This window comes from Ranitomeya variabilis, chromosome 3 (genome assembly GCF_051348905.1).
Source record: "Ranitomeya variabilis isolate aRanVar5 chromosome 3, aRanVar5.hap1, whole genome shotgun sequence".
Lineage (NCBI taxonomy): Eukaryota > Metazoa > Chordata > Amphibia > Anura > Dendrobatidae > Ranitomeya > Ranitomeya variabilis.
Window position 1 is genome coordinate 627,029,767 of NC_135234.1, and position 144,179 is coordinate 627,173,945.

At 42.7% G+C, this 144,179-nt stretch overlaps 1 protein-coding gene and 1 long non-coding RNA gene across 5 annotated transcripts; both read left to right on the plus strand.

Moving 5' to 3' along the window:
* Positions 1-3,410: 3,410 nt before the first annotated feature.
* LOC143818442 (uncharacterized) lies at positions 3,411-33,918 on the plus strand. Of its 2 annotated transcripts, none has more exons than XR_013224548.1 (3): positions 3,411-3,572; positions 4,454-4,708; positions 33,416-33,918. It is a non-coding gene; the product is annotated as an uncharacterized LOC143818442 (long non-coding RNA). The 2 variants fall into 2 exon arrangements; XR_013224549.1 differs by having other exon boundaries at positions 4,454-4,544.
* A 2,502-nt stretch (positions 33,919-36,420) lies between these two features.
* WNT10B (Wnt family member 10B) lies at positions 36,421-107,974 on the plus strand. Of its 3 annotated transcripts, none has more exons than XM_077297472.1 (5): positions 36,421-36,650; positions 54,693-54,853; positions 78,694-78,956; positions 89,157-89,533; positions 106,927-107,523. In XM_077297472.1, the coding sequence occupies exons 2-5, from the start codon at positions 54,771-54,773 to the stop codon at positions 107,383-107,385; spliced, it is 1,182 nt and encodes a 393-aa protein (XP_077153587.1). In that variant the 5' UTR covers positions 36,421-36,650; positions 54,693-54,770; the 3' UTR covers positions 107,386-107,523. The 3 variants fall into 3 exon arrangements, with proteins under 3 accessions (XP_077153587.1, XP_077153589.1, XP_077153588.1); XM_077297474.1 differs by having other exon boundaries at positions 89,157-89,332; XM_077297473.1 differs by lacking the exon at positions 36,421-36,650 and adding an exon at positions 41,704-41,842 and having other exon boundaries at positions 106,927-107,974.
* The last annotated feature ends 36,205 nt before the right edge of the window (positions 107,975-144,179 follow it).

Here is a 144,179-nt window from a genome sequence, read left to right on the forward strand (position 1 = left end):
TTCCAGTATCATCTTAAGGAGAGGAAACATCGCCAATATATGCGAGACACACAGGATTTCAAGGACAACAAAGCTTATCTCGTACTGACCCCTAGACCTACCCCTCCTGACCGTGATACAGAATTGTCTTCAACAGACACTGACTTCTCAGAGCCCGAAAATAGGAATAAATCTAATAAGGGCAGGAATCGGGGGAGAGGAAGGGGCCGAGGGTCAAAAGGTCACTCTGATAGATCAGATAATACTCCTGGTGGGGGTTTTTTAGATCAGGTGTATGCCCTAAGAAACAGACCCCTCCAGGCGAGAAAATAACCTTAAAGGCACATTCCTCAACCGATCCCATTAGTGATTCCGGTGGTTTGGCCACTGATAAAAACATTCAGATTATCAATCTGTCGGTTAGAGACATTGATGCCGATGAAGTGTCTGTATTGAAGAAAGGCCTTTCTTTTGTCCCGAATAGTGATTTCGATCTCTTTAGAGCTGTAAAGGATCTTAATCTCTTCTAACGCAAAGTGAGATGGAAAAAATATTTTCATAAACAGGAATCCCATACCTGCTCTGAACTTGGCATTCCAATAGACATGTTAACTGACGTAAGACTGTTGCATAGCATTGGAGAGAGTGATCCTAATTTATTAGGTATAGGCCCCTTTACACAGTTAAAGGAGAAAAGCCATAAGATGCCTCCTCCAACTGGTGATCTCTCAGCCATTGATATCTTCTCTAACCTTGTTACATCAGATTTGGTAAACCTTTCCCATTCTCAGGTGTCGTGCAAGTTCAACTGCACAAAGAGTGAGATGGAAGCGATTAATCGTCTTGAACGTGATGACTCCATTGTCATTAAGCCCTCAGACAAGGGTGGCAATGTGGTCATTCTAGACATGACCCACTACCAGCAAATGTGTGAGCTTATTCTCTCTGATGTTTACTCCTATGAGATTCTTACACGTGATCCTAGTATGGACTATCGGGAAGAACTTCGTCTTATCCTGCAAGAGGGTTTGGAGAGTGGCGTCATAAGTAAAACCGAGTTTGACTTCATTTTTCCTTGCCATCCTGTCATGGCTACCTTCTACTGCCTCCCCAAGGTACACAAGGGCCTTAACCCATTAAAAGGTAGGCCCATTGTGTCTGGGGTAGGCAGTTTGTGCCAAAATGCAGGGATTTATTTAGACCGTGTACTGTGCCCATTTGAGGCTGCTCTACAATCCTTCGTTAAGGACACTCCTGACCTCCTTCGTCGTTTGGAGGGTCTTACTGTTGAACCGGATGCCTATTTGGCAAGTATAGATGTGGAGGCCCTCTATTCCTCCATCCCCCATGACAAGGGTTTGGAGGCGGTGAATTTTTTTCTGCAAATGAGAGGACGCCAGTTTCGGGACCACAACCATTTCATTTTAAAACTCCTTAGGTTTTGTTTGACACACAATGTCTTCACTTTTGACCGCAAGATCTTCCACCAGCTGAGGGGGACGGCTATGGGCAGTCCCTGTGCCCCGGCCTATGCCAACCTCTTCCTCGGCTGGTGGGAGGAGACGGTAGTTTGGAGTGATGATCTGGGGGGTGACTCTTCTATGTGTCGTGTCCCGGATATTTGGACACGATACATAGATGACGTTTTTTTGATTTGGACGAGCTCTATTAGTGATTTTGAGAGCTTTGTAGACAGACTTAACCACAATGATATTGGTTTGTTCTTTACGTCAGTGATTGAGTCCTCTTCATTACCCTTTCTGGACATCCTAATCACTAAGGGGGCCGATGGTAGTTTAGATACATCTAATTACAAAAAGCCTACAGCTACAAATGCCCTACTTCACTGGAATAGTCATCATCCAGATTATTTAAAAATAGGGATCCCTAAGGGGCAGTACCTCAGGGTTCGGAGGAACTGCTCGGATGTTGCAACCTTCGAGGTCCATGCAAAGGAATTGAGGAACAATTTTCAAGAAAGAGGGTATCCATCCACAATTCTAAAGAAAGCTTATCATGAAGCGAGGAGTAGAGATAGAACAGCACTTTTGAACCCTACTACTAAGACACAGGATAATGAAGCAATACGCTTTATCACTACCTTTGACAATGGGGCTACGTATGTAAGGGAGATTATTAAAAAACATTGGTCCATTTTACAAATGGACTCGGACATCTCCAATTATCTCAGTGACACCCCCGCTATTACTTATAGAAAGGCCCGCTCACTTAATGATAGACTGGTTCGTAGTCATTTTGTTAGTCCTGTTAATGAGACTTCGCTCAGAAGCGATGTAACAGGCTGTTACAAATGTGGTCACTGTACGGCCTGTCAATATATCGGTACGGGCAAGCAATTTGTCAGCAATGTCACGGGCAAAAGCTATAAAATCAATCAGTTTATGAACTGTAGCACCAAGGGGGTGGTTTACAAGATATCCTGTATTGAATATGTTGGTAAGACCATCAGGGAGTTTAAAAGAAGAGTTCTGGAACACATTGGTGACGTGGAGCATGGTAGAGATACTTCTGTCTCTCGGCATGTTAATACCATGCATAATGGCCAGGTTAGACATCTTAATTTTATGGCCATTGAAAAGGTAAATAAACCGGCACGGGGAGGTGACTGGGATCAAATGTTGTTACAACGTGAGGCCAAGTGGACTTTTTATTTGAACACAGTGAGCCCACAAGGCCTTAATGATCAAATCAATTATAGCTGCTTTATCTGAGTGCCCCTCTTTGCCTACGAGTTCAGTGTTTGGTGTGACACAGCCAGTGTTATCTCATCATGCCTAAATCCTTATTTTCTCCACCCAATTATGCTATGGGATTCTCATGATTAACAATTCATTCTTTTTTATACCATAGATTTATTTGGTTTGGGTTTTCTTTTTCATTATGTGGCTTCATTTATGGGCTAATTGATTTTATTTTTCTAGCCTTGGTAACCATTATATACATGTGACCTCTTAGCCATACGTGTTCCTGCTGTCTTTCATTGCAACATTGTGCGCGTCTTGTAGTTCTTTATTTAGCCCTTGGTGGGGTCTTCGTTCAGTTATGGATACCTCTGCCTGGCGTCACTCACTTTTATTGCGAGTGCACTTAATAGTTAATATTAGGTTTGTCATTTGCGGCGCCTCTGTCTATCCAGGGTTACACTCTGGGCACACTACCTAGCGTCTTTTGCTTTTTAGCTACATTTACTTCCGGTGCGATTGCACTTAACAGGCAGTATTGGTAGCGCTATTAGCTTTTAGCGCGGCGTTTCCATCATTTGGTAACGCTCAGTGTCGGCACATGTGTGTAGGACAGTTATGTTATCCAGCGTTGCTTGGCAACACTCACTTCCGGTGCGAGCGCACCTTACAGGAAGTATCAGGGGCACCATGAATTCACAGCGCGGCGTCTCTATCACTAGCGTGTGTCCAGTGCTGGTACTTGCACGCAAGACAGGAAGTGCCTCCTATTTCTCAGCTGGGGGTTGGCTAGTCCTTCTGGCCCTCGGCGTGTGACGTCACCGATATCGCCAGTTTACTGGCCACATCATAGCCATGTGGATTTTCGGTGTAGCAGGACGCCATGAATCAGTAGGTCTCTCACATGTTTTTGTTTATTGTGTCTTATACATTGTCATGGTTACCTTCAGCTGCCACATTAGTACCCAATGGGAAGCGGTTAATTAAGCACTTTTTTCTACTTCCTGTTCTATTATTTAAATACAAGCCCTACTCTGTTGCCACTCTCTGCAGGACAGCATAGAGGGTGGCAGGACACCTTGTGTCCCTCCTTACTAGCACATAGGCACTTTATCTCCATGCATAAGCAAGTCCCCTGAAGAATCGGCTTGGATGAAACGCGTCGGGACGAACAATATAGGGAGACTGCAGGGCATGTGTACATAGGGGTAGCTGTGGACTGCCCTTGTAAGGGCAGGAGCTTTGGGGATAGCTGATTGATAGCCCCATAGGGACTGACATAGGGTTTGTCGTCCCTCTTTTTCCGGATCATCCCCTGACCAGAGGACATCCGGTGCTCCTTGTGCCCATACATTGGAACTGATGAGATTGTTCCTTTTTTACTATGTATATAGCCACCAGTGGTATTGACCATATGATATGCTTCCACTGCTGGTTAATTGTTGTTTTTACATGTAACTAGGTATATGGTGCTGTATGTTTTTCCATTTCAGCCTTTCTACTGGTCATAACCTAGTCTTTTGATTTCACTAATATATAGGTGGAATCATATAATCCTGTTAGGGGTTAATCAGTCTCTGTGGTTACCATACCATTAGGTTGAGATTTTTTCCCCTTTTTTATTCACTTGGGTGTTTGGTTTTTTTGTGTGGCTTTAGTTATAATAAAAGTTACGTTTTATATTTCCACTTTTGCTTTGTTAGATATCATTTATATAGTGTTTTTTTCTATGTGATTTACAGTCGATATATAGAATCTTGCTTTTTTTCTAGGACAGCAGACAAGGCACCATGGCTCCAACTGGAGGAATACAGATTTGATCCACTACCCATCACTGAACATGGAGATGTTTGGAGAACCCAGGTTGGGACAATCTGATCACCTCAGTTGACTCTGTCAGCTTCCTAAGATTGCCGTTACCTCCTCTCTGTAGATGCCAAGCAAAAGCAGGGTGCTACTGTTTGGGGTAGTTACCCCTTGAGCCCCGAAGTCACATATATTCTAATTCCTGGGGAGCCAGCAAAAGGGTGAGACTGTGTCATTTGCACCATCTTGTGTACTTGCTGGGACTGTGCTATATGTTATTGACTGTTGGTGATCCAGTAAAGTATCACCCCATTGTGTTACCCTCACCCTGTATTGTCTGAGTAGAATTCTGTCCAGGAAGGCGTGCAGGCATACAGTGGGAGGAGCCCTGGTCTATGCGATCTTTCTAAAGACACCCAGGCAAGCAGACGAAAGCATCCAATGCCCCTCGTGTATCCACACAGCCCTTAACAAATATTTAAGAATTTTACCATTTAAGGCTAGATATAACACTGCATCAACTTCTCCTATGCATCTAACAGGAAAAAAAATAATTTTCAACTATTATTATGCCTTTTTTGCCCACAGCTTTTACACAGACTAAACCTAAAAGACTACAAACTAACCTATATGTTGTCATATCTTGCATTCACATGATTTTCTGCTTCATCGGTCCTGCTGTCATAATTTTCAGATGTTACTTTTTTGGGGGAATGCTACAAAAAACAGAGGGCAAATGGAAGCTCTTACAGAAACCATCAACGAGATACAGACATTCAATGCTACTGTGCCCCAAAGCCTGCTCCCGTACCACCTACCTACCATGTGTCATTTATAATACTGGGAACAAGGCACACCAGCTAACTATACACGTTTTATAGCTATTCCCTTTGAGATTGGTTATAGCACCTGCCTCCTGCCATTAAAGTTGTTGTTATTAGTTTACAAATATACAGACAGATATCGCATCTTGCACATATCTTAGCTCATATATGAAGCTAAATCGAGGACAATTTGAAGATAAAAGTGGTTACAGTATTGTATGTTAACGGAGTAAAAATGACTTAAAACATTCTGAGAAATATCGGAATCATCTGTAAGCAAGCCTGCATAAAGAAGAAGCCAATCAATATGATCATATATGTGGATGATAATATCCATGTAAGATATAACATTCCCATTTCCAGCTCTTGAATCTACAAGGAGCGGATTCTTGTAATGACGACCTCCCTAAACTTTTAGCAGGTTGCTGATTTAGTATATATTGTACTCTTGGAAATCGTAGAGCCCTCTGGTGTTTTGTGTTTGTCGTGACTACAAGTCTGGCATCCACTGACTACTGTAAGTCTAGGATCCATTCTGAGAAAGTGTGCCACATGAAGGAAACTGGTTCTATGCTTTTTTGAGTTCATGATGATTGTTAATAATTCTAGGTCTTTAGTAAATTGTTGTGAAATCATGTGTGCATCAATCTTAGAGAAAGCTAAGCAATATTTGATCTACATTGCAAGATATCTAGAAGGAGCCATGTTCGAGATGCGAGGACAGTGAAAAAAGTCTCTTTTTTGCTAGTATATTACTTTAAGCCACACATGGAACTATATTTCCCATTTTAGGGAACATGATAGAGATAAAAAGGCGAGGATGGAATTACTGTTACCTTTTGTGTGAAATATGTAAGGCTAGGTTCACATTGCGTTAGGGCAATCCGTTAAGCGCATAGCGCTAGCGGATTGCGCTAACGCAATGTTTCTCTAGGGTCCGCGTTCGCCGTCCCCGCTAGCGCAGCTAGCGAGGAACGGACCTCTGGCACACCTCGGACGCTGCAAGCAGTGTCTGAGGTCCGTCACAAAAGAACGGCACATCGCTAGCGCGTGCCGAAAATGGCATGCGCTAGCGATGCGCTACAGAGAAAAATCACATTGCTGTCAATGGGTGCGCTAATGGACCCGTTGCACGGCGTTAATTGCGACAATTTCACCGTGCAACGCAGTCCGCTAGTGGACACACATTAACGCAATGTGAACCTAGCCTAAGGTGCCTCTACATGTCACTACCAATCGTTTTCACTAAAGCAGTGTTTCCCAAACTCCTGTCCTCACGGCCCCCAACACGTCATGTTTTCAGGATTTCACCAGTATTGCCCAGGTGATGGAAGTATTATTAAGACATCAGAAACTGCCAGAGATTCTCGCACCTGTGTAATACTAAGGAAATCCAGAAAACTTAATGTGCTGGTGGCCGTGAGGACTGGAGTTTGGGAAACACTGCTCTAGAGTCTCACAGATTTCATTTATTACATGCATGTAAAAGATCACCGAACATCAAATATGTTTCCAAGCTTCTTCCTGAGTAATGGAAATCTATTTACTTTTCCTCTTTACTTTTATTTACTGTTTTATTACACATTGTCCTAATTTACTAAGCAGAGAAATAATGTTTAACCCCTTCACCCCCAAGGGTGGTTTGCACGTTAATGACCAGGCCAATTTTTACAATTGTGACCACTGTCCCTTTATGAGGTTATAACTCTGGAACACTTCAATGGATCCTGGTGATTCTGACACTGTTTTCTCGTGACATATTGTACTTCATGATAGTGGTAAAATTTCTTTGATATTACCTGCGTTTATTTGTGAAAAAAATGGAAATTTGGCGAAAATTTTGAAAATTTTGCAATTTTCCAACTTTGAATTTTTATGCAATTAAATCACAGTGATATGTCACACAAAATACTTAATAAGTAACATTTCCCACATGTCTACTTTACATCAGCACAATTTTGGAACCAAAATTTTTTTTTGTTAGGGAGTTATAAGGGTTAAAAGTTGACCAGCAATTTCTCATTTTTACAACACCATTTTTTTAAAGGGACCACATCACATTTGAAGTCATTTTGAGGGGTCTATATGATAGAAAATACCCAAGTGTGACACCATTCTAAAAACTGCAACCCTCAAGGTGCTCAAAACCACATTCAAGAAGTTTATTAACCCTTCAGGTGTTTCACAGGAATTTTTGGAATGTTTAAATAAAAATGAACATTTAACTTTTTTTCACACAAAATTTACTACAGCTCCAATTTGTTTTATTTTACCAAGGGTAACAGGAGAAAATGGACCCCAAAAGATGTTGTACAACTTGTCCTGAGTACGCCGATACCCCATATGTTTGGGCGCATGACAGAGCTCGGAAGCGAAGGAGCGCCATTTGACTTTTCAATGCAAAATTGACTGGAATTGAGATGGGACGCCATGTTTCGTTTGGAGAGCCCCTGATGTGCCTAAACATTCAAACCCCCCACAAGTGACACCATTTTGGAAAGTAGACCCACTAAGGAACTTATCTAGAGGTGTGGTGAGCACTTTGACCCACCAAGTGCTTCACAGAAGTTTATAATGCAGAACCGTAAAAATAAAAAATCATATTTTTTCACAAAAATGATCTTTTCGCCCCCAATTTTTTATTTTCCCAAGGGTAAGACAAGAAATTGGACCCCAAAAGTTGTTGTCAATTTGTCTTGAGTACGCTGATACCCCATATGTGGGGGGGAACCACCGTTTGGGCGCATGGGAGGGCTCGGAAGGGAAAGAGCGCCATTTGGAATGCAGACTTAGATGGAATGGTCTGCAGGCGTCACATTGCATTTGCACAGCCCCTAATGTACCTAAACAGTAGAAACCCCCCATAAGTGACACCATTTTGGAAAGTAGACCCCTTAAGGAACTCATCTAGATGTGTTGTGAGAGCTTTGAACCCCCAACTGTTTCACTACAGTTTATAACGCAGAGCCGTGCAAATAAAAAAAAAATTTTTTTCCACAAAAATTATTTTTTAGCCCCCAGTTTTGTATTTTCCCAAGGGTAACAGGAGAAATTGGACCCCAAAAGTTGTTTTCCAATGTGTTACGAGTACGCTGATACCCCATATGTTGGAGTAAACCCCTGTTTGGGCGCACGGGAGAGCTCGGAAGGGAAGGAGCACTGTTTTACTTTTTCAACGCAGAATTGGCTGGAATTGAGATCGGATGCCATGTCACGTTTGGAGAGCCCCTGATGTGTCTAAACAGTGGAAACCCCCCAATTATAACTGAAACCCTAATCCAAACACACCCCTAACCCTAATCCCAATGGTAACCCTAACCACACCTCTAACCCAGACACACCCCTAGCCCTAATCCCAACCCTATTCCCAACCGTAAACGTAATCCAAACCCTAACCCTAACTTTAGCCCCAACCCTAACCCTAACTTTAGCCCAAACCCTAACTGTAGCCTTAACCCTAGCCCCAACCCTAACCCTAGCCCTAACCCTAGCCCCAACCCTAACCCTAACTTAGCCCCAACCCTAACCCTAACTTAGCCCCAACCCTAACTGTAGCCTTAACACTAGCCCCAACCCTAGCCCCAACCTTAACCCTAACACTAGCCCTAACCCTAGCCCTAACCCTAGCCCTAACCCTAACCCTAATGGGAAAATGGAAATAAATACATTTTTTTTAATTTTTTAATTTTTCCCTAACTAAGCGGGTGATGAAGGGGGGTTTGATTTACTTTTATAGAGGGTTTTTTAGCGGATTTTTATGATTGGCAGCCGTCACACACTGAAAGACGCTTTTTATTTTGAGAGCTATAATTTTTCCATATTTGAGTCCACAGAGTCATGTGAGGTCTTGTTTTTTGCGGGACAAGTTGATGTTTTTATTGGTAACATGGTCGGGCATGGGAGATTTTTTGATCGCTTTTTATTCCGATTTTTGTGAGGCAGAATGACCAAAAACAGCTATTCATGAATTTCTTTTGGGGGAGGCGTTTATACCGTTCCGCGTTTGGTAAAACTGATAAAGCAGTTTTATTCTTCGGGTCAGTACGATTACAGCGATACCTCATTTATATCATTTTTTTAATGTTTTTGCGCTTTTATACGATAAAAACTATTTTACAGAAAAAATAATTATTTTGGCATCGCTTTATTCTGAGGAATATAACTTTTTTAGTTTTTCGCTGATGATGCTGTATGGCAGCTCGTTTTTTGCGGGACAAGATGACGTTTTCAGCGGTACCATGGATATTTATATCCGTCTTTTTGATCGCGTGTTATTCCACTTTTTGTTTGGCAGTACGAGAATAAAGCGTTGTTTTTTGCCTCGTTTTTTTTTTTTTTTACTGTGTTCACTGAAGGGGTTAACTAGTGATATAGTTGTATAGGTGGGGTAGTTACGGATATTTTTTTTTTTTTTTTACACATGTGGAAATTTTTTTTTTACTTTTTTTACTTTGTCCCATGGGGGGACATCACAGATCGCTGATCTGACAGTTTGCACAGCACTCTATCAGATCACCGATCTCAGTTCCAGTGCTGCAGGCTTACCAGAGCCTGGTCTGCACCAGGAAGTAATCCCTGCAGGACCCGGATGCAGCCCTGCGGCCATTTTGGATCCGGGGCCTGCAGAGATAGAAGGTAAGAGACCCTCGCAGCAACGCGATCACATCGCGTTGCTCCGGGGGTCTCAGGGAAGCCCGCAGGGAGCCCCTTCCCTGTACCGCTGGCACACCGCGATCATGTTTGATCGCGGTGTGCCGGGGGTTAATTTGCCGGGGGCGGTCCTTGACTGCTCCTGGCATATAGTGCCGGATGTCAGCTGCGATAGGCAGCTGACACCCGGCCGCGATCAGCCACCCTCCCCCCGTGAGCGCGGCCGATCGCGCTGGACGTACTATTCCGTCCTTGGAATAGTACGTCCAATGGCAGAAAGGGGTTAAGGAGAGAACCGTAGATGGAAAGGTTGTGGTTCGTACTGGACTTCTAGTGTCCGGTACTGAACCCTGAACATTGACTACTTACTGTATGTCCAGTTTCCTGTTCGGGTCCGGAAGTCTAATAAAGCTTGTTGAAAACTACAGTGCAGCCAATCAACAAGCTTTAAGGCTGAGGACACTTCCGACTCTATTACACTCATGTCAAGTAATGGCAAGGCTGTGATTGGCTGGAGCAACACGTGACCTGGCCTGACAGTAAAAAGAAAATAATAATTTTAAAAAATGTGTTCCCATTCATTTTTAAAACCAGCAAAGTGAAAACAGACACTCATGAGCTGGTATTTTTAAACAGGGAATTGCCAATATCCATGCAGCTTCCCTGCCTCTTAATATCAGCCCACAGCTGTCTGATTTGCCTTTGCTGATTATTGAAAATGGGGGGTGTGAAGAATATGGGGGCTATAATTTCTCGCCAATCAGCAATCATATTCGGTTCAAGATTATAGTCCGCTTACAAAGCGTGAAGCTGAGTCATGAAATAATTCTCATTAGGTGTCTGAGCCCCAGGTGGATGAGTATAGAGCAACTGGGTGGGATAGAAGCAAATTTCTATCACTCTCATTAGGTGGCCGAGCGAAATTTATGCTTCCAGCAGATAGCAAGGACAAAGTTATTACTGGCAGGATGGGTCCCTATTTAGTGTGTAAAGCTAATTAACTGATATAAGAATTCCCCCAGCCAGAGTCATGAAATTATGAACTTATCGTACATCCTAGCTGTATACCGGTCACATTTTCAAGATCTCGAGAAAGGACAAATGCCCACCGGTGTCTCAACCCGTTCTAGCACCCAGGGGTAGGGATATACGTAGAACAGCTAGTAGAAGCCAGGTAGCGATGCTGAGTTCTCCAAGTGTAATGAGGGCCCGGCCAAATCCGATGGCACCAAAACCGCCACCCTATGACCTTCCATAGAGAAGTTATGATTCAGCTGGAGTGCTGGACTGATGAGTGCTGAGTGCCAGACTTGCGGTCATCGTGTGGTACTGCACAGTGTGAAAAGCAGCCACTATGAACTGAGGTGACCTTACTGATGTCACCTCAGTTCACAGCAGTTGGTTCTCACGATGGCAGCTGGACTAATGAGTGATCGCAAGTCTGGAATTTGGCACTCCAGCACTCATTACACTTGAACTACTGAGGGGCCCGGTTATCAAAGTTCACAAACACCGTGTCTCCCAACAACTGTGAGGTATGGAAACCATAAGGGAGCTTTTAAATAAGAGTTTAGGGTTACTGAAGTTTACAACTGCTGGAACACCTGGAGGCTGTAAAATAAGGTTACCTTGCATGTGTATTTTACTGTACTTGTTAATAAATAAATGATAAAAAACACGTTTGGTACCCCATATATTTACTACCTTGCTGAGGGAAAGCAGTCAGCAGGGGGTTGGTGCTATTATTCTGTGAAGAGGACAATATCCATGAAGCTTACCACGCTATTAATATCCGCTTGCAGCTGTCTACTCTGCCTTTACTGGTTATTAAAATGGGAGACTCCAAAAAAAAATTATGTGAGATCTCCCCAGAGACAGTGTAAGTGGCAGGCGAACTAGGCCTTTGCCTAGGGCACACACTCCTCCATGGGCCCCCAGTCAATGGCGTGCTGGAGAACTATGGGGTACTGTATGCATTATACCATATGGGGTTGCATTATACTATATGGGGCTGCATTATGCATTATATCATATGCGGGCTGCAATATACTATATGGGGCTGCATTATACCATATGGGGTCTACATTATACTATATGGGGCTTCATTATACCATATGGGGACTGCATTATACCCTATCAAGGACTATGGGTCTGCATAATACTATATGTACTAAATGAGGACTGCATTATACTATATAGGGGCTGCATTATACTCTATCAAAGACTATGGGGCTGCATATACTATATGTACTATATGGGAGCTGCATTATGCTCTATCAAGGACTATGGGAAGTGCATTATGCTATATATACTATATGGGGCTGCATTATACCCTATTGAGGACTATGGTTTGTGAATTATACTATGTGTATTATGTGGGGGGCTGCATTATATTCTATCGAGAACTATGGGGTGCATTATACTATATGTACTATATGGAGGCTGCATTATACTCTATTGAAGACTATGGGGTGCATTATACTATGTATACTATATGGGGGCTGCATTATACTCTATCAAGGACTATGGGGTGCATCAGTTCTTCCTCAGCCGATGTAAAGAGGTCTGGAAACAAGAGTTGAATATCTTCAATATTTTCTATCTCATTTAATGGCCTAAACTCAGCACAAAATGTTTCTGTGTAATGGTACAATATGTTTGCATTTGGGGCCCACTTTAAGCTTTTGCCCAGGGCACAACTTTGTCTAAACCGGCCCTGGGTCCCCCCTATTTTTAATAAATAGCAAAGGCTAAACAGACAGCTTCAGGCTGATATTAATAGGCTGCGAAGGGGCCATAAATACTGCCCCCTCCCAAACTAATAACACCAGCCTTTGGCCACCCCAGAAATGGTGCTTCAATTAGATGCGCCAATTCAGGCATTTAGCCTTGACTGTTCCCACTTGCCCTGGTGCGTTGGTAAGCAGGGCAATGGTTTGGGGGTTGATGTCTGCTGTGTAATGTGTACTGACATCAAGCCCAGGGGTTAGTAATGAAGAGGTGTTTATAAGACACCCCCATTACTAACCCCCGTAGCTAAAAGCAATAAACACACACACAGAAAAGCACTCCCCAACACACGGTACAGAGCACTCCCCAACCCTCTTTTACCTATTTTTTATCTTTAAAAAATCAAATAATCCAAAGGGGTCCACAATAAATTCATCCTACGTCCCACAATGATCCCCGACTTTGATACATCTGGATGCTGTACATGTTGACATAAGTAAGGTTATCACAGTTTATAGCCAATAAACTGCAGTAACCTTATCAGATCAGTGATCGTTGCTTAGCTGGGTATTAAAAATAATGGGGACCCCCAAGTTATTTTTTTTCTTTTTTTTTCTTTATTTATTAGCAAAATACATGTACAGTAAGCTGCACATGCACTGCACTAATTATATATCTCACTGACATATTTCTTACTATGCACAGGTGCTGGCTGGTGAATATTTTCAATGCCGTTGCATGTTCTCGCTGCTATCAGCAAGACCAATCACACGATGATGAGTGCAGTAGTTATTAGCCGACACTGACCGGCGGTAACCTTTTCACCCCCATCACAGCTGATGGCTCACACACTTTCCTCTTTGTGACAGCATATGAACCACAATACCCAGCGGCTATGACTGGCAGTGACTTCAGTAAGGTTACCGCCGGTCAAAACACACAGATGACAGCGTGGAAACCACTGAATGTTCGGGCCCCCTATTCACTTGAATGGGGTTCAGGTTCAAGATCAAGTTCAGGTACCCAAACCAAACTTTTTTATAAAGCTTGCCCAAAACCCATGGGTCCACTCATTCCTAATAATGTTGCAATTGGCCAGTAAAGAGAACCTTGATCTGACAACCCCTAGTTAGGCAAGCTTGTGTGTTTCCAGCTTCTTTTTGTGGATCTTGCACACAGCAAATAGAACACATAAAATTAATAATAATGTTGTTTATGTAAATATCTAAAAATTTTATACTTTAGTATGTGGATTCAAGATTGGTAAAGAAGCACCAGAAAACTGGTGGACATCTCAATTTATCATCCCAGATTTTCAGTAGCACAGTAAACTGCATAATGGAATATGAAAATCCACAGTCACCCACTGGCTTAGCAAAGATCACTGGTGAAAGTTATTTATCAGAGAGTACAGTAGAGTTGGATTTTTACACAGGCTGCTTTACTATGGACAGATTTTTGCTCATTGCAACTGATTAAAAAAAATTAAATTCATAGTTTATGAAATTTTCTACATGTTTATGTGACAATATCTATTAGGGCACATTTGGACGTAAGTACAAATCAGTCCAAAATCAGACCGCAATGCAAGGACTGCCGCAGGTCTCCCAACCTGAGCGTGACAGCTTCATATATTTTTGTGGAGGATCAAGTTTGAGTCGAGTTTCCTGAAATTCTCGGTCTCACATGAATTCGAACATTTTTAGATTCGATTTGGAGTTTGCAAAAGGAAAAGCGCTTACCTGGTACCATTATCCCACATTACAGAAGTATCAGAAAGCAGGCGTCATTTTGCATTGCTACACGGGCCTTCCCATAATGCCCTGCAGCTATGACATCTTAAGGATTATCATATCTTGTACAGTGGTTGTCAGTACTATCGCCATCAGAAGTTAATGGCTAAGCCTCCCTCTTCAATAGTGTGTAACTCTTATGCCATGTTCACACGTTCAGTATGTGGTGAGTAATTTACATCAGTATTTGGATCTAAGGGTAAGTTTTTCACCTTACGGAGAGTGACATGCCAGCTCTGGCATGCTAGTATGAGGAGACTTAATGCCTTGCATGTTCCTCTGGGAAATTAAATATGCAAATTGTATCTTCAGAGAGGAAGAGTGTTAGGTGTCGAGTTCCCGCCACTGCACAGGGGGAATCTCGAACCATGTCTGCTGAGGTATCTCATTCTACCTCGGCCGTAGTGGAGCCTGCTCAGCGGAGACATCGATCCCAGCGTCTGGCTCAGCCCGATACCGTGCGAATGGTTACTGCTGCCTTTCCAGACTCTCCCTTTGTAGCCAGCACTGGTCAGCGGTGAGCAGGCTTTTCTGGGACTAAGTCCTGCTTCTTCACACACTGAGCATGCCCACAGGAGGACCTCTCATTGGAGGTCGGGGGTCACATGCTCAGGCCCTGTAGCAGCTCCTATTGGTCCTCCAGGAAGGTCCTGAAAGAGCTGCAACTATAAAAGGTTTGCATGGCCGCACGGCCATACCCTAGTATCAAATGTATTTGGCTTATGCCCGTGGATATGCAGCGCCCCAGAGTCCTGGTGGTTGCAGTATTGTCGCTCTTCCACAAGGGGGAGTGATGGTACGTCTGATTGCACTAAAGGAGTTCACCTGACCAGGTATCACAGTCACACATTACACTTCACACTCCGGCCACCAGGGGGAGCAAAAGGTCCTATCTACTAGGCCACTCCTCACACACGGGTAAAACTGGGGGTTGGATAGAAAGTTAGGGAGAAAGGAGCCTGGAAGAGTTCCAGGGAGGACCTGTCAGGTGTGGGATCCTGACAGCGGCCTAGCACAGAGATCATTTCGGAGCTGCGCCTGCACTGCATCGCGGCAGTTTCCTAAGAAAGGACAAGAAGTGAAGTGTTTTGTGGAGAAGTGAGAATCGAGATCACAGCACTAGGAGATAGAACCAGGAGGAGTCGTGCCACAAGATCGGCAACATCCTTCTGAGGCGCGTAGCAGGTGGCCAGAACACCGAGGAAGTACCAACTACACGCATTACTCCAGATCACGACAGGGGCAGCCAATTCCAAGTTGGCTGTCCATCCTTTACACCTACGAAGACAACGGAGGCAATTGTGGGAGAGGGGCGTCTCTAGGGTCCCTATAAAATAACTCCAGGCCTACCCCGTCATACGGGTGCGTCCTATCCATATCCTCTGGGGGACGGAGAGAAAGAACTGAAACATACACGACAGTTGTGAGGACTATCCCGTGGTGCTCAGCAGGGAGGTACTACAACACACAGGTGCTAGTAGGAAGGCTACTGATTTCCACCTGCAAAGGGAACTCTGGATGCGCCTTCGGACCGGCCCGTCTCAGCCAGCCCTGTTAGCAGTGCTCTGGATTGCGGATGCCGAAGCCTTCAGTAAAAAGGTAAAGAGACTGCAACCCTGTGTCCTCGTCATTTACTGTGACCTACACCATCACCATCTACTCATCAAGGGAAGCCCCGGGACATACTTCACCTGTGGGGAGTTACTCCATCTAGCTGCCATTCCATCATCCCAGCGGACCCCCTAGCAGCGTCGGTCACCCTGACCAAACACCACAGGTGGCGTCACGAGCACTTGACAAACTCTCACCTACACCTTTAATTGGGCGCCCCTTAGCAGGGCCACGGACTGGGTCGGGCCACCGTGACAACCCCAGAACCGAGACCGAGGGACCCGGTACCGAGTACCCCACTGCCCTGCGTTTGGGGGCGCTGCAGATACTTTACCACTCTATATATATATGTGGTGTGAGACTGTAGCGCTGGGACTGTACACTCAGGTAGGCAGTTAGCGTCAGTGGGGGCAATTAGCCGTTGGCTTGCTTTCAAGCACAACCCTTGTTAGGGCAATAGTGTTTGTCTACAGCGCGACTCAGTGCTCCAACAGAGATCGCTTTCAGTTCACACGGGGTGAAGCTTAACCCACGTGTGAGCTCAGAGTTTATCCGCCATTACTTTGCAGCAGATATCTCTGCACGTTGGACCCCGGGCTGCGAACGCACCTTGTTGCTTCCTACCTATACTTGGTGCGTTCCGCTAGCCCTAACAGTATACTAGCACCAGGGTCTGGCTAAGTAATGGTGGAGGGCAGGTTGGCAGCTCTCGAACGTGCAACCTCAGCGATGGATATTACCGCAATAGCTGTTCAGGCTGCAGCAACTTTAACCACTGCCACCCCTGTTCCGACCTTATCCAACCTCCCGCTGCCAGAGAAATACTCTGGTGACAGTAAGTCATGTAAAGATTTCATGCGGTATTCACCTTGAGCTCCTGGCTGCACGTTTTCCCACAGAGCGGGCAAAGGTGGGATTCATTATTTCTCTTCTGTCGGACAGGGCGTTGGAGTGGGCTACGCCACTGTGGGAGAGCGACGTTCATGTGGTGCAGAGTGCTCCTCGGTTTTTGAGCACTCTGAAACAGGTATTTTTAGGACCTCAAGTCACCCATGATACAGCGCTCCAACTGCTGGCATTGACTCAGGGTACGTCCATGGTCAGCCATTTTGCCGTCCACTTCCGGACTTTGGCATCTGAGCTGGAGTGGCCAGATAAAGCCCTCATCCTGGTATTTTGTAGGGGGCTGGCTGACCATGTGAAGGACGCTTTGGCCACTAGGGAGATTCCTGCCACACTGGAGGAGCTCATAGCTGTATCAACTCGCATCAACCTTCATTTTAACGAGCGAATGTTGGCGCGAACCCGGTGTAGGCAGAGGTTTTGGCTGCCCCCACCCTTTGCCAAACCTCAGGAATCTCCGGTCCAGGCGTCTGAGTCACATGAGGCCATGGAGGTGTCACGAGCGGGGTCTATGTCCTGGACCGCTCATGCACTTAAGGTCTGTCATGTTTGCCGGCAGTCAGGACACCTTGCCTCCAGGTGTTCTCAGCAGTCAGGAAAACGTCAGCGTCTAGTGGTAGTTGGAGGAGGTACACTAGACACGGCGATGTTTTCCTCCAAATTGTTCTTCAAGGGGACAATTACCATAGGCCCATCCACTCTTATGGTAGAGCTTTGCATGGACTCTGGGACGGAGGGCAATTTTATGTCATCTGCTTTCACCCAACGACACGCAATACCCCTGGTGATGCTCCCCAAACCAGTGACCATTCGAGTGGTAAATGGGTCGACACTACCCTCACAGATTACTTACCAAACCATTCCATTTACTCTTTCCATGTCTCCATCTCATCAGGAGATTATTTCCCTATTAGTCATTCCCAAGGGAATTGATGAGGTCCTGTTGGGGACACCATGGCTACGCTACCATTCTCCTCATATATAGTGGTCCTCTGGGAGAATTCTGGGATGGAGTAAATCCTGTGAGGGTAGATGTCAGAGGGAGTGCGTTCAGGTTGCTACAACTGAGGTACCCGCAGATCTCTCCTCTCTCCCCAAGCACTATTGGCCCTATGCGGACGTGTTCTCCAAAAGGGCTGTGGAGACCCTTTCGCCTCACCGCCCCTATGACTGTCCTATTGACCTCTTGCCTGGTACTGAGCCTCCCCAGGTTCGAGTTTATCCATTATCTCTTCCGGAGATGGAGGCAATATCCCAGTACATCCGAGAGAATCTGGCAAGAGGATTCATTAGGAAGTCAGTGTTACCTGCAGGGGCTGGGTTCTTCTTTGTGCAGAAGAAGAGTGGGGAACTACGTCCATGCCTAGACTACAGGGGTCTTAACGCCATCACCGTTAAGAATAAGTACCCACTACCCCTGATATCTGACCTCTTTGATAGGCTACGGAGAGCAAGAGTATTTACCAAATTAGATGTGCGGGGTGCTTACAACCTGATTCGCATCCGTGAGGGGGATGAACGGAAGACGGCTTTTAACACCAGGGTTGGGCACTATGAATATCTGGTGATGCCCTTCAGGCTCTGTAATGCCCCAGCCATTTTCCAAGACTTTGTGAACGACATCTTCCGGGATATGCTCACCACCTCGGTTGTAGTCTATCTGGATGATATTCTCATTTACTCTCCAGATATTGACTCCCACCAGAGAGATGTTTGCAAAGTCTTCGACCTCTTACGAGCAAACTCCTTCTACGCCAAGTTAGAGAAGTGTGTGTTTGAGCAGGAGTCCTTGCCTTTCCTTGGCTATGTCATCTCTGCCCAGGGATTGGCTATGGATCCTGCCAAGCTACAGGCTGTGATGGACTGGCAGGAACCCCATTCTCTTAAAATGGTGCAGCGCTTTATGGGGTTCATTAATTACTATCACCAGTTCATTCCCCACTTCTCAACTTTAGTAGCTCCCTTGGTTGCTCTCACCAAGAAAGGAGCAAATCCCAAATTGTGGTCGGAGGATGTCTCCAAGGCCTTTCTCTGTATTAAGTCACACTTCGCTAGCGCTCCCATTCTACATCACCCTGATGTAGATAAGCCGTTTTTAATGGAGGTGGCTGCCTCATCCATTGGTGCTGGAGCAATCCTCTTCCAAAAGGATGCTCAAGGTCGGAAGCATCCTTGCTTCTTCTTTTCCAAGACCTTTTCACCTGCAAAAAGGAATTCTTCCATCCGGGACAGGGAGTTGCTAGCTATGAAGTTGGCTTTCTCAGAGTGGAGACACCTCCTGGAGGGGGCTCGTTTTCGCTTCCAAGTTTGTACTGACCACAAAAATTTGGTGTACTTACAGACAGCCCAGCAGCTGAATTCTCGCCAGGCCAGATGGTCCCTGTTCTTCTCCCAGTTCCATTTCACTCTCTATTTTCTCTCCTGGGAGAAGAACATTCGTGCCGATGCTCTCTCCCGCTCCGTAGTGTCATCTAAGGAGGAGCCTCGGCATATTGTCCCTTCTGAGAGCCTGAGAACTGTGGCTCTGATTTTGCTAGAGTCTGTGCCCCCAGGCAAGACTTTCGTTCCATCTAATTTGCAACCGGAGGTTCTCTCTTGGGCTCACTCGTCCAGGGTGGGTGGACATTTTGGAACCAAGAGGACATCTGAGCTTTTGGCGAAGACATACTGGTGGCCGCATATGGCTCCATTTCTCCTTAACTATGGCCAGCATCCGCGTGTACCCGTGCTCATGCCCGTGTCATCCACCGATTCTAGGGTGGCAGACTGGGTGGTGAAGGCACGTGACATTTGGGACTGCACACAGGATGCCATCCGGGCCTCCAAGGATAGAATGAGGGTTTCTGCCGATGCACACCGGCGCCCTGCACCAACCTTTTCTCCTGGCGACTTAGTGTGGCTCTCCGCCCGTAACATCAGGCTGCGAGTTGAGTCCACTAAGTTTGCGCCTCGCTACATAGGTCCTTTCAAGGTTCTGGAACAGGTTAACCCTGTTGTCTGCCATTTGGCTATTCCTCCGCTCCTAGGTATCACCGACACTTTCCATGTATCCCTCTTAAAGCTTGTCTATATGTCCCGCTTTTCCGAGTCATCTTCCGGGACATCGGGTTTGTCCACAGATGAGTACGAGGTGAACTCTATCTTGGGGTGCACATTGGTACGTGTCAAAAAATACTATCTGGAAGGGTCACGGCCCAGAGGACAGAACCTGGGGACCTGTGGAGCACATTCTGGTTCCGCTGCTCATTGCAGCCTTTGAGCATAGTGAGGAGTTTAGAGATGAAGGAAAGGTTAGAGACACGTCTGTAGTTAGCAGTGCAGTTCTGGTCCAGGGATGGCTTTTTAAGTAAAGGGGTTATGATGGCATGTTTAAATGAGGGAAAGATACCTGAAGAAAAAGAGAGGTTAAATATTTTAGTCAAGTGAGTGGTGACCACTGGTTAGAGAGACTGCAGAAGATGTGAAGGAATTGGGGTCACTGTTGCAGGTGGTAGGCCGAGCAGAAGAGAGGAGCTTGGAAACTTCTTCTTCTGAAGCAGGCTCAAAGATGTCTAGTGAGCTTGAGGTGTGGCAGGGCAAGGGATCCAGGCACTGAGGAAATTGGGCTGAGATATCCTGATGGATGTGGTTGATTTTTTCTAGGAAATAAGTGGCCAGGTCCTCACCGCTGAGGTTGGTGATGGGGGCCTGTACTTTAGGTTTCAGGAGGGAGTTTAAGATTTCAAAAAGTCGTTTTGGGTTGTTGGATAGTGAAGTGATGAGGGTGGTGAAGTAGGATTATTTGGCCAGATGAAGGGCAGAGTTATAGGTTTTGAGCAAGATCTTATAGTGGATGAAGTCTTCTGCTAAGAGAGATTTTCTCCACTGCCGCTTTGCACACCTTGAGCAACGCTGAAGAAAGCGTGTTTGAATAGTGTGCCAGGGCTGCCATTGTCTGTGTCGGGTCTTTCTGATTGCAGAAGGTGCTGCTTCATCTAGGGCATTCTTCAGTGTATTATTGAAGTGTGACAATGCTAAGACCAGTATTTGGTGATTTTTCATAACTCCATGGACAGAAGTGAAAAAGGCAGAAATGCAGTGAGTATTACATAGATAGTAGATAATAGTCACTGGTGCACTAAGTGGATAGATGCACTAAAATAATGGCATGCTTTTAGAACATTGATTGGCTCAAAAAACGGTGAAGAACAGAGCTGTCTATCAAACAGATCTATTCAGCCGTCCCCCACCCCAATTTGGCAACTCATGCCTTCACAAACTGTAACTGTGCTTCTGATAAATTTTTTTCTAGCATTTATTATTTTATTGTGAAATTAGCTAAGTAAAAAATATCCGTTGAATCACTGTATTCAGTGTGTCCTTCACTCCTCTAGAGCTAAGAGTTTCTTTGGACATAGTTATTTAAGGCAGGACAGTGAGGTCACAATTTCCTAAAAATTGTCTAACATTTTAATGGTTTATAAACACATATATATTTTCAATCTAGAATGATCTGCAACAAATGTAAATTTGAATATTGATACTGATTTACCATGGATTTAAGATCTTTCAAAGATCGAAATCTGCTGTCAAAATCCGTAGCATAGGTTGACATGCTGTGCATTTAAAGTCTGCACAGCACTCATAATCTAGATGGAAAGTTTGCAGCGTGACAACTTGAGGAAATGTCATATTTATCATTTTACATATATTATGATGGCGTGTCACATCATCATACTGGTACAGGACGTCTGTGCTATGCTATATTGGAGAATATTGGTTAGGTTTATGGCTTTGATAAAGGAAATTTGAGAATGGAGTGGTTTGATGTAAAACCTTCTAAAGGAGAATTTTTATGTAACTGAATAGAAATTTATGGAAAAGGTGTGTTTGACCTAGCACAAAATAAGGAATGCTCGTTGAAAGTGTAATGAACCATGAAAGTAAGTTCCATGGAATGGTTTCTGCATGGGGAAAACTCTTGGAAATGAGCAGGTAATGAGGGAGGAGGACAGGAGGAGGTCATGGGAAGAACAGAGGGATCAAATTGGGAGATATTTGGAAACAAGTGAAGACACGTTTACTGGTGCAATGTTGCTAATTGCTTTTTAAGTATGAGTGCTGGGTTGGATTTACTATTGAACACACATTTTGGATAATAAATAGCAAAACAAAGAAATTTGGGGTACTTAATTAACAAGATAGATGGCTAAAAGCCATCATGAAAGACTAATCAAAACTCTAGAGCAGGCCATACACAATTAATAGCTGATAGATAAGTGATCATTCGGCCAAAAGCTATCTCTGCCAACTCCCCCACCATATACACGAACGCATGGGTTGGTCGAGCGTTCATTTGTTTTCAAAGGGGAAAAATGAGAAAACTGTTTCATGTTTCAAACCCTAGCCCAGGGGTTCTTAATTATAACTGGAAAAAACATCTGACCTTTCTGGTAAAAAGGAGATCCTTTATTGCAGTTATGATTGAAAACCCATAAACTAAGTTTGAAGAACGTAACATGCCATTAATTTTTAATAAATCTAATAAATGGCAATTTTTTGGAACCTTGGGATGAGTTCTGTATACAGCTTTTCTGAAAATACAAATTCCAGCTGATTATTGCCTGGTCATATTGTATAAGGGAAGGTCTTAAGTAATTCTTCTATAGTGCAGAGAAGGCAGCTTCTACCTTGCTTTTGCTGCTTGAGAAGAAAAATTAAATGGCACCCTGCCATGAAAATGCACAGGAAACAAAGGTGGTACCCTACAAATTGTAGAAGTCAGGAATCAGAAATTACAAGAAGCTGAATGAGACACTGTTAATCGGAGCATTCTAGAGTTGGTAAAGAGAAGGTCATAGAGAATTTCTTTAGCACCATGTTTAGGTTATGTTTGCTGGCCCATGGATGATATCTCTACCTAACGTAATGTAGGATGCATACTCCCACCATCCGCTGCCCAAATTCTTAATTCTAAGTTTTTTAACTTTGAACTCAATCTTTTTGTGCTGTAGTTAAATATATGGAAGATACTTTAGTTTTTTAAGTAAAAAATGCTTTCCTTCAATGGACCTCATTACAATTAGCTTTGTAGGATAAATCCCCAAGCTGCACATTTTGCTGAAGAAATTTCTGCATCGGCAAATCGGTTCCATTCATCTGCATAAGGTTATTTGGATGGGACAGTTGCGGAACTCTCTTCCAAAATATCCACAGCATGTGAGTTCATCCTTACATTGAATTTCAATGACTGCAGTTATTAAATTTGAGATGATATGGACACGTATTGGAGTGCTTTTTATAATGTTGATATGTAACACTTTACCAGGTTTATTAGCTGCCATGTAGGATATATGGCTATGCTGTTATGGGCAAATTTTAAACTGTAAAGGGGCTAATCTTCTTTTACTTGGCTGATATTTTGGGTGCATATTTCTTTTACTTTACCATTACACTACATAATTCTATGAAGACTACTTTTGACATTATTTAGCAAACCAAAATGCTTATTTTTTGTCTTTATAACATATTCCAATTCAGGATCAAAATAAATTTTTATGTGTACGCATATAACATGAAAACAAAATGAGCAAATAGTCTGTAGTAAGCAAATGAATAAATAGTAGAAAAGATATTCCACCACGACAAGGTGTACTCAATCGGAACAGTACCTAACTCTTGTAGTTCACCTCACTATGTTTCAAACTAGATGAGGGTAGAACAGGACCTGGGTGCCGACTGTTTAGACACCTGAATGTGGAACGCTATGTAAAAAAAAAGAACAGCCCAAAAGAGGGGAGCCATACCCCTGTTTGCACAAAAAAATTAAAACAAAACTAAAAAAAATTGAGCCGGAGTATATGTTGATATAAGTGCAATGCATACAGTAGGTGTGCGTTAAAACTGTGGTCATTTAACAGGGTATTTGCTCATTTTGTTTTAAACTTAGGTTCCGTCTGTTAAATGGCCACAGTGTGAACGCACACCTACGCATTGCACTTATACCAACATACAGAATGCTCAGTCTCGATTTTTTTGGGTTATGCACGTATGTGTATATTGTAGGTTATTCTCTGTTTCAATGAGATAGAGTTATGTTTGGCTTTGTTCTAGCAACATGTTACCAGGCTGTAAAATGATACCCAACCACTTGAAATTTGGAGTCTGCATTGCCAACAGCGAGTGGCTTTTGTGGTTGTGACCATGTTTGTCCATTGACCGGACAGATTTTGGCAAACAATACTTATAATATGTAGTGAAACATATAGAATAGATTGTGTAAACTGAGCATCAGTCCGAGCTATACGAGAAAAAACAGAAAAGGATTAGCTACATTGTACATTTCCTCCTATTTTTTCTACGTATGCATACTCTGATCCCCAAGAAGCAATGTCTAATTTGTTTGCATGGTTAAATGGTTATATGACTAGTGGCACAAAAGATGCTTTGTAGTGCAAACTTGCCCTCTGATGTACAATTTTGTTTTTACAGGAAAATATATGTAAAAATAGGACAAACCTTAGGAACATAAACCTTGCTTAGCTGACATGTTTACAACCGATTGATAAAGGGCACAAAAGCTAATGCTCACCAATGGCCTCTCTTCCCCGAGGCAATCCAGTAGGCTTATTTACTGAAGTCTATGTAAAAGCTAGAGAAAACAAATGACAGGTATTATGACAAAAAGAACTACAGTAACAAAGCGGTGGTTAAAATAATGACTTTAGGTTTTTTTGCTAGTAATGTGGATTTTGAATGCAGGTGGCCATATTGGGTTATTATTTCATTACTATAAATTTCAGAAAGCGCTTTAAGGGTATATTCACTCATGGAATGTGTGTTGCAAAAATGTCTTTAGCTGTTTCATTTATCCAAAAGTGGTTTGCAGAATCCATTTACATACCACAGACTCAAATCCATTCAGGTGTATGCAACAGCTTTGCAGACATTCAAATTTCTGCCGCAGGTGTATATATTGTAATAAATCACGGCAGTTACTCCTTTCACCCAGTTTGTTCATTTTATACAAGGGGTGCACAACTTTTATTGGTCCTAAGGCCACATTAAATCTTTAAAGGGAATCACCAGGTTTTTTTCGATCTCATCTGAGAGCAGCATGATGTGGGAAAAAAGACTCTAATTCCAGCGATGTATCACATAGCTTACTGGGCGCAAATGTGACACAATCAGAGCTCAGAAAGCTAACCCCGCCCATACCCCTGATTAGCAGCATTCTGTCTATATTGACAGTAAACTGCTATAATCAGTGCTGGGGGCGTGGTTGGACCAGGCTGCACCTGAGCTATAGTTCAGGCAGAGATAAACTCCTGCTGATAAAAGCCCCAATGTATTGAAACAACAGCATGCAGCCTAATAAGTAAACAATCACCGAAATCGGTGTGTCAGCCCCTACTTCATGCTGCCCTAAGATTACATGGCAAAAACCTGCTGACAAATTCTCCTTAAGAAGTATCGTTATCTTACATTAATTGATATAAATATTTCATAAGTTGGGGTTACTTTATTGGATCTTCTACATATACAATGCAAGAGAGTTCTCCTGCTCATTTGGCACCTCACAAAAAAGTTGTTGCGGTTCCCACTCATAGGTATTATTGATTATCTCCATCATAGTATATTAAAGTTATGACTATTTTAATCATCTGTTTCTTTTTACAAACAAGAAATAAAAACAGATAATTTTTCAACAATGTACTAGATTTGTTTTTCATTGATTTTTGGTCCGTTTGTGGATTTTTATTATCAGTATGATATCCATTTTTCTTACATAAAAAAAATTATGCTTTTCCCATTAAACAATTATAGGGCCGGGTATTTTTTTCTTTTTTTTTTAATGTACCTAAGCATTCACAGGCAGGTAATTGCAACTTACAGTATTTTTCGGACTATAAGATGCACTTTATTCCCAAAAAATTTGGGAGGAAAATGGGGGGTGCATCTTATAGTGCAGGCTTACCGGGGGTTGCGGCGGTAATGGAGCAGGGTCCTTTCCTCGGGAATCTGGTGGCAGCAGAAGTGTGTCCAATATCTGCAGTAAGCAGAGTGCATCAATGCTTTGCTGGCGGCCATTTTTCTGAAGCTGTGGGCCACTGGTGGCAGTGCGTGTGCAGATTGGAATCTCGGCCCATTCAAATGAGGGAAACCATATAAATTAGTAAAAAATGGTGAAGGTGGCAGTTGAAGACAAACCCCACAATAAATAACTATAGATCAACAGGTGTTGATATAGGCAACTAATAATTTTTAACCCCTTTACACCTAAGTTAATGACCAGGCCAATTTTTTCAATTCTGACCACTGTCCCTTTATGAGGTTATAACTCTGGAACGCTTCAACGCATCCTGGTGATTCTGACACTGTTTTCTCATGACATATTGTACTTCATGACAGTGGTAAAAATTCTTTGCTATGACTTGCATTTATTTGTGAAAAAAAACAGAAATTTGGCGAAAATTTTGCAATTTTCCAACTTTGAATTTTCATGCCTTTAAATCACACAGATATGCCACACAAAATACATAAAAAGTAACATTTCCCACATGTCTACTTTACATCAGCACAATTTTGGAACCAAATTTTTTTTGTTAGGGGCTTATAAGGGTTAAAAGATGACCAGCGATTTTACAACACCATTTTTTTTACGGACCATATTACATTTGAAGTCACTTTGAGGGGTCAATATGATAGAAAATACCCAAAAGTGACACCATTCTAAAAACTGCACCCCTCAAGGTGCTCAAAACCTCATTCAAGAAGTTTATTAACCATTCAGGTGCTTCACAGGAATTTTTGGAATATTTAAAAAAAATGAACATTTAACTTTTTTTCACCAAAAATTTACTTCAGATCCAATTTGTTTTATTTTACCAAGGGTAACAGGAGAAATTGAACCCTAAAAATTTTTGTCAATTTGTCCTGAGTATGCCGATACCCCATATGTGGGGGTAAACCACTTCTTGGGCGCATGGCAGAGCTTGGAAGGGAAGGAGCGCCGTTTGACTATTCAGTGCAAAATTGGCTGGAATTGAGATCGAATGCCATGTCGCATTTGGAGAGCCCCTGATGTGCCTAAGCAGTTGAAACCCCCCAAAAGTGACATCATTTTGGAAAGTTGACCCCACTAAGAAACTCATCTAGATGCGTGGTGAACACTTTGAACCCCCAAGTGCTTCACAGAAGTTAATAATGTAGAGCCATAAAAAAAAAAAATCATATTTTTTTCTCAAAAATTATATTTTCACCCCCAATTTTTTTATTTTCCCAAGGTTAACAGGAGAAATTGGACCCCAAACGTTGTTGTGCAATTTGTCCTGAGTACATTGATACCCCATATGTGGGGATAAATCACTGTTTGGGCGCACAGCAGAGCTCACAAGGGAAGGAGCACCGTTTTACTTTTTCAACGCAGAATTGGCTGGAATTGAGATTGGACACCATGTCGCGTTTGGAGAGCCCCTGATGTGCCTAAACAGTGGAAACCCCCCAATTCTAACTCCAACCCCAACCCCAACACACCCCTAACCCTAATCCCAACCCTAACCATAACCACACCCCTAACCCTAATACAAAACCCTTATCACACCCCTAACCCCAACACACCCCTAACCGTAATCCCAACCCTAATCACACCCCTATCCCCAACACACCCCTAACCCCAACACACCCCTAACCCTAATCCCAACCATAATCCTAACCACACCCCTAACCCTAATCCCAACCCTAACCCTAATCCCAGCCATAAATGTAATCCAAACCCTAACCCCAACTTTAGCCCCAATCCTAACCCTAACCCTAATGGGAAAATGGAAATACTTTTTTTATTTTATTATTTTTCCCTAACTAAGGGGGTGATAAAGGGGGGTTTGATTTACTATTTATAGCAGGTTTTCATGTTTGGCAGTGGTGATGAGTGAGTATACTCGTTGCTCGACATTTCCCGAGCATGCTCGGGGGGTCTCAGAGCATTTGTAAGTGCTCGGAGATTTAGTTTTTGTTGACACAGCTGCATGATTTACATCTGTTAGCCATCATAAGTACTTGTGGGGGTTGCCTGGTTGCTAGTGAATCCCCACATGTACTTATGCTTAGGGTTGAGCAACTTTTATTTTTATAGGATCGGGTCGGGTTTCACGAAACCCGACTTTCTCAAAAGTCGGGTCGAGTGAAATCGGCCGATCCTATAAAAAAGTCGGGTCGGGGTCGGCCGAAACGCGAAACCCAATGCAGTGCAATGGGATACTATGGATCCCAGGGTCTGAAGGAGAGGAAACTCTCCTTCAGGCCCTGGGATCCATATTTACATGTAAAATAAAGAATTAAAATTAAAAAAATTGATATACTCACCCTCTGACGCACCCTGGTAGTAACCGGCATCTTCCGTTCCTAAAAATGGCGCTTGAAAGACCTTTCGAATGCTTCACGGCTTGTGATTGGTCGCGGCGGCCCACGTAACCACTGAGCGACCAATCACAAGCCGGTGACGTAATTCTCAGGTCCTGTTCTGGTTCTCAGGTACATGAGAATTACGTCACGGCTTGTGATTGGTCGCTGAGCGGTCACGTGGGCCGCCGCGACCAATCACAAAGCCGTGACGTCATCGGAAGGTCCTTCACGCGTTCATTCTTAAGAAGGAAGGCTGCCGGAAAGAAGCAGGGCGCGTACGAGGGTGAGTATATACCTAATAGGAATATACTCACCCTCGGCTTCTTTCCGGCAGCCTTCCTTCTTAAGAATGAACGCGTGAAGGACCTTCCGATGACGTCACGGCTTTGTGATTGGTCGCGGCGGCCCACGTGACCGCTCAGCGACCAATCACAAGCCGTGACGTAATTCTCATGTACCTGAGAACCAGAACAGGACCTGAGAATTACGTCACCGGCTTGTGATTGGTCGCTCAGCGGTCACGTGGGCAGCCACGACCAATCACAAGCCGTGAAGCATTCGAAAGGTGTTTCAAGCGCCATTTTTAGGAACGGAAGATGCCGGTTACCAGCGGCGATATCCAGGCTGCGTCGGAGAGGTGAGCATATCAATATTTTTTATTTTAATTCTTTATTTTACACTTAAATGTGGATTCTGATACCGATTTCCGATATCGCAAACATATCGGAACTCGGTATCGGAATTCCGATACCAGATTCAGAAGATCGCCGACCTCATGGCCGACCCCACACAGGGGTCGGGTCGGGTTTCATGAAACCCGACTTTGCCAAAAGTCGGCGACTTCTGAAAATGGTCGACCCGTTTCGCTCAACCCTACTTATGCTGGCTAACAGATGTAAATCATTCAGCTGTGGCGATGAAAACTAAATCTCCGAGCACTAAAAAAATACTCAGAGAACACCCGAGAGTGCTCAGGAAATCTCGAGTAACGAATATACTCACTCATCACTATTTGGCAGCTGTCACACGCTAAAAGACGTTTTTTACTGCAAAAAAAAATAGTTTTTGCATCACCACATTTTGAGAGCTATCATTTTTTCATATTTTGGCTCACAGAGTCATGTGAGGTCTTGTTTTTTTTCATGACGAGTTGATGTTTTTATTGGTACCATTTTCAGGCACATTACATTTTTTGATCGCTTTTTGTTACGATTTTTGATACTGGAAAGATATATACAGTATCTTGGTACCGTGTTAGCCAGTAGATATAAAAATATGTAGAATTGAGAGTCCTCAGTGGTTGATACCTTTTAATGGCTAACTGAAAAGATGGTAACAAATTGAAATCTTTCAAGACTACACAGGTCTCTTCATCAGGCAAAGACTAAAAGAAAATCTGAAGAATCACATATTTATGCACAACATAGCACAGAAAAAAAAGGAAAAAACCATGGTTAAGATAGGTGACATGAAGAAGAATTACCATGAGTTCCTTAGTTGATGTAATGTGTCGCATGGATTTATGTCTTTTTACATCAACTAAGGAATTTGCCCCTTGGACCATGTGGGGTCATCACAACAGAACCAACCCCAATCATAGGACAATAAAACATTCCTTATCTAAGAACTGGCCCAATATTTATGGACATAACTGTTTATCACTCATGGTAATTCTGCTTCATGTCACCTATCTTTATCCATGGTTTTTTCCTTTTTTTTTTTCTGTGCTATGTTGTGCATAAATATGTGATTCTTCAGAATTTCTTTTAGTCTTTGCCTGATGAAGAGTCCTGTGTAGTCTTGAAAGCTTGCAATTTGTTACCATCTTTTCAGTTAGCCATTAAAAGGTATCAACCACTGAGGATTCTCAATTCTAAATATTTTTCTGTTACGATTTTTGTGAGGCAGAACATCGCGTTGTTCTGTTGGTCTCAGGGAAGCACGCAGGGAGCCCCATCCCTGCGCGATGCTTCCCTATGTCACAGGAAGGCTGCGATCTTGTTTGATCGCAGTATTCTGGGGGTTTAAATTGTCGGGAGCGGTCCATGACTGCTCCTGGCACATAGTGCTGGATGTCAGCTGTGATAATCAGCTGACACCTGGCTGCAATCGGCCGCACTCCCCCCGTGAGCGCAGCTGATCGCATATGATGTACTATCCCATAGATGTCAGAAAAGGGTTAAATATGTCCCATCCGCATATGTCATAATCAGTGGCCATGTGCATAATACAGTTTACATCTATGCTGATAAATAGGTAAATAAACCAACACAGTAAATAGATTTATTACCTGGGTATAAAGATAAGGCACAGCCGTCAGGACAGATCCAGCATCCCCCTCACCCCAACGTATGTTTCGCCATCTGCTTCTTCTAAGGGAGACCTATGAGGATGGGACATATTTAAAAATTATTCTTGGCTATATAACACCTGTTTATCTATTCTTATTTATTGTGGGGTTTGTCCTCATCTGCTACCTTCACCATTTTTTACTAATTTATATAGTTTCCCTCATTTGAATCTATCTTTACATATTTGATACATAGGTGATACTACATTACTCATGATTTTTCCCTAGTGATCTACTTGCCAGGGCTTCATTAGGTGGGAGGTGACTAGACTTTAATTGTTGATATTACTATTATCCCTGCCTTCTTAAAATATTTTACAGCAGCCTATATATTATACTAGATTTACAGGACTGTACAGTGTCTCTCTTTCTGGGCACTCTGTTATGGAATATTATTGTATTTTATCGATTTTTCACATTGTCTTTTAATGGTTTAATAAAGATTATTAGCTATTTTTATTCTATGATTCTCTTAAATTCAGACTATAAGATGGAATCTCATCTTATGAAATCTTCCACCCCAAAATTTGGGGTACGTCTTATGGTCTGGTGCTTCTTATACTCCAAAAAATATGGTACCTGTCTGGTGGCGCTGTTCATCCTCAGCACAGAGCGGTCACAGGCCACTGTTCACGAGGATGCTGATGTCATATCCACAGAGTGGAGGTGTCAGGATTTGAACCCAGCAGCTTCTGAGCACCTGACTGCAGCTCTTCTCTCTGAGATAGTCAGCTGGCAGGGCCGTTATGTGCTCCCAAACCCAAATACTTGTACCTATGTATGCTGTTGTAAGTTGCAATTACCTGCCTGTTAGTGCACAGGTAAAAAAATTATACATAAAGCCCTAGATATCTCCTTTAAATATTAACACTGGAATAACACACAGGTGGAAGCCATGTACAACCAATTTTTTTTTTTTTTTTTTGCTGGATTGATTGATTTGGATGGATGGGCTAATCCGTGACGGACAAAAAACAGACATATTTTTATTTTTTGTAGGAAACTTGCTCTTCAAAAAAACATATGTGAATAGCCCAAAAATCTAATGGGTACAGTGGCATGTAAAAGTTTGGGCACCCCTAGTAAAAATTACTGTTATTGTGAACAGTTAAGCAAGTTAAAGATGAAATGATCTCTAAAAGGGATAAAGATAACACATTTCCTTTGTATTTTAGACAGAAAATATATATATTTTCATCTTTTACATTTTAAAAATTGCAAAAAGAATAATAATAATAATTTTATTTATATAGCGCCAACATATTCCGCAGCGCTTTACAATTATAGAGGGGATTTGTACAGACAAGAGACATTACAGCATAACAATAAACACAGATCAAAACAGATACCAGGAGGAATGAGGGCCCTGCTCGCAAGCTTACAATCTATGAGGAAAAGGGGAGACACGAGAGGTGGATGGTGACAATTGCTTTCGTTGTTTGGACCAGCCATAGTGTAAGGCTCGGGTGTTCATGTAAAGCTGCATGAACCAGTTAACTGCCTAAGTATGTAGCAGTACAGACACAGAGGGCTATTAACTGCATAAGGTGTATGAGAACATGATGCGAGGAACCTGGTTATGGCTTAAGTTTTTTGAGTGGGCCACATAGTTAGGTTAATGCGTTGAGGCGGTAAGTCAGTCTGAACAAATGAGTTTTTAGGGCAAGCTTAAAACTGTGGGGATTGGGGATTAATCGTATTAACCTAGGTAGTGCATTCCAAAGAATTGGCGAAGCACGTGTAAAGTCTTGGAGACGGGAATGGGAGGTTCTGATTATTGAGGATACTAACCTGAGGTCATTAGCGGAGCGGAGGGCTCGGGTAGGGTGGTAGACTGAGACCAGGGAGGAGATGTAGGGTGGTGCTGAGCCATGGAGTGCTTTGTGGATGAGGGTAATAGTTTTGTACTGGATTCTGGAGGGGATGGGTAACCAGTGTTATGACTGGCACAATGTAGAGGCATCGGTATAATGATTGGTGAGGAATATAATCTTGGCAGCAGCATTCAGTACAGATTGGAGCGGGGAGAGTTTGGTAAGAGGGAGGCCGATTAGCAGAGAGAAGAATCTTTTAGTGATCATTTAATCTTCAACTTTTTTAACTGTTCACAATAAACTGCCAGTGAAATAAAGTTAATTTTGTTCCCTGCAGCGGGGCTCTCAGTGCCGGTGCCACACGGTGTCAGAATGCTATTAACCTGCAGATTAACCACATTTCTGCAGGTTAGTAACGATAATTTACATGACAGGTTCCCTTTAAAAGAAATTGTTTTAGATCCCTCATAAACTACATAAACTATAATGGAGAGTTCATCCATTCATCCATAGTTCATGCACAAACATTTCCCCCTTTCTGTAGTCTAAAATATAAGAGTGACAGAGATGGATGTGGGCTATATGTGGGGACAGTTGTCTGGCCACAGGTTGTGCACTTCTAGGCTGTAAAGTAGTTATTGATTTCAAAAGGCATTATACATGTGTTATTGTTTCTCTGTGGTACTGAGCTACTACTTCAACATGCAGATTGTAACTTACAAATGAGTCCTAAAGGGAATCTGTCAGCAGGTTTCTGCTGTGTTATCTGAGAACAGCATGGTGTAGGGACAGGGACCCTAAGTCTAGCAATGTGTCCCTTACTGGACTGCTTGCTGCTGTTTTGATAAAATCCCTGTTTTCTCTGTTGTAGATGTAGTATAAGGAAGAAGACCGGGCTACGGGTACCTGCATCATGCCATGTCTGGAACTGTCGAGGCTGAGTCCAGTGTTGCCCGGGGGAAAGAACAGGGGACCGGACAGGTCCCATGACCCGGGGCGAGTGGGCGTGGCTAGGCCGGGCAATGAGCAGGAAGTGCAGTAAAGAGTCAGCATTTTCCCGCCGGCAGAGAGAGCGGAGGCAGGCAAGCAGCACGCTCTGCAGAGAGAGAGACAGCGCCGAGTCGTGCCCCGGCAGCACATGTGCAAACGCTCCAGGGAGCACGTGGGTGTGCAGAGCGCCGCGTGCCTGGCTAAGCAGAGTGCAGTGTTCACGTGGGGGAGCGGGTGCCAGGTGAAGGATCCTAAGGTGCGCCCTCCATCTTTGACAAGTGTGCAGAGGAACACATTGCAGGCAGAGACTTCTGCTGCACTCCCCACCTCTGCTGCACAGATTTATGGACTAGGGGCTCAGAGGGCAAAATCGGTGACAGCCCGTTGCCACCAGAAGCTGAACCGTGATTTGTTGGATTTCATCTGAGGACACCGCCCCAGCCGTTGCCGGTACTTTAACTCCCATCAGACTGGGTGTGGACGAGGACCAGAGAAGACTACGATAAGTGCTATTTAAATAGCAGACTGCTGTGTTAACCCTTTACCTTTCTTGTTTATTGTATATTAACTCCCTGCTATAATGGCCATAGCCCTTCCTTTTGTTAAAAGATTAAATTATATTGTTATACAGCATTGCTCTGCAATCCTTGCGTTACTGCATTCCCGCACCTGCTTACAGTAGCAGTGTTCAGAATGCTGAGCTGTATGTAACTCCACCCACACCCCTGATTGGCAGCTTCCTGTGCATTTCAAGCAAGCTTCCAATCAGTGGTGAGGGCGGGGTTACAGAGTGGCTTGACTGGTTTGCACTCATTATGTAGTTCATTAGTGATAACCTCCTGCCGATAAAACACTGATTGTATTTAAACTACAACACACAGCCTAGAAATTGAAATTGCTGGAATCAGGCTCTTAGTCCCTACATTCAGCTGCCAACTGTTAGGTGTCGAGTTCCCGCCGCTGCACAGGGGGAATCTCGAACCACCTCCTCTGCGGTCTCCCATTCTTCTTTGGCTGCAGTGGAGCCTGCTCAGCGGAGACATCGGTCCCAGCATCTGGCTCAGGCAGATACTGTGTGCTTAGTTACTGCTGATCTTCCAGGCTCAGCCATTGTAACCAGCACTGTTCTTCGGCGAGCAGATGCTTCTGGGACTAAGTCCTGCTTTTCCGCTACTGAGCATGCCCAAGGGACGACCTCTCATTGGAGGTCGGGGGTCACATGCTTAGGTCCTGAAGCAGTACCTATTGGACCATTAGGAAGGTCCTGGAGAGCTTTCTCTATAAAAGGTTTGCATGGCTGGACGGCCATGCGCTAGTATCAACCTATGTTTATGAGCTTAGCTACCTTGTGGTCTGTGTCTGCATGTGCTCAGGGTCGGCTGTATAGCCACTAGAATTCCGACACCTCCGGAGAGGAGTTTGTATGTGTGAATTTAGGGCTGGCGTATAGCCACTAGAATTCCGGCACCTCCAGAGAGGAGTTGTTTGTGTGCTGATGCTGACTGTATGACCACTGCATGCTATCTGCTCTGTTAGTGAGCTGTGATCCTCTGTGAAGTTAACAAAGCACGGCGTTATCCTAATCCCGGCGACTCTGTGAAGCAACAGAGTTCACTCCTATACAAACCGGGTGACGGAACCCGTGTCTATTCAGTCGTTGTACCACCATATAATGCTGCCATTTACTAGCAGCAGGTTCCACTCCTGCACGGTGGACCCCGGGCTGCGAACGCACCTATATTATCTCAATATTTACTCAGTGCATTCCACCAGCCCTAACACCAACACTCCCTTCAGATTCCCCCTTACACAGTTATCCAAGGTTCTCCATGAGACAACTACTGCCACAATCACCTGGTAGTAGCTTACCTGCCCTCTGAGGAAAAGGATCAGACAATTTTATTCCAACCACTCACTCCTTGTGTCTCCTGATGCAATCTGCTGAGAGTCGATAGGCCATCGTACACTTTAGTTAGTTGGACCATCCCGCAAAAATCATTGAGACCGGCTTAATTTAACTAATGTCCATGGGGACCTTTTACATTACATGATATACTTTATCAGTCACATCAGCAGGAAGAATTTCTTTGTGAAGCTGAAAATCAATGAATGAATGTATAACACAATTTTTAAGGTATAATAACACTTGGCAGAAAAGTCTGTAACTAATAATTTGCTCCATACATCTGATTGTGGCTTATTTCTGTGGCACATGCATATCATGGACTTTTACAAATGCTATTTAGATCTATGTAGCAGTCACAGAAATTTCTGCAGTTTGCAACATGTGAATATGTCTTTCTGCTGCATTGAGAAACCAGCAAAATCATAATTCTAGCCACACAAACGATCCGACATGAGCTAATAAGCCAAGCCAGACTTGTCAGTAGCATTCGGAGTGTGCAGTTTAGCAGAATGTGATGGGGAATCATTTCCAATTGCCTGAGGAAAACTATTTAAACCATTCTGATTAATTAAAAGGTTACAATAAACATGCAATGACTTTAGATGTAGCAACGTGTGCTTGTTGGTTTAGGAATTCCACGCTTCTAATAAGACGTATCCTGTAAAAAGCAATTTTAGTTCCACATTCAATAACATTCAATCTTTTATGCTCTTTTTTCCTTGTAGTTTGCCACCTAGAGCTTTGCAAATTGATGTTGAACTTTGCCCTGTGATCCCTCACTCACATGTCCCCCAAAGCAGCAGGGAAAAGGTAAGACGTCTGTTTGAACCCGTTACACCTTACAGATGGAAAACCTTAGGAAGACAGAAAGGAGGAGATGATGTTAAAGTTGATGGAAAGAGGTAAATCCTGGATGGATAGAAGGGGAGTGGAAAGTGACTTCAGGGAGTGGCCGTGCATTCACTATCCAGTTCAACTTCAGACACAGAGGAGAGATTCTCCCAGACACATCCCCATAGTGGCTGCTCATGGTGTGTCTGTCCCGATCTGCGATCACTTGTGACCAGGTGACTAGGACAACGTCACTCAGGAGCGACAAGGGTAGCGGAGACGTAGAAAAGCACCTAGAGCATCCCAGTAGCAATGGAAAGGAACGATATATCCAGAGGAAGCATCTTCAGCATGTAAGAAGCAAGCACTGGAGAGGAAGGTAGGACAATAAGGGGCTTAAGGATAATAAAGAAACTTTACAGAACAAGGCGAAGTGAGGAGAGCTATGTATCCAATCTGAAGAAGTCACTGCCAAGTTCATAATTCTGTGTAACAATGTCACCATTATGTCAAAGTGCTAGAAAATATAATGTGCTGCCACTGTCAACACATTGACACCATAGGAATACACCTGTCAACATTGTATACGTCCAAAGCATACTGAGAGAAGTCAGCAGAAGTTGGGCTTCTTGTAGAAGATTATGTCTTTTCAGTGATGTCTTGGCTAAATATATAAAATGTAGTAGAGCTGAGTTTGTCATCTGGAACAACTCATTGTGATCTAATATGTTGCCTTTGAGTTCATTCTCTAGAACTAGAGATCTGTACATCACCTCGTACAAATAATGCAGAACCCAATGAGTTACATGACAAATTCATCACTGCTACATTTGTAAGTGAAGGAGCTGACGTTTGATGTACAGACATGTCTGGAATATATGTCGACTCAGGGTGGCTGGTATGATTGCACTTGGTTAGGAATTGGCCCTTTGCTCGGGATTTGTGTGCCAAAGCTTTCGTCTGCTTTTTACAGCTGCAATATCCAAGACACGATAGTTCAGTAAGGGTTAAAAATAATGACCACAGGTAGGAAACTGAAGGGAAAAGCAGAAAAAGATGTTTGGGAAAAACAGGGAAGATTTATAGTGGTCTTTTAATGAAGGCTCCCTGCTGCCATAGTAAAGCAGTCACTAGAGCCATGCTGCTGTAGGCCCATAAAAGGTCCATTTCATTCAGGTCAAAGACGTCTTAACAACTGTGCAACGGGAATTCTTTACACATGATGTCCATGTCCTGACTACAAGTAACCCCCCATATAAAATGGAAGGTATGGGGGGAAATATCAGGAAAGTAGTGACTCCAATGTTTCATACAACTTCCATTGTGGCTTGATCCAGAATCATGCTTTCATATATCTCATTACCGGGCACACCTATATACCTCCCACAGCTGGCACACAGTGTGAATAGGTGTGAGAAACTGCATTCATGTTAATTTATTCATTATGTCTTGAGAGTTATACAATCCCTAATCTATAGCTGCCATTCACCTCATCTCATAGGGAAATGTCAAGTTCTTCGGTGTGAAACCATTTTTAGTGTGTATTATTGAATCATCAGACGTTGTCCCTTCATGCTTGGTAGCGGCCTTGGATAATTGAATCATTCCTTCATCTCATCACTTTTATTAGATTTCAGTATTACAGTTGCTTAGATAATTTTAGCCTCGGCCTTGAGGGACATGCTTATATGATATTTGCATTGTGTGAGCCAGGAGGTACATTACAGGTCCCGGCCCCGGGTTCTGGCTCAGCTCTCTTAGTGGTGGACTACGTAGGTTACGTAATATTTCACCTCTAAGTTTCAGTGGAGGCAGGAAGGTTTCCATGTTTTCCTTACTGCTAATTATTTTCTAGTTTCTGGTGACTAATAAACAGGAATTGCAACATAAATCATACATATAACAGCAGGTAATTAAGCAGAAGCTAATACACCATACATACAAGGAGCAAGTGCAATGCTAGAAAAGGACAATTAGTGTAGATAGTAGTTAGGGTTATTCTCTTGTAACTATCAAATGCTATTTGTATTGTCCTGCTTTTTATTGCCTGTTATGTAAAAACAAATAGATTTCAGATTTGAAATAGATAATAGAAATAAATGATAGATAGATAGAGGTAGAAAAATGTTGTTATTGCATATTATATCAAGATAAATAGATAGATACAACTATATCGTAATCACTCATAATAGTAAAAGTATAGATGTGTGTGTGTGCGTGTATATATATTGTTATATCTACTGAAATGTATCAATGGTAAGACCATTTAAATAATTCATCAAAATGAGCTAGAAGATTGATTGATCATTGCCTTTGCACATCTTTAAGGGAAACTAGTGTATTACCTATTCTTTCAAGGCACTCTGGTCATGTATATGGGACAGACACCAACAGATCAGAATTATCTTAAACCCTTTCACTTAAATATGGCTTCTTTAGCTGGTACACATGACATCTAAAGGATCTACACATTTGTAGTCTATATTTGTTAGATGTATTTTCACTCCAATTTATATATGTAAAAAAGTCACAAAGTCCTGAGAAATTGTGATAAAATGTGATGTAATCACATAAGGGAATAAATGAAAAGTGTTTTACTATTTACTATACACCTGCTACTGTATCTAGAGCCCATCAACTATAACTTTAGTTGCCATAATTACACTATAAAGCCATCACTTCTACAAAAGAAGAGATCATGTTGGTAAAGGCAACAAATACAAAATGGCTTTGTTTGACTTTTCAGCAATTTTTGTCTATTTTTGCATTTAATTCAAAGGAAAATCAATGACTGACATACACTAGAGGTTTCATTCATATATAGAAACCAATATTTTCAATGTGTACAGCAGACAAATCTACTGGCCGCAGCCCTAGAGTTAATAAGTAGAATAGATCAATCACTTCACATAGGAGAGGATGTGAAGAACATGAACAACACAACATGACTTTCACCAGTTAATCACATACGAGGCATATAAAACACATAAACATATGTATGGCTACTCCTCAAGAAGCTCATAGCAGAGCAGATGTCTTTTGGGGAAACTGTAACCAAACACCTTACAAGAAATGAGTCAGTTTGGAAACGCTACTCCTCTTTTCTTGAACACCCTCCCAGCATCAATGTAAACTTGGAAAACCTTCAGAGATTAGAAGACTTCTCCAAACGGTATATATCAAAGAATAACCATCACGCTGGTTTGAAGATGCATGCTCCTTTGATATTTGTGAAGCAATTATCCAACCCCAAAATTGCTCCACTTTTGCTTTAATACATAATATTAAATGAGCATGTCCTATTGCCGAGAACACATAACAAGATTAAACCTGCTCTAATGATACCTGCTGAGGATTACTCAAACCTCCAGCTAACCAGACAAGCAGGGACACCTGCGGAGGGTACTGAAGGGCACTGGATTTTCAGCAGCCACATGCAGAGCACTTCTAGTGATCCATGCAGGGTACAGTTTACTATTAAGTCTTTCATAGGCTTACTTGGTGGTTAAGCATTACTTAGCTTTATAGTCATGCTGAGCCCTATTTACTTTTACCAGTGAGTCCCACAGAGCATCATTTAATTATATCAGCATGGAAGTGTTTCTCACATTGAAGCTACCACCATGGAAATACAGGTGGACATAGTCGAGCTTCAGATTTTACACTGATAATTGATGTTACACTTGATAAATACGCAGCGTAATTTCTTTGTTCTATAAGCCAAATGTTTCGTGCTCCATACCATACCCTAGAATAAATTAAATTAGGTTTATCGATGAGAAACATCCATATATTTTTACTAAAGGCCTTATTTGTGGACCTGGTAGAGTGCAGCAAATTGGGAAGAAAGAATAGTAACACATGTTAAATAAAGAAATACAAACACGAATAAATAAGTATGAACATTTCAGCAATGCTAAAAAAATGTTATTAATTCATTCGTATTAGGATGATGCAAATAAGACTTATCGTAAAGGTTTATATAGCTAAGGAATTGTATGGTCAAGTGAAACATTTAAGTGCAAAATGTGAGATGTTCTGAAAAGATCCAATGGGACACAAGACATTTTGTGCTAAAATAGTATATAGAAGATGACAGGAGCACCCTCATTACCTTAGGTGGCTGTGTGTTCTAAGCATTGGAGTAAAAGTAAGCATTTGTTCTTGGGTCCAAGCTTATAATAATTGTAAACTGTCTAATATTGTTCAGGAAAATCAGTTTTGTCTCCAGGATTTTGCTTTTTGTAGTCGAAAAACTGGTAATTGTGGTCACAACATAAATCACTAAATTTAATTTTTACTAAAGAAAAGGACACAAAAGCAATTCCACAGACACAAATGTAACATATTTTATGCTTCAGGGAAATCAGATAATGGCGCAACATTACTAAATGCAAATGTTTCTAAAAATGACCAAATAATGTACTGATGATGTATAGTCAGTGAGATAATAGGAGGCCAGAATCAGATTATTTCTGCATAGACAATGAAAGCACTTTATTTCTGGGTTGACTATTTATTTTACTGTCTGTCCTACCTGTGGCATGTAATAATTGTCATATTTATGAGATTGTATGTGTGGAATAAGGGCTTCCATGGATCACACTTTTCTTTTCTAGTTTGCCTTATGCAAAAAATGCTAATAGAAAACAATTAATTAACTGTTCCAATCTTTGTATATAAAATTTAAAAATGTACAGTAATATCAGGAAATTAATTGGACTGACCAGTATACAGATTTTCAAGATCCCTTTGCATTGAAAAACATAGTAGACCACACTATATCAGTCACGAATACTTTGTGGCATATTTTGGGCTGTTAAATTCAATGAGCATTTTGGTGTTTATTGTGATTGCCAAGAGCCAACATATACTGTACCTTAATGCCAATTCCATGGTATACGCCAGTTTGGTTTCTCATTGTCTTTGTTGGTCCCTTCGTATTACATTAACAGACCGGCATGTCAGCAGGACCCCCATAATCTGCTAGTAATGAGGGTACCTTTCTAATTAAAAGAAATTAATTAAGTGAAGAACGCCTATAAATACTCCAACCATTTTTCATGCTCAGAAACATTTTACTAGATTCTACAGACTTTTAGTAAACCCAACTGAGCTGTTTGTGTAGAGGCTATCTAGAATAACATTGGTGCTTCTAAAGAAACATTTCACATAAAACTTTTCAGTTTTCAAATTGTGGTTCATCAAATACAGGGAAAACCAAATGGAAGGTGTTTAGAGCTTAATAGTTTCATGAATAATTACATAAATGTCTTTACCTGAATAAAATATCCACATTCTCAGTTGGCATCACCTCTAATGAAGATCCTTGCTTGGAAAGACCTCTTCCTCTGTTCCCTGCGTTATGCCCTGCCCCTGAGCACCTCAGTCATTCACAACCCCACCCATATCTCCAATATTCTTCCTTCCAGGAATCTGGATCCTCTTTTCCATATGTCTAAGAATGGATTCAAAAATCTATGTGGACCTGACAAAAGTGCTGTGATTTCTGGCCTTGTGGATACAGTAGTTAAACGCGAACTTACTGACATAGCGGTCCGGACTATTTGGGTAATTGAATGAAAAGACTTGTCGTCTGAAAGTGTTTGCACCATTGTTACTGTAATTACATAGATAGCTATTATCATTATACTGGCAGCTTTTTTATTACACTTTCCACTTCCTTCAGCATTTTACATTGTATTACATTTTTTCTAACATTCTAATGCTCATACAACCTAGTTGTGTGTATATACATTACATTTTAGTTCATTAGTGCTAGGTTTGCTTTGTTCAATGTTCAGTTTTCTGACCTGTTTGGAATATTTTTAGTTGCTTTATTGACCAGATGGCCCAATAGGGTCCTCCTGTTTGTAGTGACTTTACTATATTTTATTATGTTGGGTTTTAGAGTTTAAAAAAATAACAGACCCACTTCTGCTAACTGCAGATCGCATTATTTAGATGTGAAGGAGAGAACATCATGCATCCCTTAGTGTATTATCCGTGGGAAACAAAGGTGTAAGCATATGTCTGCAAAATCCCAACAATATCATAACATATCAAAGTTTGTTGATAACTTAATGTTTGCATTCATGACCTTTTCTGTAAAGGATGAGCAGCCTCTCATCATTGAAGCCCACTCCTATATTAATGAGCCCCCTTGTGGCAAATGAGTGCAAAGGTTGGCCTTTCTTTCATCAGGTTATTGCCAGTGATTGTGCTTTACATTCCAACCGTAGAGCATCTCTGAACACATGGAAAGAAACACCAGCCTATTATAAAGTCTGCTTGATGATATGTTTTAACTATAGGGTTTCATGCACACTGATTGCAAAGTCTACAAGCCCATACAATACCCCCATATAGCACCAGTTCCATTCAGGGACATACTGAGGATTTTTCATCACGTGTCGTATTATCACGAGTCTAGTAGAGCATAGAGTGCAGTATACAGGCAACATACACCGGTAAACATGGCGTATACGATCATTTTACAATAAAGCATACAGTACTCTTTAGGGATTACTGTGCGATGCCAATCCTGCTACATCTTTTATAGAAATTTATTTTATCAACCCATTTTGTAATAGGAGTACATTGTCAGTAATAAGAAGCGATATTAAACTGACTTCATATGCAGTTTTAAAAAAATGACAAATGATGGATCATGTTCAATGTCAACGTACCTTAGTGCCAGCATTATCATTGGCAGGATACATTGATAAATAGTGTTATTGTGCCAAAAATAAATTGATTATTTATGTCAAATTAATTACAATTTAATGTTTGTCCAGTAATAGACAATAAAATGCATCACCCAGAAATATTACACATGTAAAAATCTAAAGTTTTTTTTTAGAAAATCCTCCTAAAATGGACACCTACACTAACCCGGAGTTGGCTAGGAACAACTAATAAACAGAAATAGTTTCTAAAAATAAGTTAAATTTCTCCTTTAAACTTGACCTCCCTTTAAGAATCAGAGGAAACTTCTAAAAAAAAATTAAACATAGTTGAAACAACCAAAAATAACCTGCTTTCTTAGAAACAATCTTAACACCAGTATGGACTTTATACTAGTTCTCTCCTGTAAATACTAAAGAATGTTATGTTTTAACGTTCTGCAATAGAATACTAAAAATGTTAACAGATATTACATATCATTATCCCCAAATTGAAAGGAGTGCTAAACATAAAAAATCCACAAAAAACAATAAAATAAAACATCAAAAAACTGAAAATCTTCCCTGTGTGTCTCAAAGGTTCAGCCATCTCCAGTCTTCTTATTTGCGGTCTTGAGTGTAGCTGTAGGATAACTTGCTACAGCAGAAGCCTCCCCTCGCTGCCTTGTCTGCAGTGGGGGGGAATATTACTAAGCCCACCCATTTGCAATGGTGGGGGGTGGTCACCAGCTGAAGATGGACTGATCAGCGGGAGATTCACCCTAATGATCACGATTTCTACAAATCTGTTTCAGGATTAGTGTTGAGCGATACCGTCCGATACTTGAAAGTATCGGTATCGGAAAGTATCGGCCGATACCGGCAAAGTATCGGATCTAATCCGATACCGATACCCGATACCAATACAAGTCAATGGGACTCAAGTATCGGACGGTATTCCTGATGGTTCCCAGGGTCTGAAGGAGAGGAAACTCTCCTTCAGGCCCTGGGATCCATATTAATGTGTAAAATAAAGAATTAAAATAAAAAATATTGCTATACTCACCTCTCCGACGCAGCCTGGACCTCACCGAGGGAACCGGCAGCGTTGTTTGCTTAAAATGCGCGCTTTTACTTCCTTCCGTGACGTCACGGCTTGTGATTGGTCGCGTGCCGCCCATGTGGCCGCGACGCGACCAATCACAGCAAGCCGTGACGTAATTTTCAGGTCCTCAATGCCTAATTCTAGGCATTCATGATTTTAAAATTACATTCCGGCTTGTGATTGGTCGCGTCGCGGTCACATGGGCGACGCGACCAATCACAAGCCGTGACGTCACGGGAGGCAGGAGACGCGCGCATTTTTTAAATTACGTCACGGCTTGTGATTGGTTGCGTGCCGCCCATGTGACCGCGACGCGACCAATCACAAGCCGGAACGTAATTTTAAAATCATGAATGCCTAGAATTAGGCATTGAGGACCTGAAAATTACGTCACGGCTTGCTGTGATTGGTCGCGTCGCGGCCACATGGGCGGCACGCGACCAATCACAAGCCGTGACGTCACGGAAGGAAGTAAAAGCGCGCATTTTAAGCAAACAACGCTGCCGGTTCCCTCGGTGAGGTCCAGGCTGCGTCGGAGAGGTGAGTATAGCAATATTTTTTATTTTAATTCTTTATTTTACACATTAATGTTGTTTCGATACCGATACCCGATACCACAAAAGTATCGGATCTCGGTATCGGAATTCCGATACCCGCAAGTATCGGCCGATACCCGATACTTGCGGTATCGGAATGCTCAACACTATTCAGGATCATTAAGTAAAAAAAAAAACTGCAAAGTAGAAAATTACTTACAGACCTTTTCTTGTTTTGTTTAAAGATTTAGTGGTCTTCTAAAAAATATAGAAGCAATTAATGCTTTAGTTTAAAACAGTGATCACTGCTTTTCTCAATCTTAGCCTGTTTATATTTATAAATGTAAATTTATGCCATGGTTTTCTTATCACAAGACACGTTTAACTTGCTAAACCGGACTTAGATTATAAATCTGGAATTAAAAAATGAATGTCACGTGAACAAATCTTTCCTACTGCACGAGCTGCTCTGAAATGAAATTACAATATGAATGTATGGTTATGTGCAATACCGCAATCATCTACACAACAGTATAGGAAATCACCATTCACACAATTCAACATCAACTTACAAAGATCTGTGCAAACTGGAGAAATTGCTGCAAATTTAAAAGTCTGCAACATTCTTCATTCCGCTGCAACGACATTCCAGAATTTGCTGCAGACTTTTCCTGCTCATTTATAAAAGAAGAAAAATAGGGGTAACCAAGGGTAAACAATATCTATAAAATAGCATTTGGGAAAATTAATAAACTAATGTAGTAATTGAAAATAATAAGTAACTCCCAAATGAGTTTATTTTAACCCTAATATCGGATCAAGACGGCTATCCAAAACTTATGCAGACAGGGGGAAGAAAATGAATCCAAAAAGGATAGCCTTATGTCTTTTTAATAAAACTGCTTTATTAATAGTGCAAGGCAGGAGGGCAGTGGTAACAACATAGTGGCCCAACAACAATTAAAAACAAATATTGCACTCAGAACGCCGGGAAAACGCCTGCTGACCCATGTCAAGAAATATATTAATTGCAACCATACACATTTAGGATCAAAATAACAATGCAATAATAGGGGAACTCAGCTTGTACATTGAAGGTCCATTAAAGGAGTCACACTTCAATACTTAATACTGCCACATTGGCATGTACCCTGATACAACATAGTGCACAGGAGAAGAAAGCGGTAAAGAAAAAGATTAATACATCACCCTAAAATTGTAGTATTTCGGCAGGTGCAGTGTCCCGGTGTCCCCCCAACGCACGTTTCGGCACACCTTCGTCAGGGGGCGCTCATTTATAAGTAGTCTATGTATTACCGCAGATGGTTTCCACTGTGGGCAAAGTACAAGCCCAACCTGCAGCATAGGCTTTACAACAGAGGTTGTATAGATTGTAGTTATATCCTGCCTCTGATGCTTGATCCTCTGTTGCTTATGAAGACATAAATGTTTTAAATGGCACGTGTCAGGTCGCTGCACTTTTTTTGCAATAATGCCTAGGAGCTTTTAAATTTTACTCCATATTTTAGCTATTTAATTTTTTCCATGCCAGCTAAGTTGCATCCGTACATCCCCCTATAGGCAGTCATGTCATGTCCTGCCTGACTACCAGGCCAGAACATGCTCTTCTGAGTAGACAGGAAGTCACTTTCTCACTTCCTAAGAAATACAAGATACGTAACTTCCTTTTTCACTTGACTAAATTGCTTTAACGGATGTCTAACTCAAGGCAACTTGAATGAAATTTGCCAGTCACAGCGAATTCAAACATTTTGTGATTCGATTCATGCAAATTGCCAGAAATATGCACTCTACCTATTAACAAATTGCATGAGATTGCACTAGTCATAGAAGGATGAAATATCCTCAGGCATAACTGTGCGACTATTACATAACATGGCATAGCATAGCCAATCAGGAAAGACTATCATAGCTTGTATAAAAGTGTAAGCAGGGAAAGCAGCAGCCATTTTAGGATAGTGAGAGGACATCAGGGTTCACGGTTCAGCAATCACAAGAAAAAAAGATAAAACCCTAAATTAGTAAACAAATATTCCACACAGTAATATGTTGCATAATTGCAGTACTGAAGAGGATGGGAGTAGTAGTTTGAGAATAATACACAGACTTCATTGATAAGGGGAGAAAGAGCAATAGTAATACAGTGCATGTGGCATCTGTTCGCCTGCATTTGAATTACCAAAGGGTTGTTTTTCCTTCATAATGCACTAGGAAGCAGAAGCAAGACAAAACAATAGTTTTTGCAGCAAAAAAAATCTGAAATGAATGTCAGTCACAAACGACTATACTGACTTTTTGCATTTCTTGTGCGATAATTTTTTGTTAAGGGGGGATTGATTTTGAAAAAGAAAATTCTGTTAAATCCAGACATTTAACTGTGACTGTCTACCTCTCAAGGTGTGCCTGTCGCAAGCAATTTTTGTTTTAGACAGTGTTTTGCTAGTCAAATTTTACATCTGTACACACAATACAAATGCAGCATCCTGTTTAAGGTGCTGACTCTTTAGTTGTGTACCTACTTTGTATCTATTTTGTAATTTTTGGGAAGTAGTACTTCCAAACACAAGTTGAAATTGATTCACCTCTGGCAACGTATGGAATGTTTGACACCACAGTCGTCTCAGTTATAGTGGAATGATGTTACCTCTAACAGCAACACCAACAGTTTGAAGCAGAGTTCTGCAAAGAACAGTATGCCTGATCACAAATAAAAATAATAATTTGGGTACTTTTGTATCTTAAAAATCCTGGAAAGTCTATCAGTGCACTGTGTTATTAAACTGGCTGTTGGTTACTGCTCGTTACCATCCATTTCTATTGTTAGGTCATTTTGAGGTTACTAAGTGTAACAACCCTGCTGGCATCACTGCATGGCCTCCCATCCCCCACCTGCATTACACTCAAACTCACTTACTTCTCTGACCCTTGTTGTGACCTCTCTGCTGCCAGCTCCATGCTGTGTGCCTCATGTCTGCTGTTTGCTCTGTGCATGCTCTGTCTGTGTGCAAAGGGGGGCGGCGCCGGCAACTCCTGTTTCTTATAGAGACTGTGTGCACCTTGCTAAGGTGTCCCTGGCCAATCGCCATGAGGCTTCCTGTATTTAAGACATCCCCACCCATTGGTGGGGGCCTGTGCAACTTACTCCCTCAGTCAGTTCTTAGCTGCTGAGGTGCCAAGCCCTGTTTCGCTTACTTCCATGTCTGCCACCCAGAGGGGCGTTGTACCCTGGTCTGTTTTCTGTGTAGCCACCAAGCGGGGCTTCGTACCCTGGCCTATGTCCGCCATCCAGAGGGGCGTCGTACCCTGAGTTGTGTCCATGTCTCTGTGCCTTGTCTTGTTCCTGACTCTGTCTTAGTCTAGTCCCGTTCCTGTGTCCGTTTATATCCCTGCCTTGGTTTCCTTTCTCTGCAGTGCGTCCTCTGTGTCTTGCTTTACTCTGCTTTCGGCTCCGCTCTCTGCAACCTTGCTTTGCTCCTTGCTCTGCATTCTGTGACCTTGCTCTGCACTCTGTGGTTTTGCTCTCGGCTGTGCACTCTGAGTCTTGCTCTGCACTCTGACTTTGCTCTGCACTCAGCTCTGCACTCTGTGGCTTTGCTCTCAGCTCTGCTCTCTGTAGCTTTGCTCTGCACTTTGCTCTGTACTCTGACTTTGCTCTGCACTCTGTGGCCCTGCTCTGTGGCTCCGCTCAGCTCTCGCTCTGTGGCTCCGCTTCTTGTGGTTCTACCTTGCTCCGCTCCTTGCGGTTCTACCTGGCTCCGCTCCTTGCGGTTCTACTTCTCCCGCTCTTGGCTCCGCCTCCTGCGTTTCTGCACTTGGCTCCGCCTCCAACTCTTGACTCCGCCTCCTGCGTTTCTGCTCTTGGCTTCGCCTCCTGCTCTTGGCTCCGCCTCCTGCGTTTCTGTTCTTGGCTTTAGCTCCTGTGCTTTCGCTCTGCATCCGCTCTTGCGGTCTTTATCTACCTATTCTTAAGTCCTCGTGTCTGAACAGGTTCTTACCTGTTCTACATACCTGCCTGCAGACCGGTCCCTACCGCTACTTCCAGTGTACCTGCCTACCAGAGAGCCAGCCGTGACCGCCTGCCTGCCAGTGTCTCTGTTGTACCCGTCTGCCTGCCTGTGTCCCAGCCATGCCCGCCTGTCTGCCAGAGTGCCAGCTGTGCCCGCTTGCCTTTTTATGTTCCGTTCCCCGGTGGGATCAGCAGCCACAGCCAGACACCACCCTGGAGTGGTACCCAGTAGCTTCCTATTGCACAAGTCTGACCTCACCATCAGAGGCTCCAGCGAACACCTTGGAAGCTACTTAGTTAAGCCCCTTCCAGGGACGTTTGGTCTGTGGTCCAGTGGGGCCACACCCCCGCACGCCCGCGCCTACCAGTCTGGGCGCGAGCGTGACACTAAGGCTGTGTTTGTGTTAATGAGATTTAAAGGTGTTGAATACAGTCCTAGGAGACCTCAGAGTGTTACATAAATCATTTTGGGGAACTTCATTGCAAATGTATTCACTGTGTATCAAATATTTGAGAAAACATTTCCAAACATATGAAATTTAAAATTCTAAATGTTTGATCATCTCTGTTCCTCACCTATCAAATCCCTCCTGGCAGCTCTCAAACTACTATGTATGTCTCCATGCAGCTAAAGATATCATCCCAGACTCCTTTGACTGAGTCTGCCATTACATTGGAACAAGAGAAATGTGATAAGACTCCACTATCTTTAAGCAAATAGTAATCATGGATACGTAGATTTTATTAGAGAAACCACAGAGGTAAGAAGGAACCAACATAGAAGATGACCCTGAAATGAAACATTAACTAAAACCGATGTCTCCTCTTCTGCTCCTTATCCCTTCCCACTCACTTGGTTTCGCTGAAACACTAAGTGAGAAGCTGCAGCTTTATCTCCCTGAAGCTCAGAGGAAGCATGACTCTCAGCGAAACGGCTGTCAGCCAATATTTGTCTTCACAATCTGTGTAATGGAGCCGCAATAAAGCCACATTTTAACATTCGGTGGTGATTGCCCCACAATTGCCAATATAACGTTGTCTTTCATTGCATGCAATATTCTGTGAGGTTGCTGCAATTAAAGGATTGGTATATAAATATATTGGATAGGCTGAATTTGTTCTGCAGATGGTTATTCTCATTGACTTTCAAATGGTTATTCCAATTGTTGTAATCCGAATGATAGATCAGGTTAAAACTTCCAGCGTCAACATTCTGTATTCCTTTGATGAATATATCAGAATATTTTGTAAAAAATGTGAAAAATGTCTTGTATCTGGGCAGTATTTGTTGTGTTATAAGCAAAATGTAAGCTGATATTCGCAGCATACATATTTTTTCTGCATTAGAATTCATCCGCTTGCTTAGTCATGTTTAGAAATGCAAAGGGCTAGCAGATATACAGCTCCAGGTATCAAAAGTGTCCAGCCAGCAGTTTTAAAAGGTTAAACATGCATTCATCAGGGGACTTGGAAAATAAATAGAAATCTCTTAAATCCTCAGAAAACTTCCTTGTACGTTATTTTTCATCATTCAGTGTGTAAGTTTAAAAATCATAGCTTGTCTAAATCATACGTGCTAATCCTTACAAGCTGAGCTAACTTTTTACCATGGGAAGTCAGAATGGTTTTCCGCTTTTCTATTTTTTGCTCCTTATTTTGCTATATTTTTTTTGAAAAACAAACCAAGTATCAAATCTGATTTCTTAACATCAGGAAAACGAAAAATTTTTTTACAGTTGAATCTACAATATACTAAAATACTTTTTTCATTCCTTTTTTATTGGTCCATCATAAAGTTTGCCCATTTGTGACATAGAATCTCTGACTATATTTTGGGTATAGTAGGTAACATTGACATTTTATGTAATCAGTGAAAGGAGGCGCTTATTAGTTGTGCATCGCAGAGATTACATAATCCACAATATCTCAAACAAGATTATTTTTCTGCATATAAAATGGTAAAGACCTTCATCTCCTGATCTATGTTGATATCTTCAGCAGGAGTTTATATACAGGTCATGGGATAAACACAACAATATAAACTAATGTGCACAAGCGGAAGTAAAGATCCAGCTCCAGAGGGAAAAATTAAAAATATCTTTATTTGATCAATTTAAAAATATTGCCATTGCTGTGACACACCGGTTAGGTGTAGTTGGAATATGGAAGGTGCATAAAGAATACCAAATGCGTTTCGAACATAATACGTGTTCTTAAACTCAATCCGAGTTTATTTCTTCCCTATCTTCCAAGATCCATAACTTTTTTTATATATACTTTTGTGAAAATAGCTTTTTTTGGTAGGTTTTTAGTTAAAGGGTATCGTCAAGTTCTTAAATGTGCTTTAATAAGCTAGAGACATGAAGTTAAGCAAGTTTTCAATTGACTTGCTTTTTCTATCTGCTGCCATTCTACTGCAAAGAAAGCTTTCATCTTTCAGAGTGTATAGCTAATCTCCATAGAGCTTAACCTCCAGACCCTGGCCAACAGCCCACAGGATTTACATTACAGGAGAGGAGTTAACTCTTAACATCCCAGTCAGTTCTCCTAGCCCATTCATTTCTACACAACAGTTAGCAGCTCATCTCCCTCCCCCCAATCTCTCGCATTTTCTGAGGATATGCAGTTATAAATCACCAGCCCCCAGCTTTCAGAGCAGGTCTGGTGATCTTGGCTTTCTATTCTTTTTGTCCAGATCTGTGTGGTTAGTTCAAATGCCCCACTATCTCTATATGTGGATATAGTAATAACAGTTCATTCACTCCAGAACAAACTATAGATACCTTAAAGTGTTACAGCAGAACTTTTGCTAAGCATTTTAGTTCTACTAATGCTACAGTTCTATTATATAGCAGAGCTGTCACACAAGGAGGAGAGCCTGTCATGCCAGAAATCAGTACGTAAGGAAACTGAGGAGAATGCATTGCTTTAAACTGTTCAAGAGACAACTTAAGAATACCTCTTTAAGGGTCAAGTTGAATTTTTATGTCACTTTACCTGGGGGTAAAGGAACAATTGTAATAGGTTATTGGAGTAATAAATGTCTGATAATAGACATTTTTTAAAGATAATTTTTCTATAAGGAGATGGCAGCACTCTGCATCCCCTGAATGAATACCCACCATTGTGGGATTCCTTTTTCTTTGGAGACTATGCACTTTAAAAGCACTGAGGCCCCTTTTGCTCTATGGAATAGTGAACGTTATAGACCTAATGATTTTTATGTTATATCTTCCTCTTAGCAAGTACACTTCCATGATGACATCTCATTACTGAGAAAAGAAACATGTTGGAAGGGATTTTTTCTAGGGTATAGATCATGAGAGCTACACTTGTTAGGGTGGGAGCACATGCAGAAGGCACAACAGGGCAGATAGATTAGATCAACTCGTTAAGACCACCGAGGAAACCCCTTTTGGATGTAACAACCCTTAAAGCTCAAATGGGTGAGATAACACTTTATAATAGTTTTACTCCTACTGGTTTGGTACATAGGATTGAGGTGGCACCAGTGTGGGCCAATCATCTGTCCCTGTTTGATCAGGGTGTTTGTACTTTTTGAGTTATAGCTGGGGTCATACTGATCATCCTATAGGTCTAGGGTGGGCCTAGAGCTTTTCTGAGATTTTGTTCAGAGTTATTTTGATAATGTTATTATACCATTAACTGTTATATTTTAAAGGGAATCTTTCTATGCTGTATAGCACTATTTCATTTACAGTTTAATATCTTGAAAAACAGAATGGTGGGTGCAATGGAAACAGCAATTCCAGAATCATTTCGTTGATTTCATTTTTAGGGTTTTACCTAATTTATATATTTTTTTATGCTTTACAGCTAAAATGTTGTTGGCAGTGCTTGAGCTGCATCAATCAGAATTATGTCTGATCTCAGCATTTGCAGGTGGAGTTTCGCTCTATAACACAGCAAGAACCTTCCTCAGCCCTGTACGTGAATATAATACATCAACATGGCGTTAAAGGAACAATTGTAATAGAAGGTTATTGGAGTAATAAATGTCTGGTAATAGATATTTTTTACATATTCACAGTATATTATATAAATATCTGATAATGTGGGTTCTACCTCTGGGACCCGCAACTATCTCTATAATTGAGGCATCACAACCTCTCTCTTGCCTGGTGAGGCTGCTGCTCATTGGAAAATGAATAGAGGGGTGACTGTGCTTGACTGTCTACATTCTATGATAGTTAGCCAAGCAAGCAAGCTTGGCTTTTTCAGAAGATCCCATAGAAGTCTTCCAAGAGGAGGAACCCACATCTCTCCAACGTTTGTGATACAGCCATATCATTTTGTAAGTGGAATTATTTTGTGGCATTCTTAAGACAAGTATTAATCTTGGAGAATGATTTGTCAGTAGTAGAAATATATTTAAATGTTTTTGATATGTAATATGAAATCAGCATGATGTAGGGACAGAGACCCTGATTCCAGCAATGTATCACTTAGTTTACTGGGTGCAGCAGTTGTGATAGAATCACAGCTTTCTCTGCTGTAGATGAAGCAGAGCTGAAATGCTGAACACTTTATAACCCCTCACACACCACTGATTAGCAGCTTTCTGTTTATATTGTCTAGTGACAGAAACTGTGGTACTAATCAGTGGTGTAGAGGCTGGACTAGGCAGCATGAGGGCAGCATTTCCTGCATTGGTCCTTTCCTGCTGATTGCATTGAAACAGAAAAACACTGCTCAGCAAGTGACGCATAACTGGAATCACAGACTCTTCCCCTGCATCATCTCAGATTGCATAGCAAAAACCTGCTGAGAGATTCCCTTTGATCCATAATAATGTATTATGTGTTGTCACAAAGCCAGGTAAAATCCTAGCCCTCCAGGCTCTGATTAAATCACATGGCTAGCCCTGCATATAACCAGGCTAGCTGTGTTCCATAGAGTGCTTTCAGAATGCATTCATTGGTTTATTTGGGGCATATGTCTGAAACCCCCCTCAAAACGATGTTCGGATGTATGTGCCAGAGGGTCCATAGACTGTAATGGTGGCGGCAGAGTGAAAGTGCTTTCTGACGTTCACCATTTTTTGAGAGTGCACTCCTACAGGAGGCGGACACACTGATGTAGTAGACTATCGGATGTATGCCCTGATGGGACTCACAAACGCAATGTGAAAGCATCCATAGGCAGTCAGTTCAGGGAAGCTGACCAGACTGGATGTGTCTTGGAGCCGGAAAGAGAAACAGGACAGAATTCCTCTCTGAGAAGAATCTGCACAGGCCGTGTGCAGAGACCCACATGTATCAGTGGTTGCTGTGGACATTAGCTGTTTTGTTTGACCAATTTGGAGCTTGCTCAGCTGTGTACGAGTAGCCAGGGTCTGTTCTGTGTAGTTAGACAAGGTTAAAGATTTATGTTTATGAGTTTATTTTGGTGCTGTGCAACCTGTGGAAAGCAATAAAAACTGCATGTGTTTAGACCAAAACTGCATTGCCTGTGTGAACACTACCCAAGGCCTAATGCCTACAAGAGTGATGTAATCCCTACAGTGTGTACTTGAATTTTCAGCAAGGTAAATGTGTTAAAATTAATATTTTCAAATTTCATAAAAGTCAATATATGTAGAGAACAGCGAGATATATCAAGCCATAATTGTTTCTTTATGAGTGTGAGCTGCTAAGTTGATCATACCATTAAAATCTAATCGTGAGATAACCTCTTTGACCAGCTGAAATGAATCTGAAAAGGAGAAGATACAGATTAAATATTAGAAAAAACTTTTTGACAGTGAGGGTGATCAATGAGTGGAACAGGCTGCCACGAGAGGTGGTGAGTTCTGCTTCAATGGAAGTCTTCAAACAGAGGCTGGACAGACATCTGTCTAAGATGGTTTAGTGAATCCTGCATTGAGCAGGGGGTTGGACACGATGACCCTGGAGGTCACTTCCAACTCTAACATTCTATGATTCTAATGCATTTTCTGTACAGTTTATCATGCTATAGTAGAATTGTGTACCAGTTTTGTGTACTTTTGTTGTTTACTGGCAATTTGTAATATAGTACCTAAACAAGTTACATTACTACCATACTAACACTGGTCTGTCTTTTACAGGCTCAGTAAGACTGGAGAAGAGGGAGCCTCTGGGCCAGGAGATGAAGAAAGAGCCTCACTGTCTGACACAGCTGTCCAATGAGAGGTCAGAGGATGGCCTGGGACATTCACACAGGGACTTGGCCCTGGATTCTTACCATCTCCATATGGCTCTGCAGCCGGTAAGTTTCTCATTTTTATTTTGGAGAAATATTATTTTATTAAGTCAAATCTCTACAATTTTTTCCAAAAAATAAATATAATTAGGGAACCTCTTCAAAGAGAATGTCAGCTTTTCTGAAACTCTTTTCTTAGAAATATGCATTTTGCTGGTCATCTTTTATTGTAACTGACAACTGGGTGTTGCCATTCCCCTGTTAAAGGGGTGTGATTCTACTCGGGTTCTGCCAACACTGATTGGACAATAAATGGTGTGTAGGGACATGCACCAAACTGGTAACACCCAAGAGGAATAACATAGGAACAGCACAATGGATGAGAAAAAATGCTCCAGAATTGTTATTTCATAGGGTTTACATTTACCAAAAAACAAATCTAAATCTTCCTTATGTTCATCTTGTGTCTTGTTCTATTCAGTGTCTGAATATTTTATTTTAGAAACTTAGTTTTTCTTAGAATAAAAATATTTTACACGGTAAAGCATTAAATGTCACATCACTGATTCACATAGTTACTGAAACTATAAGAGAAGAAATGACAAAAAGAGAGAAGAGAGGGAAAAAGAAACAAAAAGGAGGGGTATGTAAATTTTTACAAAATTTCATGAAGCATTCAAGGCAGCCCCGTGTTTGCATGAGTCTAACATCTTGCTAGAAAAGTAGATTATAACTACATAGTGTATTTTCTTTCTCTTTTTCTCCAATAATTGCATTCAGGTCTTATGTTTATTTCTAATAATGTATTTATATGTCTTTTAAAGAACAAATAAATCCAATGCAAAATATATACATTTATAGATTTCCGGGCATAAAACTAACTAACTGTGGACCTCGCATAGATTTAAAAAAACGACAGGATGGTCTGCATTTTACTCTGTAATGATGTTTTAAAACATTACTGCATAGTATAGCAGCTGCACCAGATCATGCAGCTGCAGGAGCAAGGAGTCGGATGTCAAATACAGACCGATTACCCAAAGAGAAGACAGAAATGGTCTTTACACTCAATGTATACGCAACAGTGAAAGGAAATCTGGCAGCAGGTTTTTGCTATGTAATCTGAGGGCAGCAATAGGTATGGTCTGGGACACTGCTTTCAGCGATGTGTCACTTATTAGGCTCCATGCTGTTAGTGTTTTATTAGCAGGAGATTATCACTGCCAGACTGGCTCCCATGTGCATCGTGGTCCAACCATGCCCCCAGCACTGATTAGCAGTTTACTGTCAATATACAGTGTAGCTGCTAATCAGGGATGTGAGTGGAGTTAGCTTTCTGAGCTCTGCCACATCTAAAAACTTTGATTTTATCACAACTGGTGCACCCAGTAAAACAAGTGATACATCACTGGAGTTAGTCTCCTTCTCTACATTATGCTGCTCTCATATGAGGTAGCAAAAGCCTGGAGACAGATTCCCTTTAACAACTGCTGTGTATAAAATATACAAAGGACTAACAGTGCTTCCTTCTCCGGACCCATTGATTATGTAATTGCCGGGTATTAGGAGGAAGCAGGAGCTGCTGGGTTCTAGTAAACCCAGATCAGCTCTGATATGCAGCCTGGAGGCTGAATTTGCCAACTTACTGGGACTAATATACCAGCTCCTCTTACATGGGAGATCAGATATATATGAAAAACTTAATATATAAATATTGAAAAGGTACTAAAAGGTATTTTATGACCTAATTGGGAGGAGGGGCCAAAATTGTTTACAATGTGTGAAATAAATCAATTAATAAATAAATAAAAGCAGGAGAAAAGAAATAAATGTAAAAGCGGCAAAAAGTCCGAAACACTGTTATTAGCTATGCTCCCACTGAAAAATAAACCAAACTTGTGCCTGATGTTTAAAAATAATTGCTACAGAAAGAGGAACGAAATGTAAAATTTTTAATGGTTCTTAGTGGTCATAAAGAAAAGTGAAAAAAAGATACACATAATCTATTCCCTACCCAGATTTTGTCAAATAGCGTAAAAAAATAAATAAAGAAATACATTCCTGTAGAGTGTAAGCCCGCAAAGGCAGGTTCATCTTCCCTCTGTACCAGTCTGTCATTCTAGTTTGTTGACTGTGATATCTGTATTTTGGATGTAACCCCTTCTCATGTACAGCACCATGGAATCAATGGTGCTATACAAATAAATAATAATAATCATCATAATATGAAAATAACATAAAAATTAGGCCAATTTTATATAATAAAAGATGCAGCAAATGTTATTTGAATATCTGAACAAAAAACTTTAGACCTCTTACAATTAGAATTTTTTTTATTACTTGGTCAGGAAGGGAGGAATATGGCCTAGTCTTGAACTGGTGAAGTATGCACTAAACTGTAAGTGTATGTCATCACAGAAGACCCACTATACCCTCTCGACCGAGAAGGGCAAACTGACCCTAGTGCCTTGTGTACTAATATTTGGTACTTATAGAGAATGGGAATCATGTGCAGTTTTAGACTACCTATGGTTAAGAAGATGGGTGTTAGGGTTGGCGGAACACACTAAATAAAATATGATAGTAAAGTGCGTTCGCCACCTGGGGTCAACCATGCAGAGATGGCAACCTGCAGCTCGAGTACAATGGCGAGACTAGCAGCGAGTGAAAGTGACTTGCATTGAGCTATCGTCACTCATTGGAGAAGCACATGGCTGTGCCAATCGCACACAGTGACAGAAAAGAAAATCTGCAACAGGGTTGTGTTTATCGGCACACAGCCGCAGAGTGAATAAGGCGCTAACCACGTACCCTGTTAGTGTCACAGGTGTACGCAAGCCCCACTGGGGCAAGGGAATCAGTAGTTGAATCCAACACAGTGCAAGCATACACAAAACTCCTCTCCGGAGAAGCCAGAATTCTAAAGGCTCAACGCCAGCCCTGAACCCGTACACACAATCTCCTCTCCGGAGGAGCCAGAATTCTAAAGGCACTAGGCCTGCAGTGAGCATATTCAACCGAGTCCACAGTACCATTTGGTTCCTCACACACACAAAACATGAATGATCTTAGCGCACCGACAGGCACGCCAAAGATCCTTTTATAGTTTTTGTCAATCTAACAGGACCTTGCTCACTGGCCAATCCAGAGCCGGATCAGGACCTGAGCATGTGACGGAGGACCACCAACAAGAAGTCAACCCACGAGCATGCTCAGTAGAGCAAAACCTGGACTTAGTCTCAGGAGTGACTGCTTGCCGCTGAGTATTGCCAGTTACTATAGCTGAACCTGGAGAGGCAGCAGTAGCCAAGCGCACAACCCCAGTCTGAGCAAGACGCTGAGACCAACATCTGCTCAGCAGCATTCACTGCAGTTGAGACTGAATGGGGGACCGCAGGAGAAGACAAGGCTTGAGATCCATGCTGTGCAGAGGAAATATACCAGCGCCTAACATTACCCCCTTCCTAGCGCCCCCTGCGAGCCTCGCCATGCTAGAAGGCTGCAATAAGCTGGGGGGCACGAATATGCTCAACCGGCTCCCAGGTGCTATCCTCTGGCCCATGACCCTTCAAGTCCACTAAATAAAATTTTTTGCTATGTACCACCTTGGTACCGACAATCGCGTTCACCTCAAAGTCGTCTGAGGACAAACTCGATGTCTCAGGAGATGACTCAGAAAACCGGGACATTTGAACAGGTTTCAAGATGGACACGGTGGAAGGGACAGGCGATACACCACTGGATTATCCTGCTCCAGGACTTTAAAAGGAAGAATCCCGATGCCTAGCAATGGGTTTAATAATCATTAAAGGGGTTGTCAACTTGGACAAGCCCTTCTGATTGCACATGTTTAGCCATATTAAATAAAAAAAAAACTTATACCCACCTCCGGTGCTAGCACCGTTCCAGTGGCATCGACACTCGCATTCCCGTGGCTCACCTGAGGTTGTTACGTGAGGCGAGCCCTGCTCCAATCAGTCTCTGTCTCCGTGTTTGGATATATCAGTAAGTAGCAGGAGGTGAGATACCAGCCGCAGCTCTCACATCTGGGACAGTGTGGGAATCGGAGGTGAGTAACTTTATAATTTTAACAAGGCAAAACATGGGGAATGAGAATGGCTTGTCCAAGTAGTGGGCAACTCCTTTAAGGACTATACATACTGTCTATGTAATATGATAGCCCTTTGATTTTAGTAAGCAAACAACAAAGAAATATAGTTTTCAATACATAGTAGCTCATAGGAACAAAATTGTGTTTTCAGATATTGTTAGGTGTGAGAGAGTGTAGGGATGCCATGTGCAGGTTACATTGGATTTTATATACGGTACATGATGTGGGTTTAGATTTAGTTTAATGAGATAGAAATCTATTATTTATTACAATATTATATCTATAGTCAATTACAACTAGACCCTTCCTTCTATATTGATAACACTAATACCTAAATCCTATAGATTCATGGAATTTGCCTTTTTGAATGTTTAACCACTGCACCCTACGGCAATGAACCATTTAAGCACCTGAACTCCAGGAACACTGTCATGGTAGGATTTATGAAAGTCATGCACCTTGACCTCAGTGAGTTAATGAGGATTTATCTTCCAACACTAAGTGCTAAGCTTACTTTAAGCAGAAGTGAAAATGAGGACATATGGTGCAAAAAGGGTGTTTCACTGTTTCATTGCTCAGAGTATAATTAAATAATGACAGTGATGATGATGATGATGATAATATAAGATAACTTGCTGCAGCTATCTGAATTACTCATATTGCTTTATGTTTATTTATGTAAATTATCTCTGTTTCTTTATTAGCCTGAGAAATCCGATAAATGATTAATACACATTAATTGGGATATCTAAATGCAAACAGATATCTAAATGCAAATCTAAATACATATACTGTACACTGCTCAAAAAAATAAAAGGAACACTTAAACAATAGAATATAACTCCAAGTAAATCAAACTTCTGTGAAATCAAACTCTCCACTTAGGAAGCAACACTGTTTAACAATCAAATTAAAATCTAGGGCGGGACATATGTGGAGCCTTTATATACTGAGCACTGGGTAATGGTCGGTAACCCTGATGAAGGAGTGCGGTTCACTCTGAAACGCGTCGGTTAGAATTGACCCTACCTAGTCTCCATAGGCCAGTGACGTCACACGCTGCTTGTCAGCGCCGGCCATCCTTCCTTGTGCATCCAGGGACGTCTCCGGCCGGGACGTCTCTGGCACTGCACGTAGCTCCACTAAGCCCCCGTCAGCAATCCCCGCCAGCGGTACCTGTTCCCACACACGCCGGTACACGCACGCTCAGATTTGAATGCAAACCAGGTTCGTCTCCAGCCACAAGCGAGCACCGCCATTTGCAGCCAATTGTGCCTTTGAGGGTCCTGCAATTTACCTTCCTGCAAGGAATCCAGCAGACCGGTACCTGTCACACACTCCCATGTAGTGGATAGGTAAGCGAATCTACAGGCACTGTTTATTGTTATTCCAGTATTGCGTGTTTCAGCTACTATAGCACCAGTGGGCAGGTGTCATATAGGGGATTGGTACAGTGTGTTTTATTTTAGTAATATATTTCTTTCCTCTCCTATTTTATGTATTTCTACTATTGAGTGGGGTTTGTAACTTAATTACACTGCGCAGTAGGAACTACTCACAACCTCTGCAGACGGACAAGTGTGGTGTTATTATCACATACGGATTGTTTATAGGTTCTGGTTTGACACTTGTAGCGCGGTATTATACGTCATTCAATTGTTTTTGTTTTAGTGACAGAGCAGGCACAGTATCTGTCTATATCACAGAATGGTGTGATCAAGAAATACACTGACCTCAACCATGGTACTGTTATTAACTATTTATTAGAACAATTCTTTTTTTAAAACAAGATATACATGTAACTACAAGAAAGGGTCCTGGAACCACAAAGAAGGGACAACTCTGCCATAGGTCACTCCCTTATGAAAATCTGGCTAAACACTAGGTGTTTCTATAGTTGCCCCTGCTATATTGCACATATATAAAGATCATGAATATTAGCATGTAATCACATGTGAGGAAAAGAAAATTAATTTGCTCGTATGAGCACACCTTACTCTAGGTAGCTACACGCTAATCCTCTTAGTTTAATTAAATATTTCCCCCACATTGTAAAAATTAATCAATGCAACTATCTATTTAGTATGAGGCATACCTGTTTTTTAGCCACATGGGAGTGATCCTCGGCGTCCCTCTGCCCCGACGCGCGTTTCACACCGCTTCTTCAGGAGACGCCTCCTGAAGAAGCGGTGTGAAACGCGCGTCGGGGCAGAGGGACGCCGAGGATCACTCCCATGTGGCTAAAAAACAGGTATGCCTCATACTAAATAGATAGTTGCATTGATTAATTTTTACAATGTGGGGGAAATATTTAATTAAACTAAGAGGATTAGCGTGTAGCTACCTAGAGTAAGGTGTGCTCATACGAGCAAATTAATTTTCTTTTCCTCACATGTGATTACATGCTAATATTCATGATCTTTATATATGTGCAATATAGCAGGGGCAACTATAGAAACACCTAGTGTTTAGCCAGATTTTCATAAGGGAGTGACCTATGGCAGAGTTGTCCCTTCTTTGTGGTTCCAGGACCCTTTCTTGTAGTTACATGTATATCTTGTTTTAAAAAAAGAATTGTTCTAATAAATAGTTAATAACAGTACCATGGTTGAGGTCAGTGTATTTCTTGATCACACCATTCTGTGATATATTCAATTGTGTATGGTACAGTATCCCCTAGGGGGAGTTATATCGAATATTGAGCAAATCACTGTGTATATATAACAGTATCTGTCTATTATACTGGCAGCACTTGTGTGGTTATCATCTTTTATCTTAGCGCCAGTGTATTTTATTCATTTTACTGTTTAACAATCAATTTCACATGCTGTTGTGCAAATGGAATAGACAACAGATGGAAATTATTGGCAATTATCAAGACACACTCAATAAAGGAGTGGTTCTGCAGGTGGGGACCACAGACTACATCTCAGTGCCAATGCTTTCTGGCTGATGTTTTGGTCACTTTTGAATGTTGGTTGTGCTTTCATACTCGTGGTAGCATGAGATGGACTCTACAACCCACATAAGTGGCTCAGGTAGTGCAGCTCATCCAGGATTGCACATCAATGTGAGCTGTGGCAATAAGGTTTGCTGTATCTGTCAGCGTAGTATCAGAGACTGGAGGTGCTACCAGGAGATAGGCTAGTACGCCAGGAGACGTGGAGGGGGCCATAAGAAGGCAACAACCCAGCAACAGGACCTCTATCTCAACCTTTGTGCAAGGAAGAACAGGAGGAGCACTGCCAGAGCCCTGCAAAATTACCTCCAGCAGGCCACAAATGTGTATATGTCTGCACAAATGGTTAGAAACCGACTCTATGAGGATGGTCTGAGTGCCTGATGTCCACAGATGGGGGTTTGTGCTCACAGCCCAACACCGTGCAGGATGCTTGGCATTTGCCACAGAACACCAGGATTGGCAAATTTTCCACTGGTGCCCTGTGCTCTTCACAGATGAAAGCAGGTTCACACTGAGCACATGTGACAGACGTGACAGAGTACGGAGATGCTGTTGAGAGCGATCTGCTGCCTGCAACATCCTTCAGCATGACTGGTTTGGCAGTGGGTCAGTAAAGATGTTGGGTGGCATTTCTTTGGAGGGCTACACAGCCCTCCATGTGCTCACCAGAGGTAGCCTGACTGCCATTAGGTACCGAGATGAGATCCTCAGACCCCTTGTGAGACCATGCTGGTGCAGTTTGCCCTGGATTCCTCCTAATGCAGGACAATGCCAGACCTCATGTGGCTGGAGTGTGTCAGCAGTTCCTGCAAGATGAAGGCATTGAAGCTATGGACTGGCCTGCCCGTTTCCCAGACCTGAATCCGATTGAACACATCTGGGACATCATGTCTAGCATCATCCACCAACATCACGTTGCACCACAGACTGTCCAGGTGTTGGCAGATGCTTTAGTCCAGGTCTGGGAAAAGATCCATCAGGAGACCATCTGTCGCCTCATCATGAGCATGCCCAGGCATTGTAGGGAGGTCATACAGGCACGTGGAGGCCACACACACTACTGAGCATCATTTCCTTGTCTTGAGGCATTTCCACAGAAGTTGGATCAGCCTGTAACTTCATTTTCCACTTTGATTTTGAGCATCATTCCAACTCCAGACCTCCGCAAGTTATTAGTTGTGATTTACGTTGATCATTTTTAGGTTTTATTGTTCTCAACACATTCCACTATGTAATGAATAAAGATTTACAACTGGAACATTTCATTCAGTGATATCTAGGATGTGGGATTTTAGTGTTCCCTTTATTTTTTTGAGCAGTGTGTGTATATATATATATATATATATATATATATACTGTACATATGTATATATATACACATTACTGTACAAAAGTTTCAGAAAGTATGGAAAAGAATGCTGCAAAGTAGGAATTCTTCTAGGTACACTTGCTCATAGTTTTTGAGGGAACTCAGCAGTGCGGTTCTTCCAAACATCTCAGAGAGTACAAAGGAGGGCAACAAAATTAATAAAGGGGATGGGAGAACTACAATACCCAGATAGATTAGCGAAATTAGGATTATTTAGTCTAGAAAAAAGACGACTGAGGGGCGATCTAATAACCATGTATAAGTATATAAGGGGACAATACAAATATCTCACTGAGGATCTGTTTATACCAAGGAAGGTGACGGGCACAAGGGGGCATTCTTTGCGTCTGGAGGAGAGAAGGTTTTTCCACCAAAATAGAAGAGGATTCTTTACTGTTAGGGCAGTGAGAATCTGGAATTGCTTGCCTGAGGAGGTGGTGATGGCGAACTCAGTTGAGGGGTTCAAGAGAGGCCTGGATGTCTTCCTGGAGCAGAACAATATTGTATCATACAATTATTAGGTTCTGTAGAAGGACGTAGATCTGGGGATTTATTATGATGGAATATAGGCTGAACTGGATGGACAAATGTCTTTTTTCGGCCTTACTAACTATGTAACTATGTAACTATGTAACTAAGTGACCACTGATTTATAGATGTAGGTTTGTGCAAATCCTTCTATCTGTTCTTGTATTTCCAGACAGACTCAATGATGCTGAGATCAGGGCTGTGTTGGGGCCAAATGATCACTTCCAGGACTCATTGTTCTTCTTTAGGCTGAAGATAATTCTTAATGATATTGGCTGTATATTTGGGATCATTGTCTTGCTGCAGTCACCTCCCTGATTTGCATGATGGACAACTGTCTGGCTATATTTCTCAGTGTTGAGGAGACCAAGTAATCGGTAACATTGAGTACCATAGACACTATGGTCTGCCAAGAGTCACATTCCAATTAATCAATTCTGAGCGTCTTCTGAGTGGTGTACACCTCCGGTCACCGTGCAAAAAATGCTACTCCAGTCAAGAATTGTAATAGCTTTTCTGCCATACAAAACGCTAGCACTTTTGATGAACTTGATGGGCGAATGCAGCCATGCACATGTCCTCCCGCAGCTCCTCATCAGCTCCAGCAATTTTGGTGGAGCTGATTCAAACTGGCGTAAAAAGCTGAAAGCTTCAAAATTGATGCCCCTAACCTCATTGTGCAGAAATTAAGCAAATTTTCAAAGCTTTCATGCTTTTCATGTTTTCTGGCGTAACAACTCTGATCAAACCACCCCATCATGCTTACTCCCCTTTGAAAATGTCCAGTAGTGCCACAAGGTCAAAATTGTTGGCAACCAGTGGTACCCAATTACAGCCATATACTGTTAGGGGAAATCAAGTCTGAAGTGATGTTCGGAAAGAAGAATTGTAGCCAAAAACTATACCTTTGACATTAAAGTAAGGTCAAGTGACTCAACTATGCACAAAAGCATTGGAAAGGAAACAGGTTCTCTGGACTGATTAATCACAAATTTGGCTGCAACAAAGGGCAGTTTATTTGCTATAGGGCTGAAAAACACCACAATAATGAGTGTCTGCAGGCAACATTGAAGCATACTGGAGGTTCCTTGAAAATGTGTGGATGCATTTCAGCAAATGTAGTTGAGGATTTGGTCAAAATTAATGGTGTCCTCAAAGCTTGGGAATACAGGCAGATTCTTATTCATCATACAACATAATCAGTGAGCATCTGATTGGCTCCTAAATTATTCTGTAGAAGGTCAACAACCACAAACATACAGCCAATGTCATTAGGAACTATCTTTATCCCAAAAAAATAAAGATAAGTCCTAGAATTGATAATATGGCCTCCATAGAGCCTTGATTTAGAATATGAGAATTGCTGGGAGTTATAAAATATTCAAAAAGGCATAGGAAAGGGTCGCAAAATGAAAATTGACGACTTGTTCTAGAAAAAAAAAAAAACAAGCCCTCACTGAAATTCACCAACAGGAGAAAAACAAAATTATAAAAAAAACTATGAATCTTGTATCACTGTAATTATACTAACTTGAAGGATAAAGTTCTTATCACTTTTACGACACAGCAAATGGCAAAAAAAATAAAAGCGCACTAACAATTCCTGAAGTGCTGTTTTTTGTTCATTCTGCCTCCCAACATCAAAATAAAAAGCAAATGGCATCATGTACCCAAAATTATGCCAATAAAAATGTCAACTCATCCCAAAAAAAAGCCCTTATAAAGGTTTGTTAGAAAAAAAAATAAAAAAATTATAATTCTCAGAATATAAAATACTAAAGAGAAAATAACGCCAATAGGGTCTTATGCAACATACAATTAAAGTTTTTAATCAGATTGTACTAACCTGATTTATGATTTAAAAAGTATTTATAAATCCTTTGTATAGCTGCTGTGGGGATCCATGGGTAATATAACCAAAAGACATGAAGATAGGGATAACTTGTGGATGTCTCTCGCACTATTGTGTGTGTTTCAAATAAAGGCGCCAAACCGACAAATGACAGTGTGTTCGTGCCATGTCAAAGTTCACAAGGTCAGCACTTGATAATATCCAATAATACTAATGAACAGTTATATCCAATAAAAATGTGAGCAAAAAATGTAAAATGAATGCATATAATATTAAACATATTTAAAAACAAAACGACTTATATCTCGCCCCTCTGTATCAGTCTGTAATTGTTAGTTTGCTTACTGTAAGTGTTATCAGTAATTTGTATGTAACCCCTTCTCATGTACAGCACCATGGAATCAATGGTGTTATATAAATAAATAATAATAATAATATTTATTTTAATAAAAATTAATTATAGCAAATATAAAGTAAGAAAAATAAAAATTGGACTAGAACTAAAGTTTTTTGTGGGGTGTTTGTAATAAATCGCTGAGATTTTAAATCTTCCGTAAACAAGAAATTGCTCCAATTCACAGAGTATGGCAAAGCAAGACCAAATAATTATTTGAAAAAGTTTTTCGCAAGCAAGGTGAAACAAAAAACCTACATAAATCTGGTATCACTGTAATATTAGTGTCCCGATGAATAGCACCATTTTATCAATTTACTGCTCTGTGAAAAATGTAAAAATAAAATTGGTTCCTAAATTGCTCTTTATTTACTTTCACTCCCAGGAATGAAATAAAAATGGACCAGAATACGTGGTATACCCCAAATAATAGCGATGAAACAGCAACCACAATCTGTAAAAAAAAAAATAAAACCTAAATCAGGTCTGTCAAGTCTCATTGGAAATATAGGGGATTTCACTTTGCTGGTGGTGCACAGACTCTGGAAAAGCAATATGGCTGCCAAATCCAATCTTGCAGAGTTCTCGCTCCTAAAGCCAAATGCCCTACCTCCTCCCTTCTGAATCACGCAAACTGTCCATTCTGTAGTTAGCATCCACATATATGATACTATGTATTGGCAAGAGCCTACTTTACAATTAATGAGGTGCAGGTCTCCAGGAACATAAGGTGGGCACTGTGTATTGGGCACTAAAATGGCAATTTTCACTATGCAACATCTAGTGCATGCTTAATTCTGTTAAACACCTGTAATGCCACAATAGTCAATACAACCATAGATAAATTCCCAAAGAGGTATAAATTCCAAAATGAGGTCACTGTTGTTTCTTCTCTGCTGTCCTGGAATATTAGGGGCTCTGCAAAAGGTGCCTGTAACTATTCCACGTAATCTGCTCAACAGAGCCAAATGGCATTTCCCTACCGAGTACCGTTATGTGACTAAACAGTATTGTACGATCAGACATAGGGTATTGCCACACTGGGGAGAAATTGCATACCAACTATTGGGTCCATTTCCTACTTTTATCCCTTTAGAAAAAAAAGTTTGGGGCTAAGACAAAATTTCTGCGTTAAAATGTAGTTTTTTATTTTCATGGAACAAAATTATAAAATTCTATGAAACACTTGTGTGTTCATAATGCTGACTATACCCTAGACAAATTTCTTGAGGGATGTTGTTTTGCGGTTTTTGGAACCTTAGTGACTTTGCAAACTCAGGTTTGCATCCACAATCTATTCCAGTGAAATATGCCCTCCAAAAGTCAAAAAGCGCTCCTTCCCTTGCAAAACCCTGCCATTTGATCAAATAGCAGTTTATCGACAACATATGCATTTGGTAGTAATTGCGTAATAAACTTTGGGGGTCATTTTATACTAATATTCCTTGTGAAAATGAAAAACCTGGGAGTGAATAGACATTTTAGTCAAAAAGAATTTAAATGGATTTTTTAAAATTTTTCATTAATTACTGTGAAGATTTTAACAAACTTCCTTAATATTTGTTTGAATACTTTGAAGGGTACATTATTTATAGGGGGGTCACTTTAACAATTTTCTAATTGTCCCTAAAATACAGGATTTCTAAATTTCCTGAAAAATATAAAAAATTGCTGCTAAATATCTTCTAAAATCCTAAAAAAATAATACAAAAATCAGAAATGATGGCTAGATGAAGTATACATACTGTATATATTATTTAATAACAATTTTATGTGGTTTTGTTTTAAGGAAATAAAAATTCAGTTTAGTTTTTTTTTTTAATTTTGCAAATGTTGATGTTTCTATACATATAAAACATATTGATGTATCACAAAATAAAACACTATACAAGAATCACTGGTATATATAGAAATATTCTAAGGTTATTATCACATAAAGTGGCACACGTCAGATTTAATAAAAATGGGGCATGGTCACGGAAGCCCAAACTGATTGCATGGCTATTAAAGGGGTTGGCCACTTTATCTTTATTTTAACAAAAGTGTTGAGGACATGATTTATGGAACTTACTAATATATACTATAAGTAATACACTTCTTAATGCAGCTTTCCTCACAGGCTTGAAATGCAATTTGACATTTTTTGAAAAAGGACTGCAGTGAATATAGTAAAGCCCCGAATCATCAAAGCGATTACACCAGAAATTAGTAAAATGCTTTATGTTTTATGCTTTATGTTGTGCAAAAACTTTGGGACGTTTCAGAGTTTCACAAAACTTTTCAGAGTTTTGGCATTTTCTGCCAGTTTTGACAGCTCCCACGACAAAGGTGGAGCCAAGTTGAAATGGGGTGGCATATGCCTTACGCCACATTTCCTGACTGGAGTAAGAGTATTGACGTGGCGCATGGAGGCGCATGTTCCATTAGGAGATATGCGCCTCTTAATGTATCAACCGGGTTTCGCTCCGACATGCCCCGTCATCAAGAACGGTATGATTAGCGCTGGACTTTATGAATTGGGGACAATGTTCTTACTGCTCTAACATCTTTTTGGTACATTTTGTAGTTCTCATGTATCACAGAGGGTGAAAAAAACACAATTATATGGCATTTTCTCTGCAATCAAAAATAATATTGTGCAAACTTCTGTTTAAGCTAAGATCTACATAGAACATGTTTTAACAGAGGAGAAGTATCACATAGATCTGCAGATAAGGCTCATGTGCTGGCACTTGTTTGACATACCTTGTATATGTCTGCCAGGCAGCACATTCAGAGAGTCGTTGATTCTCTATGCACATATGCCTAGAGTGGCCTCATCCTATTAATAAGTAGAATAACATATATTACTTGTGTGTACTCTACACATGAACTTGGAAACCCAATGTCACTATGAGGTCACATTGATACCTATTTTGACAAAGAGAGTGAGATTGGTCCACCAGTCTATACACAACATATCCGGAATTTATACGCCATAAAATACCATATTTGATTTGTAAATTGCTACTATTGAAAGTGATATGTCATTTATGTGACATTTACTAGAAGGAGCACACCTGGTTGGTTTTGTATTACATCTTGATAGAAGGAGGGGACTAGAAGAACACTTCAATAGCTAATTTAAGTGGTCTACTTTGGCAAATGTATCCAATCCTAAAGGGACAGAGTAGTGGTGCCCAGACTACACCATTAGAGGCATTTGTCACGAGCTACTTAAAATTATTAACATTATTTCTATAGAGAAACTGTCATGAATTAAAGCTAATAGATACCATCACCATCTTTCATCATAATGTTTACTGACAGAAAGACTCAGATCAACACAAAACTAGTTCTCTGTTAAGGTCAACACATGGGATCTAAGGGGTAACATTACTCCTTGTGGAGAGCGACATGCATGGCATGCCAGTGTGAGGAGGCTTATAAGTTATGCAATGCTCCTCTGGAAAATTAAATATGCAAATTGCTCCTCAGAGAGGACTTGAACTCGAGTGCCACATATTGAAAATAGCAATCCTAAAAGTCAATATCGACCCTTTAACGAGCCTTGTCACATGACTTAGGATAAAAGCCAAACCAGAATCTCAGTTTACAGACACTGTGTTTTGAGGTGTCGCCCCTCGCCAGCGCAAAGCATGAGATCTGATTTGGCTTTATGAGGAGAAAGTAGACGTATTAAACCTTAGATTGCAGTCAGAAGCCTCTCATACAGCTAAATCAGATCTTATGCTTTGCGATGATGAGGGGCAACAACCAGAAACACCGTGTCTGTAAATTGAGATTCTGATTTGGCTTTTATCCTAAGTCATGTGACAAGACTCTTTAGAGAGTTGATATTGACTTTTATGATTGCTACTTCCAACATATAGCATTAGAGTTCAAGTCCTCTTCCTCTCTGAAGAGGTCATTTGCTTGTCAATACGTAGCAATGGATCAAATGACCCATACTAAATGCACTTACCTGTTATAGATATATATTCACAGAGGTTATGTGATGACACGATGTAACATAGCATTGCATTCATTCTCATTTTATCTCCAACCAACTGGTACTTTTGGGTAACAATGCAACTACATCATTTACGAGCTGCTGGTGGGACAGCCCTTAAACAATGATGGCTTGTCCTTTAGTTACATTTGCAAAGAGCATCCCTTATGTCATCCATCAATTTAAAAGCAACTAGATTTCGGAAGATTTTTTTTCCACAGAACACTTGAAATAAAACCCTTTGATGGAGTTGTATTCAGACAGACATTGGTTTATAATCACCTTTCATTTTGTGTTATGAATCATTTTGTCTGCATTTGTTAACATTCATATTCATTATGTATCTCTTTGTATGGTTTATAACATCTTCACTTCCTATTTTGAGAAAAGTTGCTTTTATTACTATGGTTATAAAACATGAATTATTTTCCCTTCAGCATGGGCATGTTTTGATCTGTCATTTGGTCCCTTGGCTCGGAGTTCTGTTTTCCTGCCCCTCCTACAGCACAAGAGAAATTGCTGATCCCTAGTTCCAAAGTGAAGACAAATATATTCCCACCCTGCAGGGAGCGTCCCGCAGAGCTTCTGACAGCGGTCGACTCTTCTGTCCCCACCCAGGGCAAGATGAGCAGACCATGTATTAACCATTTTACAGCCATGTCTGTGTGAATGTTGGTTGCACCTGTTGCTACCTCTTCCCCTAAACATTTGGTTTCTAAACAGAATTTAAACCATCTCATACAATGCCAATGACCTTCACACCTCTCTTTACGTGCATATGAGTGGGGCCAGACAGTAGCAAATAAAACAAGTGCCTAGAGAAATGGAAAAGAACATTCAGTGGAATGTAATTTTCTCCAGGGCTTTCATTTTTATTTTTATTTATTGCCAATGCATTTGACAGGTTCTATCCTGCACGTAATGGTTTCTTGTGCATCTGTTAAAACTCAAATCTGAATTAATATTTTAATCACATCAAAAATTACATGTAACTGATTGCCAAGGTAGGAAATATTCTTTCGAAAATTATAGGTGTATGTCTAATCACATAAGTTTCTTCTATAGACTCAGTGAAAGGGCAATGACACATATAAAGGGAATATACAGTTCACAAAAATGGTGTTGGATCCCCAATGATCTAATATTGATTACCCATCTTGAGGAAGGTCATCAATACCAAAGTACTGGGAAACCCCTTATAATATTACGTAATTTTTTGATAAACTTTCTGTATGCAAAAAAAGTAAAATTAAAATATTTGGCAGGGTCACAGAAGAGTTTCTCACTTATTTGCAGCCCTTATAAAGTATTTTTGCTCCAATTTTAGCCCCTTAGTGTTTCCATGTCCTAAGATACCCCTGTCATGGCCCCCACTAAGAGTGATTCCAATAAAAGTGCCCCCCCAAACATAGTATAATACCCCCACAGTGAATTCTTCTACTGTAGCCTCCACATGCACAGTATGATAACCCCACAGTACCCTTCGCAAAGTATGATGTCCCCTCAATGACCCCCACACAGGATGATGCCCCCAAAACAGTATGATAGCTCCCACTGATGCCCATACACAATATGATGGCCCTGACACCGCCCTCCATACAATATGATTGCTCCCACACATCCCACCATACAGTATAATAGCCTACATACCCTTTCAGACAACCCTCCACACAGTACGAACACACCTACACAGCCCTCTACATAGCATGATGGTACTCGCACAGCCCTCCACACTATATAATGGCCTCCACACAGTATAATGGCTCCCACATTATATAATGCCCCTCACAGCCCTCCACACAGTATAATGATCCCCATACACTGCTCTCCAAGCAGTTTAATGGTGTCCCACATAGCCCTACAAACAATATAATGGCCCCCTCAAAGCCCTTCAAACTGTAGAATTGCCACCATGAAACATGATTGCCCCAATGAGTACAATGTACTAATTGCTTTAAACAAAAAAAGCAAACTGCTCACCTCTCCCCAGTCCCCCGTTGCTTCGGTCTCTTCGTGTGTTCTGAAACTGCTCACAGCGGGCGTCATGTAGTGATGTCATCACAATTGCTGCTTTGAAACCAGGATGCGGATATAGCCGAAAGTGTGAAGCTAGGTGGGGAGGGGGGTCCCTGTGCCTTCACTGGATCTCCCACCCCACATTCAGCCCTCATATTGGCCCTGTGGCCTGCCTGTTATGACACGGTGACCTTGGAGCCGCATGAGACTTTCTCTGGAGTAGGTGGTACCTGTACTGACCACAAACCCTAAACTGACACCGCAACTAGAAGTAGCCGTGGGGTGTACCTAACACGTCCTAGACACCTCAACACAGCCGGAGGACTAAATACCCCTATAGATGGAAATGGGATTTCTATCTTGCCTCAGAGCAGAACCCCAAAGGATAGGCAGCCCCCCACAAATATTGACTGTGAGTATAAGAGGAAAGACACACGCAGGCAGAAAACAAGATTTAGCAAAAGAGGCACTTCTAGCTAAATAGAAAAGGATAGGACAGAATTCTAAGCGGTCAGTATTAAAATCCTAAAAATATCCACAGCAGATAATACAAATATTCTACATCTAACTAAAGACATAGAAAGTGTATCTGCATCTCCTGAGAATCCAGCATGACTGAAAAATCCAAACAAAGTCTAAGCTGGACAAAAACACAATGAATTGCACTGAATTGTAAAGCACACTGCATGTGTGCTGCAGAGACAAAAAACCAGACACTTATCTTAGCTGAATTGACAGCAGGGCATGAGGAGCCAGACAGAGATGCAATCCCTCCAAGAACAATGGACAACTGGCAAGGACTAATGGATCCTGCACATACCTAGTAGAGCTGCAATCAGCAGAAACACCTGCCCTGGATTACAACCCAGAGACAACTGCACTACCACCAACAACCACCGGAGGGAGCCCAAGAACAGAATTCACAACACCTGCCACCATTAGCGATGCACCACTGGTTATAGCATATTTATCAGTGCTCAGCCTTGCAATGGACTGTGAACCCATGTGATTGATTACTTCTATTAGAGGAAAATCTATCAGGGTTCCTATTAAAAGACAGCAAGTAAATAATCCAAATCCATAAGGAATTTTTGTAAAAAAAAAAACTTATTAAAGCCCTTTTGTGATTGTCTCTTCCAGTTTAAAAACACTGCACATGATTAAACTGGAGGTCGCTGAAGACTATTTTGAGAACATGAGAGCTGTGCAGTCTATGAGGGAGGCAGGATCAACAACATACAGGTCCTTCTCAAAAAATTAGCATATAGTGTTAAATTTCATTATTTACCATAATGTAATGATTACAATTAAACTTTCATATATTATAGATTCATTATCCACCAACTGAAATTTGTCAGGTCTTTTATTGTTTTAATACTGATGATTTTGGCCTACAACTCCTGATAACCCAAAAAACCTGTCTCAATAAATTAGCATATTTCACCCGTCCAATCAAATAAAAGTGTTTTTTAATAACAAACAAAAAAACCATCAAATAATAATGTTCAGTTATGCACTCAATACTTTGTCGGGAATCCTTTGGCAGAAATGACTGCTTCAATGCGGCGTGGCATGGAGGCAATCAGCCTGTGACACTGCTGAGATGTTATGGAGGCCCAGGATGCTTCAATAGCGGCCTTAAGCTCATCCAGAGTGTTGGGTCTTGCGTCTCTCAACTTTCTCTTCACAATATCCCACAGATTCTCTATGGGGTTCAGGTCAGGAGAGTTGGCTGGCCAATTGAGCACAGTAATACCATGGTCAGTAAACCATTTACCAGTGGTTTTGGCACTGTGAGCAGGTGCCAGGTCATGCTGAAAAATGAAATCTTCATCTCCATAAAGCATTTCAGCTGATGGAAGCATGAAGTGCTCCAAAATCTCCTGATAGCTAGCTGCATTGACCCTGCCCTTGATGAAACACAGTGGACCAACACCAGCAGCTGACATGGCACCCCACACCATCACTGACTGTGGGTACTTGACACTGGACTTCAGGCATTTTGGCATTTCCTTCTCCCCAGTCTTCCTCCAGACTCTGGCACCTTGATTTCCGAATGACATGCAAAATTTGCTTTCATCAGAAAAAAGTACTTGGGACCACTTAGCTACAGTCCAGTGCTGCTTCTCTGTAGCCCAGGTCAGGCGCTTCTGCCGCTGTTTATGGTTCAAAAGTGGCTTTACCTGGGGAATGCGGCACCTGTAGCCCATTTCCTGCACACGCCTTTCCACACCAGACTCAGTCCACTGCTTCCTCAGGTTCCCCAAGGTCTGGAATCGGTCCTTCTCCACAATCTTCCTCAGGGTCCGGTCACCTCTTCTCGTTGTACAGCGTTTTCTGCCACATTGTTTCCTTCCAGCAGACTTACCATTGAGGTGCCTTGATACAGCACTCTGGGAACAGCCTATTTGTTGAGAAATTTCTTTCTGGGTCTTACCCTCTTGCTTGAGGGTGTCAATGATGGCCTTCTTGACATCTGTCAGGTCGCTAGTCTTACCCATGATGGGGGTTTTGAGTAATGAACCAGGCAGGGAGTTTTTAAAAGCCTCAGGTATCTTTTGCATGTGTTTAGAGTTAATTAGTTGATTCAGAAGATTAGGGTAATAGGTCATTTAGAGAACCTTTTCTTGATATGCTAATTTATTGAGACAGGTTTTTTGGGTTATCAGGAGTTGTAGGCCAAAATCATCAGTATTAAAACAATAAAAGACCTGACAAATTTCAGTTGGTGGATAATGAATCTATAATATATGAAAGTTTAATTGTAATCATTACATTATGGTAAATAATGAAATTTAACACTATATGCTAATTTTTTGAGAAGGACCTGTATGTTAGTAAGCACCATGAAATCTTGTACCAAACACACTTGTTAAAATAAAGATAAAATAGCCAACCTGTTGAAATGTACACAAATTTAACCCCTTCATGACCTTGGGATTTTCCGTTTTTCCGTGTTTGTTTTCACTCCCCTCCTTCCCAGAGCCATAACTTTTCTATTTTTCCATCAATATGGCCATGTGAGGGCTTATTTTATGCGTGACAAGTTTTACTTTTGAACAACATCATTGGTTTTACCATGTCGTGTACTAGAAAATAGGAACAAAATTCCAAGTGCGGTGAAATTGCAAAAAAAGTGCAATTCCATGTGTGTTTTTTGTTTGGCTTTTTTGCTAGGGTCACTAAATGCTAAAACTGACCTGCCATTATGATTCTCCAGGTCATTACGAGTTCATAGACACCAAACATGTCTAGGTTATTTTTTATCTAAGTGGTGAAAAAAAATTCAAAACTTTGGAAAAAAAAATTTGCGCCATTTTCCGATACTCGTAGCGTCTCCATTTTTCGTGATCTGGGGTCGGGTGAGGGCTTATTTTTTGCGTGCCAAGCTGGCGTTTAGCGATCAGGTTAATCTTTTTTTTTTATTGATAGATTGGGCGATACCAAATATGTGCATGTTTGATTTTTTTTTATTGTTTTATTGTGAATGGGGTGAAAGGGGGGTGATTTAAACTTTTATATTTTTTTATTTATTTCATATTTTTTAAAACTTTTTTTTACTTTTGCCATGCTTCAATAGCCTCTATGGGAGGCTCCTATGTAGCTTAATTACAGGCTTGCTATGAACGCTGACCACAGGGTGGCGCTCACAGCAAGCCAGCATCAGTAACCATAGAGGTCTCAAGGACCTCTATGGTTACTATTCTGGCGCATCGCTGATGTGAAGAGCGCATTTCCAGCTGCGCGTCCGGAAGCGGTAGTTAAATGCCGCTGTCAGCGTTTGACAGCGGCATTTAACAAGTTAATAGCAGTGGGTGGATCGCGATTCCACTCGCCACTATTGCGCGCACATGTCAGCTGTTCAAAACAGCTGACATGTCGTGGCTTTGATGTGGGCTCACCGCCGGAGCCCACATCAAAGCAGGGGATCTGACCTCGGATGTACTATCCCGTCCGAGGTCAGAAAGGGGTTAAAGAGACATTCCATATTTTTACAGGTTATCACCTATCCATAGGATATATGATTACTTGATCTGTGGTTGTCTAACCAATAAGAGCCCTTCTGATTGCTTGAAAGGGGACGCTGTGTCCTCAGTTTTGAATAAAGTGGTGGTTGTGTATGTGCTCTGTTGCTCTATTCAATCTCTATTGGAGTTGTAGAAATAGATAAGCGCTATTGTTGTAAGTCCTATAGACTTTAAAAAGTATCAGGGGGCATGTAACCCATTCAATCAGTAGACACAAGTTTTCCATAGGGATATCATCATTGGACCCCCAAAAATCTAGCAGCTATCTTTTATCCTGTGGACAGATGTAGTAAGTTGATATAATACAAAAATCCCATTAAAGGGATTATCTGAGAAAATATAATATAAACTTATAACTAATGGAAATGTATTTACATATAGTTATAAATACCTAAATTACCTAGTTTTTAAATCACACATTTCATCTACCATGTAATTAAAATGGCCATCATCTTGTTACACTGACAAAGACATATCCAAAAATATTAGGACAGGTGCCTGTTGGGAAAAGCAGTAGGAAGTTCTGCTCCTCTGTTCGTGTGTAGGAAGACCTGTTCGAGTGGATTTTATGATCTAATATTGGAGTTTCCAGGAGTTTTGAGGTAATGAGAGGCTGCTCACACTGCTGTCCACTCTGCCTTTCTGATCTGAATAAGGAAGATACCAATGATACAGAGAATAAGAGGCTGTTCACACTATTCTCCATCTGTTTATTGGATCTATCAGTGGAGAAACCAGTAGTGCTGAAGTAAGAAGAGGCCCTTCACACTACTGTCTACCGTCTATATCCTAATACTGGAGTTACATGGGCTGCTGAGGTAAGAAGCTGCTCACACTGCTGTCAACCTTGTGTATCTGACCTAATACTGGAGATACCAGAGGAGCAAAGGTAAAAAGACACTGTTCATACTGTTGTCCACCCTGTTAATACCAGTAGTGCTGAGGTAAGAAGTAGCTGGTCACACACTGCTGTCCACACTGTTGATACCAGGAGTGCTGAGGTAAGAAGCTGCTCACACTGCTGTCAAACTTGTGTATCTGACCTAATACTGGAGATACCAGAGGAGCAAAGGTAAAAAGACACTGTTCATACCGTTGTCCACCCTGTTAATACCAGTAGTGCTGAGGTAAGAAGTAGCTGGTCACACACTGCTGTCCACACTGTTGATGCCAGGAGTGCTGAGGTAAGAAGTAGCTGCTCGCACACTGCTGTCCACACTGTTGATACCAGGAGTGCTAAGGTAAGAAGTGGCTGGTCACACACTGCTGTCCACACTGTTGATACCAGGAGTGCTGAGGTAAGAAGTGGCTGCTCGCACACTGCTGTCCACACTGTTGATACCAGGAGTGCTGAGGTAAGAAGTGGCTGCTCGCACACTGCTGTCCACACTGTTGATACCAGGAGTGCTGAGGTAAGAAGTAGCTGGTCACATACTGCTGTCCACACTGTTGATACCAGGAGTGCTGAGGTAAGAAGTAGCTGGTCACACACTGCTGTCCACACTGTTGATACGAGGAGTGCTGAGGTAAGAAGTGGCTGCTCGCACACTGCTGTCCACACTGTTGATACCAGGAGTGCTAAGGTAAGAAGTGGCTGGTCACACACTGCTGTCCACACTGTTGATACGAGGAGTGCTGAGGTAAGAAGTGGCTGCTCGTACACTGCTGTCCACACTGTTGATACCAGGAGTGCTGAGGTAAGAAGTAGCTGGTCACACACTGCTGTCCACACTGTTGATACCAGGAGTGCTGAGGTAAGAAGTGGCTGCTCACACTGCTGTCCACTCTGCTGATACTAGGAGTGCTGAGGTAAGAAGAAGATGCTCACACTGTGGTCCACCCTGTCAATATCAGGAGTGCTTAGGTAAAAGGAAGCTTCCCACACTGTGGACCACCGTGTCTTAATCCTGAGAGGCTGCTGTGACATGGCGATAACTTGAACAGAAATGGTATAGATTATCTCCATGTCTCAGGATCAGATCTTTCTATTGCACATACTCACAGGCACCTGAAAGGTTTTTATTATTGTAAGAAAATTGGGCCATTTTAATGTCCGACTGTATAATAGTTTATCTCCCTTGACAAAATGGTTGTGATGTACTAATTAAAAGTATTTAGGAATGTATTTATTGTTATGTTTCCTTTAGTTTTGTCCAGAACTAATATATTTTTATTTACTATGTGCCTAAAAACTAACAGGCAGCTGCTAACAGAGGTAACTACCTGCTTATTCTGCCCAGTGTCGGCTCAGAGTGGTTGCTCACCACTGCTGCCGGCGATTCAGTTGCTCCTCATTAACAGAGTAGCTCTTCTTCTGGGCCGATCTGCTGAAGGGTCAAGGAGCCGAATCGCTGGCAGGAGCGGTTGTGACTGCTCTGTGTCAGCAGAAATCTGAGCTGGGCATAACGACTTGCCTGCTATTACTTAGGCCTGTAGTAAAAAAAATTATACAGTATAGTCCTGCATAACCCATTTAACCTAATTGCAGAATAAAGGCAGAAAAATATTTAATAATAACAGAGATTGTAACATTTCTGACTATTTGCATAAAATCTTACTACATGTTCATCATATTCTATGCTGTCATGTTAAAATCTACTATAAATTGATCATTATTGGAGAGTTGCATTTTACTTATATTTTCTCTCTTTCCAGAGTACTGTGCAATGATATTTTGGGTTTAAAGTTGCCCAATGATCCCATCCTGACTCCAAACACTGTCTGTTTGACATTACCTGGCTTAAGTAAACGCCAACTTGGACTTTGTGTGCGCAGCCCTGATGTGACAGCTTCAGCTTTACAAGGAATTCAGATAGCTATCCATGAATGTCAGCACCAGTTGAAAGGGCAGCGCTGGAATTGTTCCACTTTGGAGACCGGGGGCAAAGTACCACACGACAGTGCTATCCTGAAAAGAGGTATGGTCAGTGTCAAAAAATACTTGGGTTATCTATGACATACAATTCAGTTTTACAACATATTTAAAGGCAGCCGGTTTTAGCTATCTCATCTGAGAGTAGTATAATGTAGGAAAAGAGACCCTGAATCCAACGCTATATCACTCAGTTTTGCTGGGTGCATCCAATCTGACACAATCACAGCTTTTAGATGTAGAATGAGGAACAAAGTAGGGAGCAACCACAATGTAATAGGGTCTTACCCAAGAGAAAAATGAAAAGCATTAAAATGTTCATGCTAACGTGGTATAGTTGTATATACACAACATTTTATGGAATAAAAATCCAGCTGCTGCAGGTTCAACGCGTCCTCAGACCAAAGAAACACAGGAAGGGAAGACTGTGTATTATCTGTACTGCTGGTAATCGATGTGATGAATCCAGGTCTACACAAGTGATATTTGTGGTTTCTTTATTTGGCCTATGTGTTTTCGAAGTACTACAGACTTCTCCATCAAGACAAAAAACCATAGCAAGCAACACAATACAGATACATTTATAATATTAAAAAAATGAAAGGAAGAAAAAAAATGACAGACAGAGGATAAATAAAATAATAATAAGTCTTTATTGAAAAGCCATTAAAAGAATTAAAAGATCCAAACAGGGAAAACAAAAAAGGTGGATATGAAGTACAATGGATGGCTGCAAAAATGAAGGTCTATGAAAGAATAGATATGGTTGTAGACCAGGGGAAATAATCAAGTTGATTGTAAATAAAGTGCAAGTGCAACATGAATACATAGCCCAATGGATAAACAGTTCAACAACCTGGGACAAATAATTTGTAAAAATATACTTCTCATGTACAGCACCATGGAATCAATGGTGCTTTATAAATAAATAAATAATAATAATAATAATAATAATAATACAGCTCTGGCAAAAATTAAGAGACCACTGCAAAATTTTCAGTTTGTCTGATTTCTCTCTTTATAGGTATATTTTTGAGTAAAATGTAAATTGTTCTTTTATTCCATAAACTACTGACAACATGTCTCTGAAGTTCCAAGCAATAAATTTTGTATTTATTTTCTGAAAATGAAAAATGGTCAAAATAACAAAAAAATGCATTGCTTGCAGACTCCAAATAATGCAAACAAAACAAGTTCATAATCATTTCGAAACAACAATACTAATGTTTTAACTCAGGAAGAGTTCAGAAATCAATATTTTGTGGAATAACCATAACACCTGGTCGTCTAATGGTTTGGATCTTTTTATTCTTTTAATGGCTTTTCAAGAAAGATTTATTATATTTTATGTATCCTCTGTCTGGCATCTTTTTCCTTCCTTTCATTTTCTTAATGTTATAAATGTATCTGTTGCTTGCTATGGTTTTTTGTCTTGATGAAGAAGTCTGTAGTACTTCGAAACACGTAAGCCAAATAAAGAAACTGCAAATATCAAATACCAAGCTGCTTGCCTATTGCAGATTCAGTCTTCCCAGCCTGGTGCACGGCTACAATTTTGTTTCTGGTGCCCTTCGACAGCTCTTTGGTCTTCACCATATGGAGTTTGGAGTGTGACTGTTTGAGGTTGTGGACAGGTGTCTTTTATACTGATAACAATTTCAAACAGGTGCCATTACTACAGGTAATGAGTGGAGGACAGAGGAGCCTCTTAAAGAAGAAGCTACAGGTCTGTGAGAGCCTGAAATCTTGCATGTTTTTAGGTGACCAAATGCCTATTTTACACCATAATTTGCAAAATAAATCTTGCCAAATCAAACAAGGTGATTTTCTGGATTTGTTTTCTCATTTTGACTTTCATAGTTGTGGTCTACCTATGATATCCAAAGGTTCTCAGAGAAAAAAAAAAAAAAAGAATTGAATGGCACATGGTTGCTTTTTGCCACTGGGAACTTGTGCTTCACATATAATAGTCAAAAAGATAGTCCGTAGAAAATAGAAAAATAAATGCGGCACTCACCCAGTTTGCAGTGAAGTTGATGTCTTTAATTTTACCATATTGAGGTTACAGACATTTTCTTGGAATCGGCAGGTAAAAAGTGAGGGTGCGGGGAGTCAACAGCAGGACAGCAGGTCAGGTTTTCTTTAAGAAGCCCTCCTACAGTTCACTCATTGCCTGTATTAATTGCACCTGTTTGAACTCATTACAAGTATAACCGACATCTGTCACACACTTAATCACACTCCAATCTCTCCACTATGTCCAAGACTAAACATTTGTCTAAGTACACCAGGGACAAAATTGTAGACCTGCACAAGGCTGTGATTGGCTACAGGACAATTGGCAAGCAGCTTGGTGAGAGGTCAATAACTGTTGGCACAATTATTAAAAAATGGAAGAACCACAAAATGACTGTCAATCTTCCTCAGTCTGGGACAGCATGCAAGATTTCACCTCATGAGGTAAGGATAATTCTGAGAAATCAGGAATCAGCCCAGAACTACACAGAATGACCTGGTTAATTAAGTGAAGAGAGCTGGGACCTCAGTCTCACACATTAGTAACACTACGCCGTCATGGATTAAAATCCAACAGGGCACACAAGGTCCCCCTGCTCTCATTTGCACATGTCCAGAACATTTGAAGTTCGCCAATGACCATCTGGATGATCCAGAGAAGGCATAGGAGAGGGTCATATGGTCAAATGAGACCAAAATAGAACTTTTTGGTATCAACTCCACTCGCCAGGTATGGAGGAAGAATAAGGATGAGAACAATCCCAAGAACACTGTCCCAACCGTGAAGCATGGTGGGGGTGCTTTTCGGCAAAGGGCACAGGATGACTGAACTGTATTGAAGGTAGGATGAATGGGTTCTTATATCGCAAGATTTTGGCCCAAAACCTTCTTCCCTTAGTAAGATCATTGAAGATGGGTCATGACTGAGTCTTCCGCTTGACAATGACCCAAAACACACAGCCAGGGCTACTAAGGATTGGCTCTGTAAAAAGCATTTCAAGGTCCTGGAGTGGAAAATCTTCGGTGGTAGCTGAAACACAATGTTGCCCAGTGACTGCCCCGAAACCAGAAAGATCTGGAGATGTTTATGGAAAAGTGGGCCAAAATCCCTGCTGCAGTGTGTGCAAACTTGGTCAAGAACTACAAGAAACGTCTGACCTCTAATTGCAAGCAAACGTTTCTGTACCAAGTGTTAAGTTCTGTTTTTCTATTGTATCAAATACTTATTTATGCAATAAAATTCAAATTAATTATGTGTAAAAATCATAAAATGTGATTTTCTGGATTTTTTTTAATATCCTGTCTCTCACAGTTGATGTGTACCTAGAAGAAGACAGAAGTAAACTGGAATTTTGAAATGTGCTGTTTAAGCTCCTTTAAAGTGACACCAAGAACTTGGAAATGTTGGTGGCCACAGACGCACTGTGAAAATTTAGTGCAGCATGTGACTGATGTGTCAAAATTTGTATTTGGTTGTTATAGAAGGCAATTTGTTAATCAAAGGATTGGAGTGCAGTACAATAATGAGTATCTGCAGGCAAAAGTAAAGCATAGAGGAGGTTCCTTGCAAGTTTGGGGCTGCATTTCAGCAAATAGAATTGGTGATTTGGTCATGATTATTAGTGTCCCTAAATTCGAGAAATACAGGCAGATTCTTATCCATCTTGTAATAACATCAGAGAGGCGTTTTATCGGTTCCAAATTTATTCTACAGCAGGACAGCGACCCCAAACATGCAGCCAATGTCATTAAGAACTATTTTCCACATAAAGATCAACAAGGAGTCTAGAAAATGATTACATAGCCTCCACTGAGCCCTAATCTCAACATCATTGCGTCTGTCTGGGATTATATGAAAAGACTAAAGGATTTTGCAAGATTACATCCACAAAGGATCAGTGGTTAGATCTCCTACAGTGGCTTGCGAAAGTATTCACCCCCCTTTTCTAGTTTTGCTACCTCACAACCTGGAATTTCACTTTTTTTGAGGGTTTGCATCAGCTTTAGTGATGAGCAAGTATACTCGTTACTCGAGATTTCCAAGCATGCTCGGGTGTTCTCCGAGTATTTTGGCGTGCTCAGAGATCTAGTTTGTGTCGCCGCAGCAGAATTATTTGTGGCTGCTAGACAGCCTGAAAACATGTGGGGATTGCTGGTTTGTTAGGAGATCCCCACATGTATTCAGGCTGTCTAGCAGCTTGGAAATCTCGAGTAACGAGCATACTCGCTCATCACTAATCAGTTCATGTAAAGATCATGCCTACAACTGTGAATATTTGGTTTTCTTTTTATTGTGAAGCAAATAGGACAAAAAAACCTGAAAATTCAGTGTGCATAACTATTCACCCCCCTAAACTCTTTGTAGAGACTCCTTTTGTATCAAGTCACTTTGGATAACTCTCTCTGAGCTTTCCACATCTTGCCACTGGGATTTTTGCTCATTCCTCAAGGCAAAACTGCTCCAGCTCCTTCAAGTTAGATGGTTTCCTCTGATGAACAGCAATCTTCTAGTCTGACCACAGATTCTATTCTGTTCAATGGGATTAAGGTCTGGGCGTTGACTAGGCCACTTCAAAACATTTCCATGTTTCCCCTTAAAAAACTTGAGTGTTGCTTTTGCAGTGTGCTGTGGATTGTTGTCTTGTTGGAAGGTGAACCTCTGTCCCAGTCTCAAATCACTGACATATTGAAACAGATCCCTGTATTTTGCACCATCCATCTTCCCCTAGACAGGGATCATTTTCCCTGTTCCTGCTGCCGAAAACATCCTCACAGCATGATGCTGCCACCACCACGTTACATTGTGGGGATGGTGTTCTTGGGGGAATGAGCTGCATTGGTTTGGCATCAGACATAGTGTTTACCTTGGTGGCCAAAAAGTTCAATTTTGATCTCCTCTGACCACATCACCTTCCTCCATACATTTGGAGAGTCTCCCACATGTCTTTTGGCAAACTCAAAATGAGCCTTACAATTTTTGTGTGTAAGACTTTTTTCCAGCCACTCTTTCATAAAGGCCACCTCTATGGAGTGTACGGCTTATTGTGGTCATACAGACAATACTCCAGTCTCTGCTTGGGAACTCTGCATCATCCTCAAGGTTACCTTTGGTCTCTATTCTGCCTCTCTGATTATTGCCCTCGTTGCCCAGGCTAAGAGTATTGGTGAGCCACCATCTCTTAGCAGGTTTGTTTTCGTACCATGTTCTCTCAATTTGATGATAATGGATTTGATGGTGCTCTGGGTGATCATCAGTGATTGGGATATATTTTTTATAACCCAACCCTGACTTGTACTTCTCAACAATTTTGTCACTGACTTGTTTGGAGAGCTCCTTGGTCTTTCTGGTGTTGTTTGGATAGTGATGCTTATTGATTAATGGTGTTGGAACTTCAGTGGCCTTTCTGAGAAGGTAAAGTGAATACACTGACCAACCATGTGACAATTAGATTGCACACAGGTGGACTTCATTTAAACTATCCATCAGACTTATGAAGGTAATTGCTTGCATCAGAAATTCTTAGTTCCTTCATAGCAAAAGGGGTGAATACATTTTTTCATGCCAATTTTTATTGTCATTTGATCACATAAATTAAATGCCTATATTTTTTTCACTTCATCAACTTAGACTATTTAGTGCTGATACATCACACACAAATCGTATTACAAAATATTTAAACACAGGTTGTAACGTAACAAAATAGGTAAAAAGTCAAGGGGGGTGAATACATTTGCAAGCCACTGTAGATGGAAACAACCTCCCTGCAGAGCTCCATCAAAATCTGTGTGCAAGTTTACCTAGATTCTGTTTTGAAGTCAAAGGGTCACACCAAATACTGAATTTATTTAGATTATCGTTGTTGAAAGATGGCTGCTGGGACACTTTGGAGAAATGGCCATACCACCGGTTCCCTGATTGAAGTTTAAATCAATGTAACGCTGGGCTGCTAGTGTACCTGGAATGAAGACTAGAGGGGTCTGACTTCCATACATTATTCCACCCCACACCATAATCTTAAGAGAAGAACAAGTGTGACATTCGCTTATAAATGCCTCTTCATGGTGTTGCTCACGAGGTCTCGTCAGATGTGTGTACTGATCCATTCTGTACAGCAAGTGAAATTAAACGTCACATACCAAGCATAAGGTGTCAAACAGCGTCTACCCAAACCATCAGAAAGTCTTTGTACAACATTGGGCTACGAGTCAAATGTCCAGCTGTAAATATTTAATTGACCTCACAACACCACTCTCAAAAACTATCATGGAGCAGAGCAAGACAGCGATGGAGGCATTTCCTGTTCAACAATGAGTTCTTATTTTGTCTTGGATGAAATGATAGCCGGAGATTGGTGTGGACACCATGTGAGCCACCCCATGACGAGACCTTCAGAAGGGAACATGAAAGTGTCCCAGGAGCTATTTTCAACAAGACAATGCAAGGCCATTTGATGCTTGTGCTACTGTGAGCAGCCTTGTGTGGCTTAAATATATTACCTTAGCCTGCAGCATCTTCAGAATTGTCTCCCACCAAGCACATCTGTGACATAATTTATTGCTAATTGGAAAGGAAGCTGCCAGCAGTGGAACTTGATGATTTGTGCACCCAAGTGTATTCAGCATGGCAGAACATTCCTCAGACAACCATAAATAACCTCATTGATGAGGTGCATGAGAAGTGCATATACTTCTGCAGGTAGCACTCAATACTGAATAAACTGAGATGTTTTGAAAATTTTGCTTCCATTTTTTCATCATTTACGATGTCTATCGATCTTATAATTTCCATAACTCCATGACATTTCCTTCTTGGTGTTGCAGTTTCAATATTGAGAAGTGTATGTACCTACTGTATACATTTCCTCTAATTTCAGTATGGATTATATTTTTCCAGCCTCCTGGACTATTCTGGTTTGTAGTATAAGAAATTTAATAAAAAGACTATGATAGGGTTGGCGGAACGCACCGAGTATAAATATATGTAATAATAGGTGCGTTTGCAACCCGGGGTCCACAGTGCAGGAGAGGAACCTGCTGCTATTAATTGGCAGCGCTATATGGCGGTATTAGCGAGCTCTGGTACTTCACAGAGTCGCTAGGATAGGGAAACACTGTGCCCTGTTAACCTCACAGAGAAACACAGCTACCAAACAGAGCAAAATTGTGGTCATGCAGTCAGCATAGCACACAAACAACTCCTCACCGGAGGTGCCAGTATTCTAGGGGCTTATTTCAGCTAAGACCTGAATCCAAACACACAAAACTCCTTACTGGAGGTGCCTGTATTCTAGGGGCTTATTTCAGCCAACCCTGACCTCATGCAAACATGACAAGACAGAAGCAAGGCTCAAAAATAGGTTGATACTAGCACATGGCCGTGCGGCCATGCGAACCTTTTATAGCTGTAGCAGACAAGGACCTTCCTGGTGGTCCAATAGGAGCTGCTACAGGACCTGAGCATGTGACCCCAGACCTCCAATGAGAGGTCGTTCCGTGGGCATGCTCAGTATGGGAAAAGCAGGACTTAGTCCCAGAAAGATCTGCTCACTGCTGAACGTTGCTGGCTACAATGACAGAGCCTGGAAGGGCAGTAGTAGCCAGTTGTCCAGTATCAGCCTGAGCCAGACGCTGGGACCGACATCTCCGCTGAGCAGGCTCCAATGTGGCTGGAGAATGGGAGACCGCTGCAGACATGGTTCGAGATTCCCCCTGTTCAGCGAACTCGACACCTAACAGACTATGGCCGGATTCATCAAAATGATTACTCCACAATTATGGCGTAAATCACTTTTAAAAGTTGCAAAAGTTTTGTACAACATGGAGATGCAAAAAAATTGGAAACTGGTATTGCCGCATCAATTTTTGTGGAGCTTGGTCGGGGGCGTGCCGCAATAGTTCGTCTAATTTATGATGAGAAATCTTACTCTGGTGCCTGACTGAAGTAATATTTGTAGCAAAGTGCAAAGAAAACAACACTTTTCAGACACATGATTCAGATATGTGCCTTTGAATGAATCAGGAGTAGCTGACTTCAACACAACCGCTCAGAAATACTGACTTGAACATCGCCAGTTTTATTGAATTGGGGCCTATTTTGGGAGAGTGTTTTAAATGTTAAACTGATACACGAGTAATACTAGGGTCCCACGAATATTGAGTACCCTTGCAGCTGCCATACCAATTATATTATACCTATAAAAGTAATAATTCTACTCTATAATACAATTTCGCTATTTTATTATCCAAGTTTCTATAGGTGGCTATTGAAAGAGCAGTCATAGTTTGCAGTTATGCTTATGGGAGACATATAATACTGTAGGATTCGTTAGCTTCATTTCTCACATGTTTGAGTGTTCTGACAATGTGTTAAATTAGAGAGAATATCATAAACATTTAATATTGAGATTAGAAAAGCTGTAAAGCATTAAATATGCTGTTATTTGGAAAGTGATGAATCCTCATATACTCCACAAGGATTAAGTGGATTATTCTAAGCTTTACATTGATGTCTATGTTTGATGATTGTCAACATTATTTTTGCATTTTAAACATTTTAGATTGTATTGATACTTTAACATAAAACCCTTATGTTTAACATTAGAAATTAATTATCGATCTGCAATTATGTTTCATCACATCTACTACTGGATACTGTTTTATTTTGGCAATTGTAAAAATTCATAAATAATAAAAGAAAATACTTATTACATTAGGAAAAAAAATAGTATAACTAAGTGTGAAAAACATCCCCACATTAAAGGCGAATTTACCCTGGTACCTTTGGAATAACTTCAAACTTCTCTGTCATCAGTAAGAAGCCTAAAAGCATATTGAACCATGGCCAATGAGGATTGAGTTATGAAGGCAAAGTATATAAAATAGAATAGAAGCTACTATTTACAGCTGCTTCTGCTGGGAAATTCCCAAGTGCAAGTAGCAACTTCACAATTTTTAGAGGTCTGACTCTTAGGATAGGAGCTTTGGGGAACTGTCCTGTTAGAGTAATATCTGGACTAATATTCAGTCGTAACCCTTTCTTGTAGTATGCTCCTCAGATCTGATCTGTGAGGTAATTGTCTCACAAACATACGAGAAATTCTAGCAAAGATTTGAATCGATCAATAGAGACAACATCCTATAGTAGCAAGAAACGATGTATTAGACTTGTAGATAGAAGAACACAAGTGTAAGAAAAAAATGAGCAAATGAAACATCTCCGCAGAGTTTTCTGAAGAAATTCCCCAGGTGGTAGTCCACTAAGTTGATGTCAGCAAAAAGATTTACAGGACCATGGTCCAGTGGTTACATCAGTATTCCGTGGCTGCTGGATCATAACCCTACATTCTTCCTCCTATATGTCACTAATTTCGGTGCCACCTCTGATTAGTAGGCCTAGAGTGATGTCATCATTGCTGCACAATGCACACATAACGCCATGCCAGCCTACTAGGAAGAGGCGCTATGGATGTCAGCAGGTAGGAGGAGATTGCAGAGCTCTGGTGACCACTGGACCACGGTCCTGCAAACGTGTTGACATACTCTACCACAAACGTATCAAACCAAAAACATTTTTGCTAATACTACTTTTCAAAATGTTTATTTTTAGACAACATTTTTAGTGGATCTAAACTCTGACTGACTTAGCAATAAAAACCTTGGCCTCAATTCATGAAGAGTGGCTTTTCCAGTCATAATAAGGGCCATGCAGGAATTAAATGCCCCAACGTTATTAACGTGTGCAAGCTACTCAATTAATTCATTGCATTCTATTAATGGAGTGTGCCTTGCCAGAAATGCTGCTCAAATCTGTCAGCACTGTTGACGAATTTGATGGGCTGGTGTTGCCATGCCCTGTTCGCTCCAACTCTGCCCATTTTGGCTGATTTGCTTCAAGCAGGCTTGAAACTGGCAAAAGAATCAAAATGATTGTGCATTTCCACTTTACACAAAATGTTTGGGTCTTTTCAAAGTATTTTATGACAGTATTCTGCCGAAAACACTTTCATGAATCACCCCCATTATTTACTCTTTTCTCTGCCCAATTAAAAAGGTTTTGTAAACTTGTTTTTTAGTAGAAGACTGTTCATTGGGCAGATAATTTATTATATACAGACACATATTTTTCATAGTGTTAGGTCAACTGATGTCAACAAGAACATTTCCATATCATATAACCTCTCAACAGTCTCAGTCTACATGTTTTTTGTAACATTTTTGTTTTCTCCATTAGGTTTTCGGGAGAGCGCCTTTGCCTTCTCTTTGCTAGCAGCTGGAGTTATGCATTCAGTAGCCACAGCTTGCAGTCTGGGCAAACTGCAGGGTTGTGGATGTGAATGGAAACGGAAGGGAACTGAGGAGAAGATACGGTTAAAGTTGAACCAACTGCAGCTCCAAGCTTTATCAAAGGTAAGGGGTCTCCCCAGAGACTTGACTCCACTGCTTAGGGAGACCCCTGAGCCCAGCCCCCAGGATACTTGGGAATGGGGAGGCTGCAAGCATGAGCTGGAATTTGGAGAGAAATTTTCCAGGGATTTTCTTGACTCCAGGGAGTCACCAAGGGATATTCAAGCACGAATGAGGATACATAATAACCGTGTGGGGAGACAGGTAATGAATAATAAATTACTATTTATGTACTATATACAAATAATATACACTAATTCACTATACAGTCAAAAGTTTTGGGTTACCTACACATTACATAGGAACTTTTATAGTATCTCATTCTAAAATCATAGGTATTTATATTAAATTGGTCCCCCTTTTACAGCTAAAACAGCTTCCACTCGTCTGGGAAGGCTTTCCAGAAAAAGGAGAATATTTGTGAAGTCAGACAATGATGCTTGAGGACAGGCCCTAGCTCCATTCTGGTTCACTACAGAGGTGTTTGATGGATTTGCGATCAGGGCTTCATGCAAGCCAGTCAATTTCTTTCTCATTGCAGTCACCCAACTATGCCTTCACGGATCTTGCTTTGTGCATAGGAGCACAGCCACGCTGGAACAGAAAAAGACTTTCCTCAAACTTTTTCACAAAGTTGGAAGCTACAATTGTCCAAAATGTCAAAAAGGCATTATGGTAGCCCTTCACTAGAAATAATGGGCGTAGACTAACCCCTGAAAAACAACCCCATAGTATTATCTTTCCTCCACCAAACTTTACAGTTGGCACAGTGCAGTCAGGCAGGTAACGTTCTCCTGGGCAAACCCATATGCATCCTTCAGACTGCCAGATCGAGAAGTGTAATTCCTCATTCCAAGGAATGCATTTCGACTTCTCCAGCTTTATATCACTCCACCGGACACTTGGTATTTTGCTTGGTGATGCAAGGCTCATATGCAGCTGCTCCTCTATGGAAACCCATGCCATGCAGCTCCTGATGCAAAAGTTTTTTGCTGATGTTAATGCCAGAGAAGGTTTGAAACTCAACAGACTCCACAGACCGTTGGAAACCTTTATGCACTACGCATCTCAGTAACTATACATGGTCTTCCATTTCGAGACTGAGTTGCTCTGGTCCCTAAATGCTTCACCTATGTAATAATTACATTTAAAACTTAGATTTGCATTCAGAGCACAAAAAGGAGTAGGCATGACAGATATGTACATCATGTTCATTGCACAATACAGCTTCTGTACTGATGCGATCAGCTGCAGGAGCCAAAATGATATACCCAGCCAATGTTTTAAAATTTCATGAAGCACCTCTGGGTTCACATGCTCAATACAACCCTTTTTCATTTTTCTGTCAATATGGCCATGTGAGGGCTTATTTTTTGCGGGACGAGTTGTACTTTTGAATGACATCATTGGTTTTAGCATGTCGTGTACTCAAAAATGGGAAAAAACTCCAAGTGCGGTGAAATTGCAAAAAAAGTACAATCCCACACTTTTTTTTTTTTTTTTTTCTAGGTTCACTAAATGCTAAAACTGATCTGCCAATATGATTCTCCAGGTCATTACGAGTTCATAGACATCAAACATGTCTAGGTTCTTTTTTTATCTAAGCGGTGAGAAAAGTTCCCCAAAAATTCTAATACCCATAGCACATCCATTTTTCATGATCTCAGGTTGGGTGTGGGCTTATTTTTTGCACGCCAAGCTGACATTTTTAATGATACTACTTTTGTGCAGATACGTTCTTTTGATTGCCCATTATTGCATTTTAATGCAATGTCGCGGCGACCAAAAAACGTAATTCTGGCTTTTTGATTTTTTTTCTTGCTATGCTGAGGGGCAAAATGGGCATGATTTAAACTTTTATATTTTTTTATATTTTTTAAAATATTTTTCTTTTACGTCTTGGCATGCTTCAATAACCTCCATGGGAGGCTAAAAGCTGCCACAACTTCATCGGATCTGCTACATAGAGGCGATACTCAGATAGCCTCTATGTGGCTGAAAAACTGCATTGCTATGAGCGCTGACCACAGGGTGGCGCTCATGGCAATCCGGCATCAACAACCACAGAGGCCTATGGTTGTTATGCTGATGAACCGATAACCCCCGATCACATGACAGGGGTCAGCGGTGCGTGTATTTCCGGCCTGATGGCCGGGAGCATGTGTTAAATGCCGCTGTCAGAGTTTGACAGTGGCATTTAACTAGTTAATAGGTACGGGTGGATCGTAATTCCACCCACGCCTATTGCGGGCACATGTCAGCTGTTCAAAACAGCTGACATGCCCCGGCTTTGATGCAGGCTCACCACCAGAGCCCTCATCAAAGTGGGGGGTACTGCCATTGGACGTACTATCCTGTCCAATGGCAGTAAGGGGTTAAAGAGGGTCTTGAGACAAAAAAAGATCATTTGCTGCTAGTACGAGATGCTCCATATATAATTGGCCCCAAAAAATGCTCTATATGTAATTAGCCCCATAAGATGCTCCATATAATGGAATCCATATACTGCTCCATATGTAATTAGCTGCATAAGATGATCCATATGTAATTGGCCCCATAAGATGCTCCATATGTAATTGGCTCCATAAGATGCTCCATATGTAATTGGCTCCATAAGATGCTCCATATGTAATTGGCTCCATGAGATGCCCCATATACTGCTCCATATGTATTTGGCCCCATAAGATGCTCCATATGTAATTGACCCCATATACTGCTTCACATGTAATTGGCCTCATAAGATGTTCCAAACATTTTTAAAAAAATGAAATACTCTCCTCGCTGGCCGCTGATCTGCTTCAGACTTCTCAGCGTTGGTGTCTTCCGGCTCTCTGCCCTGTGACTGTTCAGGCAGAGGGCGCACACTAATCACGTCATCGTGCCCTCTGAAATGAACGTCACAGTCAGAGGAAGCAAAAGAAGTATCGCAAGTGCCGGGGCCCTAAGCAAGCATGAGGGCCCACTTGTGGGTGCCGGCACTGGCACAGGCACCAGGCCTCCATAGCATGCTGGTGTCCCCGACGGCGAGTGGGGCCCCCTCATGCTCATGGACCTGGCACTTGCCCAGGTGAGCCGGGTGCTGACTCTGGCCTTGGGCCTGACCACTAAGAGCCCAACCACCACTAGCATGATCAGGCACATGTCTTCTAATCGCCGAACTTAGTGGGCCAAACTAGCACATTTCTTGACTGCTTGCAGTGTAAATATTGCCGTTTAGGCTTGTAGACATTAGACATGGAGGATTTCCGCCAACTGCAGTGCATGCAAGTGCCAGTTCACCGACTGGTGTGCGACTGTTACAACTAGGAAGTGGACCCTTTGGGCCACGACTTCAGAGCCCCCGAGGGCGAGTGAACCAGATGGTGCCACCCCCTGTACAGGGAGCGTTAGGGACAGGCCCAAGGAGGGTGAAGCTACAACTGCCGGAGCCAAAGGGATGACTGAAGATATAACAGAGGGATCAGAGGACGGAGGGAAGAAGGTGAAACTGAAGAGGCTGGAATGGCGGAGGCACCGGACAAAAAGAGGTAGAAAGAGACAACGTACTGACCGGGAAGATGAGGGCAGACGTGGACGAAGACAACGGAGACTCGGAAGTAGCAGGCACAGCAGGAATTAAGGACTGGAAGGCACGTCAGGAACACGGGACTGGAAGGCACAGCAGGAACAGGGGACTGGGAGGCACGTCAGGAACACGGAACTGGAAGGCACGTCAGGAACGCGGGACTGGAAGGCACGTCAGGAACACGGGACTGGAAGGCACGTCAGGAACACGGGACTGGAAGGCACAGCAGGAACACAGGACTGGAAGGCACAGCAGGAACACGGGACTGGAAGGCAAATCAACCTGTTAACAAAGCAAGAGACGCACGGAGCCAAGGAACCTAAGGAGATGCTGGTGTTAACCAGCGAACGCAATAGATGCAAAGGTGTCTTACCAGGTCAGATGCAGGAAGAAATACCTGATGGGTGCCGCCATATTGGGGCGGGGCCTGTGGGTCACGACCTCCCAGAAACCCCGGCGGTGAGAGAAGCACGTCTGCGCATGCGCGGACCGCCGAAGGGACGAACACCAGGGAAAACAGAGGAAGAGGAGCGAGGAGGAGCGTCGGGAGCGCGCCGGCCGGACAGGTAAGTATTGCGAGGTGTAACAGTACCCCCTCTCTTACTCCCCCTCCCTTTAAAACAGGAAAGGAATCTCTTCAAGACTAAAGGAGCATTGATATTCTCAAGAGGCTCCCAAGACCTTTCCTCAGGGCCAAACCCCTTCCAATCAATCAAATAAAACATTTTGCCCTTGACAGATTTCTGAGCAAGAATATTCTTAACTTCAAAAGAGACATCGGAAGAAATACGATTGGTGAGAACGTGACGAAACAGAATGAAAATGATTAAAAATTGCGGGTTTGAGAAGTGATACATGAAAGGAGTTAGGAATGCGTAGAGAAGCAGGCAGTTTCAATTTGTATGCTAAGTCATTAATTCGGCTGGAAACCTCAAAGGGACCAATGTAACGCGGACCTAACTTCTGAGAGGGAATTTTAAGTCGGATGTAGCGAGAGGAAAGCCAGACCTTATCGCCAGGTCGATAAGGAGGGACATCCAAACGCTTTTTGTCAGCATACCTTTTCATTCTGCTGCTAGCTTTTTCAAGGGCCTCTTTAGTCTCCTGCCAAATTTGGGAAAACTCCTGGGACAAGGAATCCGCTTCCGGAATGCCTGAGGTGGGGAGGACAGGGAGAGGAATGCCGGGATGTTGCCCAAAGACAATAAAAAAAGGAGACTTGGATAAAGATTCGCTAGTGTGGTTATTGTAGGCGAATTCTGCCCAGGGAAGACGAGACACCCAGTCATCATGGTGAGCATTGGTAAAATGACGAAGATAAGATATGAGGACTTGATTTACACGCTCCACCTGGCCGTTGGACTGGGGATGATAAGCAGAAGAAAAATCCAATGATACCTGCAGAAGACCACAAAGCGCTCTCCAAAAACAGGAGGTAAACTGGACTCCTTGGTCGGAGACGATATGCTGAGGGAATCCGTGGAGTCGAAAAACTTGAAGTAAGAAAATCTTCGCTAGGTCAGGAGCAGATGGAAGTCCAGGTAGAGGAATGAAGTGAGCCATTTTGGAAAATCTGTCCACCACCACCAAAATGGTAGTGTAATTAGAGGACTTCAGGAAGTCGGTGACAAAGTCCATAGCAATATGAGTCCAGGGAACGGATGGCACAGGAAGTGGAAGGAGTGAACCAGATGGCAGCTGTCGAGGAACCTTGTTCCGGGCACAGGAGGAACAGGAAGCAACGAAATCCAACACATCCTGGCAAAGAGAAGGCCACCAATAATGACGAGAAATCAGAGAGAGAGTCTTCTTACCTCCAACATGTCCAGCGAACTGAGAGGAATGACCCCAACATAAGACCTTTAACTTGTCACGATTAGATACAAGGGTCTTCCCCGGAGGCGGTGTGATCACATGTAGAGGAGCCAAAGAAACAATCTTGGCTGGATCAAGAATGTACGTAGGTTTCTCCTCCACATCTGACGGTTGAAAAGACCGTGACAAAGCGTCAGCTCTGATCTCCAGGTCGAAAATGTAATTCGAAATTGAAACGTCCAAAGAACAAGGACCATCTGGCTTGTCGAGGATTCAGCCTTTGAGCTGACTGGACATAGGCTAGATTTTTGTGGTCCGTAAAAATGACAAAAGGATGAATAGCCCCTTCAAGAAGGTACCGCCACTCCTCCAGGGCCAATTTGATGGCAAGCAATTCCTTGTCACCGATGGAATAATTACTTTCTGGAGGAGAAAATGTCTTGGAGAAGAAACCACAGGAGACTAATCGACTCGAGTTAGACCTCTGTAGCAGTACAGCTCCGGCTCCGATAGAGGACGCATCCACTTCTAGAATGAATGGCCTATTGGTATCTGGTCAATGAAGCACTGATGCAGAAGCAAATTCTTGCTTCAGAGTTTGAAAAGCTGTCTCAGCCTCCGGTGACCAAAGATTAGGATCGACCCCTTTGCGAACCAAGGCGGAGATTGGCTTAGACAGAGAGGAGAAGTGAGGAATAAATTGCCTGTAGTAATTGGCAAAGCCAAGAAAACGTTGAATAGCCTTTACTCCAGATGGCGGGGCCAATTCAGAACGGCAGACACCTTTTCAGGATCCATCTTCAGACCGTCCTCGGACACGATATACCCCAGGAAAGGCACGGAAGACTGTTCAAAGACGCACTTTTCAATCTTAGCGAAAAGATGATTCTCTCTTAGACGAAGTAAGACTCGGCGGAGGTCCCGTCGAAGGGTGGATAGATCTGGAGAGAAGACGAGGATGTCATCCAAATAGACCACAACACTGGTATAGAGATAGTCTCGAAAAATGACATTGACAAATTCTTGGAACACTGTGGACACATTACAGAGCCCAAAAGGCATTACCAAATACTCGTAGTGCCCGTCCCGAGTGTTGAATGCGGTCTTCCATTTGTCTCCTGCACGGATGCGAACCAAATTGTAGACTCCCGGAAGATCAAGCTTGGTGAAGATTCGTGCCCCTCTCAGACGGTCAAAAAGTTCAGAGATTAGAGGTAAGGGGTATTTGTTCTTCACAGTGATGTTATTTAATCCCCTGTAATCAATACACGGGCGAAGAGTACCATCCTTCTTCTACACGAAAAAAAACCTGCTCCAGCTGGGGAAGAAGATTTCTGAATAAAACCTCTAGCAAGATTCTCTTGAATATAGTCCGACATAGCTTGAGTCTCTGCAGGCGAGAGGGGATAGATTCTACCTCTAGGAGGCGTGGTACCAGGAACGAGATCTATAGGACAGTCGTAGAGTCGATGCGGAGGAAGAGACTCTGCCTCCTTTTTATGAAAAACATCCAAAAAAGAAGAAAAAGCAGAAAGGCAACCCGGAGGGAATGGGAGAGGGACAGGGAGCACCCACAGGACGAACCGGCAGCAGACAACGAGACCAACAGGAATCTCCCCAACGAAGAATGTTGCCTTTATGCCAATCTAAAAAAGGTTCGTGGAGTCGCAGCCACGGAAGGCCGAGGAGAATAGGATGAGAAATGTTGGCTAAAACAAAGAATGAGATTCTCTCCTTATGAAGAGCCCCTACCTGAAGCTCTACCAAGTGCGTAACTTGAGTTATGGTTTCTTGCAAGGGTCTTCCGTCAACAGTAGCGAGAAGAAGAGGATTCTCTAAAGACCTTATGGGAACTGAGAATTTAATTACCTCCTCCAGCCTAATAAAATTTCCAGCAGCACCGGAGTCCAAAATAAGCCTCAAGAGAAAAACGTTTACCAAGAACATGTAACAAAACGGGCAGAGTGAGGGGTTGAGAGGTTTTACATGCACATAGGGAGGCCTCTCTTACCTGACCTAGGCGGAGGAGTTTTCCGGACGGTCTGGGCAAGCACGGAGGAGATGTGAGGAACTTCCGCAGTAAAAACAGAGACCCTGGGAGCGCCTCTCCTTGCGACGTTGTTCGGAGAGTTTAACTCGATTAACTTGCATAGGCTCTGGAACGGAAACAGAAGTAGAGACCCTGGGCCGTGGACTGGGAGGTCCACGGGAAGATATAGTAGAACGAGGAAATTTTCTCTCCCGGGCTCGTTCCTGAAAGCAAAGATCTATTCGTGTTGCTAAGGCAATTGGATCTTCCAAATTAGTTGGAGTATCACGACCAGCTAATTCATCTTTCACATGGCTAGAAAGCCCTCGCCAGAAGGCCCCTACTAACGCCTCATTATTCCAGCCTAGGTCAGAAGATAAGGTCCGAAACTGGATAGTGTATTGTCCAACAGTTAACGACCCCTGGAGTAAATTAAACAATGCCTCAGTGGTAGAGGCCAAGTGACCCGGTTCATCAAAAAACCCGACGAAAAGTCTCCAGAAATGGAGTGAGCTGAAGAACCACAGGATCATCCCGCTCCCAAAGAGGATTTACCCATGCCAAGGCATCTCCCTCCAGATGAGAAACAATAAAAGCTACCTTGGCCCGATCCGTGGGATACTGCATGGGGAGGCGCTCAAAATGAAGACGGCACTGATAGAGAAATCCTCGACATAGTTTGGGATCTCCATTAAAGCGAGGAGGTTTGGCTAAACGAGGAGTGGGATGGGGAGCTAGAGCTGGTGAAGGCCCGGACGCGGTAGACTGAAGAGATTGGAGGCGACTATCAACTGATGCCATATACCCCAGAATATGGGACTGAGCATCACGCTGCTGTGCCAGCTCTTGTTGCAAACTGGCCAGCTGGGAGGCATTCCCCGGATCGGAGCACTGAAGAGCAGAGAGACGGGAGTCCATAGACTTCATAAAGGACATCATCCGAGTCTGCTTCTCCCGTAGAAAAACAAGCTCTTTCTGAGCAGCCGCAGCTCCAGCGGGATCCATGGCCTTTGCGTACTGTTACAACTAGGAAGTGGACCCTCTGGGCCACGACTTCAGAGCCCCCGAGGGCGAGTGAACCAGATGGTGCCACCCCCTGTACAGGGAGCGTTAGGGACAGGCCCAAGGAGGGTGAAGCCGCAACTGCCAGAGCCAAAGGGACGACTGAAGATATAACAGAGAGATCAGAGGACGGAGGTAAGAAGGTGAAACTGAAGAGGCTGGAATGGCGGAGGCACCAGACAGAAAGAGGTAGAAAGAGACAACGTACTGACCGGGAAGATGAGTTCAGACGTGGACGAAGACAACGGAGACTCGGAAGTAGCAGGCACAGCAGAAATTAAGGACTGGAAAGCACGTCAGGAACACGGGACTGGAAGGCACGTCAGGAACACGGGACTGGAAGGCACAGCAGGAACACGGGACTGGGAGGCACGTCAGGAACACGGAACTGGAAGGCACGTCAGGAACACGGGACTGGAAGGCTCGTCAGGAACACGGGACTGGAAGGCACGTCAGTAACACGGGACTGGAAGGCACGTCAGGAACACGGGACTGGAAGGCACAGCAGGAACACGGGACTGGAAGGCAAAGACAACCTGGAAACAAAGCAAGAGACGCACGGAGCCTAGGAACCTAAGGAGATGCTGGTGTTAACCAGCGAACGCAATAGACGCAAAGGCGTCTTACCTGGTCAGATGCAGGAAGAAATACCAGATGGGCGCCGCCATATTGGGGCGGGGCCAGCGGATCACGACCTCCCAGAAACCCCGGCGGTGAGAGAAGCACGTCTGCGCATGCGCGGACCGCCGAAGGGACGAACACCAGGGAAAACAGAGGAAGAGGAGCGAGGAAGAGTGTCGGGAGCGCGCCGGCCGGACAGGTAAGTATTGCGAGGTGTAACAGCGACATCACCACATGATGGAACTCTTCACTGCACATGCTGGCAAGGCTTTATGAGCAGCAGAGGTCACTGGTAGAATACGAGCTCCATCACATCCATTGGTATTCTGGTCAACCTCCGCACATAGCAACTGAGTGAGCATGGATGTCTTACATTTGTGCAGTTCTGCAAGACTGTGAGGACTCCACAAAGATGCTGAGTACTGATGATGCCATAATCAGAGCAATGATCCCGCTTCTGTGCCCACTTAAACATTCGCAGCTGACAACTAAACAAAAGCATTGCATGCGGATGAGGTGGAGATGGAGGAAAACATGAGACAGGGAGGTACTACCTGGCCCAGCCTCATCTCATCAGCTCAGCATGGATTGAGTAACAATGAGGACATAGAGGCTGAGGAGGAGGAACAGGATCTGGTTGCTAGCGGAAACTTCATCCCATTTCTCCTACGTGGGTGGGCTAAGGAGGGGAATGAGGAAGAGGGGAATGAGGAGGAAGAGATGGATTAGAAAGAGATAGAGAGTAGTCATCATGGTGGAGACAGGGAAATGTTGGCTGTAGGAACCTTGGCCCATATGGCCAACTTTATGTACAGCTGCCTTTCCTGTGACCCTCATGTTATATTCATCTTGGGCAAAAAAAGAGTACTGGTTGGTCACTCTGGTAGACCCTCGCTACAAGAAGAAGCTTACATCTCTCCTTCCTGAGGTGGAGAGGTCTACAAAAATGATGCTATACCAGAAGGCCATTGTGGAAAATATGTTGAAATAATTCCCATCAGACAACGCTAGCAGCAGGGGGCAAGCTTCTTTGCCCAACCAAGGAGGAGAGGCGAGGGGGACAGACACCAGGTACAGTAAAGGCAGGTCTACACTGTCAAAGGCCCGGGACCAATTTCCTGACACTCTCGCAGCATTCTGTCCCAGATGACCGTATATTTTTGACAATGAGAGAAAACTTTTAAAGATGGTTGAGCAATACATGGCCGACAAACCAGCATTCTCCCTAATTCAGCCCATTTTTTTAGGCTAAAAGTGCCCCTCTCAGCTTATACTCGAGTCATTGACCCATTGGGGTCGGTGGGGGAGGGGGAGCAGCAGGAGTGGCGGCTGTCACATCATACTCACCCTTCCTGATGCGGTCTCTGCAGGTCCCTGAGCCAGCAGCGACACCGGCACCTGGCCCCCATAGCACACCGGTGTCCCCGCCTGCTCAGGACACCGACACCTCTCCCCAGCAACGAGAAGTGAGTATGTAATTATTTTTATTTTTAATCGCAGCAGCAGCATATGGGGCATATTATTTTATGGAGCATCTTATGGGGTCATCAACCTTTATGGAGCATTATATGGGGCATATTTTTCTATGGAGCAGCTTATGGGGCCATCAACCTTTATGGAACATTATATGGGGCATATTTTTCTATGAAGCATCTTATGGGGCCATCATTAACCTTTTATACAGCATTATATGGGGTATATTTTAATATGGAGCATCTTATTGGGGCCATTATTAACCTTTGTCCAGCGTTATATGGGGCATATTTTTTGTCTCAATTGATGTCTCAATTAATTTAACTTTTATTGGTATCTATTTTTATTTTTGAACTTTACCAGTTGCTGCTGCATTTCCCACCCTAGGCTTATACTAGAGTCAATAAGTTTTCCCAGTTTTTTCTGGCAAAATTAGGGGTCTCGGCTTATACTCGAGTATATATGATAATTTTTTTTAACCCATTTTAAATTTTGCCTTATATACAAATTATTATACAAGAAAGAATGTTTCTTAACTTTTTTCCTGTATACTCCCAATTTCTCTGTGATTTTGAATGTTTTATTGTCAGTCCCTAAAATGGAGTAAGGCTGGAGTCACACTTACCGTATAAAATAAATCGAGCGAGAAACGCACAAATGTTCCCGAACAGTGATCCGTATGTAATGTTTGCAATACGAGGATGCGATTTCCTCGCATCTAGTAACAGTGTGACATCCGTATAACATCCGTATGCAATGCAATTTTAACATGAGCTTTTACATACAGCAGTACTCTCTATATAAAGGCTCATGTTAAAATCGCATTGTAAAACACATTGTAAACATCGTTTTAATACCAAATAATCTTCAATAGATAGATAGATAGATAGATTAAAAGCCGGCAAATGATCTGCCACGTACAGTATAGAATAGGTTAGAATAGAGTAGATAGAATAGATATATAAAAGTAGAATACGTATATATATATATATATATATATGTCAGTGACACACACATATATACACTCACCGGCCACTTTATTAGGTACACCATGCTAGTAACGGGTTGGACCCCTTTTGCCTTCAGAACTGCCTCAATTCTTCGTGGCATAGATTCAACAAGGTGCTGGAAGCATTCCTCAGAGATTTTGGTCCATATTGACATGATGGCATCACACAGTTGCCGCAGATTTGTCGGCTGCACATCCCAAAGATGCTCCATACAAGGCAGGATGGATCCATGCTTTCATGTTGTTTACGCCAAATTCTGACCCTACCATCCGAATGTCGCAGCAGAAATCGAGACTCATCAGACCAAGCAACGTTTTTCCAATCTTCTACTGTCCAATTTCGATGAGCTTGTACAAATTGTAGCCTCAGTTTCCTGTTCTTAGCTGAAAGGAGTGGTACCCGGTGTGGTCTTCTGCTGCTGTAGCCCATCTGCCTCAAAGTTCGACGCACTGTGCGTTCAGAGATGCTCTTAGGCCTACCTTGGTTGTAACGGGTGGCGATTTGAGTCACTGTTGCCTTTCTATCAGCTCGAACCAGTCTGCCCATTCTCCTCTGACCTCTGGCATCAACAAGGCATTTCCGCCCACAGAACTGCCGCTCACTGGATTTTTTTTCTTTTTCGGACCATTCTCTGTAAACCCTAGAGATGGTTGTGCGTGAAAATCCCAGTAGATCAGCAGTTTCTGAAATACTCAGACCAGCCCTTCTGGCACCAACATCCATGCCACGTTCAAAGGCACTCAAATCACCTTTCTTCCCCATACTGATGCTCGGTTTGAACTGCAGGAGATTGTCTTGACCATGTCTACATGCCTAAATGCACTGAGTTGCCGCCATGTGATTGGCTGATTAGAAATTAAGTGTTAACAAGAAGTTGGACAGGTGTACCTAATAAAGTGGCCAGTGAGTGTATATATGTGTATTTCATAGAGAGATAGATAGCAGAATAGCCGATAATTCATTTGTCAGCTTCTGTGAAATAATTGCAGAAGCTGACAGGATAGGAGGCATGGTTTACATACAGTAAACCATTGCAGGACAGTTGGAATGATAGATGTCAGTGTCTAATACTGTTAGTAGTATGTGTGTGTAAAATTTGGGACCTGTATGTATTTAATAAAAGAATGTATTCACGGAAAAAACTGGCGTGGGCTCCCGCACAATTTTCTGCACCAGAGAGGAAAAGCCAGTGAGTGAAGACAGATATTAATAACCTAGAGAGGGACCATGGTTATTAGCCTCCCCCCCCCGGCTAAAAATATCTGCCCCCAGCCACCCCAAAAAAGGCGCATCTGTAAGATGCGCCAATTCTGGCACTTACCCTCTGTCTTCCCACTGCCCTGTAGCAGTGGCATATGGGGTAATAAGGGGTTAATGTCACCTTTGTATTGTAAAGTGACATTAAGCCCATTAGTAATGGAGAGGTGTCAATAAGACACCTATCCATTACTAATCCTAAAGTTTGTAAAGGGTTAAATAAACACACACATACAGAATAAAGTATTTTAATGAAATGAAAGACAACACAGTTTTGCCATCTTTATTCTTCCGCCATTCCAAATGATGCCCTTGATCTCCTGTAATAAATGAAAAAATAACAAGTCAACAATATACTCATACCTGTCCGGCGTATAGTCAGTCCCATGCCGTAATCCATATCTGGGGTATATACAGTTTACAACAGGGAGCAGTACTAATGCGACCGCCCCCCGCTGTAAACTACTGGGGAATGAATGAAATGCTGAGAGCGGAGCTTCCCTCACAGCATGAACTCAGATGAACTCTGTACCGATAAAATTACAAACCTCTCCATTTTTTTAGGTGGAAAAACTTGCAAAATCGGCAGTGCATCAAATTCTTATTTTCCCCACTGTATATGTTTTAGATCCATTAATTCTTAGCAGATTGGTGTGAGTCTGAAGTTGGCTCAGAATGGAGAAGGGGCTTCATGGGGTGGGACATGAGATCCCCACCGATTGCTCAAAAAACCTCTTAGAAGTGCTCAGATCAAAAGATAGGACTATGACTTTCTACTCGTTAGATCCACTCTGCATCCTGAGTTAGGGTCTACTGGGAGGTCTTTGTTTAGTGACAGGTGGGGGCCTCAGAAGTGGGTGATCCACCAATATGCTCGGAATATGAAACATAAAAAATATCCCCAAAGTTTAGATACTTTTTAAAGCAGATATCCAAAGTATGAAAGTGATTGCCTATCCATGGGATAGGGAATAGCTTTCTGTTCACTGGAAGCTGACCGCCATGGTTCCCATTGATCCTGAGAACAGGGTATCTAAAGCGCCCCAGTTGAATAGATCAATGGCATCCGCACTACTGCTCCATTCATTTTAATGGGGACGCCAAATATCAGCAGCATGTTGCGATCGGTTATCCCCAGCGTTCCTATTTAGAATGAATGGAGAGGTAGTGCAGATGATTGACCTCTGCTACAGATCTCGGAAACGCTGGGGGTCTGATCACATGCAGATAGGGAATAACTTTCCAACTTGAAACAACCCCTTTAAGGAGCATTTTAGGGGTTGGCCAGTCTAAAACTACAAATCTGTGCTGTTCTGAATTCTCCCAGTGCCTGCACTGCTTGCCGTGAGGATTTTTCGGCGTCAGCATCAGGAACAGTGGTCATGTTACGACAAGAATGTGATGTGCATACTCCTGACCACAATCTGAGGCTTCGTTCAATATACTTCCATAGTAGGATTGTGGTCGGAAGAATGCAAATCACTTACTTGCAGTCACATGACTGCCGTTCCAGATGCTGACACAGGTGAATCCTCACAGCAAGCTGTGCATGATGTGAGGATTCATAAGTCTGCAGTCACAGAGAGTAACTGCAGATTTGTAGTTTTAGACCAGATAACTCCTTTAACACTGCAGCCGATAATGGAAAACTGATTATTGAACTATCTAAACAGGCTGTCAATCATCTGATGCACAAGCAAAATATTCATTCATTGGGTGAAATGAATTTTAAGTTTACTGAAAGGGAGTCTGTCACCCCAATATGACAATTAGACTATATAAAGATTTATAGAAGGGACATGGCCTCTATTAAAATAATACCAGTCATATACAGTTTAGTGTAATATTTACTGAAAAAGTGATATTTATCTAATATGCAAATGAAGACACTTCTGTGCACCCTTGGCATGGCCTAAGCCTTGGTGCACAGTTATGACATGACACTTGATTAATCAAGGGAACCTTTCACCAGGTTTTCCCCATATAAAGTACGATCAGCAACTATAAGCCCTCATATACAGCATTCTGGTATGCTGTATGTATGACCCCAATCCCCTATGCAAGGCAAAAAAAAAGAGCTTTTATTATACTCACCGCGATCCGGTCATTTCCCTTACCTGCTTCATGTGGATGACGCGTTCCATGTCATCATCACAGTGTACCCCAATTGCGCTCCTGCACATGCGCACTTCCCTCCATACCAAGGGCAGAGCAAAGTACTGTAGTGTGCATGAACTACGAAAGTCAAAAGAGCTAATAAAAGCCAATAATAATTGCCCCTCACTGTGCTCCCTACGCAAAATAATTACCCCACACTGTCTCACTTATGGTACACGGTCTCCACACTATGAAATATACCCACACCTCAATGTCTACCCTACTGAAATATGACAGCCACACCACCCTCAAACAAAAACCACCACACTGTCCTTTCCATTATGAGTTATACCCATCACACCTTATGAACTATGATCTCCACATTGTCCCCACTCTATGCAGCCCCCTCTTCCCTTTCCCCCTCATGTTGTCCCCACACCATGAGTCCCCTGATGCTACCCATTCTCCATACTGAACCTCCTATTCTCCATTTCAAGTCCCCCATGAAACTCCTTCTCCATAACAAGCCCCTATTGTTTTTACTGATCCCCCTATTCTCCATACTGAGCTCCTCCATGCTACCCTATTCTACATACTGAGCCCCTCCCATGTTGCCCCATCCTCCTTACTGAGCCCCCATCATATTCTCCATACCAAGTCCCCGCAAGTTCTACATTCCAAATCACCCCCATGTTTTCCATACCGGGTCCTCTTCCATGTTCTTCATACTAGGTCCCTCCTCCATGTTTTCCATACAGAGCCCTCTCATGTACTCCATACCAAGCTCCCCCTATGTTCTCCATACATAGCTTCCCCTATGTTCTCCACACCAAGCCCCCCATGTTCTCCATACAGAGACCCCTACCATGTTCTCTTTAAAGAGGCCCATGTTCTCCATATGGAGCCCTCATTTTCTCCATACAGAGCCCCCTATGTTCTCAATACCAGGTCCCATGTTCTCTGTCCTGAGCTCCTCTCATGTTCTCCATTCTGAGTCCACTCTATGTCCTCCATACCGAGCTTCCCCATGTTCTCCATTCAGAGCCGCCTATGTCCTAAATATCAAACTACCTAAAGTTCTTTATACTGAGTCCCATGTTCTCCATTCAGAGCCGCCTATGTCCTAAATATCAAACTACCTAAAGTTTTTTATACTAAGTACCCCCATGTTCTCCATACAGAGCCCTCCTCATGTTCTCCATGCTGAATCCCCCTCATGTTCTCCATACTGAATCCTCCCCATTTTCTCCATACCAATCCCCCAATGTTCTCCATACAGAGCCCCCTGCCATGTTCTCCACACAGAGCCCCCATGTTCTCCATACAGAGCCCCCATGTTCTCCGTACAGAGCCCCCCATGTTCTCCATACCAAGGTCACCCCATGTTCACTGTACAGAGCTCCTCCCATGTTCTCTATACCGAGCCCCCCATGTTCTCCCTATGCAAAAAGGGGAGAGGGGAGAAGATGAGTCAGCTCACCAATAATGTAGCAGCAAGAGCCTGCTGAGACTCTTGCCTGGAATAGTCCAGGATCAGGCTAAGTCATTAACATGTTCTCCACACAGCCACCTCACATTCTCCATACTGAGTCTCTTCATGTTCTCTATACCTTGTCCTTCCCATATTCTCCATACCAAGTCACCTCCCCCATGTTCTCCATACAGCTTCCCCCTCCATGTTCTTCATACCAGCTACTCTTCCATGCTCTTCATACCAGCTCCCCCCATAATCTCCATACAGAGCCCCCCATGTTCTCCACACTAAGCTATCCCTATGTTCTCCATACAGAACCCCACATGTTCTCCATACAGAGCGCTCTCATGTTCTTCATACCAAGCTCCCCCTTTGTTCTCCATACAGAGCCCCCCATGTTCTCTATAGAGAGCCCCCCACCATGTTCTACATTCCGAGCTCCCCCATATTCTCCATACAGAGCTTCCCCTATGTCCTCCTTACCAAGCCCCCCCATGTTCTCCATACCGAGTACCCCCCGTGTTCTCCATACAGAGGCACTCCCATGTTCTCAGCCCTGAGCTCCTCTCATGTTCTCTATACCAAGTCCCTCCTATGTCTTCCATACTTAGCTTCTCCATTTTCTGCAATCAGAGCTGCCCTATGTTCTCCATATCGAGCTCCTCTCATGGTTTTGTATACCGAGTCCCCCCATGTTCTACATACAGACCCCTCTATGTACTCCATATAGAGCCACTCTGATGTTCTCCATACCAAGCACTCCCCCCATGTTCTCCATACTGAGTCCCCCACATATTCTCCATACCAGGTCCCACTCATGTTCGCAATACAGAAGCCCCATCATGTTCCCGATACCGAGCTACCCACCATTATCCCAATACAGATCTCCCCCATGTTCTCCATACAGATTCCCTCATGTTCTCCATACTGAACTTCCACCTATGTTCTCCATTCAGAGCCCCCATGTTCTCCATACCAAGATCCCCTCATGTTCTCTATACAGAAAAATCGTAAACTTACATACAGGGGCAAAATGGAAGAGAAGGCACAGAAATAAAATAAAAATGCCTGATACAGGAGGACAGAGGCTTTTAGAACCAACTCTGTACCCTTCATGTTGTATGATAATGCTGCTTTGTAAGCCTATATATAATTATTTCTTCCTAACATCTACTTTTTGTCTTATCCTTCTAGGCAGTGACAGAAAACATGAAGCGAAGGTGTAAGTGTCACGGAACATCAGGAAGTTGCCAGTTTAAAACTTGTTGGCATGTAACACCTGATTTTCGGACTGTTAGCACATTACTTCGTGAAAAACTACAACGCGCTGTTTTTGTGAACTCCCGTAATAAGAACAGTGGGGCCTTCCATCCCCGTCTCAACAAAAAGCGACTGGCTCGTGAACTGGTCTACTTTGAAAAGTCCCCTGACTTCTGTGAGAAAGACCCTTTTGTAGACTCCCCAGGTACTCAAGGAAGAGTATGCAATAAGACAAGCCATCAGATGGACAGCTGTGCCAGTCTTTGCTGTGGACGAGGTCATAATATTTTAATGCAGACACGCCGGGAACGATGCAACTGTCGCTTTCACTGGTGTTGCTATGTTATGTGTGAGGAGTGTCGGGTCACACAATGGGTCAATGTGTGCAAATGAGGAGTTTTGCAACTTGTTCATATCTTCTCTTCATTGCAATTAATTTATTCATTCTTAGCACTGACTATGTACAGAATGTATTTTTCTATTTGGTGATCACATAAAATTTGCTATGTGATTCAAAGTAATCCAACATTCAGGGGATTACTACCCAAACTGTCACCCCCTGAAGACAATGTCTGACATGGTCTAGACTTCTATACAATCAATGACACATGCCAGATGGACAAACAATAAGTGGATTTTTCATACAGCGATTTAAGGAGACCAGCAAATCCAATGAATCCTTGGATGAAACACTGTGACATCTCATGGACTAGTGGAATTGCTGCATATAGTCATATACTTTCTATAAAAGGAAGAGTAAATAATGAAAGATGTTCTTTTACCAAAAGGTCCAGTTTTGGATTTGTGGATTGGGTAAGTGGTGTACACTTGCTCATATGTCAAACACAAAGACCTCCAGGGGGGTTTTATATCTTTTGATGGGGTTAGCAAAGGAGAGCGAGAGAAGATGCATAACTAGGAGGTTTATTTATTGGAGTTTGTGTTCATCTCTTAAATTAAAGTGTACTTTAGCTTACCTTCCATTCACTGTTGACATCATTCCTCCAGCTAAGTGTGAAAAAAAATGAAAATGGAAAAATACTATGAAATTGACCAGTGCAGATTATATAGATGTTTGTGGACTGGAATAGGGATTCAGCTGATTAGAGCTCTGCTGGGGAAGGTGGGCTGGACATGGCATGAAGCCGACAAAAATCAATGCATTGCTGTTTGCAAGCTGCTTATAGTGCTGTAATATGTACCAAGATATGATTCCCATCCAGGAGCAGACACAGACAGAAGAAGGCCCTCTGGAAAAGAACAATATATTGGCACTTTGCATTCCAATAGCTCATCGTAATACTCATTCCACTTTCCTTGGAAGTAGAAAGAACCCCAACTTGGTCCATACCAATGGGGGCCCATGCGGGTGAGTGGTCCGCCAACGTCATCAGAAACTTCAACTGATTGTGCATCCTCTGACACACATCCTGTTGAAGTGTATTGCGGTGCACAGAACCGTCGGATCTGTGAGTGGCAATAAACACTGCCGGCAGCTAACGTTGTCATGCACGTGACTGGGGGTGCATATTAGTGACATGATGAGTTCCTAGCGCTTGCATGCTGAAGTCAGCCGCCAGCTTCAGAAGAGGACGCCGCACGTTGGGAGTGGGTGGGAGGTGAGTATAATTGTTTTTTATTTACTATGCATTAAAGAACAGCAGCACAACGTGGGACATTTACCAGCATGCGGCCCAAGATAAGGGACACAAACGAGGATAAGGGACATACACCACGGTAAGGGTTATATTACCAAGATGGGGCCCAGGTTAAGGGACATATATGCCAGGATGGGGGATATATATACCAGGATGGGGCCTATGTATATAACTTTTCTTTTTATTACATTTACCCCTGGTCTTGGCTTTTAAAAAAATTAAAAAGAAAGATCAGCTTTCTTCACTAAATTAGGTGTTTGGCTGACTGAGGGTGGAGTAATGAAGAAAGCTTACTCCAAGTGCATCTAGACATCCCCAATGTACTTCAAGGCTTATTAGCATGTTCTATAAAGGGGTTATCTGAAAGCTTACTTGATTTCATATGATTCAATATATATTAAACTTAAAAATGACGTCTCTTTTGAGAATCCCCAGTGCATGCTGGAGCACTTAAACAAAATGTTATCTAATGTAAGAAAAAAAACAATGAAGTCTCAATTAAGAAAATTTATGGAGCTGTAGGTGAAACCAATAAAAGTACTGCATAATTGATAACTAGAGATGAGCGAAACTTTCAATGTTTGGTTCGGTGAACGATTTAAACACCACTGCTGAGCGGGCACCATCTATAGAAATCTACCATTTTAAGGTGAACGATCTGATGTTTGCCAAATATGTTCGCCGAACAGTTCGTCGAACATACCCAAACCTCATTGAATTCAATGATGATTGGTATTTTCCTTTATCCGTGTTTGTATTACCTTGTTAATATGGGTCGTGCATTACGGTACACTGCTACTCCCCTCTTCTCTGGGTGGGGGAAGGGTACAGACTGAGGGTGGATTCAGGAGCTAAGACAAGGTATGTGGACCCGGCATCTTCACCATCAGAAGTAATCCAGGGAACAGGGCAAGCTAAGGCCCCCTAGTGTTAGGGACAGGGAAGGAAACCCTGGTTTTGGGACACCCAACAACAGAGTTGTGACATTAGCTCTAGCCAAAACTGTCTGTTGATCCATTATGGATCCTATCTTTGCTTTGACAGAGCAACTGTAGCAACTCAACCTGGAGATGGCATATCTATGCACTGTCATTTTTTAGCACCCTAACACATCAGGTTGGGGATCTTGACTCCTAGGAAACCCTTAGAGGAGCCAAAGATGGCTTTGCCTGACAGGTTCTCTGGGGGTGTGACAAGTTTGTTGTTTTTATGGAGGCCTCTAAGCTACACTTCAGGCTACGTCCTTGTTTCTAAGGAACCGAAAACCAATGGGTGGGGATAATAATTCCTCTCCTTCAGGGTGACCCTCAAGAATGGGCATTCTCTCTCCTGTCTGACTCTCAATTGCTCCGGACTGTGGAGAAATTTTTTCTGACGTTAGGATATATAACGTATATACTCGAGTATAAGCCGAGAATTTCAGCCCATTTTTTTAGGCTGAAATTGCCCCTCTCGGCTTATACTCGAGTCATACCCAGGAGTCGGTAGGGGAGGGGGAGCGGCAGCTGTGTAATAATACTCACCTGCTCCTGGCGCGGTGTCCCTGGTTCTCCGGTGCCGGCAGCTTCTTCCTGTATTGAGCGGTCACATGGTACCACTCATTACAGTAATAAATATGGACCCGACTCCACTCCCATAGGGGTGGAGCCGCATATTCATTACTATAATGAGCGGTACCATGTGACCGCTCAATACAGGAAGAAGCTGCCGGCTGCCGGAGAACCAGGGACACCGCGCCAGGAGCAGGTGAGTATAACGCAGTGCGCGATATTCACCTGCTCCCTGTTCCACCATCGGCCTTGCTGCGTCTTCCCCATCCTCTGCTGTGACGCTCAGGTCAGAGGGCGCGGTGATGCGATTAGTGTGCGCGCCGCCCTCTGCCTGAACAGTCAGTGCAGAGGACAGAGAAGACACAGCGGCACCCATTGGCTTATATTCGGGTCAGCTTATACTCGAGTATATACGGCATATGATGATCCCCACTAAGTCTTCTTGGCTGAGTCCACACTCTAAGTGGAATGACCCTGTGATCTGCAGCCAGTTCTGTCAAAGGCTATCAGTAAGGGTGAAGGATTCCTTAACCCTGTATAAGACTCCAATTTCCCTTGAAGTGGCTATGTCTCTGGCTATCTGGGTGGATCGCCATCTTCGTCAGAGACATAAAGAGACACCCTAATGTCCAGGAGGTTTGGGGCCAAGGGAAACCGGGTCTGAGTCATCTGAGGAACCCATGCAGTTTTCCCCACTGGGCGACACGTTCTGCGAATCTAACTAGTTCAGCATAAAGGGGGTGTGTGTTTTTACTGTAGGAAAAAGGGCCATTTCGCTGGCGCATGTCCTTCCCTACTTCGCTGTAAAAAGCCACTGGAAAACTAAGGAGCCCGGATTGAGGGGAGGTTAGCAACTCAGGTGTACATATCTCCTCCGTGGGTGGGACACAGTTTTTTCTAGCTGCTGAAATTCATCTGGGTAAAAATAAGGTGTTTATTTTTGCCTTGCTGAACAGTGGTGGGTTTAATTTGATCAATGCTAAGTTTGTCCAGGTCCAGGGCCTCAAACCACATACACGGTCCAGACGTACTGTATATCCATAATAGCCATCGACTCTGCACTCTTGAGACAGGAGTATTTTTCTCAATTCGTCCGAAGGTTACATCTACAGGTAGGGGCCATGTACTCAGAAGGTATTGACTGTTATGTGCTAGAGGATCTGCCCTCTCCTGTAGCTCTTAGACTACCTTGGCTCACTCTGCACAACCCTGTGGTACATTGGCAGACTCGAGAGGTGGTAAAGTGCAGTGAGTATTGTCAAGGACACTGCTTGAGCACCTGGCTTGCAAGGGTGGATACCCAGTCTGTGCCTAAATGCCTGTTTGACTTTAGGGATGTGTTTTCGGAGCATGGGTGCCAAGAACTTCCACGCTATCATCCCTATGACTGCACGGTTCGTCTTGTCCCTGGGTCCAAGCTGTTAGAGAGCAGACTATATAATATCTCTGGTCCAGAAAGGCAGGCCATGAAGGACTATATTGTGGAAAGATTGGCAACGGGTTATATCAGACCATTCTCATCCCCCATTGCTGCACGTTTTTTTTTTATAAAGAAGAAAGACGGGGGGTTATGCCCCTTGCCTAGATATTGGTGAACTTGTCCAGGATCCGTATACGCTCCCTCTCATCCCAGACCTCTTTAATCAGATTGTAGGAACAAAATGGTTTTCTAAACTGGATCTCAGGGGGCGTATAATCTCATTCATATTGAAGAGCGGGATGAGTGGAAAATAGCTTTCAATATGCCCAAGGCACACTATGAGAAAATTGTGATTAGAGATGAGTGAATATTTCAATGTTCAGTTCGGATTACGATAGCCGAATTTGCAATATTCGCTGATTTATTTGACATATATTCGACGAACATAACCGAACGTCATTACAGTCAATGAGAGGCAAAAACAAACGCATGCACAACACCTTATAATGGCCTCAAAAGCTGTCAAAACACATCAAATGAGGAACAGACACCTCATGAGGAAAGTGGCCTAATTTCACTTACAGTACAAATTATAGCATGGCACTCAAGCAATCAGCCAGCCATGAGGTATCGGGGTCTGGGCCAGCAATTACAGCTTTCAGTTGAATGTCACGGGTCACGAGGTGGATGAGGGATCGCAGTAGGCTTCCTGTGCTGGGAGACCTGATGCCACATCCAACAGCTAAACCTGCTTTCATGCTCAGCCACCTTCAGGTGGCACAAATATCATATAAATTTCGTAGATTATTATTGTCATAGAAATCTAAGGATACTAACACGGGTAGTTGACTCCAAGGAAGTGGAGGCCTGATGGTCTCGGAGGCCTACTGCTACAGGCAACACGCATGAAGGAGACCCAACCAGGAGTCTACTCATTAGTGGCAGGCACCATCAAAGTGGTATCAATTGCAATACAGTTGAGTTGAACTAGTATAGTGGTGACCGACATCTCTTCCACTACAGCCAGCCCAGCAGACGGAGACTGTAATGAGTAAGGTGGTGGAACCACTGTGCCGCATCCATCTGAAAGCCTGGAGGGGCGTAACTAGGTGGCCTACCAAATCCCAACTCGGATAAGTGGCAGCAGGGGAAAACTGCGACCCAAGGAGGTGGCACCAGGTGCTACTCCGTGGCTGACCTACAGAAGGTGGCAGTTGACCCCCTACAGTGGGTAAGGAGGGATGAAGAATGCAGGCAGGTGCTGTAGAGACTCTGGAACCAAGGGTTCAGATGGGACTGGCTGAGGAACAGAAAAGCACTAGCATGTGCTGGCTGGACCGGGTGTTAAACAGATAGGCTCTGGCAGGTGCATTCTGGACCTGCTGATGGAGGTAAGAGAAGATGAGTACAGGATAGACAAGCAGATGGGCAAACCTGTGGAACCTCACAACTAGCAAGCATACAAGGCAAACTAACAACGTAGCTCAGGCACCTCTATATTGGAGAAGCCTTAAATAGAAGGTGTCGCCCAGCTATAGGTTGGGAATTGCTTAGGGTGATGCGGGTAGTCCCTTTAAGAGGGAGGGAGCATGCATGCACCCTAAGCATGGTGCTCGGTCCTACAACTGACCCTTGGTGGACAGTGACACATTGGGGGTGAGATGAGGAGGTGGTGTGTGAGTGGGAGACACTGAATGTCCTGTCTGTTAGGTATGAGGAGATCCAAGAAAGGGCCAAATCTGTAATGTCAACAGATCAGAAAGTCTGTAGTAAGATGGAATGGTCCACTGTGTCAAAGGCAGATGCCAGGTCAGGAGAAGGAGGAGGACAAACTCGCGTCGCTATCATTTGGCAGTTAGTAGGTCGTTGGTGACTTTAGTAAGGGCAGTTTCAGCAGAATGGTGTGGTCTGAAGTCAGATTGTAAGCGGTCAAAGAAGGAGCAAGAGGAGAGGTGGGGGGACAGTTCAAAATGGATGTGTTGTTTCAGTAGTTTGGAGGCATATGGGGGAAATCATATAGGGTGATGGCTAGACACAGAGGATGTGTCAAAGGTGGGCTTTCTGAGGATGGGTGTGATTGAGGTATGTTTCAATCAGGAGGGAAGACACCAGTTGCTAGTGACAGGTTGAATAGGTGGGTTAGGCTTGTGATGAAGACTGTTTGGAATAAAGTGGGATGCTTATGTGTCAAGTTCACAAGTGATGAGGCAAAGTCTTCAGCTGATATGAGAGGAGATGGAGGGGAGCCGGTGAACACAGGAGAGAATTGAAAGTACTGAATAGCTGGTTAAGGTTTTGAGATAGGTATGATATGAGGGATGAGAAGTCGGTTTGTTTTGCTACAGGCACACTGTTTGCATCGCAGTGATAGCCTTCTAACCACAGAAACGTCCAGTTGTCAACGCAAAACCAAGCAAAGAGTTTGTATGTTATACCCGTGTTTGCGAGGATTTACTACCAGTAATTATTTTTCTACCCACACTACAAAGACATACATATAGCAAATTTAGAGTGTGAGTCCCAATGGTGACAGTGCCAGTAATGTCTGTAAATGTCTGTAAAGCGAAAGTTGAGTTGCTTGCGCTATATAAGTGATAAAAAAATAAATAAATGAAATTGATGCTCGTCTACACTCAGGTGGCACACATATTAGCTTCACAGATTACTATTATCAGAAAAATGTAAGCTTAGCAACACGGGCAGTTGACTCAAAGAGAATAGAGGACTGCTGGTATCGGAGGCCTACTCCTATAGGCAACAAACATGAAGGAGCCCCAACCAGGAATCTACACATTTACAAACATTTATTGGCAGACACTGACACCAACAAAGTGATATAAATTTCACCACAGCAGAAATAGTCTAATAGGGACCGACAGATCTTCCCCTACACCAACCCAGCAGATGGACACCCAAGCAGGACTGTTTACATTTCCACAAATTAGTGTTAACATCTCCAGCAGCAGCAACAGCAGGCTCATATGCCCCACTAAAGATATCAGAGACTGCAATTACGCGAGAACAATGCAGCACACTATAAACTACAACATCCAGTTACAGAAGTTGTCAGTTGTCTATGGATAGGACTTCACGTTGTTGGTTCATTAGTGCTTTCAGAAACATTAACCTACCCCACATAAACGTCGAACACAAAGGCTAATCCTCCTTTCACCATGACCTCACTTTTTCCCAGTCATGTTTCTCAGTTAGTGCATTGGAGCACAGTATCAGCAACTAATAGTGTTGAGCGATACCGTCCGATACTTGAAAGTATCGGTATCGGAAAGTATCGGCCGATACCGGCAAAGTATCGGATCTAATCCGATACCGATACACCAACCAATACAAGTCAATGGGACTCATGTATCGGACGGTATTCCTGATGGTTCCCAGGGTCTGAAGGAGAGGAAACTCTCCTTCAGGCCCTGGGAACCATATTAATGTGTAAAATAAAGAATTAAAATAAAAAATATTGCTATACTCACCTCTCCGACGCAGCCTGGACCTCACCGAGGGAACCGGCAGCGTTCTTTGCTTAAAATGCGCGCTTTTCCTTCCTTCCGTGACGTCACGGCTTCTGATTGGTCGCGTGCCGCCCATGTGGCCGCGACGCGACCAATCACAGCAAGCCGTGACGTAATTTTCAGGTCCTTCTAGGCATTCAGTATTTTAAAATTACGTTCCGGCTTTGTGATTGGTCGCGTCGCGGTCACATGGGCGACGCGACCAATCACAAGCCGTGACGTCACGGGAGGCAGGAGATGCGCGCATTTTTAAAATTACGTCACGGCTTGTGATTGGTTGCGTGCCGCCCATGTGACCGCGACGTGACCAATCACAGCAAGCCGTGACGTAATTTCAGGTCCTGATACCTATTTCTGCATTCAGGACCTGAAATTACGTCACGGCTTGCTGTGATTGGTTGCGTCGCGGTCACATGGGCGGCACGCAACCAATCACAAGCCGCAACGTAATTTTAAAAATGCGCGCGTTTCCTGCCTCCTGTGACGTCACGGCTTGTGATTGGTCGCGTCGCCCATGTGACCGCAATCACAATGCCGGAACGTAATTTTAAAATACTGAATGCCTAGAAGGACCTGAAAATTACGTCACGGCTTGCTGTGATTGGTCGCGTCGCGGCCACATGGGCGGCACGCGACCAATCAGAAGCCGTGACGTCACGGAAGGAAGGAAAAGCTCGCATTTTAAGCAAAGAACGCTGCCGGTTCCCTCGGTGAGGTCCAGGCTGCGTCGGAGAGGTGAGTATAGCAATATTTTTTATTTTAATTCTTTATTTTACACATTAATGTTGTATTTTACACATTAATGTTGTTTCGATACCGATACCCGATACCACAAAAGTATCGGATCTCGGTATCGGAATTCCGATACAGCAAATATCGGCCGATACCCGATACTTGCGGTATCGGAATGCTCAACACTAGCAACTAATAATTAGATTTTTTACTCTGCACAACCTCTGCACACAGCTGAATTTCAGCGGCACAAAATTAGAGGGTGAAATGTGGTGTGATGAATCACGTTACTCACAGAAGAAAGAATTGCTTCAGTGTGGATGAGGCCTGTATGGCAAAGAAGATCTGCTCCAAATCAAAGTGAGTTGTCTCCTACTGTATGACGTTAGTATCTGAATTTTGTTTTGTTTGTTTTTTTGTGTGTTAATGAGGCCTGTATAACATTGACTACATGTTCCAAACAATTTCTATGTGAGATGTCCCGTACTGTATTACGTTAGTAACAGAAGAATTTTGTATCACATTTAGCAAAAGAAAAATTTACATATTTTGTGGTTATGTGTGTGAGGTCTGCAGACAGCTTCATATCACCACCAGAAAATGACAACGTGGTATACGGCAGGCTGTATCACATTTAGCAACAGGAAAAAATATAATTTTTGTTTTTTAATGTGCATTAGGTCTGCAGACAGCTTCATATCATCGCCATAAAATTAGAACATGGGAAATGGCGGGCTGTATCAAGTTTTGCAACAGAAAAAATTATAATTTTTTTTAAGGTGCGTTAGGTCTGCAGACAGCTTTATATCACCTCCAAAAAAGCACCTCCAAAAAAGTGATCTTTATCACATTTCACAACAGAAAAAATTATATATTTTTTAGTTATGTGCGTGAGGTCTGCAGACAGCTTCATATCACCACCAGAAAATGACAACGTGGGATACGGCAGGCTGTATCACATTTAGCAACTGAAAAAAATTATAATTTTTGTTTTTTAATGTGCGCTAGGTCTGCAGACAGCTTCATATCACCGCCATAAAATTACATCATGGGATACGGTGGGCTGTATCACGTTTTGCAACAGAAAAAATCATACTTTTTTTAAAGGGAACCTGTCACCCCCAAAATCGAGGGTGAGCTAAGCCCACCAGCATCAGGGGCTTATCTACAGCATTCTGTAATGCTGTAGATAAGCCCCCGATGTATCCTAAAAGATGAGAAAAAGAGGTTAGATTATACTCACCCAGGGGCAGTCCCGGTCCTGGTCCGGTCCGATGGGTGTCATGGTCCGGTCCAGCGCCTCCCATCTTCATCAGATGACGTCCTCTTCTGGTCTTCACGCTGCGGCTCCGGCGCAGGCATACTTTGTCTGCCCTGTTGAGCAAAGTACTGCAGTGCGCAGGTGCCGGGCCTCTCTGACCTTTCCCGGCACCTGCGCACTGCAGTACTTTGCTCTGCCCTCAACAGGGCAGACAAAGTATGCCTGTGCCGGAGCCGCAGCGTGAAGACCAGAAGAGGACGTCATCCTATGAAGATGGGAGGCCCCGGACCGGACCGTGACGCCCACCGGATCAGACCGCCTGCCCAAGTGAGTATAATCTAACCTCTTTTTCTCATCTTTTAGGATACATCGGGGGCTTATCTACAGCATTACAGAATGCTGTAGATAAGCCCCTGATGCCGGTGGGCTTAGCTCACCCTCGATTTTGGGGGTGGCAGGTTCCCTTTAAATGTGCATGAGCTAAGCACACTGTTGAATTTCACAACCACTAAATAAGGTGAGATATGGCATTGTGAATCATGCTAGCAACTGCCCCCAAAAAATATGTCTTCATGCACAACAGCTGAAATCACAGAACAATGTCACCCCTTCACTAAATGTCAAATGGCATGCTGTTTCACATTCAGTTAGTGCAAAAATAAGATTTAGAATGCTATACTCATGCATGAAGCACAATAGAAGCAGTGCACAACACACTTGCAGGACATGTTCCCTGCTGGATTTGTCTGTGGATTCAGTAATGGCAAAAAAAATTGCTGAAAGGTCAATTTCACAGCCACACTGGACAGTAGCTAGCTAAACTATCGGACTGATAAACAACCGCCTAGCTAACTAGCTAAAATCTTGCTGCTAACAGTGCCAGCATCAGGAGCAGCCTCCCTGCACTGTTACAGTGTCAAAATGGTGCTAAAACAAGATGCCTGCTCTTTATATGGAGAGTGACATGTGATTGCAGCAGCCAATGACACAAGCCGTTGTGTCAGTGCAGTGTGGATGTCTAACATTCCAAAAAAGAGTTGAAAAATTTGTCTGGATTCAATTAGTCATCCATACAGTTTAATGCGATTCTTGTTACATTACGATGGGTGGTGTATAAAACTCAAAACAACACGTAAAAAAGTACAAAAACTTTAACATGGTTCTTGCTATGCTATGGTGGTATATAAAACTGAAAAAAAAAAATCCAAAATTTTTTATGGATTCAGTTATTCATCCATACAGTTTAATCTGTTTATTGTTACATTACAGTGGTATATAGAACTCCCAAAAACCTTTCAAATTCTTTTAATCAATTCAATTATTCATCCATACAGTTTAACGTACTTTGTGTAAAATTATGGTGGGTCCAAATGTTTTAAACCGCTTGGACTGGTACAGTTCGCAAAATATTTTTGGTAAAATAATGAACTATTGTCATTTATTGTCATATATACTGAACAGGCTTTGTGTGAAATTTCGTTGGATTGAAATAAAAAACAAAATTGGCCTGCTACAGGTGTACAAATTTGGTAGTTCTAAAATTGACTGTCATATATACTGTAGAACAGACTTTGTGTGAAATTTTGTTTGTCTGAAATAATATAGATTTGGCCTGCTACAGATGTACAAGTTTCGGTCCCCAGCCACCAGTTTCTCTCAGTGTGGCATCTCCACCTTGTACCAGCACATGTCCAGGCACATTATCCGTGTACTTACCAACACGGCTACTGGGATTGTCCACTTAACGACTAACATGTGTACAAGCGCCAGGGAAGCTACATTCCCCTGATGGCACACAGGCTGATCATTGTGGAGGCAGGGGACAAGTCCCACCTTGGCATGACACATGTGCTACCAACACTGAGGCTTGATGGTCCTACGTCTATCAGGTTTTCCTCCACCTCCTTCACCAGATCCTGCAGCACCTCCTGCTCATCATCATCCTCCATTTCTGATGTCCTATCTCAGAGCACACATCTGCTGTAAGCTCTGCAGCACTCCCTCAGGGAAGCGGCAACACTCTCAGCTGAAGCTAATTTCTCAAGGAGGCAAACCACACATCATGGCACAGTTATTGAAAGGAAAAACAAACTAGACAGATCTATGGCTCTCACCGATGAACCTACAACAAGGCATTGACGTGTGTGATAAGGGCTGTAGCCTAGTTGCAGCTGTGAAGCAAGCTCATACATGTACCATGCTTGGCCCACGTGCTCAACTTGGTAGTTCAGTAGTTTCTGAAAATGACCCAGATTTGCCAGATCTTCACTGCTCTGGCAGTGCGGCAGCAGTTTATGCAAGTGCCAGCTCACCGACTGGTGTGTGAGGTGACGCTTGAATTCCACAATGCACATGCTGGCAAGGCATTGTGAGCAGCATAGGCCAGTTGTGGAATACCAGCTCCAGCACATCTGTCAGTATTCTGGTCAGCCTCTCTGCCCATAACACCTTAAGAGTGGGCATGGATATCTGACATTTGTACAATTCTCCAAGACTTTGAGGACATTACAATGATGGCGAGCGTCAATGACGCCATCATCAGCGTAATGATCCCACTTCTGTGCGTGCCTACTTAATTGCTGCTGACAATTAAACATGAAGCTTTGCATGCGGAACAATTAGAGATTGAGGAAGACATGAGATAGGGAGATAATACCCAGCCCAGCTTCATGTCATCTGCACAACGTAGTTTGTGTAACAATGAGGACGTGAAGCCTGAGGAGGAGGAATAAAGAGGAGATGGAAAGTAGTTATCATGATGGAGACGGACGTGTTGGCTACAGGAACCTTTGCACATATAGCAGGCTTCACTTACTGCTGCCTTTCGCATAACCCTAGCGTTACATTCATCTTAGACAAAAAAAAGAGTTGTGTTTTTTCACCCTGCTAGGTCCACGCTACAAGGAGAACCTTACATCTCTCCTTCCTGGGGCAGAGAGGTCTACTAAGATGGTGCTATACCAAAGTGCCAGTGTGGAAAATATGTTGTAAAAATCCCCATCAGACAATGCTAGTGGCAGGGGGCAAGCTTCCTTGCTCAAGAAAGGAGGAGAGGCAAGGGAGACACACAGCAGAGGCAAGGGTACACTGTCAAAGGCCTTGGTCAATTTCATGGCACCATCCCAGCATCCAGGCCCTGATGACCAAGAATTTTTGACAAGGAGGGAAACATTTTTAAAGATGATCAAGCAATACCTGGCAGACAAAACCAGCCTATTCCATAATTCCACAGAAAGTTCTGACAGGCTCACTCTGATAAAAATGAACAAAGCTTGGATTAGCCTAAACTTTTTCACAGCACCAGATGACAGCAGCACCTAAAGTTTATTTATTCTTCAATATTTGAATGAAGCCTGCCACTTTGTGCAACAACTTTATCAGTTTATGAGTATGTGAAGGAGAGCCAGGGCCGTAGTCATGGCCTAGGACACCGGGGTGTTTGTGCCCTGGCCTCCTATCACATGAAAATAATGTCCATCACTCTGCATACCTGTGGGTTCACTTTCTATGCCATCAGGGTCCCCTCTGCTGTGTTGTAGGCTCTCTATAGATGGTTTAGCATAAACGGAGACAGTCCATTTCAGACTGTAAACAAAGAACTTTACTTGGGTTCAACTGTAGCACATCCACATCAGTTACATTATCACTTGGTTCCAATTGCAGCACATTCACGTCAGTTAGGCCGGGTTCACATTTGTGTATGTGTGCGCAGCGTATACCTGCGTACCGATCCGCATGCGTCTTGCATACATATATTTAACATTGTGTACGCAGGGACATGTGTTAGCATGTGTTCGCTGCAGATGCATACTTTTCCGTCGTTTCACGGTGTGCCCAGTTTCACACCCTTCGTCACTTTGTGCCTTATTTTTTCATTTTTTTTCTTGTAGACTGTGCTGTCCCCGTTTTGTGCTGCTTTTCTGGTGCGGTGCTGCTGTCCCTGTGTTGAGCTGTTTTTCCGCTGTGGTGCTGCTGTTCTGGTGCTGTGCTGCCTGCTGTGCTATTGGACTGGTGCCTGTAATGTAAGAAATCTCAGCTAAAAATGCTACTGCTGCCTCCACCCTCACCGCCCAATGTTTCTCTGTCTAATATTTCACTACCTTCCCTTGGTTTCCCCCCTACCAATTTGTCTATCCCTTCCCACAGTTCAGCTCCTAATGTGTCGTCTACTCCCAATGTGTCCAGTCCATCCAGTAGCCAATCCTTCAATAAATTGCCCCTTCCCCTCTAACCCCTTCATCATCAAATGTAACTCAATCATCCCAGCTCAACACTCCCAAGGTCCACAATATATCACCATCATACAGACCCCGAACATAAAACCCATCGTTTGTTTTTAAATAAAATTTTTATTTTGTTTGCATAATCCCTGTTTTTTTTGGTCTCTTTATGCGAAAACACACACATGTGGGTATTGTATTGTTGAGTCAAGTTGTAACGGGTGTTTAACTGGGTGTGTTTCATTAGTAGTAAAGTCAGCAAACATATGTAGTAAGTCAGCAAACATATACCATTTACTGAAAGTGTATTAAACCATATCGTCTTGCCATGCAAGATGTCCAATATTTGAAACAAAGTAAGCAGCAAACTTGTCCCTCATGTGAGCAACTTCCACTGTAGTCCTCAGTGGGTGATCACGGTAATCCTGCAAAGTGGTATCAACAGGTTCAACAGGTCAAGTTCTAATTGTAGTCACTCTTTTGCCAGGATGTAATTGTGCATAACAACACACGCTTTGGCCACATCATCAATTGTCTCAGTTTATAGATTGATTGGTGTTCCTAAAACACGCCATTTTGATGCCAGCAGTTCTTCGTGCCCTTGTCAGTCTATAGTTGAAAAGCCTTTTGGTGTGATTCAATTCCCGACTTGAGTAGGGTTTTATGAGGTTGGCACACATTTGAAATGCCTCATCCCCAACCACAACAAACGGCATTGAAAGTCCTTCAGTGTTCGGAAGATGTTGTGGCGGTGAAAAATTAAAATTATTACTATACTAACATTGTTCCATGTCAGAGTTTTTGAAACTCTGTAAGTCATTACCTTGTCCAAATGAGCCAACGTCAACAAATCGACACTCAGCATCTGTAATCGCCATGAGAACAATCGAACAGTATTTTTTGTAATTGAAATACTCGGATCCACCAGCAGGTTTTCAGAATGTGAATATGTTTGCCGTCCATACCCCCCACACAGTTAGGAAAATTACAAATTTCATTGAATTTTGCTGCATTTTTCAGCCAGAGTTCAGTTGTGGGTTGTGGAGGAATTCTGCAAGCAGAATGTCAAATAAAGCATGGCAGGTGTCTCAAACAATCCCAAAAAGGGTGGACACTCCAATCCGGAATTGGAAATATAGAGATCTTAAGGTCTCTCCAGTAGCCAGGAATCTGACGAACAGAAAATGGGGAAAAAAAATCAGTACATGGTTTTTCTAACAATAATACAAACGACGTGTTTATTTTTCAAAATTACGTACCTCAGGGTCACCAACAGATGTTCCTCAGCTGGATTTCTCTGCATAGTTGCTTGTCCTGCCTGGTGATGGATCCTCGTACACGTTTCAGCAAATCATCGAAGCTCTGTTCAGCCCCAGTTCGATGGGGTGTTGCCAGTAGCGAAGACGACATCTTCTCAGTCTTTCTCTTCTTCTTTCTTCTTCACAAGCCACAGCAAAGGCAAAAGCCAATTTCAATTCCAAATTCAGATTACCATAGAAGCTCTCCATGTCAAAATCCATCTTGTAGCTGTATACAGCAGCAAAGGGTGAGGATTTCATCTGTGTAGGGTCTATATATACAGAATACCTATGAGACAAGGCTTTTGTCAAGGAACTTCTCCTGGAACAGCATTTGCCGCATAACAAAAATCTTTGAAACTTCGAACGCATGCACTGAAAAAATGCAAACGTATACAAAACGCAAACTAACACATGCACATGCAGAGTATTTTGGCATCATGCATAAGCTGATGTGGATAAAAAATGCTGTGCAACCATGAATTTGCATGCATTCTGGCATGCATCTGTGCATGTAGATGATACACTGCGCACAGAGACGCTAATGTGAACTTAGCCTTATAGCATTAACACAGAGCATGACTTTCTTCACCTCTGTTACTTTACCTGTGTCTTCACTAATTCCTTCAGGGTTTCCCTGGGTCATACCGAACCATTCGGTACTGCATCGTCCTCGCTGTCCAGCATAACTACTCTTAGGAGTTCACTTGTCTGCTTCGCACCAGACAGAAGGGTTTCAGCCCATGTAGATAGCTGCCACATTTTCGGAGTTACCTGCGTCTTCAACCTGCTGTACTTCCTTAGCCACACTTGCTGACCCACTAGCATCGCACAGCTGGGTCCTTTCCTTTAAGCGTTGCAGTGCTGCTGCACTGTCCTGGGCACTTAAGCCCTTTGGGATGCCTGGGGCTCCCTGGTCCCTCTGAGCTGTACCAGCTCCCGGTCTTCACTCAGCTAAAATGAGGAGATGCTCAAGCTATACCCTCAGCAAACTCCTCCTATGGTAAACTTTATACTAGTGTCCCCCATCTAGTGGCCAAACTACAATACTACACTGTCCCTATCATACACAGTGGATATACATAACAATACATCAAATTACATAGTAAATATGGTAACTGCATTACCCTCCCTGTCTTTTTTTCATGGCTTATCACTTTGTTCAGAGCCTTTATAAGTGTAGGAGCACATCAACACTTTAATATTTTAATGAGGCCCTCCAGTTGTTACCTTCAATTGTCTATGGGTGAGCCTGCATATACAGTACAGACCAAAACTTTGGACACACCTTCTCATTTAAATATTTTTCTGTATTTTCATGACTATGAAAATTGTACATTCACACTGAAGGCATCAAAACTATGAATTAACACATGTGGAATTATATACTTAACAAAATATTGTGAAACAACTGAAATTATGTCTTATATTCTAGGTTCTTCAAAGTAGCCACCTGTTGCTTTGATGACTGCTTTGCACACTCTTGGCATTCTCTTGATGAGCTTCAAGAGGTAGTCACCGGGAATGGTCTTCCAACAATCTTGAAGGAGTTCCCAGAGATGCTTAGCACTTGTTGGCCCTTTTACCTTCACTCTGTGGTCCAGCTCACCCCAAAGCATCTCGATTGGGTTCAGGTCTGGTGACTGTTGAGGCCAGGTCATCTGGCGTAGCACCCCATCACTCTCCTTCTTGGTCAAATAGCCCTTGCACAGAGGTGTGTTTGGGGTCATTGTCCTGTTGAAAAATAAATGATGGTCCAACTAAACGCAAACTGGATGAAATAGCATGCCACTGCAAGATGCTGTGGTAGCCATGCTGGTTCAGTATGCATTCAATTTTGAATAAATCCCCAACAGTGTCACCAGAAAAGCACCCCCACACCATCACACTTCCTCCTCCATGCTTCACGGTGGGAACCAGGCATGTAGGGTCCATCCATTCATCCTTTTCTGCATCGCACAAAGACACGGTGGTTGGAACCAAAGATCTCAAATTTGGACTCATCAGACCAAAGCACAGATTTCCACGGGTCTAATGTCCATTCCTTGTGTTCTTTATCCCAAACAAGTCTCTTCTGCTTGTTGCCTGTCCTTAGCAGTGGTTTCCTAGCAGCTATTTTACCATGAAGGCCTGCTGCACAGGTCTCCTCTTAACAGTTGTAGTAGAGATGTGTCTGCTGCTAGAACTCTGTGTGGCATTGACCTGGTCTCTAATCTGAGCTGCTGTTAACCTATGATTTCTGAGGCTGGTGACTTGGATAAACTTATCCTCAGAAGCAGAGGTGACTCTTGGTCTTCCTTTCCTGGGGCAGTCCTCATGTGAGTCAGATTCTTTGTAGTGCTTGATGGTTTTTGCCACTGCACTTGGGGACACTTTCAAAGGTTGCCCAATTTTTCGGACTGACTGACCTTCACTTCTTAAAGTAATGATGGCCACTCGTTTTTCTTTACTTAGCTACTTTTTTCTTGTCATAATACAAATTCTAACAGTCTATTCAGTAGGACTATCAGCTGTGTATCCACCAGACTTCTGCACAACACAACTGATGGTTCCAACCCCATTCATAAGGCAAGAAATCCCACTTATTAAACCTGACAGTGCACACCTGTGAATTGAAAACCATTCCCGGTGACTACCTCTTGAAGCTCATCAAGAGAATGCCAAGAGTGTGCAAAGCAGTCATCAAAGCAAAAGGTGGCTACTTTGAAGAACCTAGAATATAAGACATAATTTCAGTTGTTTCACACTTTTTTGTTAAGTATATAATTTCACATGTGTTAATTCATAGTTTTGATGCCTTCAGTGTGAATGTACAATTTTCATAGTCATGAAAATACAGAAAAATCTTTAAATGAGATGTGTCCAAACTTTTGGTCTGTACTGTATATTTTTTCCTGACTTTGCACTGTGTGCAGAGCTTTTACCAACCACACTTTGTTCACAATATTTGAATGAGGTACTGCAGTTAGTGCTTTCAAGGTGTATGGATGACCCTGTTTGTAATTTTTGGCCAGCTTTGCACTGTGCAGAACTGTCATGTGTGTAGAAGTACCACAACTATATTTTGTTCACAATATTTGAATGAGGTACTATAGTTGGTGCCTTCATGGGTGTATGGATGTACCTGCTTGTATTTTTTGGCAGACATTGCACTGTGCAGAACTTTTATGAGTGTACGAGTACTAGAACTATAGTTTGTTCACAATATTTGAATGGCCTTACTTGTAATTTTTGACAGCTTTGCACTTAATGTATAGCCTTTATGAGTTTAGGAGTAACACTACATGACAATATGAGCAAAATGTGTATGAGACCCTCCTTTATGTCTAATACAGGGTGTATCAGAGTCCTTCTTCCATCACATTTGTCAGTTCTTGCTTCCTTTATAAATTACACAGACATTTCCATTTTTTAAATAAAAATTTCAATTTTGGTTTACCTAGCTTATTATTTTTTAAAAATCCTTTTTAAATTTTTCCTTATATACAAGTCATTATACAGGAAATAATGTGTCTGAACATGTTTTTCCTGCAAACTCCAATTTTCTTTCATTTTGAATGTTTTATTGTCAGTCCTTAAAGTTGAGCAAAAATGTGACACCATTTTTCTCAGCAGCGATATGGGAGTCAGAGATGTTTCCAGGGGTCTATTCTCCTTCTATTCAGCACTTTTTTCATCCATTTCTTCATTTTTACTGCCTCCCAGACATCCTTGTTGGGTTTGACAGAAAAATGTTACAACTTCCCATTGACTCCCATTATACTCTTTATTTGAAACGAGCATCCAAGCATTAGTAATTTCTTGGTTCGAGTAACAAGCATCTGAGCATTTTAGTGCTCACTTATTTCTACTAATGGCATATGCTACCATTGAATCTGGAATAAGGGTTTTCCAAAGATAGGAAAAAATATATCGGCAAGGAGAGATGAGGTTTCATCAAATGGCTCGCATGTGAAGACCCCTACTCAAAATATAACCTTTTTCATTCATTTTAAAAAGGAACTAACAACATACAAGACACAAACTGTGACAGTACTAAAAACAATATAAATGGACAATCCTGGATTGCACTTATTTGATATCCTTTTCTGAATACCTGCCTGATAGCGAACGTTGACACCCTTAAAGTGCAAAAATGACGCACCAAGCTATCCCTGCTATCCAGGCTATTCCCCAGTATGCTCTACAATGAGATATAGATAATAGAATGTGATACTGAACGTCAATTTCCTTAATACCAATATGAGTGTACTCCACCAGAAGCACAACCAAATGTAATTAATTGGGATCACAACATTAGCACTAAATAGCTTAATAGACTGCAAAAAATCAAATATACCCACACAATAAAGAAGATCGGAGCAAAAAAGGGAAAATACATCCAGAATTATAATACCATTATTGATAGAATATCTGGAAAGCACTGATAATCACTATCGTATCCTAATATCCGGATCCCTGCGTAGACAGTGGAGATTCCCAACCTATACAGGCGAGAATGGTGCCCCCTTTCCATGGTGGCTGTCAGTAGATCACCCTACACTGTTTTCGATATATTTGAATATACAGGGTGGGCAATTTATATGGATACACCTAAATAAAATGGGAATGGTTGGTGATATCAACTTCCTATTTGTGGCACATTAGTATATGGGAGGGGGGAAACTTTTCAAGAGGGGTGTCGACCATGGCGGCCATTTTAAAGTCAGCCATTTTGGATCCAACTTTATTTTTTCCAATGAGAAGAGGGTCATGTGACACATCAATCTTATTGATAATTTCACAAGAAAAACAATGGTGTGCTTGGTTTCAACGTAACTTTATTCTTTCATGAGTTATTTACAAGTTTATGACCACTTTTATCCCCTTTCTGACCTTGGATGGGATAGTACGTCCGAGGACAGATCCCCTGCTTTGATGCAGGGCTCCGGCGGTGAGCCCGCATGAAAGCCGGGACATGTCAGCTGTTTTGAACAGCTGACATGTGCCCACAATAGCGGCGGGTGAAATCGCGATTCACCCGCCGCTATTAACTAGTTAAATGCCGCTGTCAAACGCAGACAGCGGCATGTAACCGGCGCTTCCGGCCGGGCGGCCGGAAATGAGCGCATCTCTGACCCCCGTCACATGATCGGGGGTCGGCGATGCTTCTGCAGAGTAACCATAGAGGTCCTTGAGACCTCTATGGTTACTGATCGCCGGCAGCTGTGAGCACCAACCTGTGGTCGGCGCTCATAGCACACCTGCATTTCTGCTGCATAGCAGCGATCTGATGATCGCTGCTATGTAGCAGAGCCGATCGTGTTGTGCCAGCTTCTAGCCTCCTATGGAGGCTATTGAAGCATGGCAAAAGTAAAAAAAAAAGTAAATAAAAATGTGAAAAAAATAAAAAAAATATAAAAGTTTAAATCACCCCCCTTTCGCCCCATTCAAAATAAATCAATTAAAAAAAATCAAACCTACACATATTTGGTATCGCCGCGTTCAGAATCGCCAGATCTATCAATAAAAAAAAGCAATAACCTGATCGCTAAAAAGCGTAGCGAAAAAAAAATTCGAAACGCCAGAATTACGTTTTTTTGGTTGCCGCGTCATTGCTTTAAAATGCAACAACAGGCGATCAAAAGAACGTATCTGCACCAAAATGGTATCATTAAAAACGCCAGCTTGGCACGCAAAAAATAAGCCCCCAACCGACCGCAGATCATGAAAAATGGAGACGCTACGAGTATCGGAAAATGGCGCAATTTTTTTTTTTTTTTAGCAAAGTTTGGAATTTTTTTTCACCACTTAGATAAAAAATAACCTAGTCATGTTAGGTGTCTGTGAACTCGTACTGACCTGGAGAATCATAATGGCAGGTCAGTTTTAGCATTTAGAGAACCTAGCAAAAAATCCAAACAAAAAACAAGTGTGGGACTGCACTTTTTTTGCAATTTCACCGCACTTGGAATTTTTTTCCCATTTTCTAGTACACGACATGCTAAAACCAATGATGTCGTTCAAAAGTTCAACTTGTTTCACAAAAAATAAGCCCTCAGATGGCCAAATTGACGGAAAAATAGAAAAGTTATGGCTCTGGGAAGGAGGGGAGCGAAAAACGAACACGGAAAAATGGAAAATCCCAAGATCATGAAGGGGTTAAATGTGTTCAAAGTGCTGCCCATTTTGTTGGATTGTCAATGCAACCCTGTTCTCCCACTCTTGGCACACTGATAGCAACACCGCAGAAAAAATGCTATCACAGGCTTCCAGTATCCGTTGTTTCAGATGCTGCACATCTCGTATCTTCACAGCATAGACAATTGCCTTCAGATGAGCCCAAAGATAAAAGTTTAAGGGGGTCAGATCGGGAGACCTTGGTGGCCATTCACTAGCCATTGTCGACCAATCCACTTTCCAGGAAACTGTTCATGTAGGAATGATTAGACCTGACACCCATAATTGATGGTATGGTGTGGTATATGGGGTACAAAGATAGTGGGGCCATTCTCCATCAATGGAAATCTCAGTGCCACTGGATATCTGAAATTGCTACATGATGATGTGTTGCCCTCTTTATGCACTGAAGATGGCATGTTCCCTGAGTTTTTCAAGCAAGATGGCGCACCACCACATTATGGGTGTCAAGTCCGAGCATTTCTACAAGGAATCTCACCCCCTTAGACTACCATTTCCTCTGCGGTGTTGCTATCAGTGTGTCAAGAGTGGGAGAAGAGGGTTGCATTGACAATCCAACACAATGAGCAGCACTTTGAACACATTTTATAAGTGGTCATAAACTTGTAAATAACTCATGAAAGAACAAAGCTACGTTAAAACCAAGCACACCATTGTTTTTCTTGAGAAATTCTCAATAAGTTTGATGTGTCACATGACCCTCTTCCCATTGGAAAAAATAAAGTAAGATTCAAAATGGCAACCATGGTCATCACCCATCTTGAAAAGTTTCCCCCCTCCCATATACTAATGTGCCACAAACAGGAAGTTGATATCACCAACCATTCCCATTTTATTTAGGTGTATCCATATAAATGGCCCACCCTGTACAGTGTATATTGTGTTTTAACCCCTTAAGGACCAAGCTACTTTGTAGGTTAATGACCAGGCCTTAATTTTGAAATCTGACCACTGTCACTTTATGTGGTTATAACTCTGGAATGCTTAAACGGATCCCACTGATTATGAGAATGTTTTTCATGACATATCGTACTTTATGATAGTGGTAAAATTTCTTCAAAATTTCTTGTATTTATTTGTGAAATAAATATATATTTGGTAAAAATTTCACAATTTTAAAACTTTTAATTTTTATGACCCTAAATCAGAGCGTTATCTCACACAAAATAGTTAATAAACATCATTTCCCACATGTCTACTTTACATAAGCACAATTTTTGAAACATAATTTTTTTGTTAGGAAGTTATAAGGGTTAAAAGTTGACCAGCGATTTCTCATTTTCCATCACAATTTACAAAACCATTTTTATTTAAGGACCATCTCACATTTGATGTGACTTGAGTGTTCAAAATCACACTCAAGAAGTTTATTAACCCTTCAGGTGCTTCACAAGAATTGAAGCAATATGGAAGGAAAAAATGAACATTTAACTTTTTTTACACAATTTTTTTAATTTTCTCAAGGGTATTAAGAGAAATTGAACCACAACATTTGTTGTGAAATTTCTCCTGAGAACGCCGATACCCCATGTGTGGAGGAAGACCACTGTTTGGGTGCACGGCAGGGCTTGTAAGGGAAGGAGTACTGTTTCATGTTTTGAACGCAAAATTGACGGGAATCCAGAGCGGACACCATGTCACATTTGGAGAGCCCCTGATGTGCCTAAACAGTGGAAACCCCAAACAAGTGACCCCATTTTGGAAACTAGACCCCTCAAGGGACTTATCTAGATGTCTGGTGAGCACCTTGAACCCCCAGGTGCTTCACATAAGTTTAGAATGTAGAGCTGTGAAAATTAAAAATCTAATTTTTTCCATGAAAATCATTTTTAGTACCAAATTTTTTATTTTAACAAAAATAGCAGCAGAAAATGGACCCCAAAAATTGTTGTCCAATTTCTCCTGAGTATGCTGAGTATGTGTGGAGAAAGACACATGGTAGGGCTCAAAGGGAAGGAGCACCGTTTCATGTTTCGAACACAAAATTGTCTGGAATCGAGAGCGGATGTCATGTCGCGTTTCGAGAGCCCCTGATGTACCTAAACAGTCAAAAACTCAAAAATTGTTGTTCAATTTCTCCTGAGTATGTCAATACCCCATGTGTGGAGGAAGACCACTGTTTGGGCGCACGGTAGAAACCGGAAGGGTAGAAGAAAGGTTTGACTTTTTGAACACAAAATTGGCTGGAATCGAGAGCGGCTGCCATGTCACTTTTGGAGGGCCCTGATGTGCCTAAACAGTGGAAACCCCCCACAAGTGATACCATTTTGGAAAAATGTGGTGAGCATCTTGAACTACCAGGTGCTTTACAGAAGTTTATAACAGAGCTAAGAAATTTTTTTTAAAAACACATTTTTACTGCAAAATGTATCTTTTAGCCCCAAATTTTTTATTTTTTCAAGGATAACAGGAGAAAATGGACCCAATAATTTGTTGTGCAATTTCTCCTGAGTGTGCCGATACTCTATATGTGGGTGACAACTACTTTTGAGGCACAGTGCAAAGCTCAAAAGGGAAGGAACGCCATATTATACTGCAGATTTTACTATTATGGTTTGAGGGTGCCATGACCCACTGGGAGAGCCCCTGAGGTGCCAGAATAGTAGAACGCCCCATAAGTGACCCTATTTTACAAACTACACCTTTCAATGAATTAATCTAGGGGTTTAGTGATCATATTGATACCAAGGGTGTGTCATTTCACTTTTTTACTTTGATTGAAGGTATAATGCATTGCAGTGCACTAACATTGCAGTGCATTATACCTATACTGAAAGCTTCTGACACCATGCTGTGAGCATGGTCTCAGAAGCTTTCTGTAGCTTGATGACCCTGGGTCACCATGACAAAAATTGGGCCCCGCGATGACGAAGACCTGAAGGCAATGGGTGCTCCCGTCCATATGCGTCCCTCCTGAATATTGTGTGGCGCCCCTAGGGGTATTTGCCACAAAAATAGTTATTGACACCAAATACAAATATTAAAATAGCAAGACTGCACTACCATCTCTGGCCAGAAGGGGGAGCTCCAGAGACTCCCCTTGATCTATTCTGGTCTGAGAAAAGGATGGGCAGTTGGGTTGAGGAGCTGAAAGTGAGAGGTCGTATAACTGAACTCCTAACAGCCCTATGACGGATTATAGGCCCGTAGTACCCATAGTAGGAAAAGAGGAATAGAGAAAAAGGACATTGTGAGAACCGGGTAGCAATAATTTCTACCCAAAATAGGCACAGAGACGGATACCGGATCCGTGGCTATATTCGTTATATATAATACAGCAACCGGAAGAAAGTGAGGTGATATCAGCTTCACCAGGGTAAGACGCAGCAACAGACACAGAGTTCAGCGGTACTCCCAAAGGGGGTAAGCTGACAAAAAGGACTCGGGTTGTCCGTCGAACCAGAGCACAGAAGAGACAGATTGGGTCGGCAGCCAGTTCACATACAGCAGCAGGGCCATACAGAAACTGCGCATAATAAGAGGTGGAAATCCTGACAGGGTCAAAGTAATTCAGAGTTCTTATACAGACTCCGGTGACAGTATTGGTTGCAAATCCCTTTTTGTTGAAGTAAACTGGTTAAACATTTCAGCGCCTCAGTCTTTCATTTGGACAACAGCCATCGATCCAGGATCGGGGTCATCACAGCTGAGAGGACCTGCTGCTGATCAAGTAAGTGTCTGTTCCTTCATGATATCCCTTGCACTGTGTATCGCCTGAGGCCACAGCACCGGGTCAAGCCACTAGTGACATCCCCCTCAAGAGACGGACCTCTTTGATCTGGTGCTGGGTACCTCGGTCTCCCGGGCGTTACAACTGGCATCGCGAACAGGATCGGGCCAGCCCGTACACCGGGTATTGTGTGCCGTAATTGGAGTCTGAAACTGTGAAAATTTGGATGAAAAATCTTGGAAATTGATTTTGTTAAAGAAAATCCCATTCCCCATTGAAAACTATTGAAAGTGACTTTTCTCCATTGGTTATAATGGGGTAAAAATGGCCGCCATCCCCTGATGTGATCATCTCATAACCGTTAGGCACAAAACTGTTAATCGAGCTACGTCATTACCCAAGCCCCAGTCTAACTGAAAAACTTCAAAATCCACCATCACAGAGCGTGCGGCAGTTAGAGGCAGCAGGGGGCGTGTCATTGTCATCCTACTGCACAGAGGAACGAATCTACATTATCTAGACGGAAGCTGGGACCGGAGGGGTCTGGATTAACTAAGGGGGTACAGTATGTCGCAGCAGTGAGACGCCGCAGCACCCGGCGACGCTAATGCAGCTGAAAGACAGAGTGTCGATAGAGAGCCTGGCAGCGCAGCAGTGCAAGGAGTGGCGCCCATCATGCCGGTGTTGATGCCATATACCCCGGGTGGCCCGTGGCTTCCAATGTATGAAGGTGAACCTAATACCCTTGACGGTTTCAGGGAAAAGATGCTGGCTCATTTTGATATGTTCCCCGTGGGTGAAGCTCAGCGTGTTAGTCTCCTGATGATGCAGTTAAGTGGCCATGCTAAGCGAGAAGTCACGGCATGGGCAACTGATCTAAAAGGTACTGTTGAACGCATATTTGCTGGATTCAAAGCTACATTTGAAACCACTGCCAGCAGCAAAGCTAAAGTACGATTCTTTAATTGCAAACAAAAAGCTAATGAGGGCGTGAGAGATTTTGCCTTAAACCTGCAGGAAGCCCTTAAATCACTTACACTGGCTGAACCCATTTTTAACACAGGAGCCGATAAACTGCTAAGAGATCAATTTATTGAGGGACTCTACACCCCTTCTCACCGGGGGCATGTGAGCATGCTTGTTTTTAAGAACCCTGAATTGACATTTGCCCAATTAAAGGAGAGCGCTATACGTCTCCAGCTGGCAGAGGCACCTCGGGATCAGGATCTCACACAACCCATGGCAGATGCACTTCAGCAACGGGGAATGCCAGTGATATCAGCTACGTCTGGTGCCAGTGCTAAGTCCCTGGGGCCCATTATTAATGAGACTCTTCAGCAAAAGCTTGACTCTTTAACTGATGTTGTTGCTTCAATGGCTAAAACCATGCAGGAGATGAGAGAACCCAAGATGGAGTTGGTAAACCGTAGAGAGGATGTTCCATGGATGAGGTCCCGGAGATACCCGACATGGAGAGGACGGCCCCGTGACCGCTACCAACCGGATGGACAGCCCATTTGCCGCCGTTGCCAGCAGCCAGGCCACTTTGCACGAAATTGTGATTTAAACGGGAATCCCCTGGGAATGCGGGCCGCTTCGCAGGAATGAATTTTCAAGGCCCAACACCCTGGCACGACAGATACATCGGAGGACGACCCATCATCCCTATCATGCTGGACGGAATTCCCCTCAACGCTTTGCTGGATACAGGTTCCCAGATTTCATCTATACCATATATCCTTTATAAGAGGTACTGGGCTGAGGTAGATATTGATAAAGGACCCTCTGATGTTGAACTAGATATATGGGCCAGTAATGGTAAGTTGGTACCGAAACTAGGATTCAGGGAGATGACCATAAAGATTGGTAAAGCAGAATTGAAGAAACAGGGTATAATTGTCGTTGATGTTGATCGGCAGAACTGTGAACCAACTGTATTGATTGGGATGAATGTGTTAGAGAATTGCTTTTCCGAAGTTATTTCTGTCTTACAACAAATTGCTGAAACTGCCCGATCCTGCCAGCAGAGAGTTCTCCGGAGGGAAATAAAAGTATTAATGTTAAGGCAACAGATAGAAGTTGCAGGTGGAGAAATCGGCAGTGTGAGGGTGAGTGATCCAACGTCTATTGTAATCCCACCAAAAACAGAAATGCTGGTATGGTGTAGAGCGGCCATTGGTACTAAAGGACGAGACTATCAAGCCTTAATAGAACCAGCGTACACCGACAGCAGGCCCACTATACTCACGGCACGAGGGGTGGTCGAGGTACACCGGGGACGGGTGCCGGTACGACTTTTGAACTGTGGAGAGGAAGAGGTCACTTTGCCAAGGTACGCTACAGTGGCAAAGTTATATACTGTTGACAACAATGCCATCACAACCGTTGAGCCCTTAGAATCGACCTGTCAGGTGGAAAATAACGGCTCAGATGGAGAATCGGAGGATTGCTGCCAACAGCTAGACGTGGGTGTAGATTCAACACCTATCCATCAAAGACAAGGGGTGTATAGATTAGTGACGGAATATGAACAGGTCTTCAGTAAACACCCATTGGACTTCGGACAGATAGAAGGGGTGGAACATACAATCCCCACCGGTGACCATCCCCCGATAAAAGAAAGATATAGACCCATACCGCCCGCTCACTATCAATGCGCGAAGGACATGCTGAGAGAGATGAAACAGGCCGGGGTAATAAGAGATAGTTGTAGCCCTTAGGCAGCCCCTCTAGTGATTGTCAAAAAAAAGGACGGAACCATGAGAATGTGCGTAGACTACCGGCGGATTAATAATATCACCCATAAAGACGCCTATCCCTTGCCTAGGATAGAAGAGTCCTTGACTGCTTTGAAATCTGCTAATTATTTTTCCACCTTAGACTTAACAAGCGGGTATTGGCAAGTCCCTGTGGCTGAGAGAGATAAAGAAAAAACGGCATTCACCACACCAATGGGTCTAAGCGAATTTAATCGCATGCCGTTCGGACTCTGCAACGCATCCGGTACTTTCCAGCGACTGATGGAATGTTGCCTCGGACACAAGAACTTCGAGACCGTCCTCCTGTACCTAGATGATGTGATTGTCTACTCAAAGACTTACGAACAGCACTTAACAGACCTGGCAGAGGTGTTCGAAGCCTTATCCAAGTATGGTATGAAAATCAAACCATCCAAATGTCACCTTCTCAAGCCAAAGGTACAATACTTAGGGCACATCGTGAGTTCGGAGGGAGTAGCACCGGATCCCGAGAAAATAACTGCCATAAGGGATTGGCCAAGACCTACCAACGCAAAAGAAGTGAGGCAATTCTTGGGATTAGTGGGTTACTATCGTAGATTTATAAAAGGATTTACCAAATTGGCAGCGCCCTTGCAAGATGCTTTGATAGGGCAGATGAAGAAACCTTCAAACCGAAACCCTCCTTTTCAGTGGAACGACGAAAGAGAAGACTCCTTTGAACAACTAAAGAAAGCACTAACCGGAGAAGAAGTTCTGGCGTACCCGGATTACCATCAACCTTTCATCCTCTACACCGATGCCAGCAATGTGGGATTGGGAGCGGTGCTGTCACAAAAGCAAGAAGGTCGGGAGAAAGTCATCGCCTTTGCAAGTAGAAAACTCCGGCCTACTGAAAGAAATTCAGAAAATTATAGTTCCTTCAAATTGGAGCTACTGGCAGTAGTTTGGGCTGTAACTGAACGTTTCAAACACTATTTGACTGGTGCAGAATTTATTGTCTATACTGACAACAATCCATTGACCCACCTAGACACGGCTAAATTAGGTGCGTTAGAACAGCGATGGATAGCCTGGTTATCTAATTACAACTTCGTGATCAAGTATCGAGCAGGTCGCAAGAATGGAAATGCCGATGCCCTATCCCGGATGCCACACTTGAGAGATGTGGAAGAAGAAACGGGGGAGCTTGAAGAAATTGAACTACCAGCCTTTCATCAGCCCAAGGCAAAACATCGTCAGTCAAATACCTATCAGAAACAACAAGAAGTGAATTTTAATCCGTTAGCACACCATAGATGGGCCGACACCCAAGATAGCAATCCGGCTGTGAAGCTACTGAAGGAACTGTTGACTGAGCAAAGTGCATATCCCGAAGAGGATGCCCCAGAAGAGACGCATCAACTCTGGAAAGAGAGAGGCAAAATGTTCCTGTATCAAGGGAAACTCTGTAGAAGATACACCAATCCGAAAACACATGAATTGGTTTGGCAGATTATCGTGCCTAAACAAGATGTGAAGATGGTCCTCGAGGCTTACCACAATGGTGCTGGTCACTTTGGTTGGAAAAAGCTAAAAGTACTTCTGAGAGAAAGATTTTATTGGGTCGGAATGAGAAAATCAATCGAACAGTGGTGTAGAAACTGTGGCCCGTGCAACCTCAGAAGGAACGATCAAAAGAGCCAAAGAGCACCACTGCAGCCCATAATCACCAAACAACCACTTGAACTGGTAGCCATGGACCACGTGAAGTTGACACCGAGCCGGTCCGGTTACGTCTATGCCTTGACCATCGTGGACCATTATTCACGCTTCTTGGTAGTAGTACCTGTAAAAGATCTAACTGCAAAAACAGCAGCCAAAGCGTTCCAAACGTACTTTTGTAGACCCCATGGATATCCGGAACAGGTTCTCACTGACCAGGGTACAGCCTTTGAATCAGAGATCTTCAGAGAATTCTGTAATATGTATGGTTGCAAAAAGATCCGGACGACGGCCTATCATCCGCAAACAAACGGCTTATGTGAGAAGATAAACTATATTGTGATAGACCTACTAAAGACTTTACCTGAAACGGAAAGGAATCAATGGCCAGAGAAATTGCCTGACTTGGTGGATCTGTATAATCATGTCCCGGTGAGCTCTACCAACTGCACCCCAGCTTATCTTATGCGTGCAAGACCCGGCCAATTGCCAATCGATCTAGAAATGGGAATTCTGAAACCAGACGCAGAAGTTCAAGACTCCAATTGGGATGTCGTACGGCAAAAGCAGTATCACCAAGTGCAAGAGAGTGTGGAAAGAAGCCTCCAGCAAACCAGAGAAAGACAAGAGCGAACTTTCAACCAGAATGCTCTAGCAACTCCATTAAGACCGGGTGACCAAATACTCAAGAGGAATCGTCGAACCAATAAACTGGATAATCAATGGGAAGCCGTACCCTACACAGTTTGACCAACAAGAATGGATAATCCTAAAATGTGTCTCATTAGCAAAAACGGAGGTTTAACATCTGTACTAGTGTCAAGAGACAATCTTAAATTATGTCCGGAAACGTTGAAAGAGCCAGAAGTTGTCCAGCCAGAATCAGAAGTTATTCAACCTATACAGGTTCAACCAGTAAAGGAAAAAGAGGAGGAAATGTATCACACCTGTATAGGATACTTTCCCAAAACCCTACTAACATATCATGGTGCAGTAGTGGTTCCCATGGTGGCCTTTTATCCAACACCGAACCCAATATTAGAAGTCCCAAGACAGGAAGAGGCTGACCCCGTACTACAAGAGGTTCCAGGTCAGGAAGAACAGATTCCTGATCAGAGTGATCCCATTCACGGTGGACTTGCCAACCCCATAGTGGTGGAATTATCTATAGCAGAGAGGGCAGATACTATATCCGCAGTAGACAGTAGTACACCACATAAAGAGACACCGCTATTACGTAGATCCCAGCATAGTACCCAGGGTCAATTACCAGCCAGGTATGCGGATTACCAACTATAAGACTATAGTCATTGTTATCGTTCTGTAACGTTTAAGCCCAGTACCTACAGAGACTTACCTGTATGAACTTCTTGCATATTCTTGAACTTTTATCAGCCCGGAAACACTAAATCAAAGCTCCGGAAAGACTGCTTTGTGAACTTTGCTTCCTAGTACCTTCAAGGATAAAACTGTATTAATGGACGCTATTTGAAGTGACTTTTTACAGAATTCCATTTTTTTTGTTTCTTTGAGTGGTTTTTGTAACTTTTCAGATTTAAGACTCTGTACATATCAATTGTTAATTCAAAATGTTATCGTCCCACAGTCCCGGAGTACTGTTCTTAACTAAGGGGGAATGTGGCGCCCCTAGGGGTATTTGCCACAAAAATAGTTATTGACACCAAATACAAATATTAAAATAGCAAGACTGCACTACCATCTCTGGCCAGAAGGGGGAGCTCCAGAGACTCCCCTTGATCTATTCTGGTCTGAGAAAAGGACGGGCAGTTGGGTTGAGGAGCTGAAAGTGAGAGGTCGTATAACTGAACTCCTAACAGCCCTATGACGGATTATAGGCCCGCAGTACCCATAGTAGGAAAAGAGGAATAGAGAAAAAGGACATTGTGAGAACCGGGTAGCAATAATTTCTACCCAAAATAGGCGCAGAGACGGATACCGGATCCGTGGCTATATTCGTTATATATAATACAGCAACCGGAAGAAAGTGAGGTGATATCAGCTTCACCAGGGTAAGACGCAGCAACAGACACAGAGTTCAGCGGTACTCCCAAAGGGGGTAAGCCGACAAAAAGGACTCGGGTTGTCCGTCGAACCAGAGCACAGAAGAGACAGATTGGGTCGGCAGCCAGTTCACATAAAGCAGCAGGGCCATACAGAAACTGCGCATAATAAGAGTTGGAAATCCTGACAGGGTCAAAGTAATTCAGAGTTCTTATACAGACTCCGGTGACAGTATTGGTTGCAAATCCCTTTTTGTTGAAGTAAACTGGTTAAACGTTTCAGCGCCTCAGTCTTTCATTTGGACAATAGCCATCGATCCAGGATCGGGGTCATCACAGCTGAGAGGACCTGCTGCTGATCAAGTAAGTGTCTGTTCCTTCATGATATCCCTTGCACTGTGTATCGCCTGAGGCCACAGCACCGGGTCAAGCCACTAGTGACATCCCCCTCAAGAGACGGACCTCTTTGATCTGGTGCTGGGTACCTCGGTCTCCCGGGCGTCACAACTGCAATCGCGCTGGATTGCAGCATTTAGGGGATTAACAGCCAGGGGCAGCGCTAACACCGCTCCTGGCTGTTAGTGCAGATGCTCAGCTACTGGCAGAGCTGAGCTCCTGCACTGATCGGGCAGGAAGTGCTGATATTTCAGCATCTCCTGCATGATCATGCTGTGATTGGTCAGTCAGATTGACTGACCGATCACAGCGATCTGGGTGCGGGGACCGACAGCATGGGTCCCTGTGTAAGGAGATAGACCGGACCTCGGGTACCCGCATGCTGGGTCTGGAACTGGAAAGGTTGCATCCTCTGTTCCTGGGGGAGAGCCTGAGTCCGGCAGACCTTCCCCTGCTGCAAGAGGGAAGCATGAGAGAGATGGAAATTCCTGGTGACAGGAGGGGCGGAGAGAGCCAGAAAAAGGGGCGCAGCAACAGGGAGATAAAAAAGAGAAAGCGCGCGAAACAGAGCAGTTTGGCACCAGAGCAGAGCAGCGCGCAGAGCAGTGAGTGGCCCACATGGTCTCCCTTGCCCTTGGAGAGTACTGGCGTGGTAGCATGCCGCATAGAGGGGGCCCCGTCACCTGCAGAGACAGGCATGTACAGTAGCACGCAAGAGAGAGAGAACGCTGCAGAGCCAAGCAGAGCCATGCAGAACAGTGGTGTGCAGAGCTGTGCACACAGAGCGGAGCCGAGCCGGGTGCCGCAGCAGACATAGAGAGGAGTGCTCCAGTCGGGAGCACCAGCGCCAAAGAGACCAGAGTCGCCTGCCGTCAACAGCAGGGATCAGGGAGAGCGGGACGTGCGGTGTGTGCCTAGTGATAACCAGAGAGTACCAGGTGCTGTACACGATGTGACCATGAGTACCGCACACGCGTTGCCCCCAAGAGAGATCACACAAGGGACTGAGACTTGCACCCTGACGTGGAGAGAGAATAGTTGTCCTGACCGTCTGTTACCTGACTACCCCCCATTTGAGATAGTTAATGAGCCACGTCGGGCTCGCACCAGACTGTGGCCCGTGCCTTTAATAGCCACATTAGTATATGGACTAGGCACAGTGGAAGGTACCGGAGACCGACCACTGTCGCCAGAAGACGGAACCAGCGACTACAGTACCCTCCAGGAGGAGGCGCTATGCCCACCGTTGCCGGCGCTATTTAGTGCACAGTAGGAGCTGCAGTGTGAGAACTTCTATATACTCTTGTTTCCTAATTGTTGTGTTTGAACTGTTGCATTTTACCGTGCCTTTAATACCGTTAACTCTTTACCTCCCTGGAGTATATCCCCTGTAAATAAACCTGTTAACCCTTGCTCTCCCGTCCGTCACTGCATCCCGTGTTCCTGCTTGATATCTTACACTTGGCGTAGTGGGCAGGATGCAGTCTATGGATGCAGGGGTGGCAGACCAAGTGGTGAGGGGTACCCCAAGAGCCATCATACCCTTGGGGACAATATTGAATAACCTCCCTAAGTTTACAGGAAGCAATATTCTACTCTGGCGCTGAACTGAGCGAGTTAGGGGTATGTTGAGGATGTATCCCATGGATCCCATAATGGAGACAGAGGTTGCCCAGATGGCTCTGGACGGAGAGGTGAGGATTTCCATTATGTTACAACCTTCCCATGAGCGAGACAACTTTGACGGAGTACTGCAGATACTTGGGGAGACGCATGGAGACCCCACGGATGTAGGAGAGTTACGCACGTGCTTATTTAGGCATATTCAAATAGAGGGGGAGACTGTGACGCAGTACATGAACGCGCTACAGGAGCTACACACCATAATTCTGAAGAAAGACTGCATAGGCCTAGGACCCCCTGACATAGTGCTGTGAGACCAGTTGGTGACGGGTCTGAGAGACACGCTGCTTGAGCGGGCTTTGCATGAGCACCTCCGAGCTAACCCGCGCATGACTTTTGCAGAAATTGGGGCAGAGGCGTGCCTAGAAGAAGCATGAGATCATTATATAGATGTTAATTAAAGCAAACCTGTCATCAGGATTGTGCTCAGTAACCTACACACAGTGTCAGGTTGGCGCTGTTATACTGATTAAAATGATACCTTGGTTGATGAAATCTTTCTTGTGGTTGTTGTTTAATCTGTATTTGTAGTGTTCAGTTAATGAGATTCTCGTGCTCCGGGGAGGCCGGTGGGTGGGACTTTGAGGGCAGGGCTTTATGTGGTATTCTGCTTACATATGCATCTGTATTGTCTTATGACAGGCCACTGATCCTTCAGTGACCTGCCCCCTATTTTACATAATGCATAGAATATAGTGAGGTTAGAAAATAAAATTTACTTTCAGCAAAATGGCGATGGCGGCAGCACTGGCGCAGTACCATGTATCACAAAATGCATATCATATAATATATAAATGTAACTTCATCAAAATGGCGGCAGTGGCGCATGAACCGTAGCATCTATTGCTTTCTGATTAGTGATGAGCGAATAGCATTGTGCTCTGGTCTCACCGAGCATGCTCGGGTGATCTCCGAGTATTTTTTAGCGCTCGGACATTTAGTTTTCCTCACCTCAGCTGCATGATTTACGGCTTCTGGACAGACTGAATACATGTGGGAATTCCCTAACAAGCAGGCATTCCTCACATGTATTCGGCCTGGCTAGCAGACGTAAATCATGCAGCTAAGGCTAGGAAACTAAATGTCCGAGCACTAAAAAATACTCGGAGATCACCCGAGCATGCTCGGGAAGATCTGAGCACAATGCTATTTGCGCATCACTATTTCTGATAAATGCTATTGCGCATGCGCTGCCGCCATTTTGTTGGAGTAAACAATAATATGTGTATCAATCTGGAACCAATAATACTTCTGGTTACAAAAATCCATCTTCATGGTTGCTTGGAGACCCTGAAAGAGTACGCTCTACCCTGAGGCACGCAGCAGAGCACCGATATACAGGTGCTTCTCACAAAATTAGAACATCATAAAAAATTAATTTATTTCAGCTCTTCAAAATAAAAAAGTGAAACTCATTATACAGAGTCATTACAGAGTAATCTATTTCAAGTGTTTATTTCCGTTAATGTTGATCATTATGGCTTACAGCCAATGAAAACCCAAAAGTCATTATCTCAGTAAATTTAGGATCCTTTATAACTCCAGCTTGAAAAATGATTTTAAAATCAGAAATGTTGGCCTACTGAAATGTATGTTCAGTAAATGCACTCAATACTTGGCTGGGGATCCTTTTGCATCAATTACTGCATCAATGTGGCGTAGCATAGAGGTGATCAGCCTGTGGCACTGCTGAGATGTTATGGAAGCTCAGGTTGCTTTGATAGCAGCCTTCAGCTCCTCTGCATTGTTGGGTCTGGTTTCTCTCATCTTCCTTTTGACAATATCTCATAGAGTCTTCATAGATTCTATATGGGGTTAAGGTCAGGTGAGTTTGCTGTCCAGTCAAGCACAGTGATACTGTTGTTTTAAAACCATGTATTGGTACTTTTGGCAGTGTGGACAGCTGCCAAGTTCTGCTGAAGAATTAAATGTCCATCTCCAAAAAGCTTGTCGGCAGAGGGAAGCATGAAGTGCTCTAAAATTCCTGGTAGATGGCTGCGCTGACTTTGGTCTTGATAAAACACAGTGGACCTACACCAGCAGATGACATGGCTCCCCAAACCATCACATATTGTGGAAACTTCACAATAGACCTCAAGCAGCTTGGATTGTGTGCCTCTCCACTCTTCCTCCAGACTCTCGGACCTTGATTTCCAAATGAAATGCAAAATTTACTTTCATCTGAAAACAACACCTTGGACCACTGAGCAACGGTCCAGTTCTTTTTCTCTTTGGCCCAGGTAAGACGCTTCTGGCGTTGTCTATTTGTCATGGGTGGCTTGACACCAGGAAATTATAAGCCAGTGAGTCTAACCTCTACTGTTGGTAAAATATTTGAAGGGTTTCTGAGGGATGTTATTCTGGATTATCTCAATGAGAATAATTGTTTAACTCCAAATCAGCATGGGTTTATGAGGAATTGCTCCTCTCAAACCAATCTCATCAGTTTTTATGAAGAGGTAAGCTATAGACTGGACCAAGGTGAGTCATTGGCCGTGGTATATCTTGATTTTTCCAAAGTGTTTGATACCATGCCACACAAGAGGTTGGTACACAAAAAGAGAGTGCTGGGTCTGGGGGAAAATGTGTGTAAATGGGTAGTAATTAGCTTAGTGATAGAAAGTAAAGGGTGGTTATAAATGGCATATTCTCTAACTGGGTCGCTGTGACTAGTGGGGTACCGCAGGGGTCAGTGTTGAGACCTATTCTCTTCAACATATTTATTAACGATCTGGTAGAAGGTTTACACAGTAAAATATCGATATTTGCAGATGGTACAAAACTATGTAAAGCAGTGAATACAAGAGAAGATAGTATTCTGCTACAGATGGATGTGGATAAGTTACACACTGAACGGAAAACCACTGGGTAAATCTGACATGGAGAAGGACTTGGGGATCCTAGTTAATGATAAACTTACCTGGAGCAGCCAGGTAGCGGCTGCCAAGGCAAACAGGATCATGGGGTGCATTAAAAGAGGTCTGGATACACGATGAGAACATTATACTGCCTCTATACAAATCCCTGGTTAGACTGCTCTTGGAGTACTGTGTACAGTTTTGGGCACCAGTGCTCAAAAAGAATATAATGGAACTAGAGCAAGCACAAAGGAGGGCAACAAAATTAATAAAG

What these genes read in the sequence shown, in the direction of transcription:
- WNT10B (XM_077297472.1), top strand. Translation starts at nt 54,771, where the DNA reads ATGAGAGGTCAGAGGATGGCCTGGGACATTCACACAGGGACTTGGCCC. An exon ending in CAGTGCTATCCTGAAAAGAG is followed by an intron (nt 78,957 to 89,156) that starts GTATGGTCAGTG and finishes TTTCTCCATTAG; the next exon opens with GTTTTCGGGAGAGCGCCTTT. An exon ending in ATAACCGTGTGGGGAGACAG is followed by an intron (nt 89,534 to 106,926) that starts GTAATGAATAAT and finishes TTATCCTTCTAG; the next exon opens with GCAGTGACAGAAAACATGAA.